This window comes from Tenrec ecaudatus, chromosome 6 (genome assembly GCF_050624435.1).
Source record: "Tenrec ecaudatus isolate mTenEca1 chromosome 6, mTenEca1.hap1, whole genome shotgun sequence".
Taxonomy (NCBI): domain Eukaryota; kingdom Metazoa; phylum Chordata; class Mammalia; order Afrosoricida; family Tenrecidae; genus Tenrec; species Tenrec ecaudatus.
Genome location: NC_134535.1, coordinates 81,037,437 through 81,159,012, shown reverse-complemented (window position 1 = coordinate 81,159,012; position 121,576 = coordinate 81,037,437). Strand labels below are relative to the sequence as shown.

General features: G+C 50.6%; 4 protein-coding genes across 7 annotated transcripts; all 4 read right to left on the bottom strand.

Annotated features, from left to right (window-relative positions):
- Nucleotides 1-11,697: 11,697 nt before the first annotated feature.
- Nucleotides 11,698-26,471, bottom strand: LOC142451008 (keratin, type II cytoskeletal 72-like). 2 transcript variants are annotated; one of them, XM_075552947.1, is made up of 9 exons: nucleotides 26,031-26,471; nucleotides 24,041-24,255; nucleotides 18,883-18,943; nucleotides 18,375-18,470; nucleotides 17,478-17,642; nucleotides 16,753-16,878; nucleotides 13,968-14,188; nucleotides 12,660-12,694; nucleotides 11,698-11,882 (listed from the first exon to the last, which is right to left on the bottom strand). In XM_075552947.1, exons 1-9 carry the CDS (start codon nucleotides 26,469-26,471, stop codon nucleotides 11,698-11,700), a joined length of 1,545 nt encoding a protein of 514 aa, XP_075409062.1. The 2 variants fall into 2 exon arrangements, with proteins under 2 accessions (XP_075409062.1, XP_075409063.1); XM_075552948.1 differs by lacking the exon at nucleotides 16,753-16,878.
- A 9,748-nt stretch (nucleotides 26,472-36,219) lies between these two features.
- Nucleotides 36,220-46,436, bottom strand: LOC142451007 (keratin, type II cytoskeletal 73). The gene is made up of 9 exons (XM_075552946.1): nucleotides 45,990-46,436; nucleotides 44,368-44,582; nucleotides 43,696-43,756; nucleotides 42,826-42,921; nucleotides 42,030-42,194; nucleotides 39,252-39,377; nucleotides 38,661-38,881; nucleotides 37,182-37,216; nucleotides 36,220-36,476 (listed from the first exon to the last, which is right to left on the bottom strand). Exons 1-9 carry the CDS (start codon nucleotides 46,434-46,436, stop codon nucleotides 36,220-36,222), a joined length of 1,623 nt encoding a protein of 540 aa, XP_075409061.1.
- A 21,327-nt stretch (nucleotides 46,437-67,763) lies between these two features.
- On the bottom strand, nucleotides 67,764-75,170 carry KRT2 (keratin 2). 3 transcript variants are annotated; one of them, XM_075552945.1, is made up of 10 exons: nucleotides 74,601-75,170; nucleotides 73,385-73,599; nucleotides 72,788-72,848; nucleotides 71,976-72,071; nucleotides 71,192-71,356; nucleotides 70,807-70,932; nucleotides 69,750-69,970; nucleotides 68,360-68,394; nucleotides 67,928-68,263; nucleotides 67,764-67,843 (listed from the first exon to the last, which is right to left on the bottom strand). In XM_075552945.1, exons 1-10 carry the CDS (start codon nucleotides 75,168-75,170, stop codon nucleotides 67,764-67,766), a joined length of 1,905 nt encoding a protein of 634 aa, XP_075409060.1. The 3 variants fall into 3 exon arrangements, with proteins under 3 accessions (XP_075409060.1, XP_075409059.1, XP_075409058.1); XM_075552944.1 differs by having other exon boundaries at nucleotides 67,764-68,026; nucleotides 68,081-68,263; XM_075552943.1 differs by having other exon boundaries at nucleotides 67,764-68,263.
- Nucleotides 75,171-106,182: 31,012 nt separating this feature from the next.
- On the bottom strand, nucleotides 106,183-110,839 carry LOC142451005 (keratin, type II cytoskeletal 1-like). The gene is made up of 9 exons (XM_075552942.1): nucleotides 110,228-110,839; nucleotides 109,106-109,320; nucleotides 108,923-108,983; nucleotides 108,380-108,475; nucleotides 108,052-108,216; nucleotides 107,807-107,932; nucleotides 107,052-107,272; nucleotides 106,602-106,636; nucleotides 106,183-106,517 (listed from the first exon to the last, which is right to left on the bottom strand). The coding sequence occupies exons 1-9, from the start codon at nucleotides 110,837-110,839 to the stop codon at nucleotides 106,183-106,185; spliced, it is 1,866 nt and encodes a 621-aa protein (XP_075409057.1).
- Nucleotides 110,840-121,576: the final 10,737 nt, after the last annotated feature.

Below are 121,576 nucleotides of genomic sequence, written 5' to 3'. Positions count from 1 at the left end.
GCCAATAAAACTGTTGGGAAAAAATTAACACACACATAATTAAATAAAAGAATAGTGTTGCGGAGAGCCGAGGCAGGCCCTGGGGGCATGGGGTAGTCATTCTAGATGGTTGGGTGTGTGGTCCTGTGCTGGAAGGTAATGCACAAGGGTCTACTGATGGCGGAGGTGGCCGGGAGCAGGGTGGGAGTGGGACCAGTGGTGGCTGTGGTGAAGAAAGAAGAGGGGGCTCTCCTGAAGGTGGCCACCCATCGTGTGCCTGCTAATCCCTTACTTGATTCCTAGGGAATTTAATTGCAGGGACATTGCAGGAGGCTCGCTAACACTTTCGACCTCCCCCCCACCATGCTGGCTATCCTTGGATGAGTCACCACACCCCACACCGGGTCCTTAAGCTCCTTGGACTAAGGGGTGCCCCTGGTCTAAGCGATTAGCTCATTGGATAAGCAGAACATTAAACACTTACCGACTGCGTGTCCTGCTTGATGCTAGCCAGCCCCCTTCCCTTCTCCAAAGTTCAAGGAGGATGGAAAGGAGACAAAATGGAAGCGCGTCTAAATCCGCTTGCTGTTATTCCCGTGGATTCTGCACTCTGCTTGCCCGTCTTGGGTTAGATGCTTACAGAAACTGTTAGGCAGCTTAGCCTAGGGAATTGGGAAGTCCATTTACGCATGCCCAGAGAACCAGCATAGGAAAGCTGGATTTTCCCGCCGGTGGGCTCTGATGGGCGTTACACCTGGAGCAGCCCACCTGGGCCAGGTGACTGCAATTCAGCCAGTGGGATCGACCTGGGGTCGTTCACCACGCCTCCCCCAGGAACCCTTAAAAAGGCAGGAACCGAGAGGGAGAGGGTCTTGCTTGGCTGATCTGGTCCTCTTCATGGGAGGAGAGAGATCCTTGCGTGACCTGGGGCAGTCTCTGCCAGGCCGCATGGTCAAAGGAATCCTATGGGTGCCGCGTAAAACCTGAAACTTCTTTTAACTCTCATTAAATTCACTTGGATCACGAGCCCGGCTTCGGCGTGAAATCTTTCTCGCGCGGAGCCAAGGACCGAGACTAAAATCTAGGCCGGAGAGAGAGACCCTACAAAACAATCGAGAGGAACTCTTCATCAGAGTCACATTGAAAGCAAGAAACAGCATATGACAGGTCGGGACGTATGGGGAGAGTTGAACTGAGGCTCGACAGTGGGCCAGATCTGGGTAGGTTCACAGTGCAAATCCAGCGAGCCATGACTGCAGGGGAAAGCCTGCCGTGGTCAGAGGTGGGCAGGCGAAGACGGTTTCCTTTCCCTGCAGACTGGGGGGAGGATGGGAGCGTTTTCAGGGGAAGCAGCCACAGAGTTAGTGCCTGCGATCATAAGATAGGCTTGTTCGGAAAGCAATGGGGTTGATTGGGGTGGGGGAGCGGGAGAGACAGCACTGGGTGCCGTGGGGGACATGAATCCGTTTGCACCCTAGCCTCCCTGCCATCTTGGTGTGGGCATTCCTGGAGGGCAGGGCTGCTGGCTGCAGGTAAATCGAACACAGGGCAGAGTGTAAGTCATGTCTTGTTTGAAAACAAAGCACAGAGGTTGATTTTTCTATAGACCATTGGCCAACTTTTGTCTGCTCCTGGGCATCTGTAGGCCAAGGTCATTCGTGGAAAAAAGAAGCTTGAAGGATCCTGGAGCGTACTTGAGAGTGGCGAGAACTGGGGACAAACCACAGCCTCTGAGAGCTGAGAAAGGACCCAAACTGAAAGCTCTGATTCGCCTTTGCAAAGGAAGGGGGGTGGGGGAGCGGTGGAGGGAGAGGGTGTCCAACAGCCTCCAGCCTGTCTGAACTGGTTTGAAAGGAGCCTGTTTCCTTCCAAAGTTAGATAGCTCAGACAATGGAGCCCATTACGCTTCTCTCTCATTCTCTCCACACCCTCTGCCAGCGCGTCTCGCCTTCCAGACAGGACATTTCCTGGGTCCCAGGAGCACCAGGTGGCAGCAGGTGAGGCCGAGCTCCCTGCAGCTATCTGGGGCTCTTGCCGGCTGGGAGCAGACATGGAGAGAGTGGAGCAGACAGGTCTGTGTTCCTAGGAAAGGAAAGGGCAGCTCTGGGCCGAGAAGATGAGGGACAGCACTCAGAGAAGACGAGCTCACGAGGTCACCAACTGTCCCCGGTTGCCAGGGACGGAGGTGCTGTCCAAGGAGCCTCAGAGGGGATATTGGGTCCTGTTGGGCTGCCACCAGAAGACCCTCGGTTCAAACCCACCAGCTGCACTGCAGGAGAAAGATAGAGCAATCTGCTCCCCTGAAGATACATGGCTTCAGAAACTGTCTCGATAGAGGGGGGCAGACTCAGTGTGAGTTGGTGCTGATTTGATAGTCGTGAGTTGAAGGAGGTTTTCCAGGATGTGGGACTTTCCGTGAAAATCAGGACAGCTCTGAGCAGCTCCGGATGGGCTGTCCCACTACAATAGTCCCTGTTTCAGACTTAGATTCTCCGGTCCTTTTTCGGAATCATTGGAGTTACATGCATTCCAGTTGGGAAGACGAGCTCTTCTCTCTTGGTGCTGTTCTCCTACTCTCCTGAGACCACCCTCCCCCCTGCACCCACCCACCCCACAAACAACATGTGTTAACACGAACCTCCAAGATGAGTAAGAACACAGAAAGATGCGTGCCATTGCCTGACGCTCAGCCCAGCTCATGTATGTACTGCCCTGTTGTAGGCAGCGTACGGAGCGAACTCCTAGGCAGGCAGGCAGCAGGGTCAGATGTTCCCTTGGTACTACGTGCATGTAGTTTAGGTCAAGCCACGTGTAGATTTATTGTTTAAATGTAGCAAAGAATATTTGGTGACTCTAAACCGCTGGTGGCCCCTTATCACTACTGGCCTCAGAGGACATTCTACCTGTGCTCCGTGAGGTAAAGCTGTCCTTTCACAAAGGCCCCCACCCGGCCCAGGACCCTCGCTGCTTCCTCTCTTAGCATCTGCTTCCTGCTCACTGCGCAGGGAAACGACAGAGCGCTCCTCCCTGGGAGGATCCTGGCTGCTACTGATCCACATGGTGTCTTTCTGCCAGTCTGGGGAAAAAAAGTACCCCTTTCCTCTGGGCAGATGCAGCCCTATGCCAGCGTGTCCAATTGGATTCCAGCGACCCACTCACCTCCCCACTGGGCACACAGGCTGTGCCTGGGCCTCACCCTGGAGATGTGCGGAGTGATTTGGCTGAATTTCAAAGACAACACCAGTAAGAAGCAGCTGCCTGTGCGTCTGCTTGCATGCACAGGGACCTCGTGTGTGTCACAGAGGAACTGTCTCCCATGGGGCTTCTAGCAGCTGTTTCAGCAGCAGATCACCATCAGATCTTTCATCCTGCGCTGGCTCAGAGTGGACTTCAATGTCAGCCTTTCACTATCAGCTGAGCACAGCAACCTTTTGTACCTCCACAATGTTCTAGGGTCTCCTGGTGGCGTAGTGGGTTACGCACTGAGTTGCTAACCACAAGGTCAGCAGTTCAAATCCATCAGCTGCTCCGTGGAAGAAAGGTGAGGCTTTGTAGTCCCATGAAGGTTTACAGTCTCAGCAACATACAGGGGCAGTTCCACTGTGTCCTATAACCAAACTCACTGCCATTGAGTCGATTCTGACTCAGAGGGACCCTATCGGGCAGGGTGGAACTGCCGGGGGGGGGGGGGTGTGACTGTAACTTCCTTCCGTACAGGTATAGAAAGCCTCATCTTTCTCCCATGGCACAGCCGGTGGTTGTGAACGGGTGCCCTTGGAGCTAGCAGCCTACCCAGTCCTGTAGGGTGGCGATAGGCTGGTGCAGACGTGATAGCAGTGAGTGTCTTTGGCTGGTGCTCGGATCTCAAGGTAGACTCATGCTGGAAGGGTGCGCTGCGACTCTGGTCACCACCAAGGGAGGGCCACCAGGGTCCTGCTCCTGCCACGACCCGCTCCTGCCACGACCCGCTCCTGCCACGACCCCGCTCCTGCCACGACCCCAGGACTGGCCAGGCACTCCCTCCATGGCACTGGGCCCTTGGAGAGTGGGATGCCCTGCCTCGGGGCTTCCTCCGGAGCTCACTGCCAGGCTTCCTGCTGGCATGGTGCCCTGGAGTCACTTCCATTCCCCCAGCCTGGGCGTCCCTGTGCCTTCTGCACACCGGGCCGTCTCCCCAAGCTCTTCCACGTTTGTCCGCCTCTCTCATCCGACCCTGGTGCCAAAACCTCTACGCTGGCACAGGAACAAGCTCCGAGCCCTCTCCTTCTCCTTTAACACCCTCTCTTCTCTTCCTCTCCGCCTTTTTTTGAAAGGAGAGCTCTCTGTTTCAGCTCTGCCCCACCGCCCACCTCATCACCACAGGGGCTTTCTCTGAGCTCCTGAGCACAAAGCTATGTCAGCGGCAAGTGCTGGCTTGCTGGGGCAGGTGATGGCCATTGCCAAATACCACCAGTCCTGTCCCCACCCCCTGCCTCTGCTCATGGGGATCCCTTTGTTCACCTCCCTCCAGGCCTCAGAGCCCTCCGCCCCAGCCATTTCTGCAGAAGGCCTGTCAGATCCTTTCTGGTCCCCAGCCCCTAGACTGGTGTGATGCGTTCTTGAAAAGGAACAGAGTACAGTTTTCTTTCCTGAGAAAGGAAAACACAATGACAAAGAAAGCACGCTTCATCGTTTGATGCTGACTGGAGCCTTTGCTACTTGCTCTGCCTCTGCCTCTGCCCATTTCCAAAGCAAACAAGCCACGGTCTGTAATTAAGCCCCTCGTCATCGCTAATGACATGCTCTCTGGCTCCCATCAGGCATTGCGCATCGCTGTCCAAACAGGAAGGAGAGTCCCCTTCAGGGAGGGCCTGGGTGGTGGTGGGGACACCAAGCCCGGCAGGGGAGGAATCCAAACTTAAACTCATTGCCATGGAGTCAACACTGACTCACAGCCACCCTATCAGACAGAGCAGTACTGCCCAGGTGGGTTTTCAGGACTGTAACTCTTTACGGGAATAGAAAGCCTCCCCTTTCTCCCTCGGAGTGGCTGGTGGTTTCGAACTGCTGTACTTACAATTAGCAGTCCGGCATGTAACCAAGACGGTCAGGCCTATCTCTGTCCCTGTGCTACTGTTGACCCTGCTGGGGCCTGGGGAGAGAGGTGAGGAGGGGGATAGAAGCGGAAAAACACACAGGGCACACGCCCTACGGGAATTGGGAGGGAAAATCGGAAAGCAGGCCGTCAAGAGAGAAATCGGGAAGAGAAGAAGCGGCCTGATCAGGAAAATGAGTCTTTAGCGGCCACTGATCCAAGAGTGGCCGTTGGACGCCCCCCAGAGGCACCGCCCAAGAGAGGCTTGGGGTTCTGTTACTGAAAGCTTACATCCGTGAAGACGCTGTGAGCACAGAGCCACTATGTAACCCACTGGGGCACACTGAGTCTGAATCCTCTCCCAGGTCACTGTTTGTAAAAGGACCAACTAGCTGCTGCCAACCTAGCGCTGACTTGTGGCGACCCTGTGTGTGTCAGGGCAGAACCATACTTCAGATGGCTTCCAGTGGCCAATGGTTTGGAAACTAGATTGCCAGGCTTTCTTCCCAAGCCCTCAGGCGAACTTGAACCACTGCCCTTCTGATCAGCAGTCAGGCACATGAATGGTCTATACTCCCCAGAGCCCTTGACTTAGGGGAAAAACACCCCAAACACATAGGAGGCAGAGGAACCCAAGGCTGGAGGCAGTCCCATGAAAGATGGTGTCACCAAGTTCTAGCCCGGGCGTAGATGGCCGGGCCTCCCTCTGGCACAGCACTGCCCTCGCAGATGCGGCTAGAGGCTGGGCAGCTGGGGCTGAGGTTTGACACTCTTTGATGCTAGGTTCTGGTGTGAACGTCTCAGTGGGGGGCTGAGACCCCAGGCCAGCCCCTTGGACAATGTGCACCCACCTTCTCCTGGAGAGACAAGGCTGCAGAGGTGCGGCAGCCTGGAATCCCAGAGTCCCCACCACCTCAGTTTCACGTGCTCCCTCTCCTGGGGCTAGAGTACAAGCTGGGACCCGCTGAGATGGGCTCTGGGAAGGGTTGGGAAGTGGGCTGAGAGCCTGAGGCCCCCAAGTAGAAAGAATTTTGCACCCGAAGGCAGCCCCTGATGGAGTTCTGGTGACAACGTGGTTACTCGTGGAGCTGCCAATCTTGAAACCACCAGCTGCTTTGTGGGAGAAAGAGGAGGCTTTCTACTCCCATAAAGAGTAACAGTCGCGGAAAGCCCCGGGGCAGTTCTCCCCTGCCCTGTAGGGTCACAGTGAGGCAGAACTGATCCGACAGTAGTGGGGTTGGGGTTTTGGTGTTTAAGGCCAGTCAGTGCTCCGGGAATGTGAGCCAGCAAGAGGGTGGGGCTTGTGGCTCACAGCTATAAGGGCAACCTGGCACAGGGTGGGACTTGAGGGCATCGTGGAGACTGTAAATGGGCCCACACCATGGGAAAGAACCTTCTGGAAGTCAGTGTGGGAGGTCAGGGAGAAGGAACCCAAAGAAGCTACCAGCCTGGGATTGGGATGGAACAGGAAGCTAACCTAGAGATTCGTCTCGATGCAGACGAGGGGTGGTCATCTTCTGGGCACCTGCCCTGCCCTAGCCTGTGCACCGAAACTCATTCCAGCCTGGCACCAACCGTGTGCAAGAAATGCTCTTCATACGCCACTTTGGAAATGAGGAGAGAGGGGACCCGGCATCCCAAATGATAGCTAATAAGTAACAACGACGACAACAACAACAAAGCCAGCAAAAAGGATTCAGCCAAGTGTGTGTCCTGTCCTGAGATGCAGGGTGGCCTTTGAGGTCTATGCCCGCTGGGCCCACTGAGCTGTGATCCGGGAAGAGTCCAAAGCTGCTTTAGTCTGGGACTTGGTGTGGCAGCCGGCTGGCGTTTCAGGAAGAGGGACGTGGCCTGGCTGGTGCGAGAGAACAGCTCAGCCCTCTGGGAATGGACAGGGCGCAGCAGGGAGGAACGTTTGGGGGACGTTCATAAGCAGCATCTGAGGCTCATCAGGATCGTGGTGTGGATGACACACAGGTGTAGGGGTGGGACAGCTGATGAACATGGACAGAGGGTCACAGGACAGGAGAGACCCCTTAGCCCCCCCCCCTTGTGGCTCAACTGTGCATGGGAGGGCTAAGCAGACACAAAGGGATTCCCCACATGCAGTGGTCACCTCCAGGGGCAGAAGTGTGTGTATGTGTGTGTGTGTGGGGGGGGGCAGTGGTCAGCTGAAGGGGCAGGGTGGTGGAGGTGGATCATGAAGTCCTTCTGAGTCTTACCTGAAGGGGGCAGCAGTGGTGGAGGCCATGGGGTGGAGGTTAGAGGTTGGCATTGGTCCAAACAACAGAGCTGCCAACAAATAGGACCCTAAGCATCTTTCAGGAGCTCCTCTCTAACAGGTTGGATATTCCTTTCCGCCTGGCCAGGAGCCTCCCAGCTTGACCGTGTCCAGTCCCCTTCCTCCTGCCTCTGTAGCTTCCGGGTTATAAGAGCAGGGATGAGATGGGGGTGCCTGGGTCACTCACTGGATCAGAGGGTTCTCAGAGGGCTCCTCGTGTGGGCACCCAGGGCAGGTGGGCTCAGGAGAGGAAGTGTGGGGTCTCTGGATCAGCACCAAGGTTCTCAGGAGGGTCTGCAGACCCCGAAATCCTCTCTAACTAGAGAGGAGGTTCAGGATATGGTAGGTGGCATCAACTCTCTCTCTCTCTCTCTCTCTCTCTCTCACACACACACACACACACACACACACACACAACACAGGAGAGGTCTGTGTGTCTGCAGACCCCGAAATCCTCTCCAACTAGAGAGGAGGTTCAGGATATGGTAAGTGGCATCAACTCTCTGTCTCTCTCTGTCTCTCTCTCTGTCTCTGTCTCTCTCTCTCTCTCTCTCTCTCTCTCTCTCTCTCTCTCTCTCTCTCTCTCTCTCTCTCTCTCACACACACACACACAGGAGGTCAAAGAGGAGAGGGAGGAGAGACAGGCGCTGGGGCTGGGGCATCAGGGAGGCTGGGGCAAGCCTGGGCATGCCAGGGAAAGAAACTGCATCAGCACCTGTTGGCATCTCTGTGCCCTGAACAGAGCCTGTCCAAGATCGGCCCATACCTAGTCAGTTGCAGGGCCCCCTTCCCTACCCTTCGGGGCCCAGGGGATGGAAGGTGCAGTACCCGAGATCACTGGCAGGGGGCGGTGTGCGTATGAAATACAGGCACTCCAAGCTCTCTCCTAGCATGAAAATCTTAACTGCAGGGAACTGTGGGATGGGTGCAGGTGTGATGGTGCCTGGAACCTGAGCCCTCGGCCCTTCTCGTGTTTGCTGGTCTTGATATCCAGACATGGTCCTGCTGCTGATCCATCAGTCATGAGCCAGTGCCCCAAAAAACAGAAAGCCCACAGATGGGCCTCTAGAATGAGCAGGATACTGGTTACCCTAAAGCAATTGTTCAGAGGTGGGCTCGAACTCACAGCCACCGTGGGTGAGTCAGAGTGGAGCTGTACTCCAAAGGGTTCTCAAGAGCTGGGTTTTTAAAATCATTTTATTGGGGGCTCATACAACTCTTATCACAATCCATACATACATCAATTGTGTAAAGCACATTTGTACATTCATAGCCCTCATCATTCTCAAAACATTTGCCCTCCACTTAAACCCCTGGCATCAGCTCCTCATTTTCCCCCTCCATCCCCCTTCCCCCTCCCTCATGAACCCTTGATAATTTGTAAATTATTATTTTGTCATATATTACACTGCCCGATATCTCCCTTCACTCACACTTCTGTTGTCCGACACCCAGGGAGGAGGTCACATGTAGATCCTTGTAATCGGTTCCCCCTTTCCAACCCACCCTCCCTCTACCCTCCCGGTATCGCCACTCACACCACTGGTCCTGAAGGGATCATCCGCCCTGGATTCCCTGTGTTTCTGTTTCCTATCTGTACCAGTGTACATCCTCTGGTCTAGCCAGACTGGCAAGATAGAATTTGGACATGACAGTGATGGGGGGAGCATTTAGCAACTAGAGGAAAGTTATATTTTTCATTGTTGCTACATTAAGACCCTTCTGCAAGGGGATCTCCAGTGGCCAACAAATGGGCTTTGGATCTCCACTCCACACTCCCACTCATTCACTATGGTAAGATTTTTTGTTCTGATGATGCCTTATACCTGATCCCTTGGACACCTCGTGATCACACAGGCTGGTGTGCTTCTTCCATGTGGGCTTTGTTGCTTCTGAGCTAGATGGCCGCTTGTTTACCTTCAAGCCTTTAAGACCCCAGATGCTATAACTTTTGATAGCTGGGCACCATCAGCTTTCTTCACCACATTTGCTTATTCACCCACTTTGTCTTCAGTGGTTGTGTCAAGGTGAGCATCATAGAATGCCAATTTAATAGAACAAAGTGTTCTTGCATTGAGGGAGTGCTTGATGCCCAATGTCCTTCTGCCACCTTAATACTAACCCTATAAATATATGCACATAGATCTATTTCAAGAGCTGGTTTTATGGGAGTAGATCACCCGCCCTTTCTTCAGAGGCGTCTCTGGGTGACCTTTCTGTTGGCATGCCCCAGGGAGGGACCCCATAATAACTGCAGCTCACACATATTGGCTGCAAACTGTGCCCCGGGGACCTTTGCAAAGTGGCGTGCAGTGGTCTTTCACGCCACTTCCTTTTTCCTATTAAAAGTTGATTTATTTTTACCAGTTTTATTGGCACATAATCCACATCTCATACAATTCGGTAACAACCCAATCACACCAAGAAGAATCACCACTGCAATTAGGTTTAGAACATCTTCTTCATTCTCCCATCATTGTTATTTAGCTCCCGACCACCCTCCGAGGAACCCCTCAGGAACCCAGTTACTGCCTCTATAGATCTATCTGTCAGGATCTCATACACAGAAAATTGTTTTAAAACCAGACTAGCAACCACAATTAGCAAAACAGATCAAAACCTCCATGGAAAGAAAGCATTACCTAGTGCAAACTAGAACGAATTTAAATGAATCACCAGGGAGAAGGTCACATGGCAGGGTGCTCCATTTGAACCTATCTGCACCTGCAGCCATCCACATTCTGGTGCACTCTGCATGATAACAAGCCTATTCACAACCCTGGTCCATGGTCAGAGGGGATCCACCGTCCACTTCCCTTGTCTTAGTAGCAATGGCCTGCAGTCTTTGTTTGGTTGTGAGTTTTTTTTGCTGCATTCTCCCCTCTAGGATGTAAGGCCAGGGCTGAGCCTGTTTCATTTGCTGTGGTCTCCGCCCTGCTGGCACAGTGGGTGCTCTTTAAAACAACGTGCTGGAAACTACTCCTCCATACACCCATAGATCGCAGTAGGTGCCGACACAGCCATGAGCAGATGCACTCACGGCCTCAAACTTGGGGGCCACTGGGGTGTGGGTAGCCTTGCCATCAGACAGCGCATTGACCACCGGACTCGGGCAGAATGCAGTGTGAGGGTCCAACCTAACGCCTTGTAGCATTCGTTCTCCCTCCTGCCCCGCTTTCAATGTGTTCAAGTCTTTATTATTTTCTGATTTCTCTTGGAGTGAGGTTTTATTTTGCTCTTGTTGAGGGTGTTTCTTTTTCTTCCTATGTTTCTCTTTCTATGAAACCCAGAATAGGTAAATCTATAGTAGCCATGACTGGATCCATAGTTGTTTGTTCTGGCAGGAGAGGCTGGGGTGGGGGTTGGGGATGGGGGGTTGGGGAGTGAATAACAATGAGGACAAGAGTGAAGAAAGTGCTCTAACCTTGGCTGTGGTGGTGATTGTACAAATCTGTTTCGCACGTTTACACCATTGGATTGTATGTGTATTCTCATATGTCTATAAAACTGTTAACCTGAAAAGAAACGCTTTAGAGTGGAAAGGAAATTGGCAGGAAGGGGTGGGGGGAAGCGGGCAGCTGCAGGGGAGCAGGACTGAGGGAGTGAGCTGGCAGAAGGTATGAAGAATGAGACCAAGAGAAGGGCTCTGGCAACCAGAGGTGGTGAGTGTGCTGACCCTCAGGTGCTCCTGGGAATGAGCCCTGCCGGGGGTCCTGCTGTGTCCTGTTCCTGGCTGTGGGGACCTCTGTGTCCTGGACTAGTCACACTCGACCCGCAGGACCAACGTGCCGGGTGGGGGCCTCATAAGGGGGGAGCACCAAGAGCCTGCCTGGTGGTGGTGGCACTAAAAGTCTCAGCTGTCCCCTGAGATCAGCCCCCCCACCCCCATTCGATGGCCACATCCCAGAACCAGACAGCTAAGACCCATGACCGGCCAGCATGGCGAGGGCAAGAGGAAGTCATGGAGAAAATTAGGGAGGGCGACTTAAGATGTCGGCATCCCGGGTAACAGAATGGTCCAGCCTGAGAACCAGATAGCACTGATCATTTATTGAGGGAGAAGCAGAGCTGGGGACATGATCCAAATCACAGGGTGAGGACAGTCCCTTGCAGTGATGGCCCGAGACAGGCAGGGGGCGCAGAGGAGCTGGCATGGGGTCTGCATGTGCTGGCTACATTTTGGAGCAGGACCAGAGGGGAGGGGGATGGATTCCGGAGGAAGAGTCGCCAAGAGAACCCCGGGACTGGACTGCCCGCTGGGAGCATCACCCCAATAGGACAGCAGGGAGGGGGGTGCTGGGGTTGTGGCAGCAGGGACGGGCAGACTTGCGGGGTAGGGCGGAGAGGGAGCCCTGGCTCCCCTTCATCTGGGGGCCTTCTTCGCCCCACAGCTGCTGCCCGAGGTTTGGGGGTCCTTGAACTCGCTGCTGCAGCTGCCTTTGGTTTTGATATCGGTAGCAGAGGATTTGTAGCTGTAACTGCTGGAGGCACCAAAGCCCAGGCTGAAGCTTGCCCCGCTGGCCCCAGCGTTGGTGCTGCTGATGACGGCTGGAGCAGGTGGGAGAAGACCCCCCCAGTGAGTCGGCCCTGCTTCAGCCCCAGCTACAGAGCCCTACCCAGGGCAGCCCCGCCTTGCCCCTGAGTTCCCTGAGCTGGGGGGACTTCCTGTGGAGACAGGTTCCTGTGTTCCATATCATCTTCCTTTACTGGGAGATTTCTATCAGTATGGATCTGATGTGGCTTCGTGTGTCACGTAATGAGCCCTAGCTCTATCTGGCTGCGTCATCTACGGACGGACGCCAGAAGACAAGCTCTTAGCAGGCAGTGGTTTTCCCCTTGGGCAGGGCCATGAGAGAAAGGCACACCCCTGGGGCCTGCTGCTGGAGAGAGGGGCTGCTGGGAGCATCCCTGCCCTTCAGAAATACAGCACCCCACCTGAGCACTTCTAGCTTTCAAATCCAGAGGAGAACCTTTCAGCTCATCCTTCCTCTCCTGGCCTTCCAGGCTGCCCCCACCACCTCCTACGCCACTCCGCCCCTCCCTGGGTCCTGGCCTCCACAGGGACGCAAGACAGCCAGCAAGTGCACCCTTACTCTCTTGGTATCATTAGAACCATCTGCAGCATGTGCCTGTGTGTTCTGCAGTGTGACTGCTCACCCCACTGCTTCCCCTCTGTGACTGCAGTCAGTGCCCTTGGGATGCCCCCCGAGTCTCCCCTGGGCCTTCTGTGTCACCCCGACTTCCCTTTTGGTGTCTCTTGGTATGTGGGACTTGGAGCTCTATGAGATGGTGACCACAGCAGGACCACGTCCTGCAGGTACTTACAGATGCTGACTGCATTGGGATATTCCCCAGACATGCTGAGAAGGGAAAAGGAAAGTAAATCATTAGATAATAGATAGATAGACAGACAGATCCTCCATCAACCATCACTCTATCAATCCAGACAGTTGTCTCTGTGACTTAGCCCCTCCTCCCAGAATGTGCCAGACCCCACTCCGCCCCCAAGACCCCAGGGGAGAACTGGACTGATGGATGTGCTGCAGGGACCACGCCTTCCACCAGCGTGGCTTTGGGATTGGCTTCCTCGGCATTCCTCGGGGATGTATGCATGCCAGGGGTCTTAGACAATGGAGACTTCTCTGGGTCCCCAGCTTTGTTAAGAATCACTTTGAACTTGGGGTGACTCTTGAAAGACCATCTTGCCCTTCCCTAACCCACCAGCAAGGATGCTTTGGGAAAGGCTGGGGAGCTCTGGTTCTCCGACACAGACGATGTCCATGCTGTCTCTCTCATCGCCTTCTTGATGTGTTCACAACCCAGTCCTTCTTGGGGAGCCCTGGTGTTACAGCGGTTAAGCGCTTGCCTGCTTACACCAGATTGGCCGATTGGCCCCACTGGATGCTCCCAGGGAGAAAGAGGTGGCAGTGTGCTCTGTGAAGATTGGCCGCCCTCTGCGGCAGTCCTATCCCGTCCATGGGGGTGCTACCACAGGACTGGGGAATGCCCGGCCCTCCGGCTGTATGAGGCCCGTGCAATCAAGACTAGCTAGCATCAGAAGCTTGACCAAGGAGAAGCTGTCCCTGCCGTCCCATTGAACTCACTGCCATCAAGTGGATACCGACTCATAGTGATCCTCCAGGACAGGGTAGATCTGCCCCTGTGGGTCTCTGAGACTGTCACTCTGTACAGGAATAGAAAGCCCCCTCTCTCTCCCTTGGAGCTGCTGGGGGTTTCCAACTGTTGACCTTGTGGTGCGCAGCCCAACACGGAACCGCTACTCCAGCAGGGCTCCTGCCAGCCTCTGAGGGGTGAGGTCATTAAATGCTTGACTAAATATAGTGGGCTAATTTTTAAGTTGATAATTTTGCATACCCTGCAAATGATGTTCAAAATAGCCAAATGGCCCTTGGCAGAGAAAATTTCCCTACTCCAGTTCTATAGCTGTGTGTGTGTGTGTGTGTGTATGTGTACAGAGTTCTTCTTACTAACAGCAGCCTATCCTACTTCATGGCAGGCCCCCTTCTAGATGGTGCGCGCGCGCGCGCACACACACACACACCATGCCTGAACAAAGCCAAACCATTTGCCCCCCCCCCCCATCTTCCCGCCAAAGTGAGAACCGCCCCTCACCGGCTCTCCTCGCCCTCCAGCAGCTTGCGGTAGGTGGCGATCTCCATGTCCAGGGCCAGCTTCACGCTGGTCAGCTCCTGGTACTCTCTCAGCATCCGGGCCAGCTCCTCCTTGGCCTGCTGCAGGGCAGCCTCCAGGTCGTCCAGCTTGGCCCGCGCGTCCTTCAGGGCGCAGTCCCCCCGCTGCTCGGCATCGGCGATGGCCGTCTCCAGGTTGGCGCACTGAGGGGCAAGCAGGTTCCACTCTGAGTCAAGCCCTAGTTCTGAGATCTGGCTCACGGAGCCCCTCTCTCTTGGTCCTAACTACTCTGAGACTCTCCTGGCTCTTCCAATTTTGGACCGCACCAGAGTTTAATCTTCCCCCGGCCCGTTCTCCAGGTGCTGTTTGTTCAAGCTCAGGCCTGGTAGCTGAAGGTGAAGAGTCCTCAGCTGGGGAGAGACAGGGCAAGGACATGAGCGGGGACCTGGCATGTGGCCCGGACCCTCTCCCTTCTGGTCCAAGGTTTGCATGTCCACCCTGATATAAAATACAACCTCTGGGGTACTGCACTGGGCCAGCCACTGTGCAAACGTGTCTTGCGAGCTCCTGTAAGTGATGGACAAATTAAAGTTCTACTAACACAGCGAGTCTCCACCTGTGGGTCGCAGCCCCTCTGTGGGTCGCATGACCTTTCACAGGGGTCGCCCGATTCGTAACAGTAGCAAAATGACAGTGATGAAGTAGCAACGAAAATAATTTTATGGTTGTGGGGTCACCAAAACATGAGGAAGTGTGTTAAAGGGTCACGGTATTAGGAAGGTGGAGCACCACTGGACTAACAGAACAGCCATCCAATTGAGGGTCTGGCCTCCAGCATTCCCCAGAGGGCCATGCCAAAAGCCAGCGGGCTTTAAGGATCAGTTGTCTAACCAGCAGGTCTTCCCAGCACCTGCTCTCGCTTGGAACAAGTACCACACTAGAGAAAACTACAAGAAAGGGTTCCCAGCTTCGAATCTAATGGAGAGCTCCAAGGTGGGCTTCAGAAGCCTGTGAGCCTTGGGCATGTGCTCTGGTCCTTCCGTTACAGTTTTGGGGGGAACTGGTGGTGCAAACGGTTTGTTGACCTGCTTCCCTCCACTAAAACCAGCTGTGATTTTTGGTTCTACCCTGCAGCACCGGGGTCACCAGGAGTCAGAGTGGGCTGGTTGGGGGTTAAGCATTCAGATTCGCCCTAGGGCATCTCCTTCCTGTGGTTCCAGGTCTGCTTTACCCTGCCCAGAGCAGCTGCACCTGAGGGCAGAGGGGACGCTAACACCCCCAACTCGTTGGCCCGGCCCCCAACATCACAAGCACCACCACGTCTTGGATTCGTGACCCACAGCCTCGGAGGAGAGGCTGGAGACCCAGTTGCCCATTCCTGGGAAACGCTGTCCTGTCTCAGATCCATGGTGATCCCCCTCGGTGAGCGGGAAATAAACCTGGAATCAGAATTCAGTCAAAGTCTCCTCACGATTGGGGTAGACCTGCGTCTTCAAGTCCTGGCCTCCTCTGAGAGGCATACTCAAACGAATTCTGGGGCCACCACATGCCGAAAGGTGAGGCGACAGGCCTCTTCTCTGACGGAGGGGACTTCTCTCCAGCCCTTCAAGTGGAACCACAGTGGAAACCAAGCCTCTGACTCAGTTGCTCCCCTCCTGACCTCCCTGGCACAGGGTCATTCTGACCACATGGTTGAGGCTCTTCCCGTTAGACAGTGCGCCTCACCAAGTACAGCGTGTGTCAGCAGTCACACACTATCACCGGTTGCTGAAGGAAATTCAAACACCTCGTGCTTCTGCCGTGTTGACGCGCACCTTGACTTAAACACAAAGAAAACACCAGAAGCTCTTAGTGAGTATGTGGCCTCCCTGCCACGGCCCAAGTGCACAGAGCAGAGCCTCGCTTGCTCCCTTCCGTGTGTGTGTGTGTGCGCGCGCGCGTGCGCGCCAGGCTCTGGGAGAGGGGCAGTGACAAGGAGCGCTAGGAGTTGGGACCCCTCGACTTTCCCTGGAAGCAGAGCCTTACTGAAATCCTCACACCGGCCTCCACAAAGGTTGGGAAGCTCACAGGTTAGCCTGTGTCCACCACATCAAGAAACCGCAGGCGTCAGAAAGCAAGAGACACAGTCCACAGGCACCCAGAGAGAGGGACGGCAGTACCCAGTGCCTCACAGCCATCACCACTGGGAGGCTGAGCGTGGGTGCAGAGCCCTGAGGCGAGGGTGGGAGCACCCCTGTCTCCACTCTGTTCTGAAATCCATTGCTGGCCACAGCCATCATGTGGGACCTTCAAACGCCCCCCTTTCACTGCTGTGGAACCACCGAAGCCAGGCTTTGAAAGCTATTCACCATTCCCAGCCAGTGGATCCTCTGCTCCCTGCCTCGCTCCACCCCGCTGTGGACATTCTGCACCACGTAGGCTGGTCTCCCGGGACCCAGGCATTACCTGCTCCCGCCCTCGGAGCCTCCTGCAGGATGCTTCCCTCTAGACTTCACTTATCTCTGTCGCCTCTCAAGTCTCCCAGAATCCACAGAGCGGCCACACAGCACAGCTTGCTGGACACCTTTGCAGTGTGTGTGTGTGTGTATGTGTGTGTGTGTGTGTGTGTGTGTGTGTGTGTGTGTGTGTGTGTGTGTGTGTTCTCCCTGCGCTCTACAGGGTGGAGACTCTGTAAGGTTGTGCGGGGTCTTACCATTTTTCCATATTCCATGGTGTATGCCCTGGGACTCAATCCACCCTTGTTGGGGGACCCACTTCAGACACCCACCTGCTTCTTCACGTTCCCAATCTCTGAGCGGATCCTCTGGATCAACCGGTTGATCTCCAAGATCTCAGCCTTGGTGAGTTTCAGGTCGTCCCCGTGCTGGCCTGCTGATACCTGGAGCTCCTGGATCTGGGGTTGGGCAGCAAGAGAAGGGCAGTTGATGGTCCACCTGCTGAAGGTGCTTAGTATGGAAGGGAGGAGGGTGACATACACCATTGTCAGGACCAAGCCAAGGTAGGCACAGTGAGGAGGGGAGGAGTGGAGTGAAAAGAGGGGAGCGGAGAGAAGGGACCCTCCCTACACTCCGTCCCTTCTGGGCAGGAAGGCCCCGCTCCAGTTCGGCCAGACCTGCCGGGATCTCAGACACGAGAATCTCTGTGCAGTTTGCATTGCTGGTCTCGTTTTGCCACGAGCGGGAGCAAGAAGGAAAACGGAGCTACGCAGCTTCCCGGTGGGCACCGTTTCAGAGCCTGTGGGGTCTGTGACTGGCGTGGACTCAGCCGTCCACCAGCAGCTATGACATTGGGAAGTCAAAGCCCTGTGCATGTCTCCAGCATGTGACAGGGTATTGGCTGAGCTCTCTGAGTCTGGGGAGGCAACAAGACTCAGCACCCACACAAAGGAGGTCTCTGCTACACTAAGGCCCCCTCCCCCTAGGCCCCCCAGCCCCCCCTCTCCGCCAGCAGCTGTGGGCACGGTGCTCAGCACGCCCAGCATGCAGCTCTCACCTTGGTCTGGTACAGGGCCTCGGCCTCGGCCTTGCTCTTCAGGGCGATGTCCTCGTACTGGCTGCGCACCTCGGCGATGATGCTGTCCAGGTCCAGGTCCCGGTTGTTGTCCATGGACAGGATGACGGACGTGTCACTGATGTGGGACTGCATTTGGGCGATCTCCTTGGGAACGGTAGGAAGAAGGGCTCTGATTAGAGAGTCCCCAGGAAGAACCAGCTCTGGGGACACACACACACCCCTCCCCACTGGGAGGGGGGCAAACCTCTCACCGTCACTGCCTCCTGCAGGCCGCTCCATCAGCAGCGCGCCCCGCTTATGAGAAGGGAGACCTTGGGCTTTCAGCTGCAAACGATGGGACTCCCCTCCCTGTCCTGTGCCACCCCTGTTTCTCATTCTCTTTCTCAAAGATCCACAAGGACTCTTCTTCACCCACAGACTCAAGTCTGACCCCCTGGGTCACCCAGAGCCCTGGTGACCTTCTCCATGCCCGGCCTTGGCTTCATCTAAAGCCCCTGAGATGCTGGCTCCTCTCGGACATCAGAGCCGTCCCGTGTGTGGCTCCATCAGCCTGGAACACCAGTTCCCCAGCCCCCACTGAAACCTCCTTCATCTTCCAGAAGTTTCCTGCTCCATGCCGTCCTTGGCTCTCTCAGAACCCAGCAGCCTGTTCGCCCCTGACCTCACCCCTGGAGCCCCCTGAGTGTAGCAATCATTTCTTCTCCACCGTGGTCTCCTTCAAAACCTCGCTGAATGCGAATTTCCACTACACTGAACGGCCCCTCTCTCCCAGCCCTGAGCCCACCGAACCATGCTGGCTGCAGGTAAGGGCCAGAGCCACTGTGAGAGGAGCAGACCCCCACCCCCACCCCAAAGAGGAGTCAGTGAACCCCTTACCCCTTCGTAGAGGCACTTGAAGAATTTGATCTCATTTGTCAAGGAATCCACTTTGGCCTGGAGCTCAATTTTATTGGTGTAGGCTGCATCCACATCCTGGGGGGCGGGGGGGACACGGCAGTTAGGTCACCCCGATATGGGCCAGTTATCCTCCTGTCCCCTCTCCCCTGCTGTGAGAGCCATGTGCAAATAGCTCTCTCTGTTTCCCCCATCCCATGTGTCACAGGGAAGGGCCTGGCCCCCAAGAGAACCATCCAGCAAACGAACTAGCATGTGTGGTGCACACAGCCGCACCAGCAGGGTCGCAGACTAGCTGGGAGCAGGTGCTGGGAGCAGCGGGCATGCCAGGTGAGGGCTTGGAAGGAGGATGTGGGGCATGTGAAACCCGGCCACTTGTCCCCAAAGGACTGAGCTAGTCCCCCATGCCCCTTCTTGTCCTACAGGCATCACTGTGCTGTCTGCTTGGGAACCCCCTGAGCTTTGGGGACCCTTCCTGTTCCCCGTGTACCTTCTTGAGCACCACAAACTCATTCTCAGCGGCTGTCCGTCTGTTAACCTCCACCTCGTACCTTGTATGGGGCGAGAGAGAGGGGCGTGTGTTACCACTGGGCTCATTCAGCTCAGCGCATGTTCCTGGGCAGCTCAGGCTCATTCTGAGTCATGAGCCGAAGGGTGGTGGTCTTCAAACGGAAGCCCACGTGGGCCCAGGGCGCACAGAGCCTCCCTTCCTAAAGGGGCGCAGGCAGGGAACTCCATTTCCGGTGTATCTGCAGTCTTGCCTAAAACATACCTACCTAAGAGGTGCTGTTACCTGTGGTTCAGATGTGAAGCAGGCTCTACTGCCCCACCTCCTTTCACAGTGACTCCCTCCCAGGCGGCCCTCCACCATCAGGTCACCCTGAGATGGGCCAGTTATCCTCCTGTCCCCTCTCCCCTTCCATGAGAGCCATGTGTAAACAGCACTCTGTGGGCACAGGGTGTCAAAGTCCCTGGACACCAACCAAAACACTAACCAAGAATTCCTTTCTTGTTCTATCCAGATCGCATCCCCCCACCTTCAGGCTGTAAGCAACACCCCTTTCTCTCGCTTGAAGCGCAGGCGTTTCTCAACTTAATGCCATCCAACGCAGCAGCTCTTGTTTTCTGTCACGGATTAGGCCAAACTCAAGGTCACCCAGATTCTCTCCCCTGTGTCTGATACACATTTCTGTTCCAGGAGAATCAAGGCCTCGGAAAGAGGGTCTTCAGGTGGGACTGGGCTGCTCTGTATTCAGCCACAGCACAGATTGGAGAGGTCAGATGATTATTTCTCTTAGAGAATGCACTTCTCCCAACCCCGCACCACTGCCAATGAATAAATATCAGAGAGCAAACTGAGTTGGGCGCTGAGCACCCAGCAGTCCCCTCACTGCCAACCCAGGCCATTCGGACACACAGTGGCCCACACAGGGCAGAGCACAGTGGCACACACAGGGCAGAGCACACAGGCACACACGGGGCAGAGCAGAACGGCTCCTCAGGCTTTCACACGGGCTCAGAGCTCCAGCTTTCTCCCAGGGTTTAGAGAATGTCCGGTGGGTTCAAACCACTAACCTTGCGGTGAACAAACAACACATACTCGACTTGGCCCCTGGAGCTCCTTAGAGCACAGATAAGAAACCTAAGCAATTCCTTTCTGTGGTCCCCCCGACCCTGGGCGGCTTAGTGGTGACGCATTGGTCAGCAGTTTGAAACCACCAGGTGCTCCTCGGGGAAAAGATGAGGCTTTATTCAGTAATGGATAAAATGAAAGCAATCAAAGAGGCATCTGTAGTGATGGGAACAATCGCCGCATCTATCCAGATGCAATGTGAAATTGTACTGCTTCTTACACAAGTCAAATAGGTGTGCCTTCTGTATCAGAAATAAAACAGACCTTCAGTGTCGGAAACCCACAGGGCCAGCTCCCGCCTGTCCTGTGAGGTCGCAATACATGAGCTGTCCTCCCAGGTAGTGAGAGTTACCTCACCTCACTGGCTGCAGAGAGAAGCCGGGCTCACTACTAATGCAGAACTGGTACTAGGGTGGGTGAGTTGAAGGTGACTGAACTGTCTTTGAATTTTCCAGGGACATTTTGATTTTTATTGTTATACAGGCTAACACCTACTGAAAATCGTCTACACGACTTATCGATGCTACCCAAAGGGCAGTTGAAAGACTTTTGGAAGTTCAATTACATCGTAGCATAGTTGTCTCTAGGACAGTCCCACTTGATCTCCTGATGCCTTAGCAAAGGTTTGATATCATTCATCTGTTGGTAACAAAAATAAAAGTATAGTTCACGCTGTTTAGTACTGCTGTCGTTCAAAAATCAGTGGCATGAACCTAATTTGTTACAAATAATCTTTTGGACGTTCCAAAGATTTACAGCCTGGAAATCCTGCCTGGGGTCTCCAGGAGCTGAAAATAACTCGATGGAGTTGGCTTCTCCTTTTTCAATTGGCTTTATTTAAAAAAACCAAAAACGTATCCCAAACCCATTACCACAGAGTTCATTTCAACCCACAGCGACCCTCTCAAACAAGGACCCAATGGGGTTTCCAAGACCGCACAGGAGCAGGCAGCCTCTTCCTTCTCCCACAGAGTCCTGAGGGCAGGGGTGTGTTTAAAAGTGATCGGTGCTATGGAAAAGACGGACATGTACTTAACCTGGACACTCTTTCAAAGAACAATGCTTTGGTGAAACTCCTTCCAGTGAAATCTACCCATGAGGAGAATCACTCATCCCTTACACAAGAATGAACCCTAAAATAAAGGAGACACGAGAGGTGATGTGAGAGAGATCGGACCCAATTCTAGCAAAGACGACCACCCATCATGGTCGCACTAGGAGAGGAGCCTTCCTCCACGTACTAAGAAATATGCTCACAAGATTGTGTTCTCCTTTGACATTTAAACAAGCTTTCTTGTTTGGATAACTTTGCTTTTGCATTTAAAGACTCAGAGCCACGAGAATACATTTTCTAAAAATTTTAGTTTGCACACGCATTTGGTGGCAGCTTGGCAGATGCCTAAAATATTTTAGGTATTAAAAAAATACACTGCAGTAGGGTAAAATTATGTGGGGGGGAAAGTGACATGAAAATGAGAATTCAAATAGATGTGGAGGGGAGCCGGGTAAAATTGATCATTTGTACAGCAGATCTAGTTCATGAACTTTTCAGGGGAACAATGGTGGCTCTGAAATGACACTGAGATAGAAACAGATGCAGTGCAGGACAGATAGAGCCATTGCAATGTTGAAAAGGCAACATCTAAAGTAGGAGGGACATGATGTCCTTTGTATTTAAATTCAGGCTGTGCATACTTAAGTGTCCATTTTTAAACATGGGGTTGAGCTCAATTTTAAAATTGTGATGAGCTTTTAAAATAATCTCTTGTAGGGTGTCCATGAAAAAAAAGAAAACCCAAAGAATGCAGCCACCGAGCTCAGTCACCGAGCTCAGTCACCACCAAGCTCAGCCAGAGCCCAGCCACCGAGCCCAGCCACCGAGCCCAGCCACAGAGCCCAGCCACAGAGCCCAGCCACCGAGCCCAGCCACCGAGCCCAGCCACCGAGCCCAGCCACCGAGCTCAGCCACCGAGCCCAGCCACCGAGCCCAGCCACCGAGCTCAGCCACAGAGCCCAGCCACAGAGCCCAGCCACAGAGCCCAGCCACAGAGTTCAGGCACAGAGCACAGCCAGAGTTCGGGCACCGAGTGCCTGTGTTCTAGGGTCTTAGGGTTAACAGGAGGGCAGACACATGAAGAAACCCGAAGATGGGAGTGACCTATGATGAGGATCTCTCGTACTAGATCGTTAGGAAGACACAGTGATGAGGGATATTAGATGTAATTAATCAAAAGGATGTCGCATAATAAATGCTGCTAGCCTTTATAAACCCCGTGCCTGTGTGCCAAACTCTTTACCTCCGTGGTTTGATTTCGTCCCCACGGCTGCCTGATGGGGGTCTGTGATAATCCCAATTTTATCAATACAGCAAATGCCATTCATTTACAGTTAGTTCACTGTGCAGCTAGGTTCAAAGACAGACTCTGACCGAGGGGCGGGGTTCGGGGTGCGGAAGCAGGGTCTCTGTCTAGCAGTCCGGTTACTTGAAGAGCTGGGAATGCATTACTGTTTGGCGTTATCCGGCCTTTCCTTCCCATCGGCTTTTTAGGTATCAAGGCAAGATTTGTTTCTGATTTGTATAAATATTAAAACTGGTGATCACCAAGATCAAAAGCCTCACCCAAGACACTCAACTGAAAAAAAACACACACACCAAAAATCCCAACCCCAAATCTCCCTACCATTGAGCCCATTCTGACACCTAGTCACCCTGTAGGACAGGTAGAGAGAGCAGCCCCTGTGGGTTTCCAAGACCGAGAAGGCACTCCTCTCAGGGGTGGAGAGCCCTGTCTTTCTCCTGAAGAGCAGCAGGTGACCTTGCAGTGAGAAGCCCAACACATAACCCCCCCCCCCCTACCTCCCAACCAGGTCACCGGGGAGTGGCACTTCCGAAGCAACCGACCTTTCCTTACAGAAAGGTCCAGCCACAGGATAGGCCCTGGCTGGCTCCGAGCTGCATCTCCAGGCAGTGCCTGGCAGCCTCGCCCTCTTTGCAGATGCCGCGTGTGTCCCCAGTGGGCTCTGGATCCTCCTGAACGCCACTCAATCTCAGATCACACTTATCCGTTCCATTTCATGATGGCCATGGGGAGGACGCCCCATACCCTGGCTGCTCTCTGAAGGCAGGGACCATGTCCCCTGCCCCCTCAGGACCTCCAGGCAGGGCTCAGAGTGGGGCTCTGCTTTGGGGAAACTTCAGAATGGTGATGCACAGGCAGACTGGGCACAACACATGAAAAAGAGCTCAGCTGTGAACACCTCCACCTTCCTTGAATTGTGGGAGAACTCACTTGCCCCTAGAAATCCTGGCAGCTGGAAACGAACTTGTAACTACCAAGTCACGCCAAGCCTCCACTTATCCCCCTGGCATCCTTGGCATCAGTCAGAGGAGAAGCCATCCCTGGTTCCGAGGACAGGTGCACGCACCTTGATTCTCTTGAACAGTGGGCTTCCAAAGCACACGATGCCTCCCCACGAAACAGGTTTTTAAAATCTCGTTTTTGCTTAGTTTTAAGATTTGTCCTGAGATCAGCGGGGCGTTTCATGTCTGAGAATGGCATGGCAAACCTCACTTGGAGGGGGGTGGCGCGTTTCATGTCTGAGAATGGCATGCCAAACCTTCCTCCAATGCTGGGCATGGAACACACTATTTCTTCAGTGGTTCCTTGTGGATGCATCGATCCTCTTCTTAGGACTCCTGGTCATATAGTGGCTGTGCATTGCACGGCTAACCATGAACCCAGCAGTTCAGAACCACCCCCCATAGAGGCAGTTCTGCCCTGTCCTTGAGGGTCACAGTGGGTCAGAAGCAGGCTGGTTGGCAGTGAGCCTGGTTTGTGCAGTTTCATCCTCCTCATAAGCCCATTCTGTCTGGTTCTCCCGCCCTCCCCTATGGGAAAGGAACTAACAGTGGTATCCAGTAAAGGTCCAAAGAAGCCCCAAACGCTGCCACCTAGGTGAACCATCATCTGTTATCCAGCCCCTCCGGTGGAAAAGTGCCTGTCTGCCCCCTCACCTCTGCTTGTAGTCCTCCACCACATCCTGCATGTTCCTCAGCTCCGCGTCCAGCCGCACCCTGTCTCCCGACTGCGTCTCCAGCTGCTTCTGCAGATTGATGATGTAGGTCTCATAGATGGGCTCCAGGTTCTTCCTGCAGTTGTTCAGGTCCAGCTGCTGCAGCAGGTTCCACTTGGTCTCCAGCACCTGGTTCTGCTGCTCCAGGAACCGCACCTGGAACCCAAAAGCGGTCATGACCCAGAATCCCCGTGCTGGCTGCCTCTCAGGAGTAGAGGGAGAACGAATCAGAGGCTCTCGTCCTGGACTGGGAAGGGCAAGGTAGGACAAGAAAGAACCAAAGCTCATCAGAGGATATATTTGGGCCAGGCAGATCTGCCTCTCTGGATCTCAAAGTAAGATCCCCTCAGAAAGAAATCAGAATTAGGGGGTGGGGGTGTAGATTCCATTGTTCTCCATGCTAATGATTTCTGGTAAAGGTAGATGGTAAACAGGGAGAGACAGTGACTAGGGAATGGCCTGGAGAGATGCTTAGGGCAGTGGTTCTCAACCTGTGGGTCGTGACCCCTTGGGGGTCCAATGACCCTTTCACAGGGGTCACCCAATTCACAGCAGTAGCAAAATGACAGTTATGAAGTAGCAACGAAAATATTGTTATGGTTGGGGGGCGGTTCACCACAACTATGAAAGGGTCGCAGCATTAGGAAGGTTGAGAACCACTGGCTTAGGGGGTTAGGAGGTTCTACCTCATGTACAGCTACACAATGGTTCTTGGTTTGTGTTTCAAAAGTGGGTTTCCACATCTTTACAAAGTTCCTTCTTTTTGACGGAAGTTTTCACACTGGGGGACTCCTTCATTGCAGGCTCTTCCCCACTCTCAACAGACCTCTTCTCGCCTGTGTCTGTGGCTTTGGGGAGGGAGGGGGATGTGGCAGAGACCGGCCAACTTCGTAGGAGGGAAAATGCGACCCCCTTCTCCGGGGTGATGGTGATGTTTGTCTGACCCATGCCTTTTCCACCCAACCCCCACCCCCTCATCCCTAGCCTCACCACCAGGGACTCTCTACAAAGGGGGCACGTTTCCCCTGTGCCTTCGTCTCCTCACTTGAAAAGCAGACTACAACTAGACTCCCAAGAATGAGAACCACCTGGAACAGCGCGCGGCCCTGAGGATGCATAACCTCCATGGATAACAGCTGTCCTTGTGTGGTCCCCTGGCATCCTCTGTCCAGACCGTCCACCCAGAGTAGCCGAGAGTAGACACTGCAGCATGAATGCCACCGTTGTCCCCAAGTCCAGGGACACCTTCCCTGCTACCCCAATTCCTGAGCACTCCCGCATCCACCACGTGCATACCTGACATGTCCTCCCTCTGAACCCTCTTCCCTCCGTCCCTTCTCCCTCGTCTGGTCCTTGTGCTGAACTCCTCCAGAGGCTGCCTGGCTCCTTGCTCACCTGCTTCTTTCTGCCGCCCCCCCCCCTCTGTTCTTCCCACATGCCCTGGCCCAAGTCCCTCTTCAGCCCCGTCCCTGACGTGTCCCCATCTCTTTATTTGATGTCCGGAGCCCTCAGCGAGGGCATTCCACAGATCGCCTGTCCCCAGAACCTGTCCACCCAGGGTACTCTCGCTCCCTGGAAGTGTGCACCAGGCAGATCCCACCCACTCCTGCCGGCAGCCTGCTCAGGTCAGGAACATCGCTGTAGCCTTCTCACAGTGGGGGGGGGGGCGTTTACCCGCCCTCAGCAGATTCTGCTCCAATCCACAGCCACCCCCCTGGTCAGGGCAGAACTGCCCCACGGGGTTTGCAGGCTATAACTCTATGGGGACAGGTGGGTTTTAACTACTGATCTTGTGGTTAACCACACAACATTTAGGGACTCCTGGGCTCCTTAAGGTGGTTCAAGAATCCCTCCAAGTTCCCAGGTCTCCGTGGCACAGCGGGGCACCCCTAGGGGTGCCGACTCGGGACAGACAGCCTTGCCAGACCCACCTTGTCAATGAAGGAAGCAAACTTGTTGTTGAGGGCCTTGATCTGCTCCCGCTCCTGGGCCCGCACTTTCTGGATCTCGGGGTCCAGCTCTACGTTGAGGGGGGCCAAGAGGCTCTTGTTGACCGTGACCTGAGGGATGCCCCCGGGCGGGCACATGGGACCCAGCCCCGCACTGCCAAAGACGGTGCCCACGAAGCCGCCCACGCGGCCTCCACAGCCGCCTGCTCCCTGGCCCAGCCGGTAGCTGGCACCCCGGCCGCTGATGGACATACGCCGGTTGCCCACCAGGCTGAAGAGGCTCTTGCTGCCGAAGGCGGCCATGCCCTTGACGCCCGCCCGGAAGGACGCCGCGCTGCTGCTGACCCGGCCCGAGATGACCGCTGAGCAGCCGCTGAAGCCCAGGCGCTCCCCGCCGGCATAGTAGGTAAACTGGCGGCTCATGCTGCACGCAGGGTGAGGCTGGACGGTGCGGGCAGGAGTTGGGCATGCAGAAGAGCTGCTGGACACTCACTCAACCCCTGGCAGCCCCTTAAGTAGCTGGAGCATGGGGCTGGGTTGGCTGGAATCAGCCTAATTTGCAGGTCGGGCGCCTCTTTTAGGTCACTCGGGCCTGCGGTTCTTCATGAAGGAAATTACCACCTGCTCCCAGAGATGTGGATCTCCTCTACCCCGGACTCCCCCAGAATCTCCTATAAAATGAACCAGAACCCTACATTTGCCTGCCTTCCACTCTGCATTATAATAATTTGGGGATTTTATCACTGTGGCTGCCCTCCAATTACTGGGGTTATCTGGGCTCACATCTCTGGCTGGTGGAAGCTCTGGTGGGCCTGGCCCTCTCAGGCTGTGTACAGGCAGGATGGAGAAAGGCTAAGCACCCAGCCTGATTCGGGTCCGAAAAGGCTGTGGCCGTACCAGGAAGGTGCCAGAGGGTCATCCTTACTTCACCTGTCCCCCTCCTGTTTCCTGGGGTGTCAGCACAGGATAGCTCAGCCCACATGGCTGGGAGGTCAGCCTCCGGGAGCAGACTCCCGCCCTGTGGGTGGGGCCCCTCGTCTGCTGGATTGAAGGTGGACACAGGGAATTTAGGGGAGGCGTGTCTCCCAAGGGTCTCTGGTCCCAAGAGCCGGTGAGAGACTTTGGGCCACAGCAAAGCCATGTCTCCAGAAAGGTGTTTCTGGCATCCCAGTGGGGAGATATTAGTTGGGAAGGAGGGGAGAGGAAGGCAGTCCGGGTAGAAGGATTGGGAAGGTTTTTGATATGGTTCAGGAGGAGGTCTTCCTGGCAGGTTTCTGGCTTCGTCTTCTCATAGTAAGAGGCTCCTGAACCGAGACCCCTGAGCAGGACACTCACCGACCGGCATCACTGATTCAGGATCGGAATGAGACAACTCTAGGGAACTAGATAGGCCGGGCCAGGCCCCTCAGACCCAAAACCAAGAACAAGAGTCTGGCCTTTGGTCCCTTTGCAGCCTCCAGTCTCCTCTGTTCCCACATCGCCTGCCTTCGAGCTCCGGCTCCATGGAGGCTGTATCCGGGAGCCCAGGCTGCCAACCATAAGGGGCATTCTGGAGGAATGTGGCACACACTGGTGCTTGGGAGAGGCTGTGCTTCATACCCTGGAGCCTGGGGCTTGGGCCAAGTGGATGGCACGGCCTCCACTGAGCCAATCACAGGGCATCATAACAGCCCAAGTGTTTCCCCCTGGGCACGATGTTGTGGGGACATTGGTACATGGTGGAGATGGCGCCGGCTCCTGATGGGCAGATAGAGGAGTCTGGGGTATCGCTGGCAGGAAAGAAGATCTGCTGTCTGTCCTGCCTGAGGCGACAGGTTGTGTGGTCCTGTGCCTCTGGAGAAGGAAGGGCATTATCCGTGTGGTCAGCAGGCCCTCCGGGAAGTCCCAAGCTATGGTTTTTGTTATTTCATGAGACGTCTCCCTCCTCTCTGTCACTGCAGTCAGCGGCCGTGCAAACACACAAAGATCGTCACCAGTTCTGGCCGTCGCACGTCGAACAGGCTTCACATGGACACGGGGAAACCGACAAAGGGCGGGCTCCCCAGGGGCTCCGTTGGGATCCCCTTCTCTGGCAATTTTCTAGAAGCTCAGACACACCTCCTCTGGGGCTGGGACACTGCTGCCTGGGGCGGGCGAGCTGGCCTTTTCTTATCTCCCGTGAGGGGCTGGCTGGCTGGCTAATTCGGCCATAGCTCATCCCTGGGGCCTCTTTTCTTTACAGGTGGCGAAGAGACAGAAGTGACACATCAGGCTTCAGAGGTGTCTGGTGCGTGGGAGAGGAGGGAAGGTCAAATGGCAGGGCTGTGGCCGCAGGGGAGGGGTTCACCCCGCACGTCTTTGAGAGCTGCGGACTGTGACTCCGCAGGCCCTTCGGACCACCACTGGCCTAAGTGCTCGGGTGAAAGGGTCCCTGGGATTTGGCCAGAAACCAGGCTGTTTGAAACCAAAGCTCCACAATGTAAAATGGACAGGATGGGATCGGTCCCCTGCAGAAGAAATACTCCCCGACCAGGGATTTGCAGATGTGTTGCTGATTGAACTGGGGGCACTTTTGCCCAAACAAGTGTGTCTAGAACACCAAACACCCAGAACCAAACCCACTGCTACGGAGTCGATTCTGAAATCCTAGGGCAGAGAGCCTCTTCTTTCTCCTTCAGAGAAACTGGTGGGTTTGAACTGCAGACCTTGGGTTTGTTAGCAGTCCAACACTTACCAGACAGTGCTATCAGAACTCCTTTACAGGGACAGTAAACCCAAACCAAACTCACTGTCATCGAGTCAATGCTGACTCATAGTGACCCACAGCCCTGTGGGCTTCTGAGACTGTCACTGCTTACTGGGAGTAGCAAATCCAGTCTCTCATAGTGCTTGGAAAATTAACAGGGATCATGTGTGTGGGGGTGGGGGTGGTTAGAAGAGGAGACTTGTGTTGGGGGGGAATGGGACAGGGGGAGGTTGGGGGGAAGGAAGTGGTGTTAACAAACCCAGGGACAAGGAAACAACAAGTGATCCAAATTGGTCTTCAGATTGGTTTGGGAGGCCTGGTAGGGCATGATCAAGGATAATGTAATGAAGAAGTATTACTGAAACCCAGGTGGGGATGGAGCATGATAGTGGGACAGGAGGAAAGTCAAGGGAAATAAAGGAAAGACCTGGGAGGCAACGGGCATTTATAGAGGTCTAGATAAAGGCATGTACATATGCAAATATATTTATATATGAGGATGGGGAAATAGATCTATGTGCCTATATTTATAGGTTTAGTATTAAGGTAGCAGAAGGGCATTGGGCCTCCACTCAAGTACTCCCTCAATGCAAGAATACTTTCTTCTATTAAATTGGCATTCTACGATACTCACCCTCCCAACACAACCACTGAAGACAAAGTGGGTGAATAAGCAACTGTGTTGAAGAAAGCTGATGGTGCCCGGCTATCAAAAGATATAGCGTCTGGGGTCTTAAAAGCTTGAAGATAAACAAGCGGCCATCTAGCTGAGAAGCAACAAAGCCCACATGGAAGAAGTACACCAGCCTGTGTGATCACATGGTTTCGAAGGGATCAGTTATCAGGCATCAAAGAACAAAAAAAATCATATTATTGGGTGCACACCTCCATGATACGATCCCTGAGGACAAACGGGTGCATAAGCAATTGTGGCAAAGGAAACTGATGGTGCCCGGGTATCAAAAGGTATAGTGTCTGGAGTCTTAAAGGCTTGAAGGTAAACAAGCAGCCATCTAGCTCAGAAGCAACAAAGCCCACATAGAAGAAGCACACCAGCCTGTGTGATCACGAGGTGTCAAAGGGATCAGGTATAAGGCATCATCAGAACAAAAAAAATCTTACCATAGTGAATGAAGGGGGAAGTGCAGAGTAGAGACCCAAAGCCCATTTGTCGGCCACTGGAGATCCCCTTGCAGAGGGGTCTGGGGGAGATGAGTCAGTCAGGTGCAATAGAGCACTGATGAAAAATACAATTTTCCTCTAGTTCCTAAATGCTTCCCTGCCCACCCTCCCCCCCCCCCCACTATCATGATCCGAATTCTACCTTTCAAGTCTGGCTAGACCAGAGGTTGTACACTGGTGCAGATAGGAACTGGAAACAGGGAATCCAGGGCGGATGGTACCTTCAGGACCAGTGGTGTGAGTGGCGATACTGGGAGGGTAGAGGGAGAGTGGGTTGGAAAGGGGGAACATCTTATTGTAGGACTTAGGCTCATTAATATGCGTAGTGCTTTTTGCTGTCTCAGGGTTGACCTTAAAAAACAAACAAACAATAACCAAGAAAACACCCTCTCTTTGGCCAAATGTCTCATGGGAGCTAAGGGTTCCAGAAACACCCTGGCAAAAACACTGCACAAAATTGTCTTCACTTCACTATTTGTTCTTGTTGTTGTTGTTTAATCATTTTATTGGGGATTCATACAACTCTTATCACAATCCATATATACATCAATTGCACATTTGTACATACATTGCCCTCATCATTCTCAAAACATTTGCTCTCCACGTAACTCCCTGGCATCAGCTCCTCATTTTTCCCTCTCCCTCCCCGCTCCCCACTCCCTCATGAACTCTTGATAATTTATAAATTATTGTTTTGTCATATCCAACATCTCCCTTCACCCATTTTTCTGTTGTCTGTCCCCCAGGGAGGAGGTTATATGTAGATCCTTATAATTGGTTCCCCCTTTCCACCCCACCTTCCCTCCACCCTCTTGTATCGCTACTCTCAGCACTGGTCCTGAAGGAGTCATCTGTCCTGGGTTCCCTGTGTTTCCAGTTCCTATCTGTACCAGTGTCCATCCTATGGTCTAGCCAGATTTGTAAAGTAGAATTGGGATCATATTAGTGGTGCGGGGCAGAGGGAGGAAGCATTTAAGAACTAGAGGAAAGTTGTATGTTTCAACATTGCTACACTCCTCCCCGAGACCCTTCCATAAGAGGATGTCCAGTTGCCTACAGATGGGCTTTGGGTCCTACTCCGCACTCCCCCTCATTCACAATTATATGATTTTTTGTTCTTTGATGACTGATAACTCATCCCTTTGACACCTTGTGATCACACAGGCTGGTGTGCTTCTTCCATGTGGGCTTTATTGCTTCTCAGCTAGATGGCTGCTTGTTTACCTTCAAGTCTTTAAGATCCTAGATGCTATATCTTTTGATAGCCAGGCACCATCAGCTTTCTTCACCACATTTGCCCATGCACCCATTTGTCTTCAGCGATCGTGTCGGGAAGGTGGGTACCATGGAATGTCCATTTAGTGAAGCAAAGTGTTCTTGTATTGAGGGAGTACTTGAGTGGAGACCCAATGTCCATCTGCTACCTTAATACTGAACCTATAAATCTATGCACATAAATCTACTTCCCCATCTTCATATTTAACTATATTTATATATGTACATACCTTTATTTAGACCTCTATAAATGCCCTTTGCCTCTTAGCTCTTTCCTCTATTTCCTTTTATTTTCCTCTTGTCTCACTATCATGCTCAGCTTTCATTTGGGTTTCAGTAATTCCTCTCAGTTACATTACCCTTGATCATACCCTACCAGGCCTCCCAGCCCCTCCTCACCACTGATTTGGATCGCTTGCTTCCTTATCCTTGGATTTGTTAACATCACTTCCTTTCCCCCTACCTCCCCATCTTCCATGTCCCCCCAGAACTGTCAGTCCCACTGTTTTCTCCTCCAGATTGTTCGTCCAGCCTATCTTACTTAGATAGACCTATGGAGATAATAACATGCACAAAAACAAGACAGAGCAAAAGAAAACAACAACAAAAAGTCAATGAAAAGTCTATTTTTTGTGTATTCCCTGGGGACTTCATTGCTCTGTTCCCCTTGCTGTTCTATTGCACACCCTTAGTGTTTGCCTCGGTGTGGTGGGGTCAGATTGGGCGGAATTCCCACACTGTGTCTCCAGTGTTGTCCCCTGTAGGGCTGTGGGTCAGTGAGGGATGTTGTGTCTCATCGTGGGGCCGGCCATGTGGCCCTCTCTGTGGACTGGCTGCTCTGAGCAGAAAGCTCGTCGTCAAGGCTTGGTGGCCAGGATGTGCTCTTCACTTCACTATTTAAGTTTCCTAAATGCAGTCAGACCCTTGGTGTCTCCCAAAAATATAAGGAGAAGTTCACTGGAATAGGCATCACAGGAAACATGATCTTATCTATGGCAGATTGCTCCAGGGTTGTAGTGTCGCGATCGGACAATTCCGTCTACACAGACTTTGGAACACATATACCAGACTAATTCCAGCACTGCCACGGGACAAAGGATTCGCAGCCTGGTGGCCAGAAGATTGCGTCACGGTAGTGGTCACCAAACACCCTGGTGTTTCAGGCCATGTGATAGTGCTGATTAAGGACATATGAGTAGCAGTGAACGGTGCCAGGGAGCCCTGCTGGTGTCGCGGTTACGTGCTGGGCTGCCAACTACAAGGTCAGCAGTTTGAAATCACCAGCTGCCCCACAGGGGAAAGATGAGGCTTTCTACTCCTCCTGTCAAGAGTTCCGGTCTTGGAAACCCACAGGGGCAGTTCTACCTTGTCCTGTAGGATCATTGTGAGTCAGGATTGACTCAATGGCAGTGAGTTTGATTTGGTGGAATGTATCAATTTGGTATGAGGCATTTAACATTCAGTGTGCCCCCCCTCCATTGCTCTCTTCCCCTACCCTGTTGGTTGACTTTAGTGGCCATCAGTCATGTGTGGGAAGCTGCTAGACAGAAGCAGCCCAGATCCTGACATAACACACCCACTGGGGGAAGCATGGAGACCAGCACGCCCAGCCTGTGATGGACTTGCACGAGCAGTAAGCCTTTGTTATGCTAAAGCCACTGAGATCCCGGGGCTTAGGCCACCAGTGCAAATCATCTGAACCCAAGCGCGCAAGTTGGAAGGTAGAAATGTCCTTTAATAGTCATGCACGTCAATCTTCCGATCTCTTTTAGACCGTCTCTATGTCTCTTCTCGCTGAAGCTTCTTGAAAGCCGCCAAGTATTTATCATGTGCTCTATGCTGGACACACAACGATTAATCCTTATTACGTTCAATTTCACTCTCATGACAACTCTGTGAGGCATCGACTATCAAGCTCCTGTTTTACAAACGAAGACATGTGGGTGGGTTCTGAGAGCATGGGCACCTGCCTAAACCACACAGTCTGCGGCAGAGCAGAATTCAAGCCCAGGTGGTCTTACTTTTCCCACAATCCCTACAGCCTCACTTGCTGTACTTCCTTATGCCTCAGCACCTCTTATCTGATTTTTATAGGGTCCCTTCCACCACCACCCCAAATCCTTCCCCTGAAACGATGCTCGCTCAACTGACTAATTACTGCCCACTTGCCAAGTTCAAGGACTACCATTTTGATTCTTCTTTGACTTTGCCATATTGACCCTGTTGACCAATTCTTTCATCTGGAAACTCTTCCATCTCGTGCCTCCTTGTTTTTTTCACCTGAATCTTCTCCCGGGTCATCTTCAACTTCCTTAGAAGGGTTTCCACACTTCCCCTGCCTCTTTTCTCATGTCAGACCTTCTGTCTACATTAGCTCATCCACTTGACTCTTTGAAGACCACGGCGCAGACCGCCATTCCTACACCTTCCGCCAAGAGTCATGACCTTCAAGCCACTAGGATCTGAACTCCTGGAGCCTCCCGTCAACTGGCTGGTGCTACTACTCATCCCCAGAGAAAACAGAGAGCTGGGAGTCATCTTGGGGTCGTCTTGTACTCACTTCACCACTCCAACAGCCAACCAGTCATTGCTTCTTACCAATGGCTGACCTCATGTCCTCTGTCCTTCCTCTCTATGCCGCTGCTAACACCCCCAGTCAGGCCTTTGCCATACCACGCCCAACCCACTGCAATAGGCTCCTTCCTAACTGCCCTCCCAGCTCTCAGCCCCAGCTGCCTCCAACTCATCTTAAAATCTCTATCCATGAGAGACATCTATACAAGACTCAAATCTTACCACGTTTACCTCCTGTTTTGAGCCACTGCCTCACCCACAGGTTATACTCTCAGCTCATGAAAGAGCTCCTTTGACCTGCCCACCACCACCGGCTTCCTCACCTGCAGGTACCACTGCTGCGCTCTCTCTCTCTCTCTCCCTCTCTCCCCCTCTCTCTCTTTCTCTCCTGAATTTCTTTCAGCCTTGCACTTCATGGTTCAGCAAGAGCAATGCATTTTCACCATTTTCGTTCCTTAGCCTGCAGCACCTACCCCTGTTCTCATCCGTGTAGAAACTCTTCATCCATTCCACGAAACTCTGCAAGTGTCAGCTGCCCCTGACCTGAAAGGTGGTCTGAGCATGGCAAGACACACCAGACGAGTGTTGGTTCCCTCTCCTACTGATAACCCTGACGGTGCTTACGGGCTGCCCTCTCATGGACCATTGGTCTAAGAAGGGCATGACTTAGAAGGTGCAATGCTGGAGTGAGGAGAGAGAGATGAAGTCCACGCATTGCAAGTCTGAGACAAGGGGATGGGAAGATCTTGTAGTTTGTATCAATGTTCTCTTCTATGCAGATGGACAGATACCCTAGGACTCTGGAGAAGCCCTGGTGGTGTAGTGGTTACTCATTGGACTGCTAACTGTGAGGTAAGCAGTTCAAAACCACCAGCCGCTCCACAGGAGAAAGAGGGGGCTTTGTACTCCTATAGTCACAGTCTGGGAAACCCTCAGGGGCCATTCCCCTCTGTCCTATAGGGTCGTTATGAGTCAGAATTGACTTGATGGCAGTGAGTTTGTTGGTTGTTGTTCAGGCCTCTGTAGCAATGCCCAGAGTGGTCACTCCACAGTTAGAACACACGTGTCCCTTAGGGAGAGAGGCTGCCTGACCCGCATGGATTTTACACGTGCATTGGTGAGATGCAGGGAACAGGGAAGTAAGAATGGCACAAAGACAAGCAATTACAGGTTTTAGAGCAAAAGCCCCTGCATTCATAGGACCCTGCATCCATAGGACCCTGCATCCATAGGACCCTGCATCCATAGGACCCTGCATCCATAGGACCCTGCATTCATAGGACCCTGCATCCATAGGACCCTGCATCCATAGGACCCTGCATCCATAGGACCCTGCATCCATAGGACCCTGCATTCATAGGACCCTGCATTCATAGGACCCTGCATCCATAGGACCCTGCATCCATAGGACCCTGCATCCATAGGACCCTGCATTCATAGGCCCCTGCATTCATAGGACCCTGCATTCATAGGAACCTGCATCCATAGGACCCTGCATCCATAGGACCCTGCATTCATAGGACCCTGCATCCATAGGACCCTGCATCCATAGGACCCTGCATCCATAGGACCCTGCATCCATAGGACCCTGCATTCATAGGTACCTGCATCCATAGGACCCTGCATCCACAGGACCCTGCATTCATAGGACCCTGCATCCATAGGACCCTGCATCCATAGGACCCTGCATCCATAGGACCCTGCATTCATAGGACCCTGCATTCATAGGACCCTGCATCCATAGGACCCTGCATCCATAGGACCCTGCATTCATAGGACCCTGCATCCATAGGACCCTGCATTCATAGGCCCCTGCATTCATAGGACCCTGCATTCATAGGAACCTGCATCCATAGGACCCTGCATCCATAGGACCCTGCATTCATAGGACCCTGCATCCATAGGACCCTGCATCCATAGGACCCTGCATTCATAGGACCCTGCATTCATAGGACCAGTCGCAGAGGGCACTCTGGCTATCTAGCTTGTTGTGATCGTGTGAGATGCTCCCCAGAAGCCGGTGGTTTCGCTTGAGCTGGTGTTTTTCTACCGGAAGTCCAGGCTGGAGGCAGTGCCCAAACGTCTACCAGGGAATGTCAGGTCCACATGGAGCACCCAAGGCAGTCAATGGGGTGGGCTGGGGTTACTCCTGAGAGAGAGCTGTACTCAAGGGGCATCAAGTCTTTACCTGGGCAACCCTTCCAGGAGGGGGGATAGAGTTCAGGAACCCTTTGTGGGGGTGCAGGAGGACTCCTGCCCTGGAATCCTGCATCTACATGAAGAAAGACTGAGACACAGAGGGTGAGGGAAGAGGCCGTGTTGGTGAGAAAGGAAAGCAAGAAGGTATACATAGGAGAGGCATTTCCCGGAGCAGGGGAACCCAGAGGACTCAGGCGAACAACTGGAAATTTCTCTTTATCTCAGGGTTTTCTTTGTGGGTGAGCTCAGCGCTGACGTCTTCCCCAGAGCATCCTTGAATTCGCTCGCACTTCCCAGCCTCATCCTGGTTTCTCCATGGGGGCTACAGTTCCCATTTCCAGTGACGCAGCCCCCAGAGAGCATGCTGTAGCCCCCGCCAACAGAACTGGGTCGGTAGCCATAGGTGCCCGTGCCGCTGAACCCAAAGTTGGCCCCTGCGCCCGTGGTCCTGGCCGTGGAGCTGCTGATGACGGCTGCAGGGGAGGAGGGAGCAGTGATCAGTGGGTGGCCCTAGGAGAGGGGTTGCCCTCAGCCTTCTAGATCCAACCAGCTTCCACATCAAGCTCTCAAACAAACGTGTCTCTATCAATCACGAACTTGGGGTTTCATGGCACACACGCAGTCCCCTAGCAGCTTGAGCGCAGGGCAGGATATCCTAGATCCCCCAGGCCACCCAGAATGGGCGCCTTCTCATCACTGAACCAACAGGAGTGGCATGGGTGACAGATAAGTCTCCTGAGCCTCAGAGAAGCCACCAAGCTCCTGCATTTGTGTAGGGACTACATTCACAACTCCTTCCAAAGAATTTCCTTCTTGCCGACGGCTCATCTCCCAGAGGAAGAAGAGGCTGGACCCCAGCGAGACCCTTAAAAGGAATGACGAGGATCAATTGACCCCAGCAGTCTCGGCAAAGGGGTCTCCACTCTCACTCACGCTCACAGTTTCCCTTCACACAGTACAGCCCAGGAGGGTGAGGCCTGAGAGTTTCACGGGAGGGCACGAGCCTGATGTCTGGGAAAGCGCTCCTGAGAAACATCAGCGTGAGATGGGAGCTGACTCCGCTGCGAGGCAGCAGAGTGATACCAGCCTCTTCCATGGGGACTGTGGTGGTAGGCACCCCCTCACGTGGGGTTTACTGATAGGCCAGACATAGTCCTGCAGAGACATGCAATACTCACAGATGCTCACAGAGTTGGTGTACTCTCCGGACATCCTGCAGAGAGAGCGACAAAAGGGAATCGCTGTCACCTGCAGTCCCAGAGTTGACTCAGCCTCCACGGGGTCCTCCAGGGGGCCAGAGGGCATTCGCTTCACCCATGTAGCGCTACTCCCAAGGAGCCCGGTAACACAGCGGTTAAGCCCTTGGCTGCTACTTGAAAGGTGAGTGGTTTGAGCCCACCAGGCACCCTGTGGGAGAAAGATGTGGCCGCCTGCCTCCATAAATAACAGTCTTGGACGCCTTCTCTGTCCTAGCAGCTCCTGTCAAGTTGAAAGTGGCTAGATGGCAATACGTTCAGGTTTGTTGTTGTTGCTGTGTGTGTTTTACATTTCGTTTAGGTTGGTCAGGTTTTTCCCTTTTCTTTGCTTTTCTAAAATCTCTAATCCGTTGGACTACTGACTGGTAAGGTTGGAGGGTCAAGCCCACCAGCTGCTCCATCAGAGAAAGATGAGCCTGTTGGCTCCTGTAAAGATTGACAATTTCAGAATTTATATGAACATTTACAATCTTGGAAACCTTAAGGAGCAGTTGTTCACTGTCCGTGTGAGTCAACGCCATGGCAGGGGTTGGGGTTTTATGTAGGAATCGCCTCCTACCTTTCTCCCTTCAGAGCAAGGTAAGCGCACCACCTTGGCACTTCCACTCCACCCCCACCACCTCTCCCATGACCCCTCCTGATGGCTTTCTCGTGAACCCACTTCTTGATTCCCGTGAGACTTCTGCCTGAATAAATCCATGTGGAAATATGTGTAGAAGTATTAGGATAGAGCTGCCATTAGTGAACTAAACATATAGTTTTAGGATCACTAACAATTTTCTAACCTGACAGGCCCATTGACTTTTCCTCTTTAGGTCATCATTCTAAACCGACCCTAAGATAGTCCAAGAATTCTCAGCTATCAATGCTTCATGCAGCACCTTCCATGGCTGCTAACGATCCTGTATAACCCACACTGTTCTAGGAGCATATTTAGTATTTGTAATGGAATTGATCGTAAACGGAAAGCTTACGTCACTAGGGTCAATGGAAAACCAGAACTGCCCCCCCCCACCAAACTGTCAAAATAAATACGATGTAAACAAAAACCAAACCATTTAAAATATTTAGCTAGAGACTCGGAACCTGCGCTAGATCGGGTCTCTGTTGATTCAAAGGCGAGATCTGCAAGCGTCATCGAGGTGATAGAGACCCACAAAGTGCCGAGCTGAGACTGGGCCCCTAGCCTCATGTGAAGAGTTGAGAGAAAAATGCAGAGGCAATTCCCTCTCCTTCTGTGATCGGATGCTGTTCACGGCTCTGAGTGCAGGGACGGACAGAAAGAACGTCTTTCGCCCTCTGGAAACTCACCCCCCTCCACCCCCACTCTGGGAAACTTGGAACCATGAGATTCCCAATCCTCCTCTGGCTCTAGAGTACTAACACTCTCCCACCACCCACCGGCACTCCTCGCCCTCCAGCAGCTTGCGGTAGGTGGCGATCTCGATGTCCAGGGCCAGCTTCACGCTGGTCAGCTCCTGGTACTCTCTCAGCATCCGGGCCAGCTCCTCCTTGGCCTGCTGCAGGGCGGCCTCCAGCTCATCCAGCTTGGCCCGCGCGTCCTTCAGGGCGCAGTCCCCCCGCTGCTCGGCATCGGCGATGGCCGTCTCCAGGTTGGAGCACTGAGGGGCACAAGATAGCGTTCCCCATGAGTCCTACGCCACCTCAAGCTTCCCTTCGCCTCCCCTGCCCATTAGGCTTACTGTGAATGGAGCCTCCTCTGCCCTGCCCCAGTTCCTATCGGAGAGGCCCAGACACACCAATGATCATGGGTGCTGATAACTTGGGAGCGTGGGCTTGTTATTCTGAGTCCCATGGCTTCCCTTTGGTCCAGTCTTTGGATGGGAGCTAGGTATGGGGTGCAGGGGGGGGCTCCATTAGAAGGGGGCGTTCTGTAATGGAAGACTAAGAGCAGGAGAAGTGGCCGTAGGAACGTGAGAGACAGGTTGCCTCGCCTTTGGACAGGAGCTAGGAGCCCCCACCTACGGTCACCTGCTTTTTCCCGCTCTCGATCTCTGAACGCAGCCTTTGGATGAGCCGAGTCAGCTCTGCAATCTCGTTCTTGGTGTGCTTGAGGTCGGCCCCATGCCGCCCGGCAGCCAGCTGGAGTTCCTGGAACTAGAGGAGAGGGGCCAGAGCAGGGGCGTTGCTCACCGCAGAAGGGCCTGGCTGAGATAAATCTGGCTCAGAGGCTGTGCCTTTGCCGAGGGAGCCTGGTAGAAGTGGGAAGTGGTCCTCTCCTTCCCCAGACATCGCTAAGCTGATACAGATAACTGTTATCTGTTCATTGAGCTTGTTTGCCTTGAGCACAGCTGACAGTTGGCTGTTGATTTCCACTCAAAACTTTCCACACTGCAACCCCAACAAGTACGAAGTGCCTCTGTTTATGGCTCCTCAAAGCTTGCCCTTGTCTTCGATGTCAAGTTCAAACTCCAGGAGCACACCATCAAGATGGTCCGAGGCTGTGTCCACCAGCCTTTCCAACTCTGTTTCTCCATCATGCCTTTGCACCTCCTACCTGGATCTCTAGCTTTGTCACCTAGTTCCACAGTTCTAAAACTGTTCTCTGTGTTCTAATGTCTTTGAGTCGTTACATGAGCTTCTCCAAACACCTGAAAAACTCTTCCCCACCTCTGGTCTTTTCTCTTCATTCATTCACTGCCATGGAGTTCGTTCTGATCACAGCAACCCTGAGGGCAGGGAGAACAGCCCCTGTGGGTGTCTGAGACTCAACGATTGAGCCGGCTCAAGGCCCCAGTGCAAAGCTGCTTCCTCCAGGGCCCTTCCCTGTTGGGCCTGTAAGCACTGTTTCTATGCCTTTCTCATGAGACTGGATAAGCAGAGCGATGTCATCTACTTCTGAATTCCCTGTGCTAACACAGTGTCTGGATGGTGCTCAGAAGTCTGGTGTCAGAAGGAATGGATGAGGTGGAATCGGTGAGCTAGTCCGCTGTGTTTTCTGTGATTTCCCTGAGTCCCCAGCCAGCTGAGCACCAAGTGAAAAGCCATCTTTCTGGGATGGAAAGAAGGCTTAGAATGGAGAGGGTGTGTGTGTGTGTGTGTGTGTGTGTGTGTGTGTGTGTGTGTGTGTGTGTGTTTGACTAGATAAATTTATAGGACTAGCCATACATTTGGGATAATCTACTAGTTTTGCATCATTTCTGCTTTTGATGCCATCTACCGAAGACTCCGGCCCCATGTGGAATTCAGGACCGTGGTGGCTGTGCACTGCCTGGGTTCTGTCCCCAGTGCCCGGCCTCACTGCGAGGGTCTCATGGCAGGCTCCCGCAAGACCTACATTCAGGACTCCTCTGAGAGATGAGAGAGACTTCTCTCTCTCCTCCTCTGGAACTCTCTTTGGTACCAGCCTTGGAACAAGAACCCCCGGCAGGCCTGTGGGCAGCATGGCACCTTCCCACACACTGTCTGGGATGGGATTGCTCACTCCTCCAGTATTTACACCGCCTCTTGCCATTTGCGTATCGACCCACCTAATGCCCTGAAAATATGGGCCTCCTAACCAAAAACATTTTCTGATGTCCTGTCTACACACCATGGGATTTGTGGCCAGATCAACTTCACTGGGTACCAGCTAACTGCCATTGACACATTCCTTAACCCCCTTCCTCTGGGGGCGTAGTGATTATGAGTGGGAAGGTCAGTAGTTCGAAACCCCTGGCCACTCCGAGGGAGAAAGATGGGGCTTTCTGCTCCCATGAAGAGTTACAGTCGTGGAAATCCACAGGGGCCATTCTACCCTGTCCAATAGGGTCACTGTGAGTTGGCATCAACCTGACGACATTAAGTTTGGTTGGTTTGTTTGTTTGAATCTCCCTGAGCCTTTAAAATTAAAATAATAAGAATGAGCCCTCACAATATTGCGCTGAATAAACCTCTGTTCGGTAAGACTGTATCCCCATTCTGAGAAGTGGAGACAAGGATACCAACCAGGAATCGTGTCTGTGGGAACCTAACTCTTCTAAAAGCACCCCAGCTTGGAGCTAAGCACCGCCGTCTCCCCCGGGTCCTGTGGTGTGCACGTCACAGGGCTACCTCGCAGGACTAGGGACTCGAGGTGCAGCCAAGATCAAGAAGTCCTGATCTGTGCTGTCTCCCCAGCCTCTCATCTGTGAATGCCGCTGGGTCCCTCTGTCTCCAGGGACGTGAGCAAGCAGGAGGGACAAGATACAGTCTCTCAAGAGCCGACTTTCCCTTGAGAAAGAACCTGCTGAACAGCAAGCGATCACTGGGAAGGTGCCATCTTGATCTGAGAAACCAAATTATCTCAAGCATCACTTCCCACCCATTAGAAGAATTAAGGTCTAAGTGACTCAAACTCCCCCTTATCCTCCGAGTTGGACTTGAATGGAAAGGTGGGAGTTGCCTGATCCCAGATCACACTGGAAGAGACCCCGTAATTTACTGTAATTAATGAAGAAGTTGGGACACTAACGTCTCACGTAGTTTCCTTCCCTCCCAGAGTCCGTGGAAAAGCCTCTGCCTTCAGGAAGATGTTCCTGAGCTCCCCACCTGATCCCGGCTCCCTAATCCCTGTCCTCCCTAGTGTTCACAGGCTCGGTTCCCGCCCCTCCTGGTGCTTGACCGTACGTATCCTCCAAGAGCTTCCATTGGGACCAGGTGTCCCGCGGTGCCCAGGACAGTGATGCGCTCACAACAAGGGCGGGCCCTGGTAATCACGGGGCCGACAACCCAAGCAAGGCCTCAACCTGAAGCCCCTCGACAGAGGACTCTGGGGTGGTAGAGCCTCACCTTGGTCTGGTACAGGGTTTCAGCCTCAGCCTTGCTCTTCAGGGCGATGTCCTCGTACTGGCTGCGCACCTCGGCGATGATGCTGTCCAGGTCCAGGTTGCGGTTGTTGTCCATGGACAGGATGACGGATGTGTCGCTGATGTGGGACTGGAGCTGGGCAATCTCCTGCAGGAGAGAAGCAAGGATGCAGGAATGGTTGTTTGTGGCCAGAGGAAGATGCCGTCCTACGTGTCTTCCCCAAAAGTCACCCCAAACAGATGAAAGCTACATTCCCCAAAGTTTGCAAAAAATGGTGCTCACCAGCCCAGAGGTTCAATATCACCTCTAAACATAGCTCAACAGGCTTGCAGCGGCCCAAGAAGAAAACAGCCCATCTCTCTGTAACTTGAGAGAGGTCAAAAGTAGAGGAGGCGGAAGGGAAACCACCTGGAAACCATTTGCCAATGATTAGAGCCATTGGGATTGACGGGGTCTTGAATTCCTTGCCTGCATCTCTGGCAAGTCCGGCCCAGGAACCCAGGAAACATCCCAACAGTAGAGAGAAGACAGGTGAAAATAAGAATCTCTTTGGCTGACCATCAGTGGGCGCTTTTTATAGAACCCAAGACATTGGGGGCTGGGCCAAGATTGATGGGTATTTGGGGGCCCCAAGACAGACTTTAAACTCTTGTAGAACTTCAAAGCTCTTGGCATCCAAGGGCTGACCATCGCCGGGGGTCTCAAAGGTGTAAGTAACTCTTCATTCACAGGCAGGAGCTTCCAGAAGACAGAGTGAAGTGGGGCCAGGAAGTCTTACCGCTTCATACAGGCACTTGAAGAACTTGATTTCTCCATCCAGGGCGTCCACCTTGGCTTGCAGCTCCACTTTGTTCATGTAAGCAGCGTCCACATCCTGAAGAGAACGCCCAGTCCCTCGGCTATCACCTGGACTCAAGTCCAGGCATCCCTCTCCCACCAACACACACCTCAGCCCCCAACCCTGTGGCTAACTGCCCCGCCGAATTGAATTAAGACTTAGGGTGCAGGAACCTGACTCTGGCCCAGGACTCCCCGTGAGACTTAGACCAGTTCATCATGACCCTGCAATGCTTTTTGCCCCAGTTAAACAGAATCCCTTTTACTGCCTTCTAAGAGAGCCCCGGGGGAGGAGGAGTGGGTACTCATTAGGCTGCGATTCGTGTGGTCGGCAGTTCGAAGCCACCAGCAGCTCCACAGCAGAAAGACTAGGGTTTCTACTTCCATCAACAATTGCAGTCGCAGAAAAATGCACATTGACTCAGTGGCAATGAGATTGGAGTTTGATTTCTCTGAGAGAGAGAAGCACCCTTCTGTCTGCAGAGTAAGCCAAGGGCAACTGTGGCAGCTCACCAGGAAAGCAGAGACGGAAGATGAATCTCAGCACCACCCAAATCATGCCCGCTCCTTCAGCCAGACCTGGGAAGGAGCCCGGACTCATCCCCATCCTGCACCCCAAAAAACGGGAGTGCTGACAAAGTGAGGGACAGCAGACAAACATGAAGGTTTCTCAGCATGTCTGCGGCAACCCATCCCTCCATCTTCTCCTGCCAGGCCCTTCTGCAGGGAAACCGACCCAGGCTCTCCCCTCGGAGGTCCCCTCTCCTTGTCGTTCACATGACACTCCCTGGCTGCGCCCTGCCCCGCTCACCTTCTTGAGCACCACAAATTCATTCTCAGCCGTCGCACGTTTGTTTATCTCCTCCTCATACCTGCAGGAAAAGCAGTCCCGTGAGCCGGAAACGTGGGTCTGCTCGTGGTGAAACGGAACAAGAGGAGATACTCCCAGTGCACGCCCTTCATGCTTCCCAGGCACATGCGCCTGCACCATTATACGTCTGACCCAGCGCCCTAAGCCTGTCCGGCAGGTTCTCCCTCCTCTTCCTCAGGATCCATATTGCAGCCATGTTTTTGTGTCAAACCACGGTCGGACCCCCCCTTACCGACCTCTACCACATCCCTAGACCTAAGTCCCAAAAAATGCCCAGCAAAGACAGACGTGCCCTGAGCACCGTGGGGCACATTGAGCAAGGTGAGGAGCTGAAGTGGGAAAGCGGAAGAGGACTGCCGAGGAGGGGCATGCCTTCCAGAACCACACAACCATTGCCAGAGAGGATGTCTTTGTGTCTGTCCGTTGTGTGCAACTGCCCACCCCACCCCCAGCCACTGAGACAAGGCACCCATCTCTCCTGGGCAGGGGAGTTCAGGGTGGGTGGCTCTCACCTGACCTCAGCCTCTTGAGGCCAGAGGCCAAAAGCCTCCGTGTCGTCTGGGAAAGCAGAGCCCCAGGAGATGGCTGCCCTCTGTCCCTCTCTCTGCTCACCTCTTCTTGTTGTCCTCCACCACATCGCGCATGTTCCTCAGCTCCGAGTCCAGCCTCACCCTGTCCCCGGACAGCGTCTCCAGCTGCTTCCGCAGGTTGCCGACAAAGCCCTCCAGGATGGGCTCCAGGTTGTTCTTGCAGTTGTTCAGGTCCAGCTGCTGCAGCAGCTCCCACTTGGTCTCCAGCACCTGGTTCTGCTGCTCCAGGAACCGCACCTGGAAGCCAACACAGCACACACCTAGAAGCAACTCCAGAGACTCCCGGGAAATGGAGAGCAGAGCTGTGGGGTTACTTTTTTTCTGGGGAGCTGCTGTCTTTTGTTATGCTACACTGGTTTGAAATCAGAAAGCCTCAGTTCTTAGAAAGAATCAACTCCTCACACCCTGCCCATTCGGGACCTTTTCACCTGGAGCTCTGAGTCTTTTTCTCCCTCTGAGGGCTGCCTCTCAGCTCAGGAGGGACCCCGCCACCTTTGTCTCCCTCCATGATCTAGTCAAGCTCTGCTACCCCTGTACTTCTTGATGCCTGCCTGGGTCACCTTCTGTGTTCAGCCCGACGGCTTTCTAAGTAAGGCAAGTCTTTAGGCGTGTGCAGCTGGCCTGGACTTGAGGCATGTGCTTACCCTCCACCCCCTTGGGTCCCTCTGCTTGGATCTGGCCATGCAGTCTTTGCTCTGGCAATGCTCTGTCCCCTTAGTCCTGGCCTCTCCCAGCCTAGGTGTTGGGGACTCCCAAGCTCCACCACCCCTTACCCCCTTACTTGCATGTCTGAATCAAGGGAGCCAGTCAAGATGTTTCCTTGGAGAAACCAAACCTCGAGTTTCATTCTACAACGGCCATACAATTTCCTTGCTTGAAACCTCCGGTGAGTCCCACCATCCACCCTCTCTAAGATCAAGGCCCAAGTCCTCACTTTGCTCTTCCAGTGTGCCCAGCTCCTCCTCATCCACCACTCACCCAGCGCTCGGGCAACCCCCCAAGCCACCCGTCCTCCAGCAAGTCCAACAGTGCCGCGGCATGATGGCTTGATGCGGACTTCTTCCTGCACCGCCTTGGCCCCGAGTCTGTCTGGCAAACCCCGATGAATGCTTCATTGCCCTACCTGTCACCTGAAAAGCTTTCCCTGCTCCCCTAAGCTCAAGAAGTCTCCGCTTCTCAAGACCCTCTTGCCACGTGGTCCTGAAACTTGAGTCATGGGACTGGCCACCAGCTGCCTTGCCTCCTGGGCTGGGTTTATTACAGGCTACCAGTCTTCTCCTGATTGGAGTCTGTGTTTCCTAGGGCAGGGCTGACTCCCTGCCTCTCTAGACGTCCTAGAATTGACAGCCTCGACAACGGGACCTTCTTTTGCTGGCACCTAAGTTTACCAGGTGGGCACTGTGTGGCTTCTCAACTCCAGGCCACTTGCCCTGCCTCTTGAAAACTGTTCCGGACTAAGCCTTCTAGCTCCTCTCCACCCTCTGGTCCCCCGTCCCCCTGCCCTTGTGTCCAGCCTCCCCGCCTGCTCTATCTTTGGCTGTGCATGCATCCTGGGCAGGTGTGCTGCCTGCCTTTGCTTCAGAGGGGAGGAAGAATGAAGAGGAGAAGAGGCTCTATGCCCAGCTTTTCTCCAGAAAGACCCACCTTGTCGATGAAAGAGGCAAACTTGTTGTTGAGGGCCTTGATCTGTTCCCGCTCCTGAGCGCGCACTTTCTGGATCTCGGGGTCCAGCTCTACGTTGAGGGGAGCCAAGAGGCTCTTGTTGATGGTGACTTGGTGGATGCCCCCTGGAGAACCTACAGTTGGGCACATGGGCCCCAGGGCCGCACTGCCAAACATGCTTCCCGCAAAGCCACTGGCCCGGCCCTGGCCAAACCCATAGCCACCTATTCGCCCACTGCCACTGGCCATGTTGAGAGAGATGTTCCGGGTGGTCCCCAGGTTGTAGAGGCTCCGGCTGCCAAATCCGCCCCCACTAAGCCCTTTGCCTCCAATCCAGTAGGATGAGCTGCCCCCAGAGAGCACTGCTGAGCAGCCACTGAAGCCCCCCTTGGCCACAGCTCCAGATTTGCAAGAGAATTGGCGGCTCATGTTGGAATGGTCAGAGAGCTGAGAAGAGATGCTAACCCTTAGCCGAGACGCCAATCATCACTCTACAATCTCAGGCGACTCCTATATAAGGCTTGGGAGAGAGCCATAGCCTTAATTTGTGGGTTCAGTTTGCTTGGGAGCGGGAAATTATTTTCCTCCCAGCAAAACTCAAGCAAGACACAAGGCAAATAGCTTGAACCCCCCCCAAAGTGCTGGGCTTGCAAACGTAGTTCATGTAATTTGGCTCTTATCTCGTTATCCACTGTTCATGGGGTAATGAGCCTGGTCAACTTATCCTTAGGAAGATCTCTGCTGGGAGACTTGTCACAACCTCAACTGCCCTTCCTCAGGAGTGGTAGGGGCTGGGCCTGCGGGGGTGCAGAGCAGAGACCTTTAATTGGCGGCGTCATCCGTGAGAGATCTCACAACAGGGCTACCATCAGATGGGCTGATCCAGGGACCCAGACCATCCTGATTTTACATGCTTAGGGCAACGTTCCCATAGCTGCACTTCCCAGAATCCCTGGAGACACTTCTCAGACCAGACCTAAGCCACAGGAGATGGGTCCACGAGAAATCCAGACCCATTCCAGGAACCTGTCTCTGTCTGGCTGCCAGCGCCATGCTGGTCTTCTGGGGCAAGTCCCCTGTTTTTCTGTGCTGCCCTGATCACCTTCACCTGCTCATGTGGACTTATTGGTTCCTGTACCTTTCCTCTGACCCCACCCTTAACCTTGACATAATGGTGATTGTGACCGCTCCTGATGACTGATATTGGGGCAGCTCTTTAGAACAGTGAAGAGCTTCTTGCACACAGAAGCTTATGTAACCCACTTCCTACATCTGATCCAGCAGACAATGGATGAGGTCACTTAGTTTGCAAACATTTCATGTTAATCCCAGAGGGTACACATGCCCAACAAAGCACAGGCCCTAGCTGTGAAGACTCTCTTGGTCTTCAGGCCTCCTATTCAGTACTACTCTACTCAGACCTTTGGGACCTGGTTTACCCATTTTTCCATCCATCCATCCATTCATCCATCCATCCTTCCATCCAGTTATTCATTGGCTCGCTCATTCATCCATTTGTTGTTTTTACAAATCGTGTTAAGGATTGACTTTGTCCCAGATATCATCTTGAATTTGAGGTCATAAATAAAATAAAACTCTAGCTGCCAGTTCTAGGAGTTTGGGAGAGGTAGAGCAGGAAGACAGACATTGAATTTCATCAGATCATAGATATTGTCAAAGGATTTGTCCCAAGAGTCTCGCAACTCCCAAATTCCAAGGATAACCAGGGTACATTATTCTCTCAACCACTCAACTGTCAGTTCGCCACCGCGGGCTCTTGCTTATAGCTATGATGCTGGAAGTGATGCCACCAGTCTTTCAGACTCCAGCAGGGTCCCCCATGGCAAACAAGTTTCCGTGGAACTTAGAGACAAAGGCACATCGGACAGGAAGATTTGGTGATCTCCTTCTGAAAAACCGGCTAGTGAACATCTTACGAGTAGTTGTCAGGCATCATCTGATACAATGCCAGAAGATGGACACCTCAGTTGGAAGGCTCTCAAAATACAGCTGGGGAAGAGCTGCCTTCTCAAAGCAGAGTGGATCTTAATGACGTCGATGCAATGAAGCTTTTAGTACTTTCGTTTCCTGATGTGACGCAATTCAAAAGGCGTTGTTCACCATGCGGCTCACAATGGCAAGCATCAAGGAAAGCACAAATTCTGAATCTAGGAATACTGAAAGTGGTCAAGAATGAAAGTAACCCTTGAAAATCCTGGGCACTGTTGTCGTAGGTGCCACCAGTGGGTTCCGACTCATAAACCAGGTTTATGAACAAACAGAGCACAACACTGCCTGGTCCGGCACGATCCTCACAATGGTTGTTTGAGCCCATTGTTGCAGCCACTGTGTCAATCCATCTTGCTGTGGGTCTACTCATTCTCAATAACGTCCTTGTCCAGGGGTTAGTCTCTCCCGATGAACTCTCAAAGCACATGAAATGAAATCTCTCCATTCTCATTTCTTTTATTTGTCTTAAAAGTATTCATTTTAATAAGCTAAAATACAAAATCTAATCATTTTTAGTTCAGGTTAAATGTGTCTAAAATGATTTCATTTTTCTTTAAGTAATAATTTACTACAGCATTTTCAGGTTTGAAAATTTAAAGGGAAGCACTAATCCTGTCTGTTTGTTAAGTATAGTTAAATATTCATCTATCTCCCTCCCTAACGTCGCTTGGTTACCAAAAAGCAAATTGGCAGGTATAAACGAAAGCTTATGCTGCTTGTCTGATTTCTTTTGTTTTTCACCTTAACTTTTTACTTTTTTTTTTGCCATTCTCATTTCTAAGGAGCATTCTGGCGCTGCTTCTTCCCACGCAGATTTGTTTGTTCTTCCAGCAGTTCGTGGCACTTCCAGGACTCGGTGCCAACATCATAATTCAAAGGCATCGGGTTTTCTCTGGTCTTCCTTACTTGTCTAGTTTCACGTGCCTACGAGGAAACTCAAAGCACCATCGGTGCGGGCAGTTGCAACTTGGTCCTCACAGTGACACCTTTGCTCTTCAACACTTTAAGAGAGCTTCTGCAGAAGATGTTCCCAAGGCAATATGTCTGTCTGGCTGCTGCTTCCATAAGCATTGGTTGAAATTGTTGACAACTTCAATCGCATTCATTTATCCTGTTATAGTCTACTGATGCAGTTGTGAGGATTTTTATTTTCTTTAGATTGGGTGGTAACCCAAGCAGAAGTCTTTGATCTTCATCAGCAAATGCCCACCTTTCAGCAAGCACAGCTGAGCCATCTGCAGAGTTCTTGAAAAACCTCCTTGAACGCTGATGCAGCAGCCAGACAGACATATTGCCTTGGGAACATCTTCTGCAGAAGCTCTCTTAAAGTGTTGAAGAGCAAAGGTGTCACTGTGAGGACCAAGCTTCTTGCATCATTTGTTCGCATACGTGTTGAATAAGTATGGCAAATGGATGCAGTGGTGGCTCGTGGCTTTTGTGATTTAAAAATCCCATCCCATCTTCTTGTGCTGTTCAAATAACTGCCTCTAGGTCATATGTACAGATTCCACATGAGCACAATGAAGTGCTCTGGAATTCCCATCTTCGCAATGTGATACGTAGTGTGCTGAGATCCAGGTGGTTCAATGCCTTTGCCTAGTCAAAACAACATAAGTAAACAGCCTTCAGGTGTTCTCTACTTCCAGCCAAGATTTATCTAACATCAGCAAGCATAGCCCTCATTCCATAGTCTCTTCTGAATGTAGCTTGGCTTTCTGGTAGCTTCATGTCGATGTACTGCTGCAACCATTTTCCAGTTATCTGCCTTGCACATCCTATTAATGATCTTATTCAGTAATTTCTGCATTCTGTTGGGTCACTTTTCTTCAGAATGAGCACAACTATGAGTCTATTCCATCTGATTGGCCTGGTATTGAAATGTACTGGTATTGGCCAATTTATAATGAACAATTTATGATCTAATGTACTGGGAATAAGAGGTTGAAGGAGAACAGAGTTGTATTCATTGTCAACAAGAGCATTTCAAGGTCTACCCTAATTACAAAGCTGTCAGCAATAAGATACTATCCATATACTTGAAAGGAATGCCAGTTAATACGAGGACTATTATTCAAATGTGTGTGCCAGCCTCTAATGCCAAAGATGAAGACATTTGAGATTCTTGCCAACGTCTGCATTCCAAAACTGATCAAACACGTAGCCAGAATGTATCACTCATTACTGGTGATTGAAATGTGAAAGTTGAACACAAAGAAGGGTCAGTAATTGGAAAATACCACCTTGGTGATAGAAATAAAGCAGGAGATGGCACAATAGAATTTTGCAAGACCAATAATTTGTTCACTGCAGCTTCCTTTTTGGTCACAACAGCATAAAGAGCAACTACTCATGTGGAACCTCAGCAGGTGGAATCCAATCCACCTACATCTGTGGAAAGAGAAGATGGAGAAGCTCAATATCATCGGTTAAAGCAAGGCCAGGGGACAACTGCAAGCAGACCACCAATTGCTCATATGCATATTCAAGCTGAAACTGAAGAAAATGGTAACAAGTCCAACAGAGACAAAGCACGACTTTGAGTGCAACCCACCTGAAAGCGGAGGCCATCCCCACCACTTTGATTAATTAAATGCCAATGACTGGACACCAGACGAGTTGTAAGATGGCATCAAGGACATCCGATGTGAAGAAAGCAAAAAGGTCATTCAAGAGATAAGTCAGGCGGTAAAGAACCGAAAGGAATATCGGAAGAGACCAAGAAACTTGCCCTTGGACATAGAGTAGCTACAGGGAACCGCAGATAAGGCCAAGTAAGAGAACCTAACAGACTGCTTCTAAGCGCAGTTCAAGAAGACAAAGGTACTGAAATTACAGACCTGGAGGAAGAAACCAGTCAGAGAAGAATATTCCCGCATTTCTCATGCGGATGAACCAGAGAAGACAGCGAGTCCTCAAGCTGCATTACTGAAGGATTGTATTGGCAAGACACTAGACATGTGGGAACTGTCAAAGGAAGATGGAAGGAATACACAAGGTCACTGTACCAAACAGAATTGGTTAATGTTCAACTGTTTCAAGACCACGGACTGTTGGTATTGGACTAAGCCCGAGCTGAACGGAAGGCACTAGGAATTAATAGAAAGCCGATTGAGATGTTTCAACAAAGGGACCAAATGCTGGAACTGCTCACCCAGCTACACCAAGAAATTTGGAAAGCAGCCACCTGGCCAACCAACTGGAAAAGATGCCTATTTGAGCCCCTTCCAAAGAAAGGTGATGCAACGGAGCACAGAAGTTATCAAACAATATCGTTCATATCACATAAGCAAAAGTCTGCCGGAGATCATTTTCAGTGGTTGAAGTAGTACTGCAAGCCAGGTTGAGAAGAGAACACAGAGCAAGCGATACCACTGGAAATGTTAGACGGGTGTTAGTTGAAAGTAGAGAACGCCAGAAGAACCTCACCTGTGCTTTACTGAGTAAGCAAAGGCAGTTGACCCTGTGGGTGATAACACACGAAGGGAGAGTGGGAATCCTGGGACACTTGACTGTGCTCGTTCAGAACCTGCACGTGGGCAGTTGTTTGAACAGAACAAGAGGATGCTGTGTGGTTTAACTCAAGAAAGTCTGCAGCCTTTGATTCTTCTTATCCGATCCGTATGAATATCCCAGGAAGCCAGGCTCTATGAAGAAGAATGTGGGTTGAAAGGATTGCGGGAAGACTCATTAACAACCTGAAAGTAAACCTACTGAAAGTAAGGAGATCTTGACTCACTTACTGATGATGACAACTGATTATTAAGAACACAAAAATCCATATAAATCGATCAATCAGCAACGCCGTGATTCATGGAGGAAAGATTGAAGTTGTCAAGGACTTCATTTTATTTGGATGCACAAGCAGTGCCCATGGAAGGAGCAGTCAAGAACTCGAACGATATATTGCACCAGGCAAATGTGCCATAAAGACCTCTTCACAATGTTAGCAGGCAAAGACATCACTGGGAGGACGGAGATGCGCCTCACCCAAGCCGTAACCTCATCAGCTGCCTCGTGTGCCTACGGCAGCTGGACGATAAATAAAGAAGACTGAAGAAAAACGAACGTCTTTGAATTACAGAGTTGGCCAAGAATACTGACTATCTCACGGGCAGCCAGGAAAATGAAGAAATCTGCTTTGGAAGATGTACAGCCAGGATGCATCTGAGAAGCCAGGAGGGTGAGACGGTTGCCACATAGACTCTGGACATGTTGCCAGGAGAGACCAGTCCCTGGGGAAGAACGTAGCACTTGGTACGACTTGATCAAGTGGTATCATCAAAAGGAGGAAGGCTTTCAATGAGATGGATTTACAACGTGGCTCCAAGAGGAGCGCAAACCTAACAGTGAGTGTGAGGCTGGAACAGGACCAGCAGTTCACAGCCATTCTGCTACACACCAGGTCACTCACTCCCAGTAAGCACCTAACAGCCACGACAGTGTGACAGTGCGCCCGTCCCTCCACGGAAATGTAAAAGTGCTTGCATTCCTTTACTAGCTACAGTGCCTGGAGGGGTGCTGGTGGAGCATGGGGTTAAGCCAGGCACTCCTTGTTGGCCAACCTCCCATCTGACAGTCTAAAGCATCGCCCATTATACTAATTGTATGCTTTCGTTCACTGTTTCTACCTGCGACCAAACTGTACGCCCATCTCCCTTGGGAGCCAGAAAGTTTCCTAAGGACAAGATCCAGCCCTATCCTCGCTCTAGGTCCTCCTTATCCACTGCCAGGACCACAGGGGCCACGGGACTCTCTGGAAGTCACAAAAGGGCAAAATGTCCTCCAAAATCCTTCCCCTCGCACCTGTCTTTAAAATTCCCTTGGCGGACTTTGAAAACAATGTGGAGCCTTGGTGGCAGAGTGGTTACACATTAGGCTGTGACCTTCCAGGTCGGCAGTTCAAAACCACCAGCTGCTCTGCTGGGGAAAGACGGGGCTTCCCACTCCTGTAACCACTTACAGGCTCAGAAACTCGAGGCAGGCGTTCTACCCTGTCCTATACACCCGCTACGAGTTGGCATCGACTGGATGGCAGTGAGCTTGGGGGGCTATATTTCACATTCTGCCACTGCCCTCATCAGGGGAAAGCAGTGCCAGCCGAATCCCTGTCTGGACTTCATCCAGTTGTGAAATGAATCCCGCCTCTACACAATCGTCTAGGTCCCTAGACATTTCTGATGGCTTCGTTACAAAGGACGTGGGACCATCTCCATTCTGCCCCAGATGTAGTAAAATCATTTTGTGGAATAATTTTTAGTCCTTCTGCTTCCTGAAAGATGGAGTAGACATACTTTTCCCAGGTCTTGCCTCCAAGGCAGCGGTTCTCCACCTGTGGGTCATGACCCCTTTACGGATCAAACGACCCTTGCATGTGCAGGGGTCGCCGGATTCATCACAGTGGCAAAATGACAGTGATGAAGCAGCAACGAAAACAGTGTTATGGTTGGGGTCCCCACCACCTGAGGAACAGTATGAAAGGGCCGTGGCATCAGGAAGGTGGAGACCCACTGCGCTAAGTGCCAATGAACGCCTGGGTGTCATCTCTCAATAAACGTCAGACTCTGAGAGGTGGGGAGAATCCGGCATGGCGCCTACACGCCTCAGGCCCCCCGGGGCCACATGGCTGCCCCCTGGATATTCTTTCTGCCTCACATATCCCAGACTTGGAGACTTCACTGGGCACAGTTATTGACAACTGTAACCAAGGCTCATCAGTGAGACTTCCATCCTCACCAGTTGCCACAGGGCACCCCAACCTTGCCCCTCCCAGCTTTGATGGTATCATAAAAGGCCAAGGAGGGAGCTGGGGCTTCAAACCCCACCAAGCAGTTACCAAGACCTCAGGGAAGCCCCACCTTTCCACCCTCACCCAGCATTAGTGAGGCCTCGCTCTCCTCCCACCGAGGGGTGTCTGAGGAGGCCTAGCAGAGAGTGAGGACCTCCATCACCCCCTCTCCTCCTGGTGTCAGTAGGAGACACCGGGAAGCAGTAGGGAGGCGCTCCCACCTCTCCCAGTCAGGAAGGAGCAGGGAAGCCTCCCAGGCTGGGCCCTCCCATCTATTTACCGGGAACACGGGGTGCCTGCCTTGAATATCAGTTCAGGACAAATGAGAATCCTACCCTCTCCTGGTCGTAACAAAGGGGCACCGCACCTTTACTCTGCTAGCGCAATGGGAGAAGAAGGCAGCTAAAGCAGAACATGACGATGACATCCAGAGTTTCAGAATGCAGTGCCCCACACGTCCAGGATCCAACTTAAGAATCCGCTCATGAGATGAAGAACCAAGAAGATGTCGAACTGATTGTTTTTAAAACAGAAAGAAACAAATCAATATACCTTATAGACTCGAGTATTAGCCGACCCAAATATCAGCCAAGGCACCTAATTTTACCACAAAAACTGCATTAAAAGTGTGCTGAAAAACCTCGGCTTTATACACAAGCACATATAGTAACCAATCAATAGCAATGCCAAGGTGACAGGTCGTTAGAACTAAAGCAGGCAGCAGGGCAATGCTTGAGTGATCCCTTCTGAGCTGAAGGCAACGCAAATATTAAGTCTCAAAACAAAGTAAAAGATACGGCAAAGAACCGCTGATGAGCACAATGAACAGCATTTAGGACTCAATGCATAAGTCCCTCAGCAGAACCAGCCTCCTTTCAGGGAACAGTGCGACCACTGAGCCACTGTGCCCCAAGAGTGGGGTGGAGGGTCAGGGGGACCACTGCGCCTCAGGGACCCGTGTGACTGTAAAAGAGCATCTACCGTTCAGGTCATCCACATCCCGGACGGAGAAGAAAAGGAGGCCGGGCTGAAAAAGTACTTTAAAAAAAAATTACTGAAACCTTTCCAAATTTGGAAAAAATACAGATTCAAGAGGCATGAACCCTAAACAGAATAATCCCAAATAAATCCACAACCAGAGGGCTGTAGTCAACGTCTGAAACCGGAGGAAACAACGGGGGCCCAAGAGAATCAGTATTAGAGGGCAAACCGTTTGACGGACTGTGAACTTCTCATCGGAAACCAGAGAGGGCAGAAACAGCGGCACAGCATTTTTCGGGTGCTGAACGCACCGTGAGCCAGCGTCTTGGTTGTGTGTCTGTTAGATTGTTAGGCGCTATCGCATTGGCTGCACATCGTTGCGACCCTGTTCACATAGCCTGTAACGCTCCCTGGTCCCGGGCCAGCCTCGCAATCATTGCTGTGCTTGAACCTGTGCGGTAGCCGCTTGGTTCATCCATCTCCTCGAAGGTCTTCCTCTCTCCCACTGGTGCTCCAGTTTACCAAGCATGGGGTCCTTCTCTACGGACTGGGCCTTCCTGGGACATGTCAGAAGTATGTGAGACGAAGTCTCAGCCTCCTCACTTCTAAGGACGACTTCTCCCAAGACGCGTTCGGTCGCTCTTCTGGCAGCCAGCACCATAATTTAAAGGCCTCCCTTAGACTCCTGTCTTCCCGGTTTGCGTCCAGCTCTCACGCATAGGAGGCCATTGAAAATGCCATGATTAGGGTCAGATGCACCTTAGCCCTGAAGGTAACGTCTTTGCTTTCTAACACTTTGTGAAGAGGTCATTTGCAGCCCCTATGCCCAATGCAGTACATTTTATTTTATTTTATTTTATTTTTCACTCCCTATGGTACTTACATAATTGTTTCAATCTGAGATTTACGACTGAAGGGGTGGGTGTGTCAATCAGGTCTCAGCTTGATGACTGACCTCATTTGGAGGCGCTAAGGTGATAAACAACTCACTGGAGGCTGGACACTGGCTCAGTCCCTGTGGGACATTCTGGTTGACAAGCCACATGGAGACAGGCTGATGGCAGCCAGAGCCTCGGAGCTGGAGAAGCCATGTGGAAACCCCTGCCAGCGCTGAGATGCTTACACCACCACTCGATTCACAAGACTTTCCACCTACTGGCCTGCGATCAACCTGCGTGCAGCATCAGTGCATGCGTTGCATGAGTCTGAAGAGGAATTTAAAGATTACTATCAGGTATATGGGCTAATATTGAACTTATGGACTTCATATGGATTGTGCTGGGATATCTTCTCAATGTTCAATTGATCTTGTATATAAAGCTCTTTCCTATACACCTATGAGTGTCTGACTTTGTTTCTCTAGTCAACCCGGCCTCACACACTCCCTCTTACGGAGATCCTGGTTTGTTTGTGCTTTAGGTAGTATTGTGGGGCTGTTGAGAATAGACCCAGCACAACACACATCAATGACATAATTTCTAAACGCAGTTTGGTGGCACTAATTATATTCCTCGAGTTGTGCAATCATTGTCACCCGCCTTTTTAGTTGTTCCTCCCTTGTTAACATAATCTCAGTGTCTCCTCAGATCCCTATCTAGCGTTTCAAGTGGCTGCTTCCATAGAAACAGTGCTTCACGGGTGCAACATCCTCCAGGCAGACCTTTTCAACTCATCGGGGTGAATTGTTGTTCGTTTCTAAGGTGGCTTCATGCAATACGTTTGCTTTAAGTCTTAAAGATTATCTCAGAGCATTCATTTCTGAGTCATCCCCTCTCCGTGGCTCTAGAGTCCTTAGAAATTTGAAATTCTATTGAACCTTTCTCCCCTTTTGATCAGGATTACACTGTGCAATCTTTGATCAGCTACTCATAATGCAGATTTTTTGATCGGATGGCAAAGGAGGTAGTTAGTCATGGAGTAAATTAGCCCCACATTCCATATCCTACTCCTGTTCTGAACTCTCCTCTTTCTCTCTGGATCTGCCTGAACAGAGACCAATTGTTGTTTCATAAATGACTGCTTGCAAACGTTTCAGACACCAGGCTCTACGCAATGAACTAGGAAGTAGAACGGGAGCAGGAAACTCATTTCTAGGCCAGTTAACTGGGATGTACCCTGAAACCATGGCCACGAGGTGTTTGGTTGTATCTGCCAGTCACCTCTGTCGCAACAGCTAAAAGAAACCATTGTAAATATATCTATCACACGACTTTTTCTAAAATAATTTTTATTGTGAATTAGGTGAGCTTTTATATTTCAGATTATCTATTTTGTATTCAACAACTTAAGCTAATTACCAAACCCCCCAATAGCTGGCCCTGCTACCCTCCTCTTTGGTTGCTCTTCTCCCGTTTGTGGAAGACTCTCTAATGCTGCCTATTATCTATTGCTCCGCCCCCTGTCCCTGCCTGGGTAGCCATGCAAGTCAAATTTTGCTACAGTGTATTCAACAGCAGTTACAACAGTATATTGACAGGGAGCTGCCAGAAATTCAGGCTAGATTCAGAAGAGAATGTAGAACAAGAGATGTCATGGCTGATGTCAGATGGCTCTTGGCTCAGAGCAGAGAACACCAGAGAGATGTTTACTTGTGTTTTATTGACTATGCAAAGCCATTCCATTATGTGGATCATAACAAACTATGGATGGTCTTGAGAAGCATGGGAATTCCAGAACACATCATTGTGCTCATGCGGAACCTATATAGGAGACAGTTGGGTAGACAGAACAAGGGAATACCACGTGGTTTAAAATTGGGAAAGGTGTACATAGGATTGCATCCTCTCACCATATTACTCAATCTGTATGCTGAAAAAATCATCAAAGAAGCTGGATTAGATGAAGACGAATGCAGCATCAGGTTTGGAGGAGGGCTGATTAACAACCTGTGATCTGCAGTTGGCACACCTTTGCTTGCTGAATGTGAGGAGGACTTGACATGCTTGCTGATTGATGAAGGTCAAGAATTGCAGCCTTCGCTATGGCTGACAACTCAATGCGAAGTAAACCACAATCCTCACAACCGGACCAACAGGCACCATCGTGATAAATGGAGACGAGATTGAAGTTGTCGAGGATTTTGTCTTGTTTGGATCCACAATCAATGCTCATGGAAGTAGTAGTCAAGAGATCCAATGACACATGACGTTGTGTAAATCAGCTGCACGGGACCTCGTTAGAACGTTGAAAAAGCGAGGATGTGGCTTTGAGGACTAAGGCGCCCGTGACCCACATCATGATGTTTCAATGGCCTCATGTGCATGTGAAAGTTGGACACTGAATAAGAAAGACCACAGAAGAATCAGTGCATTTGAATTATTGTGCTGTAGACGAATATTAAAAGTACCAAGGACTGCCAAAAGAACAAACAAATCCATCTGAGAAGACGTGTAGCCAGAATGCCCATGGTGAGATTTCATCTCATGTGCTTTTGACAGATTACCAAGAGAGATCAGTCTCTAAAAGAAGGACGCCATTGGTCAAGTAGAAAGGCAGTAAAAAATAGGAAGGTCCTTGACATGATGAAGTGACACAATGGCTGCCACAGGTTCAAGCGTAGCAATTGAGAGGATGGCGCATGACTGGACCGTGTTTGATTCAGTCATACATGGGGTCACTGTGAGCAACAGCAAGCCTAACAAAAACTTATTGACAGCAATTACAATAATCCGATGAGTAGCCTTACCATTAATCAACGCAGTTTCCCCATCACACGAACTCCCTGTGCCTCTCCCTCCTGCTCCTGGTAACCACTAAGACACTTTCTTCTCTATACATTTTTCACTCTTACTTCTATATAGAAATAAGGTTATATAATATTTGTCCTTTTGTGCTACCTTATTCCATTGAGCATACCCATATTGTATTACATACACAAACACACACACACACACGATAATATATATCAAGATTTCATTCCTGTTACTGGCTGAGTCGTATTCCATTGCCTGCATGTGCCACATTTTTTTTATGTAGTCATGCGTCACTGGACACTTACCTTGCGTCCACGTTTTGGCTGTTGTGAATAGTGCTGCAGTAAACATCGATGTACTAGTCTCCTTTTGAATCTCTGCTTTCAATTCTTTTGGGTATCTCCTATCCGTGGCATTGCTGGGTCCTATCAGTTCTGTCAAGAGAAACCAGCCTCTGGAGAAGGACATCAGAGTTGGTAAAGTACAAGGGTAGAGGAAAGCCCGCAACAAGATGGATTGACCTAACGGCGGCAACAATGGGCTCAAACATGGAGGCGGTGGTGAGCATGGTGCAGGGCCGGGCAGCGGTGTCTGGGGTCGCCATGAGTTGGAAGGGACTGGACAGCATCTACAAACAACAGCAATCCGGTGGTTCCAGTTTTAGCTTGTTGAGGATGCACCACACGGCTTCTCCAGAGGGCTGTGCTATTTGGCATTCCCAGTAGCCAGGGCTCAGGTTCCATGTCCCCACTCACCGTGGCTATTTCCTCTTTGTTAATCCGATCCATCCTCGTGGCACGGAAGCCAGGCCTGCTGTGGTTTCTATCTGCATCTCTCTGGTGACTGGAGACACTGTCTTTTCGGTGTGCTTGACCATTTCAATGTCCTCTTTGCTTAAGTGTCTATCTAAATCCTTTGCCAAGTTTATGATAGATTTATTTAGCTGCTGGTTAAACTGTCGATGCTTCATATATGCTTTGGTTACTAGATTCCTATTAGATAGATGTTTCTGAGAGACAGTCTCTCATTTTAAAATTTTGCCTTTTGATGTTTTTTGCTTTTGTTATCATATTTGATAATCTATTGTTGAAAGCTAGTTCTAAAAGCATTGCCCCTACTTATTCTGCTCTGAATGTTATCCTTTAGTTTGCACATCGAGGCCCTTGGTCTACTTTGATGTGTGTGTGTGTGTGTGTGTGTGTGTGTGTGTGTGTGTGTGTGTGTGTTGTGAGACCCGGATCCCATTTCATTGTCTTCATGTGCATGGCTTGATACTTGACTGCTATTCCCACAGCTGTTGGTCAAATAGGGCAATGTTCTGCTGCCATTCATAAGATTTTCATTGGTTGATTTTTCTTTTTCAGAAATAGATCGCCAGGTCTTTCTAAGTTTGTCTTCGTCTTAAAGCACAATCCCAAACTGTCCACCTTGAGTGGCCTGCTCTTGGAAATCCTGGTGGCATAACTTCCTGCATGACAGCAACGCGCAAGCTACCAGAGTACGGCAAACTGACAGAGGAGGTGTGGAGAGTCCTGGACGTTGCAAACACTGTTCTTCAGAAATGAAGGTGAACTCAAGACATCTTCAAAAGAAGGAACATTAAGAAAATTGGTCACCAGCAACCATATTCTGAATTGGTCACCAGCAACCATATTCTGAATTGGTCACCAGCAACCATATTCTGAATTGGTCACCAGCAACCATATTCTGAATTGGTCACCAGCAACCATATTCTGAATTGGTCACCAGCAACCACATCTCAGGGAAATTCTCTTCACAGAAAGGAAACCATGAAAGAAGGAGCCTGGGACCACCAGGAAGGAGGGGAAACCACAAGATTAGTAAACACATCTGTATCCACAAACCTCCCTTCTCCTGGTGAATGCCATCTCCCCAGGAGCCCAAGAGTTGCTGGAGCCAGGTGTCTCTCCCATCATCTTCTCTTCCCTTAAGTGCTCAGAGCAGAGTCCAGGAAAGGGGGTGGTGGTGGTGGTAAGATTCATTCCCAATTCAATGGAGCTCCATTCTGGGCAAAGCAGGAGACAAAAATATTCAGAGCTGCTCTGGGACCTGAGCCCCAGGCTGTGGCTTCGCACTCCACACCCTCTGGCCATTTGCCTGATAATAAGCTTCCCAATAATAGCAACACCGTGAACCTCTAATTAGGCAGTAATGACACCAGTTTGGCAGTCAAGTAAGACCTAAGGGCCTTAAGTGACGGTTTGAAGTTACATCCAAAAGAGAGGCTTTCCCAGTAAAGAGTATGGAAGTATGAGTCACTTTTGCCCCGTTTCCACAGCAAAATAGAAACATGATGCCCTCCTAGAGAGTTCTCTAACTGACAGGGAGAAACGAGCAGGAAAGAGAGAAGCAACCGAGGGAGCACCTATAAAGGTGAGCGTGTGTGCCCTGCAGGGTCACAATTAGGGGAGGAGGGGGCATCGGAATAATCTATATACGTAAAGGTCTCCAACAAAATTAATTTTTCCATGAGGTTTATTGGGAAAGCTTGGAGGCGAGGGAGTGGGGAAGAAGAACACTTTCAAAATAACCACAGAATGAAAGATCAGGTTCACACATAGTAGAGACCCAACACCCCTTCCAACTCAGCAGATCACACCACGCCCACGTGACTGCTTCACACTAGGCCCTTCCCGGAATGTCGTCCCCAAGACATATTTGCTTCGGCTCCATTTTTAACCTCCTTCTAGCGAAGGGGAGACACGTGGACTCCGTCTCTAGGTGGGTGATCTAGACTGGCTTCCCTCGGGAAAGGGTGTGTGTCGGGGGTGGGTGGAGGACAGGCTGGCATAGCTCTCCCTTCTTGCAGTGACCACTAAGGGATTGAAAAGGCATGAGAGGCAGAGAATCCTGGTCACCAGATAGGTCAGGTGGGACTTTATAGTCAAAGCAAAACAGGTTCTTGATAAACCTCAGTGGTAGATTATCCGTATCATAATTAGCATCCAGTAAGGTGGCTAGCTGAGGATAAGATTGTAGTCATTCTGACTCATAGCATGCCTATAGGACAGAGTAGAACTGCCCCATGGGTGTCCTAGGTCAAAACCAGTTGTTATGGTTGTATAACTCACCCACTGATGCGCACACACCTCTCTGGTGTTATGGTTTGCCTTATAAACCTGCCTATTACTTGGCTGAAAATTGAGCCATGGGAGTAAATTCAGTTCCAAGCTCGAGTCCCTAAGTGTGGTCGTTACATAATCTGGTGTCAATTGGGGATTTGAGAGGATTAAGACTGAAGGGGTGGAGTCTAGTCTGTCAATCATTGTATAGCCAATGAGGTCTCTGTGTGGGCAGGGCCTTCCCCTGAGAATTCTGGAAACGCCTGTATTTCCTCCTTGGAAGCAGGAGACTCACTCTCTCTCTCAGCTCATTCTCTTGGAGACTCTCTACTGACAAGGCTGACTCCCTGCAAGACATCCCTAAGGAGAAGCCGCATGGCATGGACCTACCCTGATGCAGCCTGGGTGCTGGAGAAGTCACATGGAGACCCCTGCCAGTGCTGAGATGCTTACAATGCCACTGGATCTCAGGACTTCCCACCCACTGGTCTGTGATCTCCTCGCATTCAGTGTCATTGCATGTGTTTCATGAGGATTTCGGAAAGGATTTTACAGATTGGTATTGGGCATATGGCCTGTGTTAGTCTGGTAGACTAGAGAAACAAATCCTTGGACACACATATGTAATAAGAAAGAGATTTATATACAAGAGCAATTGACCATTGAGAAAACATTCCAGCCCAATCCAGATCAAGTCCATAAGTCCAATATTAGCCCATATGTCCAATACCAATCTATAAAGTCCTCTTCAGACTCATGAAACACATGTAATGATGCTGAATGTAGAAGATCACAGGGCAGTAGGTAGAAAGTCTTTGGATGCAGTGGCACTGGAAACTTCTCAGTGCTGGCAGGGCTCTCTGCATGGCTTCCCTGGGCTGCATCAGGGTGGGTCCTTCTGTCTTGTCGGCTGCTATGTCTCCCAGGAAGTATAGTAGGGAGAGAAAGGTGTCTCCCGCCTCCAAGAAGGAAGTATCAGATTTCCCATAATCCTTAGGGGAAGGCTATGCCCACACAGAAGCCTCCTTGGCTATGACCCAATTGACAGAATAGACTCCACCCCTTTACTGTTAATCCTCAGTTTGACAAATGATTGTATATTTACCACATGGGCTAATATCAGACTTATGGACTTGATCTGGGCTGGGCCGGGATGTTTTCTCAATATTCAAGAGCAGTTGGGTAATCCTTTTCAGAGCAGTTGGCAATGGTACTTGGGCACCATCTACTTCTGCTGGTCTCCGGGTTCTGAAGGCTGAAGTTTGCATTGTTCATTAGTCCTTTGGACTAATCAATTCCATGGATCTTTGAACTTTCTCACTCTTCTTTACTCCTTCTTCGTGGGGAGACACGCAGAGTTGCACTTCATATTGCTATTTGAAAGCTTTTAAGATTCTAGTTGTTAAGAAAGTAGGATGTGGGAAAGGAAAAAAAAAAGAATGGATATAAAGCATTGTCTTTGTGGGCTCTTTTTTTGCAATGGCTTTACTGTCCACCAAAGTCTACCTTCTGATCCCTCCGACCCAAAAAGCAACTTCTTGGAGGAGCTTCAAAAAGTTCATGAGAATTTTTCCATGAACTTTATGGATGAAGCCTTCTTGAATTATATTCAGAAGTTTGGAATCTATGTCAATGGAGAACATCGGTCTTCAGTTTTATTTCCCTTGCAGTGTCTTTGCCTGATCTTGATATCAAGGTATTCTGGGCTCATAAAACAAAATGGTTTGAGGAGAATTTACTTCAGAGGACAGCCCTGAAGCTATAGCTCAGGGAGAGGGGCATGTCTAATCAGAGCACACAGGAACAAATGAAGGGGGAGGATGGGAGAGTGGAGCACATCCTGGCCCACCAAGCCCTGAGGACAATATTCCTGCTCAGAGCAACCAGTGTATAGAAAGGATCATAAGGTTGGCCCCACCACAAGACACGACGTCCCTCACTGACCCATAGTGCTATGGAGGACAACACTGGAGACACAGTTTGGGAATTGTGCCTGATCTGACCCCACCACACTGAGGCAAAACACTAAGGGCATGCAACAGAATAGCAAGGGGAGCAGAGCAATGAAGCCCCAGGGGAATACCAAAAGTAGACTTTGGGGCCAGGCATGGCACATCATCACACACAGACCTTGAACTATTTATAGGCTTTTCTTTTTTGTGTGTCATTGGTTTTGTTGTTGTTGTGTTTTCTTTTGTTGCTTTGTTTTGCTCTGTCTTGTTTTCATACATATTATCTCTGCATGTCTATCTAGATAAGATAGGCGGGATAAATGAGCTCAAGGAGAAAACAAAGGGACTGACATTTCTGGGGAGACATGGGAGAGGGGGAGGCAGGGGAAAAGGAAGTGGGTGTTAACAAACCCAGGGACAAGGGAACAACTAATCTAAAAAACGATGGCGAGAAGGGTGAAGGAGGCCTGGTAGGGCTTGATCAAGGGCAATGTAACCAAGAGGAATTACTGAAGTACAAATTAAGGCTGAACATGATAGTGAGACAAGAGGAAAGTAAAAGGAAACAGAGGAAAGAACTAGGAGGCAAAGGATATTTATAGAGGTCTAAATATAGGCATGTACATATGTAAATATATTTATATATGATGATGGAGAAATAGATCTGTGTACATATATTTATAGGTTTAGTCTTAAGGTATCAGATGGACATTGGGCCTCTACTCAAGTACTCCCTCAATGCAAGAACACTTTGTTCTATTAACCTGACATTCCATGATCCTCACCTTCCCGACATGATGGCTGAAGACAAAGTGGGTGTATAAGCAAATGTGGTGAAGAAAACTGATGGTGCCCGGCTATCAAAAGATATAGCATCTGGGGTCTTAAAGGCTTGAAGATAAGCAAGGAGCCATCTAGCTGAGAAGCAACAAAGCCCACATGGAAGAAGCACATCAGCCTGTGTGATCCCAAGGTGTCAAATAGGATCAGGTATCAGGCATCAAACAACAAAAAAGTCATATCATTGTGAATGAGGGGGAGTATGGAGTGGAGACCCAAAGTCCATCTGTAGGCAACTGGATATCCCTTTACAGAAGGGTCACTGGGAGGAGATGAGCCAGTCAGGGTGCAGTACAGCACTGATGAAACATACAACTTTCCTCTAGTTATTTAATGCTTCCTCCCCCCCACCACCACTATCATGTTCCCAATTTTACCTTACTAATACGGCTAGACCAGAGCATGTACACAGGTATAGATGAGAGTTGGAAAGACAGGGAATCCGGGACAGATAAACCCCTCAGGATCAAGAAAGAGAGTAGCAATACCAGGAGGGGAAGGAGGGAGATAGAGGGAACTGATCACAATGATCTGCCTATAACCCCCTCCCACAGGGATGAACAAACAAGGAAGACATTGAGCAGTGTAAGACATGAAATTTTTTTTAATAAATTATCAAGGGTTCATGAGGGAGGGTGGGTCGAGGAGGTCGGGGGAAAAATGAGAAACTGATACCAAGGGCTGAAGTAGAAAGAAAATGTTTGGAAAATGATGATGGGAACAAATGTACAAATGTGCTTGACACAATGGATGGGTGTATGGATTGTGATACGAGTTGTAGGAGCCCCCCAATAAAATGATTTTAAAATAAATAAATAATTTTAATGATTTGAATATAACCTAATGTGTTCCATCCTTTTCTATTGCCTAGAAAAATCTGTAGAAATTGTTGTTTCTTGATTAATGAACACATCCTTTAGTGCCTAGATGTAAAGCCAGCTTATCCTTAAAGTCTTCCCCACTCTCACAAGATTGTCTATAACTCTAGTTATGGCAAAAATAGTAATAAGTGGTTCACGATACTATACCTGTAATAGCGCGGGTCCTATATAATGAACATTTATCACTTAATTAACCTCTCCAGGAAAAATCCCAGGGGATACGACTATATGTGTTTCTTTACCACTGGAGAAATCAAGGCTCTTAATTGTTCAGCAACTTGCTCAAGGCCAATTCTTTCATCTGGTTGTTAGTGTTTTATTGATCGCTACTAAATTCCCAAGGTTCTAGAAGTCTCAATTGCATGGTCTCTCTCCTGGCCAAGCCTGACCCCTTAGAGTCTCTGTGAGTGCTTCTCAGATCAGCATCAGAATCACAATCATGCCTAGCAACACCTGCAGAATCTTGGAGCTTTTCCTGCCCAGCATCCTCAAACCTGGAGCCTGGCAGGTCGAGAGTCAAATGAAGACTGCTGTTGCCCCTTAATACCTCCCTACGTTTCCCAGCATCATTTCCATAATCCCGGGAATCAGAAGAGGACCACAGATTCGTCTAAGACATCACCACGATTTTGAAGCTCGGAAAGAGTCCCCCAGCACACTCCGGTTGTGTTGTTCTGAATCCCCTCTGCCTTTATCCGGATTCCACATACATTCGTGGAGCTTGACCCCACCGAAGCTGCCAACTCCCATGTGGCCAGCTCTCGTTGGCCTAAATATCACCTCGTCAATCTAAATACCATCCCCCAGGGCCCATTCTTGGTCTGCCAAACCGTTCCGACCTCCGGGTGACAGGGTCTTCTTGAAGAGCGTGTGAAGTCACCGTCGCACCCAGGAAGAGAGGCTGCGTGGCGGGGATGGCTGTGGGGCAGAACTTCCAGAGGGCAGTGGGTTGGAGCAAGAAAAGGAAGGTCTCTCTAAAGACAGAGGTGTGTTCTGTCACTATGTTGTGTGTGTCAAGTTCGATCCTGACTCATATTGATCCTCTAGGACGAAGTCGAACTGCCCCAGAGGGTGGAGTAGGGTGGACTCTTCCCCAAAGTAGATCTCTAGGGTTTTCCTCCCACAGAGTCACTGAACGCTGGGGTCAAATCATTGACCCTCCATTTAGCAGCTGAGGTCTTGCACCATCAGAGTTCTTTGGCTCCAAAGTCATTTCTTGTGGAGACCCTTTATAATCTTCAGAACTGCTCCTGGTGATGTGCAGCATCTGACTGCTAGCCAAAAGGTTGGTGGTTTGATCCCAGCAACTGCCCCATGGGAGCAAGAGGAGGCAGTGTGCTTCCCTAAAGATGTTCAGCCTCAGAGACCCAGTGGGGCAGGCCTGCTGTGTCCTAGATGCTCACTGTGTTAGAATTCACTCAAAGGCACTAGGTTGGGGTTGGGGCTGGGTTTGGGTTAGGGTCTCCAGGTGCTCCCTCAGAGATCCCCCTTCAGGCTTTCTGAGGACCTCAGCAAGGGAGTATCTGATTGGAGGGACATCAAAGTGGCCCGTCACCCACGGCGGGCTGAGCGGTTGATGTGTGGGGAAATGAGACAGCCTGCATGAGTACTCCAGTGTGTCAATTGGGGTGTGCTGAGGAGAAGGAGCCTCCTGTCAGAAAACGGGGGAGAGGTGAGTCTTTGGGGAAACACTGTTCAAGTGTATTTAGGCTTCTCCAAGGCTCACGCCCCTCAGTTACCACATCCCTTCTTGTTTCCATTGCCAACCCTTCATTCTCTGTTGTCTTAGATACCAATGAATCATCGCTTTCAGCAGTTCACTAGTGGCACCCTGGGCTCCTAACAGAAAGACCAGTGGTTCAAGCCTACCATCCACTCAGTGGGAGAAAGATGAGGCGGTCTGCTTTTATGAAGAACATTTCTTTTTATAAAGAACAATTCTGCTCTCTTCAGTAAGGTCTCTGTGTCAGAATTAACTAACTGCAGTGGGTTTGGTTGGGGGATTTGGGATACTCATTTGTGCCAAGACTTGGCATTAAACAGACACCACATGACATGAGTTGCAAGTGCAGTTTATTGGGCAGACACCAAGACCACAACACATCAGGCAGGGAAGCCAACAGGAGGAGCTATATGCATGAGCACATTTCCTCAGGACATTTCCAGGGGAAAGGTGCATGCTTCCAGATTAAATCAGCAGGGTGCCCTGGGTCTTCAACAGATTATCTCTTTGGAGGAGGACCACCAAATGGGCCATGGAAGGTGGCAAGAATGGGGCAGGGACTGGGGCATGACTAGAAGACCCATGGGGGGGGGGGCGGAGACGCGGGGAAGAGAGGGGAGTGGGAAGCTGGAGTTCACTGGCTCTGACTGATTTGTTTGTGGAGAAGACAATTCAAAACCGTGTGTGGTAATCCCTTTCCCCAAAATGCCATCGGAAATGGATGACAAACTCTGCCTTGCTGTCAATGAGAGATACAGTGACAGATGGTACATTCTGGGACGGGAGAATCAGAGAGGGACACCCCATCTTTATCTGAAAGAGAAGGTCACGCCGGAACCACAACTTTCACCTGAGCCAGAACCACCCTTTTCAGAACCAGAGACTCCCCCTCTGGAGCCAGAACCTCCTCTGGAGCCAGAACCGCCTCTAGAGCCCCCTCCAGAGCTACAGCTTCCACCGGAGCTGGTACCACCTCTGGAGCCCCCTCCTGAGCCATATCCTCCGGAGCCTCCTCTAGAGCCTCCTCCGGAGCCGTATCCTCCTCCAGAGCCAGAACCACCTCGGGAGCTGCCTCTGGAGCAGCCTCCAGAACCATATCCTCCAGGGCCTCCCCTGGAGTCGCCACCCCCAGAGCCATAGCCGCCTCCACTGCCACCTCGGGAGCCAGACCCTCGGCCCCCAGAGCTGTAGCTGCCACTTCCAGAGCTGTAGCCGCCTCCTCCAGAGCTGGAGCCTCTTCCTCCAGACCCGTGGCCTCCAAAGCCAGCCTTGGACGCCACGTTTGAAGAAATGGTGCTGCTTGACACAGCTGCAGAACGAGAAGATGTGTCCTGGCCAGTCCTGAACACCGCCTGCCTCCACCCACACACTGCCCCTGCAGACAAGCTCCCTCTGCACTACTTACACACAGTCACGGTGCTGCTCAGGTCTCCGGACATCCTAGAAGGGACAGAGAGACAGCGGCTTGTGGTAGAGCACGTAGGTGCTGTATGCATGTCATTTTACAATCCTGCATAGAGCTGAGTCTCTAAACTTGGCCACCAGGGCCTTAGGGACCCCGCTGTCTTCGTTGCTGCCAGATCACAAGTTCGCAGGCAGGAGACCCCCGGTACACCTAGCACCGCAGCCCTACTGCCTGACATCAACTATGCATCTCTGTTTCTGCGCTGATGAAAACGAGGCGTTGTGTTCTTGACCCAAAACGACGGAGACAGAAATCCACTTCTGACTTTGCGGCATGGGTTGTATTCAAATCCATCACCGCGATTCTGATATTCAGAAGCCAGGTCACATCCAAAATGTTCAAATGAGGCTATCCTGGGCAGACGCAATGCAGAGGGAGTGGCCTCCCTGCCTCTCCCTACTTCCCCCTCTGTGCAGCCCCCAGCAGGAGAAAGACGAGGCTTTCTCCAGTTACGATCTCGGAAACTCACCGAGACATCTGCCCATTTATGCCTCAATGGTGGATTTTCTGTACCTCCTCTTCTAATAGGGGTGTGTGTGTGTTGGGGGGCGGTGTCTTTGCTTTGCAGACAGATCAGGGACAGGCACCCAAAGAAAGCCGCTCCCTCTCACACAAGCCGGCCCGCTCATGGTCAAGGCAAGCGTTTCCGCTGTCAAGTGCTCGCGTTGGATTCAACCGCGCAGATGCTCCTAACACGGGCAAAGTTCACAGCTCACGGGAGAAATGCGCACTCTTGTCACTCTGAAAGCCTACGAAGAGCCAGGTCTGGCGCCACTCCAGGGGAGCACGGCCCTGCCAATCAAGCACCTCTGGAATCATCATCTCTGCATCTGGGTTCTGGTTCTGAGTCCTGGAGCAGTGGGGGAAGATGCCACACATCCAGTGGATCTAGAGACCAATGTCTCAGACCACCCGGGACCCACCTGGTTTCATGTCAGGGGTTTCTTTTCTTTCAGAAAAGCTCAAGCTGTGTACTGGACGGCTTCATTTCACTGCCCACTGAGCCTTTCTGGCTTGAGAACCCTACCACGCCATCCTAAGTGTTAAGGGCTCAGCTGCCAGCACAAAGGCGGGCCATTCTAATCCACGTGGAGGCACTTTGCGGGGTGGGTCTCGAAAGCTGCTCCCAAAGGATCACAGACTTGCAATCCCCATAAGGCAGCTGTCCTCAGCACACATGGGGGCACCAGGAGCTGAAACCTGCCAGTGGCAGTTCACACCTACTGTAATGCCCAGCCTTTTCCTTTCTCTGCCTTCACCTCCTGCCCTGGTTCTAAAAGAACAGAGAAGTCCAGAAAACTACCCTTCTCCCCTCCCGACCGCCCCTCACCGGCACTCCTCGCCCTCCAGCAGCTTCCTGTAGGTGGCGATCTCCATGTCCAGGGCCAGCTTGACGTTCATCAGCTCCTGGTAGTCACGCAGCAGCCGCGCCAGGTCCTCCCTCGCCTGCTGCAGGGCATCCTCCAGCTCCATCAGCTTGTGCTTGGCATCTTTGATGGCATTATCTCCCTTCTGCTCAGCCTCTGCAATGGCGTCCTGCACATTCTTACACTATGAAGACAGTGGAGAGGGCTTGTGTATGTGTGTGTGTGTGTACAGTGTCATGTCTGCACAGTCAGGGAGAGAGGGAGTTAGAAGAGTTCAGGCCAAGGTCATTGGACCCAAGAGTGGTGAGGTCCTCTTTGCAGTTGTATAAACATGCTCAGACTTATTGCTGCCTTGGGGGTGTCACCTCCTTGTGTTGCCTTTGAGTATAGCCCGAAGTTTTGTCCATCATTCCTTTGGGTACTCATGCCACCGAGCCTGGATCAATATCCCATGTTCACAGATACAAACGAAAACATTCACTATTGACTGCTTCACAAACATGCTGCTGTCTGTGAGGTTGGCACTCTAGCCCCACCTTATTGGAAAGCCAATGGGCCATCCAGCCAACATGCTCCAACACTTACTGCTCTCCCATGACCCTTCAGCTGGTGCTTGGGGCCCAAGCTAAGCAAAATGGGAAGTTAAACCCGCAATCTACAGCCAGTTCAACTAACGTTTGCGTGATCCATTCTTGTCCCTTTCCGTTCATATGAACGATCAAGAAGCAAACACCACTCCTTTCCAAATTAGGCATTACATTAGAATGTCTTAGACAGCTCTAAAATGTTGTTAAAACTCTTCCATTTCGTTAAACTCAAGATGCTCAAGGTGACTAATGCTAGCCTGTAACTTCTCACCTTTTCTCCTCTCTTGCAAATGCACACTCTCTTTCCCACACAATCATACTTGCTCTTTCTCTCTTGCACACACCCACCCTCACATGTGCACACCTGTCTGCCACCTCCCCCAGAAACTCCTCAACCCATTCAACTGGACAAATCTTACGGACATGGCCTTACCTGCTTTTTCACCTGGCCAATTTCCCCCTGCAGTCTCTGGATCATACGATTCAGCTCACTGATCTCCATCTTGAGGTCTTTCAGGTTGTCGCCGTGTTTGTTGGCGGTCACCCGGAGCTCCTCATACTGGGAGAGGAAGAGGAAGACAGCTCATCCTTGGGTTTCTGCTTGGGGGAAGCTTTGACTTGAACCAAGGGAAAGCTGACAACTGGTCCAGGGAGGGCCAGCCCCACTGGAAGTGAACAGACTGACTCATGTACCGCAAGGGCTTGATGTCATTCTTGATCGGGGGCATGTAGGATCCTGTGGACAACATTCCTGGGAATGACACCTGTCATCTTACAGTTTTTAGTTAGAACTGGGGGCAAGGTCCCCCGGCACTCACCTTGCTGTGGTACATGGCCTCGGCCTCGTTCTTGCTCTTCAGGGCGATGTCCTCGTACTGGCTCTGGACCTCGGTGATGATGCTGTCCAGGTCCAGGTTGCGGTTGTTGTCCATGGACAGGATGACGTTGGTATCGGTGAAAGACTGCTGCCTCTGGGAGAGCTCCTGTGCACACAGGAAGACTGGCCGTGGCTTCCCTACCCCTGAACCAAAGGCAGGGAAGGGGCCCCACCCTGGAAATACACAGACTATGCAGAATTAAAAACAAAAACCAACATTATCACCATTCTTCAGCCTAGCTCAAGGCTTTCTTGAGAACTAGGGGGAAGGAGTATCTGTATTTTTGAACTTCCTAGATAACCCTTCTGCTGGTTTTTCAAAATGTCCCCAATTGATGGAAAATGCCCCCAGGTGACTTCCTGTTTCACCTTTGTGCACTGGGGTCAGGGGAGGATAAGAATCCATGTTGACCCCTGAAGTACACTGGACACAATCATGGGAAATGAACAGGACTCTTCCCAGTGAAACTGAGCATCTATGGGGTGAAGTGTGTGTGCGTTTGTTGTTGGGGTGTCTGTGTAGGGGGGTGTCCCTGATGTTTTCTGAGTCTTAAATCCTCTAACCTCAAAGGAGAAAGTCATTTTTCCCCAACACCTGTGCCACAGAAGCCCCCACCCAAGGGTCCTGGAATCATGGCCTACAGAAGTCATCTGGTCCAGAGAGCACATTAGAGGCCCCATTCTACCAGCCGGGAAGAAAGGATGTTCGGGAGCAATGTCCTTACGGCATCAAAGAGCATCTTCAGAAATTCCAGATCCTGTTTCAGCATATCTGCCTTGGCCTGCAGTTCCACCTTTATCGTGTAGGCATTGTCCACATCCTGCAAGGAGAGTCCAGGGGCCTCTGGTGAAACTCAAGTTGTCTCCCTCAATCAGCATCATTCCCTGAAGGGCCCTACCCTCTCTTGGTCACTCTCTACCCTAAACCCCAGGTGTCTCCATGTCCCCATGGCACCCCAATATACCACCTCCCAGGACCATTCTCTCCTTCCCGCCTGAGGCACCATGGTTTCCCACTAGCTACCAATGGCCTCGAATGGGTTTCCACAGCCCTCAACACACCCACCCGCTCTGCTCACCCAGCTTTCCTGAATTTCTCTGAATTATATACCACACTCTTTGTAGGGGGAAGGAGACTTAGCACCAGTGCTTTTGGATTTCTAGCTCAAACCACTGTCTGCATCAGGACCGCGTCTTTAAGAAATGCTCCTGAGAGAGTCCTGCTCCTTCCTCGGCTTCTTAAGAGAAGAAGGTGCATGCTGCGTTCGCAGGTTTTGTGGCCCAGTACGGACCTTAAGTGGGTTGTGGCTAAGGAACGCGCTGGGAAATCTGCAGAGCGTCTTTGAAAATGGCCACCAGCAATGTCCACTAGAGAGACACCTCGGGTACCGAAGAGCCAGCCACAGATCACTGCATCGTTTTCTCAGGCTGCTTCTGTTTTCACTCGCAGCTATATTCCATCTGCTGCCCGTAAATGACACGGGGCTCTGGAGCAGCCCCACTCCCGCCCCCCAGTCATGGAAGTCTCTTGGGTCACCTTTTTAATGGTCACAAAATCATTCTCGGCACAGGTGCGCTTGCTGATTTCATCCTCATATCTGTTGGCATCCAAAGGACATAGCGGTTACATGAGGTTCTACTTTTTCTCTGTCTGTTCTGGCTTGGTTCACCCTCATACCCAGTGCTCTGGGAATAGTAAACATTCTTCAACCGTGTAAACTAACACTGTGCACCCAAAGAAAGGGTAGTTTTCTGTCAATTAACTTCAAACTCAGCCAAAACAACAAAACCCCACTAGGGTCTTTTCTAAAGTCCTAAATCAGAGCCCTGGGGGCATCTCCATTACACATGGGGCTGCTAACTGCGAGGCCAGCAATTTGAGACCAGCAGCTGCTACCTGGGAGGAAAATGAGGCTTTCCGCTCCCACCGAGTTCAAGTCTCAGACGCCCACAGGGGCTGTTCCAGCCTGGGCTGCAGGGTCCCTCTGTCTTTGTGGCAGAGAGTGAGGAAGCCCAGAACATCTCCCCAAGTAACCCACAGAAATACAGAGCTTTACCCTTTCCTCGCATTGGGAGGCAGGGCTTTCTGGGACACGAATCTGTATGTCCCCTCGGGGCTTAGGCCAGCACCTACCTCTTCTTATAATCCTCCACCAGGCCCTGCATGTTGCTCAGCTCAGAAGCTCGGGATGCCTTCTCTGTGGAGAGCCCGTCCACGTATTTCTGCAGGTTGGCGATATACGCCTGGAAGAGAGGCTCCACGTTGGGGGTACTGGTGCCCACATCCAGCTGCTGCAGCAGCTCCCATTTGGTTTCGAGCACCTGGTTCTGCTGTTCCAGGAACCGCACCTGCCAAGCCCAAAAGGAAATCCCGTGAGCTCCGAGGACCAGCCGTCAGCTGCCCAGAGCCGGCTCTGGGCTTGCTTGGAGAATCAGCGAATCGATTGACGAGGTTCCACGCCGATCAGCCAGGATCAGATCTTTGGGGGCAGAGCTTCTGCTTCCCCGGCCTGTGCCCTCTGAGGGTTCTGCAGACTCTTCCCACTCCGTCTGGCCCTGGCCCTGGAGAGCACGTTCCTTCCGCTTCACCGCCCACTGTTCTCTTTCGCAGCTGCTCCCTAGACTCCGGGCTATTTCCCTCCCCATCTCGATGGAATTCCAGGCAAAGGTCCCATCGATTCTGGAGAAAACTGAAAGCAGGCTTTCACTAGCTTCGCTTGTAGGGATCCCGGGCCCGCGAGTTCCTCTGCCCGCTGTTCTGACAGCTGGTGCATTCCTGGGACAGGCTTGTCTGCCCGCGGATCCCAGGGAAACCAGTTAGGAACACCCCAAGGTGGCAGCCATGAAGAGTTTTGTGGACACAGAACTGAGAATGCTGCTCTTGGAGGCAAGAATTCCACTCTTCCCCCAAGCCCCACCACAGGGGGCGGGGCCTCAATTTCCCAGACCTGCGCAGAGTAGTAACTTCTCAGTAAGGGAAATGCAGATCTCAGCTCACAGTCCACCCCCCCAACCCACCCCCCCAAAAATGAGCTGTCACGCAGCATGAACAGGTCAATCTATTATGACTGGCCCATGTCCGTGTTGAATGGTTTTCTGATTTTTTGCATGGACTGTATTTCCATGGATGGAAACCATCAAGCCTAAGAGGACAAAACAACCCCCCCTTGTTAGAGAGAATGGCGCTCACAATGCCTCCACTCGGGAATGGCAAAGAAGCCGGTGGAACCCGCGGCTACGACCCCCATGGCTTGGACAGGAAACCCCTGTGTGTGTGTTCTTTCCTTTGGGTGATGCCGGGCAAGCCGGCCACTGCGAGCATCCGCAGGAGCCAGGTTCTCCGGTCTCACCTTGTCGATGAAAGTGGCGAATTTGTTGTTCAAAGTTTTGATCTGCTCCCTCTCCTGAGACTTCACATTTTGAATTTCAGGGTCAACTTTCACGTTGAGAGGCTCCAGGAGGCTCTGGTTGATGGAGACTTCGTGGATGCCGCCACCAGGGAACCCTCCAGGCCCAAAGCCACCGGGGCCCCCAAAGCCACCGCCGCCTCCAAAGCGGCCTCCACCAAAACCACCGCCTCCAATGCCTCTGCCTCCTCCAAAGCCGCCTCCTCCGAAGCCGCCTCCTCCGAAGCCGCTGCCCCCTCCGAAGCCGCCTCCCCGGCCACCAAATCCACCACAAGATCCAAAGCTTCCACCACCGCCAACCATGCTTGTGGAAATGCTCCTTGATCCGCCAAGGCCAACCAGACTGTGGCTGCCAAAACCGCCTCCACCGGCGCCACCCCCACGGCGGCTCAAGCAGGAGAAGGCGCTGCCTGATCGCCGGCTCCCACTGGAGACCACAGCCGAGCCGCCACTGAAGCCCCGGAATCGGCCGCCGCCCCCTCCGCGGGATTTACAGGACATCTGACAACTCATGCTGCTTCGCTAGGGAGGACGTCCAACGAGTCTGAGAAGAGCTGAGGCTGGAGACTCAACTCTGCTGCGGGGAGGCTGTCAGGGTCCCCTTATACCTGTCGGGCAGGTGTTGGTGTACATGGGTGTGGGCACACCGGGGCGTGGGTTTGGGCTGCCTTGAAGCTACGCCTGCTGAGTGAGGTTCAAGTTAATAGCTATTAAAAATCTGCTAATCAGCTCCATCCCAGAACTTGCTTTGATTGCAAACCTCTGTTTATCTGGGCATCTGTCACGCATTTTGATTTTTGTAGGATCATCACAAGAGGAGATCAAGTCGGGCTTTCCCAATCTGAAGGCGACCTTCCGCAGCTGCTGTTCCAATTCTGACCCATGAGTTGGAAAGTTTACGTGAGGTGGTTTGAAGCATAACACAGGTGGAAGATAGCGTTCACATTTGGGTCAAAGCAAAGACAGCTCTTTTTTCCCGTGTACCCTTGGCATGCTATTCTCTCTTCTGGTGGCTTCCATGATGCAGGTGCCATTGGTTCCAGAATTTGAATTGCCCGGCTGCCCTAGGGGCAGTGTTGGGTGAGGGGTGCACTGCTGACCACAGGTGGATTCAACCCACCAGCCACTTGGCAGGAAAGACAGGACGCTATCCGCTCTCGTAAAGACTTACTGTCTCCGGAAGCCACTGTGATTCGGCACTGACTCCGTGGCAGTGGGTTGGTTCTGTGGCAGCACGGAGCTCACATGAGACAATGAGAAGCATAAACCAGGAGTTTGTCTCAGTTTTATCTTTAGTTAACTAGTCTTGAATAATGCATGATCTTCTTTGAGCCCCAGATTCTTTATCAATAAAAAGGGAAAATGGAGACATCCATAAGTCCACACAGAAGCACACCAGCCTGTGTGATCCCAGGACGGTAAAAAATAAAATCCAAATCCAAAGGAGGGAATGGTAGGGGAACTTGAATTGTGAACACCTGGCTTGCAGAAGGCTCGGGGTGACAGTGGAAGCCCGTTTGTAAGGTGCACATGGGATTCAGCCTCCAGGGAATCCCTTCTGATCATAGTTGAGGGCTGTGAGTAGTTTTCTTACCACACGGAGAGCATTGTAAAGTCCATCGTGGCAAATGTAGTTAGGTGAAAGTGTCATACCTTATTGCTTGATCTCCCTTTCGACCCTTTTTATATGCTTTAGTGTTTAAAAAAAAGTGAAGGGGAATTCCACATGGTTAAACTTCTGGTGAGTCCCCTCTGACTACAGACCAGGGATGTGAATTTTAAAAACAGGAAGGGGATAAGAATAATATGGCTGTTGTAAAAACAGAATGAACTCATGTCCGTAGTATGCTAAATATGATAAAAAATGCACAGGTGCATTTTGATAGAGGGGGCTACATTTGATCTCAACTCTCTAACACCCAACATCAATTAAGGGAACCTACTCAACATACTGATTTACAATACATTTAAGATTATAAACCCAATTTTAAATATCATTCCTAGTTAATGCCTTCTGAAGCCCCCCCGCCGCCCCCACTAGGACTCCAGTCCTGTGCCTAAACGACATGGCACAGATGAGTGTAGGGGTGACCATTGAAGGAACTGCTCAAGATATTTCATGTGTAAGAAGTGAATGCTGAAGGAAGCTGTTCTAGGTAGCTCCTTGATATAGTTTTTTGTCCCCAATCTGGTTTAGGTAATTATACACATGCAAATAGATCATAAAGCTAAAGTGCTGTCGAGAGACTTTCCATCCAACGCCAAATGCATTCCTGTCTCTGGTTGTCTGAATAACACCCTGATTGTCCATTACTCTGCTGTGACAGTGCTGAGGCCACGCCAGCTTCTGGGGGTCTTAATCCCTCTGCAAGGAAGAGAACTAAGTCAGGTCTGAGCACCAACCCTGCAGAGGGCTTGTGCTGGGCTCTGGTCTGTGCGATTTATTGCTCGATAGCTTTATCTTCATGCAGGTCTCCTTTTCCATTCTCTCTTCAGGCACCTTCATGTCTAGACTCACAAGCCAATATTTGAAAGTCAAGTTAAAAGGAAGAGTCCTTCTCCTCCCTGGAAATGTGGAGCACAGTATTTCCGCAACTAGGATGTTGCACGGTGTCACGTCTCATTTCCCAGTTTCTTTTCATTTCCCTTTTTCATGATCTCAACATGCTTGTTCGGGAGATTATGATCTGCATTGTTTAAGGGAGTCAAGTGCAGGGGCAAGCTTCTTATTGCTGGCCATGCGTGCATCTTGGGTCCCCCTTGTCCCACAAGGATAATGGTCTGTTGGCATTTTGAAGCTTTGCTCTCTCTGGGAATAAAATGGGGATCCGACAGAGCAACACCTTTCTGCTCCCCCGTTGTTCTATTGACAAGATACCAGCAAGTCCAGGATCCCAGGTGCTCACCCCATAGATTCCAAAGAGCACAGCCCTGACCTGATGGCAGACTAGTAAGCCCCTGGTTTTCATCCGGGAAATGCACCAGGTAGCCAGTGGGAATAAGCTCCCAGGCAGGGGTGGGTGCCCACCCCGTATTCTCCCTGTTGGGGTGACCTTGTCCCTTACAGCTCCATCATTCAGACCACCTTGAGAGATAAGGAGCCACGTCCCTGGAACTCTGCAGAGAAGAACTAAGATCCTAATTGTCTTGACCACAAACCCGCACCCCTTAAGACAGCGTCCTCCCTGGAGATAATAAATCTGTGATTCTAAAGCCATTTCTGTGGGTTTGGGTCTGGAACGCAGGTTCCCCTGATGGGTGTGTATGAGTGTTCCAAAATTTTACTGTATCCTGAATTTTTACCTCCTTGTAAGAACCTGGTCCCCAAAGATCCCACCTGAGAAGCCCTCTCAAGGTTCTGCCCCACCCCCAACCAGGGTTTCCCTCCCAGGCCAGTGAGATCCACCTCTCTCGTCCACAAGTTTCCTAGCTTGGCTGAAGAGTGGCCGAGCCTTCACACCATCTGGCTCACTCTGCCCTGCATTGAAAACCAAGCGTTCAAAGTTGAAAACCAAAATGGCTAAAACAAGCTCCTGAACAAAACGCCCTCCTTTTCCAGTCCCGGCTGCTGATTTCAGGCTGCTTAAGGAAGTGAGACGCCATAGAGACATCATCCCAACAGAGCAGGCAGTCACCAGGAGGCTAGAGACGAATGTCCAGCAAGCAGCCCCAGAGCTGAATAGTCCCCAGCGCTGGTGCCCGGTCCCTGCGCTGCCATGATGCCAGCGCAGCCATCCCCAAGCACACAGCCTGTTCTGCAGAGCTCCCAGCGTCAATGGATACGAGGGAGAGTGAGACAGGAGACTGACAGGCGCCCGACGGAGCTACTTGCTCAATATCTGCCTCAGGGACATTTCTTTGTAAATTAATTTTTTTAAACTGTTTACTCAGCCTATAGCTCCAGCCCTGACCTAGTTCTCCATCACTGCCCCAGGCAGTCCCTCCTGCTTTACCTAACATGAAATTTCTTCTTCTTCTTCAATTAAGCCCACCCCCTTTACTTATAGTATAAGCCATCCTGAGCAAATTGGTTGCTACTAAGAAGCCAGGTTGGTGAGCAGCCAGGCCCACCCACAGCATGAAGTACCCAATGCCCCAATCAATATCACATTCCTCCATTTTAAAAGGAGGAGGCGTAGCTTCCTAGGAGGGCTAAAACAGCCCCCAAGCCATTCCAACCCAGAAAATGAGAGGCAAGGGGGACGGAAGCGCAGTCCTCCACCTACAGCAGGGATTCGATGCGTCTTGATGGCACAAACAACCCAGCAATCCATGAGTGCAAGTCCATGGTTGAGCGTCCAGTGTTGTGCCTGGGACATAGTAAATGCTCAGGAAACGTCACTTCCTTCTCCATTGCTGCAGACATCCACCACCATCTCCCACTGTCATTGAGTTGACTGGGACTCATCTCGACCATCTATGGGGTTTCCAAGACTGTAAATCCTTACAGGATCAGACATCTCATCGCTACCCCCTCACTCCCTCACACACACACACACACACACACACAATGAAGCAGCATATTGGGTTTGACCTACCAACCTTCTGATGAGTAGTCCAGGTGCCATATATTATTCTAATTTTCTAACCAGGGTCCTGAATCACATGATTTCAAAAATGGGAATTGAGACCTTCCAGATGTGCTCTCAAAGGGCAAACTGCCCCCTTCCACATCACGGATTGCGTTCCTCTTACTGATCCTGGTTGACTAGAAAGCTGTCGAGTTAACGGCATTGTCCTGATATGTGTACATGTTGGTTTCCATCCACAGCATGCCTCCATCACCAGAGTGATCAGAAAGGGCCTTTTATAAAAAGCTGTCTCAGTACCAGATCACCTTCCAGCCACACAGTTTCCCTGGGCCACGTACTCCTCCCCATCTGGCACAAATACTCTTTACATTTGCCCTAAGCCAGGTAGCCATGCACGGCAATAGATGGAAGAAAAATCCAATTGTCCAATATTTTAATCCTCTCCCGGTCGTGATTGCAGAAAAGTGAGATTAACGCGGTCACATGGCTCATGCCTTCCAAGCAATTCAGAGACTCTTCAATTGTCCCCGAGTCCATGCTGCCCTTCCTACCCAAGCCCCCCTCTAGGGAAGCCTTCCTTTAGTCCTATATGATACTGCTGCCATTGACTGCTATCATTCGGCGCCTCGTATCTGGACACCTGCCATTTTGCAGTAGCTCCCTCATGTGCCCACGGAGAGCTCCAGCGGGCTTTCCAGCCCGCACTGTCCATCTCATCCTCAGCCCCATCACCTCACACTTCTTTCCCATTTAAGACTACCATTCAACCCCCACCCTTGGGTAAGCTCCTTACTGTCTCCAAGCTTTCCCGCGTGGGTTGGCCAGGAAATAATGGTAGGAAGAGACGATGGGAACACAGAAAGAGGGGGAAAGAATAAGCTTCCTCTTCAGAGGCCAGTGACAGACCCCCTTTGGAGGTCAAATGACCCTTTCACAGGGGTTGCCCGATTCATTACAGTTGCAAAATTACAGTGATGAAGTAGCGACAAAAATAATGTTATGGTTGGGGGTGTGGTCACCGCAACATGCGAACTGTATGAAAGGGTGGGATGGCTAATTCTGGAAAGAGTGGTCAAACGCTTGATTCTCAGTGAGCTGGTTGCTACAGGATCTTCCTCATTATTAATAATAATAATAACTGTCCAAAATAATCCGGACAGTTGTTTTTGTATTTTGTTTTGTTTTCTATTAAAAAATCATGGTCTTCCCAACTCTTCTTTGACCTTCTCAAAAGGCAAGCAGAAACACTCCCAGTAGAGCAGTAGGCCCTGTTTAATGGAGCTAGTACCGTCATTAATTTGGGGTGTATTAAATTTATGACATTCAAATTACACTTTTATGAGCCGTAGGCACACTTCCTAGCCCATTGGGAATTCAAATCCGTATGCATGTCTCTAGCGGGATTTCTAGAAGGGAAGTTGTCTTTAGGATCAGCTGCAGTGGGTGTGTGGAAGAGTAGAAGTCCAGGCCCTCTTCCAGAAAACACCTGTGTGCACTGGGCACATCTCGATCCTCCTCCCTCTTGTTCCCCCTTTTCTCACTGGGGAAGTGAAGGATTTGTAAACCAACAGAAACGGGAAGAATAGTGGAGTGGTGGAAGATTTATAGTCTCCTTGCAGCCCTGTGACCAACTGCGGTCAAAACCCAGGGCCAACCTGGGCTTTGCAGAGCCCTGGCTTTCTCTTATGTGCAAAGGAGACAACGGACTAGCGATCCCTCCACGTCCTTCAAGTTTGGGTCTCAGTAGATGCTTCCACAGACTTTGATAGCTAAATTCACGAGAGCTGAAAAGGACTAGGAGGGCTTGGAGGGTGACAGGTGTGGTGTATGCCTCACGGAAGACAAGGGAAGAATAGTGGCAGGAATGTAGGCAGGGAGGCAACCACCAGAGAGCCAAGAGGAAGGCGATCTCCTAGCGGTTCAGAAAGAGAGTGTTTGCTGTCAGACAGGAACTGTGAAATACCTGCAGGGATGGACAATTAGCATCCGAGAAGAACAACTTCACTAAGCCTGGATTCCTTGATCTGCGAGCCCCTCGAAGGCTGCTGTCTCCGTGTTTGGACGGTGTCTGCGAATGGAACTGACCCATAGAAGTGCCTCTGTGAAACGTCACGTCAAGAGTGGAGTGGAGCAGTTAAGAATCCAAAATCTGGCGCTTCTCCTCTATGCTTGGATCGCAGAGTTCACCAGCCCACTGCTAGGAGGCAAGGAACGCTCCCTTCTCTGGCGGGACCCCGCACTTGCCACTCAGAGAAGTTTTGAGAAATGTCCGTCGGAGAGTCGGAGTTTCCAGGAGTGAAATCAGGAGGCGCTCTCTTCTCCCTTGAAAAGAAACCCCGGTGCCATTTCTGACATTTGTCTGAACCCTCTGTTTGTTGGCTTTGTAGGCTCCGGTGCTGTGTCTCTTCCACAGAGATCTACCCAAAGGCGGAAGCACCATTTATCCTCCCAAGAAAGAAGATCCTTGGGAATGGGTGGTAGAGATGGAGGTGTGGATGGAACTTCCCCTCCCACTCCAATCCCCCCACCCCATCAGTATCCGGCTAGAGTGACATACTCTGCGGGCTTACCAGCACCCCCTCTTCAGACAGCCACTCTCTCTAAAGGGGACCTACACCGGATGAGGTTGGCATGCTGTCCTTACAGACCCAAGAGGTGGGAATGGTGTCTGTACTTCTCTTCATTGGAGATTTAGCACCATGTCACTCACTCACGAAGCAGAAATGTCTGCTAGGATGGAGATGAGTGCGGTGGAATTTTATGATGGGGACATTGTGATGGGGTCGTCTAGGTAAATCCATGAGACCAGATCACGGCTAGCGTTTTCTTCCACCCTGTCTTTAGACACGAGCCGGAGATGAGTTCTGCTTATTATAAGAAGCTGAATGGAGTGGTGGGTTTATAGGAGCATGTCTCCTATAGAGGGACTCTCTCTCCCAAAACCAAGAGCCAACAGAGACAGATTCTCCAGGGACTCACTCTTGGAAGGGGCGAGACTGGCTTGTCCACATGCATTTGCAATGGATCTTTGACCAGTACTCTGCCCATCACTGCTGTTACTTTGATTAGTCACCTGGTTGGTATTATCCTCCTGTTCTTAATTACTCTACGGAGACTCCCGTGAGATGGGACTTGTTACAGGTGGAGAAACTGAGACTCGGGCACATGGAAGGCTTTGCTGTAATGATGCGGGTGGTGCGCGTCGAGGTCAGGACCTGAGTTGGTTTCATTCATCACAGTGATCCTTGTTTCTCTCAAGAGATACCAGATGGCCTATGCCTTCAAAGGGGCTCTTTCCCATACATTCCCCCCTTTTCCCTCCTCAACCCTTTCCTGCTGCAAGCCCCTTGCCTACAAAGTGTTTGCTGGTCAGCAGCATCAGGTGCTTGCGCTTCCTCAGGTCTGTCGCTCTGCCACGCGGTGGTGCCTGCTGCTCTCCGTGTTTATCACACAGCCTTCTAGGGGCAAGCCAACTTTGTGTCTCGGATCACAAACTCCCAAAGTCGGACTCTTAAACTTGGGGGGTTGGTGTGTGTGTGGGGGGTCCATGGCTGGCTTCTGGAGAGTGCTTGCAAAATTGGTTATCTATAGGAGGAGGTGCAGTTTCAGAACAGGGGGAGGGAAATGTGTTTGAGATTCTCAGAAAGATCTGTGATCCAAATGGTGGAAGCCTTCCAACGCCCTGACTCCAAGGAGCCCTGGTGGCACACTGTTTAAAGCAGTCAGCAGATAACCAAACAGTCTTTGGTGCAAACCCACCAGTCAGTCAATCCATAGGGGAAAGATATGGCACTCTGTTTCCATAGTTACATCCTCAGAAACCCCACTGGACTATTTCACTCTGTCCTGCAGGGATGCCATGCATCAGAATGGACTCCACAGCAGGGGGTGGGTGGGGTTTGGGTCCTGGATGGATCTTGCATCCTGGGTTTCTCACCAACTCTCCCAGTCCTCCCTCCCAGAACTGGCTGTGTCATCAGCCCTCATTCACTGCCCTCATGCTGATGCAGAGCTACCCCACCCCCTGCCACACCTGTTGACCAGAGTAGAAAGCCCAGTGTTTCCCCCAAGGAGCTGCTCGTGGTTTTGAACTGCTGACCGTGAGGATTGGGGCCTAACAGTGAACCACTAGGGCTATGGTCCCCACCCCCAAATGTGCTGTCGTGTCTTTTGAAATCCACAGCTTCCTGGATGCATATCAGAGCATGGATGAGAGACCTCTACTGTGTCGGAGGCCTTGGGGTTTCTGCTCAGAACCAAGGCAGTGGAGCTGGCAGTGGGCAGGCTGGCATGGAGTGGGGAGGGCTGTGGGTGTGAGTGGAGGAGGATGGCAGGGATGGGGAGGAAGGGAGGATGATAGATTATAGCTTGAATATGAAAAATGTAGGAGACCCTCTCCTTCCTCCCATGTCCCAGAAAGCACATGTATCACTAGCCAGTAAGGATGGGGCAGCTCTTGGAATCCTTTCTCCTTCCTTCATGGTGTGAATTTAGCTCACAGCCTCTTTGGTGTGTTACTATGGAAACAACAGGGAACGACAGAGGTCTTATGAGGAGCCAGCCTAAAAGGTCCATGCCCAGCTCTCTTTGGGGCCAGAGGCGTGGGCGCAGACAGCAAAGTGAGGGCCTGACCCTGGTGAAGCGTCAGCAGGGGAGACACAGGAATCTTGGACCGTGCCCGGGAGCCCTGCCCTGGGAGGTGAGGAGTGAAGAGTAAATCAGGGACGCCTTGTAAAGTTGACACTGTGTTATACAGGAGCCACCGAAGCCGACTTGGAGGAGGCAATGGGAGCAGTCAGGAGAAGGCTAGGAGGTAGGGAGCCTGTCACCCAGGAGCTAGAGAGCTGTCCAGGGGATGACACAGTGGTGGGAGGGTGAATCTACCTGGGAGAGATGAGAGATGCTGGAGGAAGCAGGGAGAACAAGCAGCCTGCCCTGCTGCTAATCTGACAATGTTGACAGAAGTCCCAGCTGCCTGCTCAGTTGTTTAACAGCTCCCACACCCTTGGGATTTGATCTCTTGCTCAACAACCACCTTCATCCTGGATTTTCCGCCTGCACTACCCTCTTTATCCAGAATAGCCTCTGGGAGCTTGCACTGAACTAACCCCTCAGTATCCTTCCGCATCTAGCGAAGCTTCGCTCCTGAAGAAGTTGCTTGCATTCCTAGCTTTATAGCCTGGCACCTGGGTCCTTTTTAGGCATACCTGATTCCCAGGCAGCAAATTGAGGGGCATCAGACTGGGGCAGGTGGACGGCATCGATGACCATTTTCATCATGCTTGGAAAAAACAGACTCTGTTTTGTTACTTAAATCTGGCCAGACACCCACCAGGACAGGATCTATCTCCTTGTCCTTCCTGTGGGAAGTAGGTAAAAATTCCAGACAGTGGCAGGAAACAAGATTTAGGTCAGTTCTGATGTGGGGTTGGGAGAAGCTTGGCCAGGTGTGCACCCTGGCATTTTAGAACAACACTCACCTCTCTGCCTGGAGCGGCTCACTCGCCTTTTCTCACACCCATAGCCCCTGCTTCCGTGCCCACCTGCCCGCCCACCTTCTTGAATATGATCCAAACACAGAGAACCTTCAAGAGACTGACAGCGCAACTTCCTCATCGTCCTCTGCCAGAACCCTGGAGGGTGAGGGAGTGGCAAAAAAGATGCTGAGACTGGGTCCCAAGCAGGACTGCCCAGCGCTCAACTGGATGGTAGACTCCAGGCTTTCAAACGCTGGGCCTTTGGGCCTCTTCCCAGTGTCTTGCTGCTCCCCTATCTTATCGGGGTGCTCTGAGCTGACACTCACACCCAAGAGAGTGGAGATGGCAGTTGGGTGGGCAGACACAGAGGAGGGGAAGGAGGGCTGCTGGGATGGGGAGTACCTCAAAGACTAGAAGCTAAGGGGCTCTCTGCTGAGGGAGAGAAGAGCAATAGCGATCCGTCCTGGACCAATGCCTCGCAATAAGCAAAAGTTCTGCTGTACTCAGAGATATGGACTTCATCAGAAACCCCCAGATGGCATCACGGTGCCATGACTTATGACTTATGACCTTAAAGGGGTCCCCTCCCCTTCCCTGAGGGTCCCTCCCCCATCTGTGCAGCGGGGAGCAGAGGAGTGCAGATTTCAGAGGGCTGCTGTCAAAACATCAACCTAGCGCAATGTCCAACACAAAGGAAATGCTTCTGCTCTCCCTCAGGCTCGTGGGCCATGGTAGAAAATGTGCAGGAACACCGCATCGTGGGAGTGAAGACATCGCCGCGCGGTGGTCCACTAGCTCCGGCTATATGAGCTGGCCATCGCTTGAAGAGCCAGCAGTAGTCCTTGGAGGCTATGATCCCTCTGCACTCGGACAGGTGTCTCTACAGAAAGGAGGATTTGTGAGCGTTATCAAGACCCACAAGAGGAAGCCACAGGAAGGAATGAGAGGGGACCCCACCTTGGTGCCCCCAGAAAGCGCTCCTCTCTCAGGGATGCCAGCTGCTTCTGAGCCAATTGAGTGCCCTCCCCTGGTCACACCCTCGGGCGTCTTCTCCAGGAGGAACAGCAGCAGGGGTGCCGGCTCCCATGATGGAACATTCTAGATCACCATGGCCTGAGCCGCTTCCCTTTGGCATTCTCCTTCGGGAATAAGTAGAGCAGGGATTACTGTGCCATTCCACACGTGAGCAAACTGAGTCTCTGAGGAGAGTGGGGTGGCCTGCCCACGATGACAAGATGACGATGATGGCAAACCCAGGGCCAGCACCCACGTCTTCAGACTCCAACCCCTTCCGGGAGCCCACTTTCGCCCTTGTTCCATCTAATTCACTGCTCACCACGTGGAGCTTCAATGAGCGCGCCCTGTCCCTCGGAGACGCTCCCTGCCCTGCTCCGGTATCTGCGCTAATTAACAGCTCAGAAGCACGGTTGGGGACTCTCCGAGGGCACCTTCCTTTCTAACGATGAAGAAACGAAGAGGCTGGGTGACTTGCCATGGTCACATACCAATCAGGTGACGGAGCTGGAACCCAGCCCAGCAGCTCCTTCACCAGGCCGCACCCCCTTTGGCACACTGGCTTCGCAAGCCAGAAAAAGACCTCAGGTGGGCCAACAGCAGGGGGCTAGTCAGGGCCCGGTTACCCAAAGAAGCAAGGTCCGCAGGGACTTACTTGTGTCTTCTTACTAATCTGTAGGGAACAATTTCATACCTTGTTCTTCTAACCCAATATTTTGATGATTGGGTAATCCAACACTGCTTGACACATTCTGCCGTCAGGACTCAATCACCCACAGGGATGGAGACTAGGGAACGCGGGCGGGGACCTGAGTGATTTCTGCTGCTGTCGGTTGTTGTCAAGTCCACGCTGATGCCCAGGGGCCCCATGTGACAGGGTCCGCTGCCTCATAAAGCGACGCTATCAGCTCTCCAGGTCTGTGGCCCCCAGAGACCCCTGGGTGGATTCAAACCACCAGCCTTCCGGTTAGCAGCCAAGTGCTTAACACTGTTGTGCCGTCGCATCTTTTACAGGCTCGTAAATCGTTCACTGCAGTGCTTTCCCTGGGGCCGTGTGCATCACCAAGCAGAGCACTCCTTCCTATCCACTCCTGTGGGAGTGGGAGTGGGAACAGCCGGGAAAGGGCCTAGGCCAGGGTGGATCCAAAAAATTAAAAAATGGTAAAACAGCTGCAGTGATGTCAATCCAGGCGCATGTGCTGCGGAGCAGCCCTGCGCTCAGTAGGGTTTTCAATGCAGATGTGCAGGCCTTTCTTCTGTGGTCCCACTAAGTTCCACCTGCCAACCTCTCCATGAAGGACGATAGCACGGAACCCTTCCTACCACCCTGGACCCAGGGGCGAGATCATCTTACCCAGGAGGGTTCCCGGGGACCGTCACCAGCCATAAATGGGTGCTTGCCCACCTGTGGGATTGACTGAATGCCCCTGGTCCTGCCAGGTGCATGCCCCTCCATGGTGGCCCGCGGCAGGTCACAGGTGCCAATGAGGTGGCATGAGGGTCCTGCCACACCACCTGCCAAAGGCTTGGCACGTCCCCGTGGAAACCTCGTTTATCCACCATCAGGCCCAGAGAGAGAGCCCTGAAAGCAAAGGCACCCTCAATACAGCCACCCTCCCTGCAGCTCAGAGGGGCCTGCCGAGTCGCAAGCAGCACGGCGTGAAGGAGGTCACTCGGGCACTGATCTGTGAATGCTGACGCTGGGCGTGTCGACCGCAGCACCAGCCCGTTGGTTGGTCCTTCCAGGCCGCAGAGGTAGCACAGCACGTCCTCGCTTTGCCTGGAATGTCTCTCCAGCTCCACCAGGCAGAGGACCAAAGGAAATCTACATCTGAACTGGACACTCACTGCCATCCAGTCAGATCTAACTCATGGTCACCCTGTAAGACAGGGTAGGCCTGCCTTTGTGCGTTTCCAAGACCGTGACCGTGCCTGGGAGTAAAAGGCTCGTCTTTGCCCTGCGAAGCAGCTGGTGGTGTGGAGCCACATGCCTGGGGTCATCAGTCCAGCCCGTAACAACTGCACCCCTGGCTCCTGAGCCGACCACAGGAGAAATGTGACAAACGGGACACCGACGACCTTGTCCCCTGCAGAGGGGCAGTGTGGAGAAAGGATGTGTCGATGGTTAGGTCTAGACAGCAAAGACGGAGACTGTCCACTAACACACTTCTTCCAAACAGCGGAAGCTCATTAAGGACCTAGAGCTGAGGGAGGGGTCACGTGCCTCATCCTCATCTCAAGTGCAGACAGGTGAGTACAGTCAGACGCTGAGGTTACTCCACAGGAGCTTCTTCCAGGACAAAGATGCTCTTGCATTGGAATTGGTAACATTCCCAGAGAGCCCACTGATTCCCCCCGCCCCATTACTATTGACCCTCCGCCAAGACACCCCCCCCCAATGGTATCTCCTCCGAGCTAAGGACGCTGGTGTAACGAGCTCCCCCACTGACTTCCTCCGGTGCCGATTGCCAATCCAAGTTCTTGAGAATAAGAATGTGTGGAGCAGCTGCCTCCTTGGGATGATGAGGTGAAGAAGACGTAGCCCCTGCCCTCGAGATGCGCACTGCCCCATGGAAGAGACTCGTGAGCCAACCAGGTAATCGTTTAACAACGGGCTCTCTGGAGAGAGAAATGCCCTCTGGAGAAAGGTCATCTGTCGGCTTCTGGGGTGGCCATTCTCCGATTTCAAGCTACTGGCCTGGCTTTACCAAATGCAGAATTGGGAAGAGACGTGCACAATTGGTTCTCACAAGCCAGCACAAGCTGTTCCCGGGATCCCGATGGAGGGATTGGAAGCCAAAGGCCCATACATTGGAAGGTGGTGCCGGGATCTAGAGAGACCGTCCTTAGAAAAGGAAGGAAGCTGCCACGGAGCACACGGGGCCGTAGGTGTGCTGGGAGCACAAGTACTCCGTGCCCTCGGCCTCACCCGGAGGAGGGACCACATGCCACTGGCCAGCCCGATAGAGCCTCATCAGCAGTGTCCTATGAGCGTTCTGACGTTGACCTTGGCTCCTGCTTTCATCCGACTTACCCCCTACAGAGCTCGGCTCCCGTCCAGCACAATCTCGGGTTTGGCCAGGGGGGAAGCGGGCTTGATGAGAGAGGGTCTTTCCCACTGAGGTCTGATGGTCCTGCATTTGGACAGTTCTTTACAACAGGGGCAAGCCCTGATAGTTGTAGCCCGAAGTCCGCTCATCCCCAGGATATGTCTGGCAGCAGCTATCCATGGGGGTGGCTCAACCCATCTGCTAGTGAAAATCAGTGCAGTGTGCTGCAACTCAACAGTCCAACTGCATCCTGGAAGGGCCTGAGAGGCCAGCCCACCCTGACTTCCAGAGCTCTCCCTGCCCGGTGCCTCTAGAGCCTACCTGGGTAGCCCCCACCGGGGAGATACGGTCACCCCTGAGAGAACTTCTCCAACTAGACACACTCCCATCCCTGACCCCAGCTTTCCAGAAGTGCCAGCCCCTGAGGGTTTCCCAAAGGGAATGGGCTGTGGGGTCCACAATCCTCCATCGCCTCTCCTTGCTAAGTGCCTGTCTCCCTAGAGATGGTACAGCACCCTCTCCAGCCCAGAATGGGTCAATTCTGTGTACCAAAAAAAAAAAAAAAGGATTTATTGATCTTCCTTGTGGCTTTATAATCAAGAAAAAGTCTTTTTATTATTTTGATTATTCTTAAGAAGCTAGGAATTCAAATTACATTCTCCCTCACTGTCCCTGGGAGCCACTGACTTGTGGCAATATATATTACCATTTTATATATACATATATAATATATATAGTATCATTCCATGTAAAGGAGCCCTTACACCAGCAGAGGACACTCCATACTGCCTAGACAGAACAAGCAGGGTCTATTGACAGATTGGAAAGTGGGTGTAGGCACCAGGGAGGGGTGGGAACAACTAACTCTACATGAACCTGGAAAGGTCACAAGTTGACTAAGACGGTGCCATTTTTTCTGATAATGGATTGACAGGGAGTGCCACATTCCCTCAGGGAGGCATGGGAGGGGCAACGCAGTGACACACAGCGACCAAGGAGGTGTCTTGGGCATCCATCCTTCCAACAAACAGCTGAAAACTGCAGATGCCTCCCAAATGTCTCGTGAGCATCCGTACTTTCTCTCCTTTTCATCTGACATGAGACACTTGGTCCCCCAGAACCAACTCTCAACACCAGGCCTTCTGTTAAGGGCCTACAGTGCTCCTTTCTTACACCCGCCCAAACCTGGACGTGTCTCTGAGCAATTCTCAGCTCAGTCAGCCTTTGGGTCCCACTGACTTCCCTGCCATTGGCTGCTTCTGGAAAGGTGCTGCCTTCTTGGTTTCCATGACACCATGGTTCTCACCCTCCTCCCCATCCATAGTAACTGCTCCCTTACACTCTGCTGGCTTGCTCTACCTGAGCCATTAGCAAACCCTTCCCTGGTTTTGTTTTAGAGGGAAATCTAAACCCATGTATTTAATGCACATGGGAGAAGCAGCAGAAACTAGTAATGTTATATACTTCAGGGTCCACATAGTATACACTCGGAGATGTGGCCTTTCTCAGCCGCCTCCCCCACCCAGACATCCTAAAAGAAAAAGTCAGGTGGAAAATACGTGCCTAGCATTCCACTCTCCTTTCTAAAGCTTCCCCCTGCCATCCATTACCTTGAGCAGTAGTTGTGCCCTAGAGATCTTTGGGGAAATGTGTGGAGTAGATATTTTGTCCCTGTCACCACGATGTGGGACGCTGCTGCTGCCGCCAGACTTTTAGAAGCAGGGGCAGATGGCATTAGACCACCTGCAAAACTTTGGAATGTCCCACCATTTATTATTGCAGAGCCCAGAACGCCATTCCGTGCATCTGATACACAGAAGCGTGTGTGCAGTTTGAGGATCCCCTGAGCTGTGCAGGCTGCCCTGACTGTGTAAATCACTCTGCTCCATGTGTTTGCTGGATGTACGCAGAAGCTGGACAGTAGGTCACCTTTCCGGTCAGTTGTGTCATAGGCGAGTGCTGTTGTGACTAGGCACTACCGAGTCGGTTCCGACCGAGAGGCACTCTCTGCACAACAGAACAATGAAACACTGCCTGGTCCTGCAGCAGCCTCGTCACAGTTGTTCTTACGCGTGAGCACGCTGCTGCAGCCACTGCATCCATACAGCTCCTTGAAGGCCCTCCTCTCTTTGGCTGCCCCTGCAACACGTGCAAAGCATGCCAGATGAAGCCTGGCCATCCCTGGCTCGAAGAAGCACTCTGGCCTTACTTCTTCCCAGGCACATGCACCCCCTGTTCTTAGAGCAGTCCATGGCACTTTCAGTATTCTTTGCCAGGCCCACAATTCAAATGCATCAATTTTCTTTCGGTCTTCCGTATTCAGTGTCCAACTTTCACAGGCACAGGATGCGATTGAAAATACCATGGCTTGGGTCAGGCGCACCTTAGTCCTCAAAGTACCTCCCTGCTTTTCCAGACTCTAAAGAGGCCTTGTGAAGCAGTTAGCCAATGCAGCTTATCTTTTGGTCTCTTCACAGCTGCTTCCATGAGCTGACAAAACCCTGGGCAGCTTCAATCTTTTCTCCATCTATCATGATGTCACCTATTGGTCCAGTTGTGAGGATTTGGGTATTCTTGACATTGAGTTGTGCTCCATATTGAAGGCTGCTATCCTTGACCTTCGTCAGCAAATGCCTCAAGCCCTCCTCATTTTGAGCAAGCAAGGTGTGCCCTCTGCATATCACAGGTTGTTACCAAGCCCCCTCCCATTCTGATGCCGTGTTCTTCGATATCAGTGATTAATCCACTTACATGCGTTAACAACGCAGCACACCTGCACCAATCTGTATTCATAGCTGATTGAAGACATAGCTGCTTGAACATGCTACTGGTAAGTGCAAGCATCTGACTACTTAGGTTGCCTACCTAAGAACTTAAAAATTGAAATTGAGCAAGGCTCCTTGGGCTCTCATTCATGCATGTGCAAGTTTATTCTAAACAAGCTGTGTTCAAGCACATCCCTGAAACCAGCAGAAGACCCCAGAGACGTTCTCTCAGTAACAGCACTGGTCTTCACCTCACGGGGGTACCCTGAAAGAAAAATCAGAAGAAGTACCAAAGCCACTGCATGAAAATCAGCTAGTCCAAAGAGGCGATTTCTCCATTTTTGAATTATCCTCAGCAAAATTTTACTTGCATGTGGTCATTGCTATTTTGGGGGTAATTTCTGCATTTTGGGAGCACCCAGTTTTGGAATGGGCAGAAAATGGTTCTTTCCAGTCAGTGGGCCAGAGGGCTCTCTTTCAGTTTTCTTGGTGCAGTGTAGGGACCGCTTCCAGTGCTGCCTCAGTTTATTCAAACATTGCAACTCCCTCCCTGCAGGTGGAACTTCTTCCTTCAATAGCATGGGTTCTGGCTTTACGAAGGGATGGCCCCCCAAACGGAATTTTTTTCAAAGTTATGCATTTAACTGTTTGTTGCGAAACAACTTTGTCACCTTCAAAGTACTCTCCAGGGCACTGCATACATTCGTCGAATCTGCGATTCCAATCTTGGAAGCATTTTTTCAAAGCCATTGTTTGGATGGCTGACAGCTCCTCCCTCATCTTTTTCTTCACCTCCTCTATGTAGTCAAGTTGCTGTTCTTTTATGTCCCTCTGCGTTCATGGAAATAAGAAGTCACACAGAGCGAGGTCAGGTGAATAACGTGTGTGGGGCAAGAGAGAAATGCTGACTTTTTGCCAAAACTTGCACACTGAGATGGCTGTGTGAGCAAGTGCATTGTCGTAGTGGCAAAACCAGTCCTCTGTTGTTACTTCATGTCTATAATGTTGCTACTGTTATGAATTGAATGTAAATGATACGCAGGATGTATTTTCATTGTTACAAATTGAACATAATGAAAGCATAGTGATGAATCACAAAACAATGTGTCATTATATATTGTGAAATATTTATTTCTGATAACAAATAAATGAAATTTCATCTTGAAGCATGGTGTAGCATGGGTAACAGTCTTCACGCCGGGTACTGGTAGGTGGGAGTGTCTGCATGTGAGCGGATCCGCCTGGAGACGGATAAAGGAGCGGTGTCTCATTCCTAAGACCTTTGGAAATATGCGTTTTCCGATGGTCTTAGATGACCCCTGTGAAAGTGTTGTTCGACCCCCAAAAGGGTTACAACGCCCATGTTGAGAACCGCTGACTTTAGAGGGAGCCCTGTGATTTGGTCGGCCAGCAGGCTGAGCGTGGGATTCTTCCTTCCAGATGTTTCGGGAGAAGGCGTGGGTCTAGACAAGCTCCTGGGCCGCCCCCCGAGCAGTTGTTAGGTTTGAGCCCACAGCCGCAGTCAGTATGTCAACGCAGCGCATTGAGGATCTTCTTTTTCATGAACTTTCTCCTTTGCCGATATTGATGCTGCGAGATAGGAGAGTTTTATTGCACCTTTGTAGTTGTGAAGTTCCCTCTTCTGACTATTGTTACTTGGATAAGCACCACATTCTAAATCCACACTGGGGCCACGTATGGTTGAAGTGTAGTTGAAATACTGGAGCCTGAGATTTTGAGACGTCCCCATGGAGCTAAGGATGCTCAGTACCTCTGCTGGATGGCTGCAGAACACTCCGATTGGTCTCGTGTCTTCTGAACTGTCTCCGTTTGAGCAAGCATGGTCGTTGCATAAGCTGGTATCAACTTGAGACGATTAAGAGTGAAGGGGTGGAGTTTAGACTGTCAGTCAGGTCACGCTCAATGACCTTATTTGGAGGTGCGAAGGCGATAAAAAGCTCATAGGAGGCCAGATACACTCTCTCCTTGTGAGAGATTCCTGTTGACAAGACACATGGAGCTATGCTAGAGCCCTGGAGCTGGCGGAACCACATGGAGAGCCATGCCAGCACTGGGACAGTTCCACCACCACTCAGTCCACAAGACTTTCCACCCATTGGCCTGTGATCTTCCTGCATTCGACGTTATTGCATGTGTTGCATTAGTCAAAGAGCAAATTATAGACTGGTATCGGACATATGGGCTAGTATCCGACTTATGGCTTGATTTGGACTGGGCTGGGATGTTTTCTGAATATGCGATTATTCGTTGATATAAAGTTCTCTATTACACATACTTGGGTGTCTGAATTTGTTTCTATAGTCAACCCAGACTAATGCAGCATATTTGCCCCATATTTCTGATTTTCCTATTTTGGAGTCCTCTGCTCTTCTCCTTCTGCCCCCTATTCCTGTGTTATCTAATCGTTTGCTCTGCCTTTCAAATGATGAGGTGTGCAAAAAGGGTGTGGGGCAATGTCCAGTCCCTTCTAACTGCACGAGGGCATCAAGGAATCAAGATCATTAGCATCAGTCACCAAGACTGACTCCAGGAGGCAGAGGTTTGATATGCCTCCACCCATCCGCCAATCCTGACATCAATCATCACTCCCTACTCTCTGCTGAATTGGATCATTCCTTACAGTGACCTCAAGACCACACAGACAATACTCACAGTCGGGGTGTCTTAGGGAAAGGACAGGTTACAATTCTGGTTTGGGAACACTCGGAGTACAGTTCTTGACTCAGGTCAGTCTCTTCTCAGTTGTACCCACAGGCAGATCTCTCTCCAGGCCTCAGCTCCTCAACCTGGACCCCACCCCCACCCTTCTCAGGCAAGTATTACGAGGCTCTTTTAACTCTGTCAGTTAAGTGTCCAAAGTCACTCCGCTCAGCCAGGAAGCCTTGGCCAGAGAACATTCAGCTTCCCAGCTCTGTGGACCAAGATCTCGCTGTTTGGCCCCGTGCTGGTCTCTTAGTTCTGCGGCCTTTACTGCCAACATGTCTCTGCTGGAGCTGCTTCTTGCTGTTATTCACCATCTTTGGTATCATTCGTCTCTCTCCTGGATCAAAGAGGTTTAGCACAGGGATATCAGGTCCAAAAGGCACACGCCACAGCTAATCTTTCCTTTCTGGACGGCAGTACCTCTCAGATGGCTCGTTTTAAGCCTAGCAGAATGGCAAAACTGACCAATCCCCATGTTAGGGTTGCATGCACCTTATTCGTACAGCTGCACTCCTATGAGGATGCCAGGAACGTGATCTGCACTATTATAAGGATGTCCAATCCCCTTGTTGGGGGGGCACAAGCACCTCACATTCTCATAGTATACCTAGTTCTTTAGTGGGAAATATGGAGACTCTAAGGGACGCAACAAAAAAGGAGGAAAGCCCTCGAAGGAGAGATGGACACAGTGGCTGCAGCAGTGGCTCAGACAGAGGAAGCACTGTGCGGACGGTGGAGGACCGGGCAGTGGTTCGTTCTGCTGGGCAAAGGGTCACTGTAGGTCAGGCAGTAACAACACAGCAGAAGAGCCCTCTGGAGTCGTGCACTGGAGTTCTTAATCAGTTAGCCAACTGCCCGGCGTGGTCCAGATACAGGATCCAGATCCAGCAAAAAGGAAAAGGAAGCAAATCTCTCCGCAGCACTCTCTCATGAGGGAGCAGTCCACAGCCCTGAGGCACCTTTCCTTCAATCGATTGCATCGGGGCTCACGGCTGTGTGAGGTCCTGCCCTAACCTTACGACCGACTGGCTGTTCATAGCAGATCTCATCATGAGAGTGAGTATACTTCTGGCCCAGCCAAGCTGACACAAGGCCTAGCTATCGAGTTAATAACAGAGACTATAGCAAGAGGACTAGTGGGAAGAAATAATGCGTTTGTGCTTTTGAGGTGCCTCAGCTTGACCACGGGGTGGGGGTGCTAGAGCTGCGAGGACCCCTGGGAGATGCAAAGCCCTCACGCCGTACAGTGAGCAGCGTGTAGTCACCTAGAAGTGTGTTGGAAGGAAGGCCTGGCAACCTGCTTCTGAAAAATCAGCCATTGTCCGCCATTGAAGGCTTAACGAATGGAAGCAGAACATTGTTGGAGACAGTGCCGGAGGATGGGCCCTTTGGGTCAGAGGCCTGAGTGATGTGAAAGAAAAGCCACTGCTTTCTTCAAGTCGAGCCGACCTTGGCGACACAAAGTGCGGAAAGCCTGTGGGAGTGGAGCCTTCAGAGCTTCAGTTGCTGATGGAGCATGACTCAAGGTAAGAAGAAACAGCTACTGAACTCGACTAATAATTGAAAAGTTGGAAGTCATCAAAAATAAAGCGGAAGCCATAAAGGCTGATATCCCAGGCATCAGGGAGCTGAAATGGACTGCTGTTGGCCATGTTGAATCAGAAAACCATCTAACTTACTATGTCTGACATGACAGTCAAGAGGAATGGCATCACATTCGTGTCAAAAAGGACATTTCAAACTCAGTCTTGTAGTACAATGCTATTTGTGATAGGATTAAATGTATCTGCCTTCAAGGAAATCCAATGAAGACAATTATTATTCAAATTTATGCACCAGCCACAAACACTAGTGATAAAGAAATTGAAGAATTCTACCAATGTCTTCCGTTTGAAATTGATCAATAACGTGATCAAGATGCATTGATAATTACTGGCAATTGGAATGCAAAAGTTGGAAACAAAGAGAAAGGGTCAGTACTTGGAAAATATGGTCTTTGTGACCGAAATGAAGCTGGAGATCACATGATAGAATTTTGTAAGATTAACGACTTGTTCGTGGCAAATACCTTTATTCAACCACACAAACAGCGACTATACGCATGGACTTCTCCAGATGGAATACACAGAAATCAAATTGACTACATCAGTGGGAAGAGACGATGGAGAAGTTCAATATCAGCAGCTAAAACAGGCCCGGGGCTGACTGTGGATCAGACCAAATTGCTTATACGCAAGTTCAGGCTAAAGCTGAAGAGAAGCAAAACAAGCCCGTCCATGAGAGCCAAAATTCCACCTGAATTTTGAGAACATCTGAAGAACCAACTTGATTCATTGGACACTAATGACAGAGACGTGATGAGCTGTGGGAGGACATCAGGACCATCATTCGGGAAGAAAGCAAAAGGTCATTACAAAGACAGGAAAGAAAGAAAAGATCAAAGTGGATTCCGAAGAGAGACTCTGAAACTTGCTCTTAATCCTAGAGTAGCGATAACAAGTGGAAGAAATGATAAAGTCAAAGAATTGAATAGAACATTTCAAAGGGCAGCTTGAGAAGACACTCAAATTTTATAATGAAATGTACAAAGACCTAAAGTTAGAAAACCAAAAAGGGGAAAGGCACTCAGTGTATTTGAAAGAACTCAAGAAAAAAATTAAAGCCTCAAGTTTCAATATTGAAGTTTTTTTTTTTTGAGGATTTGCTTTTTTATTATTATTATGAAAGAATACAGACTCAAAGGAGGCTGTGGAAAGAACACATGGGATGGAGCCAGATGGCAGAAGAACTCATGTGGATGATTCTATCACCAAGGGAGCACACACACCTGTACCAGGCATCTACCTGGGCAGAAAACTCACAGGGGTGGCGGTGGAGGAAGATGTGACAACAGACATAGAGATTCTTACTCTGCTTACAAATGTGTGAGGCAGGGTTTTCTAGAAAAACAAAACCAGGACCATTATTATCATACATATGATAATAATATGTATCATATTATCCCAACAGTGCAGAGGACTCAGCTCAACTCACTTTCCTGGAACAGTTAATATACTGGAAGTCCTTCAACTCACATTGCCTTCTGGGTCCAAGGATAAGGAAGCAGAGAGTGGAGTTTTATGTGGGAGACAGGCATGGAGACTATGACTGCTGCTGTAGAAGATCACCTTCTCCTTACGATAGTCCATGCTGATCACCATCAGGGTCTCGTTTTTACTGCCCAAGACGCTACTGATAAATTGAATGGTGACAGTTTGTGAGATATAAAAAGACTTTCCCCAGATTTGTCTCCCCTAAAGATATGCCAAACATTAGAGGCTATTTGCCATACATGGTGGGAGGTCCAATTCTTAGAGATATTCTCCCTGAAGGCATCGGGTCCACTGTAGTTGGGGTTCACACCCTACTGATAATGACTTCTTTTTTTTTACATTTTATTAGGGGCTCATACAACTCTTATCACAATCCATACATATACATACATCAATTGTATAAAGCATATCTATAGTTCTTTGCCCTAATCATTTTCAAAGCATTTGCTCTCCACTTAAGGCCTTTGCATCAGGTCCTCTTTTTCCCCCCTCCCTCCAATATTGAAGATTCTATGAGCAAAATATTGAATGGTACAGGAAGATAAAAGAATATATAAGGTCACTGTTCCAAAAAGAACTAGTTGACATTCCACTATTTCAGGAGGTGGCCTAGGAGCAAGAACCAATGGTACTGAAGGAAGAAGTTCAAGCTGCACTGAGAACATTAACTGAAAAGACAAGGCTTCTAGAACTTGATGGAATACAAATTGAAATGTTGCAACAAGCTGATGAAGCACGTACTCATCTATGCCAAGAGATTGGAAGACAGCTACTTGGCCAACTGACTGTAAGAGAGCCATACTTGTACCCATTCCAAAAGTGGTAGCCCATCAGAAAGCTCAAATTATAGAAAAATATCGTTGATATCACATACCAGTGAAATTTTGTTGAGGGTCATCTAACAATGGTTCAGCAATACATTGACAAGGAACTACTAGAGGTTCATGACAGATGCAGAAGAGGATCCAGAACAAGGGATATCATTGCTAATGTCAGGTGGAACGTGACTCAAAGGAGAGAACACCAGAAATATGTTTACTTGTGTTTTACTGATTATACCAAGACACTCGACTGTGTGGACCATAATAAACTATGGATCATCTTGAGAAGAATGGGAATTCTAGAACACTTCATTGTGCTCATGCCGAGCTTGTACATGGATCAAGATGCAATTGAGCAAACAGAACAAGAGGCTGTTGCACGGTTTAAAATCAGGAAAGGTGTTGGGAGTATATTCTATCGCCATACTTATCCAATCGGTCTGCTGAGAAAATCATCAGAGAAGCTGGATTCTATGAAGAAGAATATGGCATCAGGATTGGAGGAAGGCTTATGAACAACCTGTGATATGAAGACGATGCAGCCTTGCTTGTTGAAAGTGAGCAGGAATTGAAGCACTTGTTAATGAAGATCAAGAGCTGTAGCCTTCAGTATGGTTTACAATTCAATATAAAGAAGACCAAAATTCTCACAACTGGATCAGTAGTTAACATGATAAATGGAGAAAATATTGAAGTTTTCAACGATTTTGTCTTGCATGGATCTAAAATCAAGGCTCAAGGAAGCAGCAGTCAAGAGATCAAAAGATGTGTAAATCGACTGCACAAGACCTCTTTAGAGTGTTGAAAAGCAAGGATCTTACTTTGAGGACTAGGGTGCGCCTGACCCAAACCATGGTATTACCAATCACATCCTATACATGTGAAAGTTGGACATTGAAGAAGGAATGCCAAAGGAGAATTGATGCATCTGAATTGTGGCACTGGCAAAGAATATTGAAAGTACCATGGTCTGCTACAAGGACAAACTGAAGTACCTTGGACAAAGTACAGCACAGTGCTCCTTACAGGCAAGGATGGGGAGACTTCATCTTACAAACCTTGGACTTGCCGGGAGAGACTAGCCCCTTGAGACGGCCGTCATGTTTGGTAAAGCAAAGCAGCAGCAAACAAGTGGAAGGTCCTGGAGCAGATGGATGGACACAGTCGCTTCAACAAGGGGATTAAGTGCAGGAGCAATTGTGAAGTTGCTGGTACCTAGCAACAAGAAGGGGAGAGGGATTTGTGAGACAGAACTGGGGCAAAAGTGCTGGCTGCGAGCTCCCTGGGAGCTGTGCCTCCACAGCCTTCGCTAATCGCTGCGTGGAAATGGCCTTGGTGATAAGGTACTCAAGGTGGTCAGCTCTGACACTATTCCTCAAAGGGAAGGTACCCCCTTAAAGCCAGCAAAAGCTCCACTAGGCAGAGCTTTCTTCATATATATTTCTCCTGCTACGCAGGCATTGAGCAACTCGCTCTGAGTTAGTGCATCCAGTGATGTCGCCAGGGAAGGTGCTCTCTGGGGAAAGTGAATTTTTTTCTAAAAGCAGTTTCTCTCAAACCTTGCTTTTTGTGATAGACAATTTAAGAAAACAGCAAGCGGCTGTGACATTTTGTTCCCTGCTTGGGAAAAATGCCGCAGAAACTGTTGTGATGCTGAACACAGCTGACGAGGTCAGTGCTGTGGAAAAAACTCAAGTGTGGGAGCGGTTTTCTCATTTCAAAAAAGGTGAAATGTTGATTAATGACAAATCTTGTCTTGACATCTGCCCACCCCAGACAAAAATGTCAACAGAATTCATGCACTTGTGCTTGAAGACAGTCAACAGACCATTGAAGAGATGGGAAAGTTATCTGGACTATATTGGAGTTCGGGTCAGAAAATTTTTAGTAGGACATTTAGGAATAGAAGGGTCACCATGAAATTTGTGCCTCAGATTCTGACTGACCAGCAAAAAGAGAGTCAACTGGAAACATGGCATGCTTTGAAAGAACAGCTCCTAAGCAACCCAGACTTTTTTCCCCAAGGTCATTACTGGTGATGAGACGTGGTGCTATTTATAACCCGGAAAGCAAATGTCAATCAAGTTAATGGAAGATGTCATCATCACCTTGACCACTAAAAGCTCGTAAAGTGGAATAGAAGATCAAGACAATGCTCTTTTCTTCTTTTTTTTACTGTGAGGGGGATAGTGCCTTTGGAGGTCATTCCACAAAGTCAGACTGTTAAGTTTTCTATTTAGAGGTTCTGAAAAGATTGCATAACAGTGTGCAACTAAAAAGGCCTGATTTGTAGCAAATGGGGGACTGGTTTTGCCGCCACCACAATGCACCTGCTCATGTAGCCATCTCAGTGCACCAATTTTTGGCACAAAACAGCATGCCTCTCTTGCCCCATACACCTTGCTCACCTAACCTCACTGTGTGTGACTTCTTTTTGTCTCCATGAATGAAGAGGGACATGAAAGGACGGCGATTTGATGATGCAGAAGAGGTGAAGAAAAAACTAGGGAGGTGCTGTCAGCCATCCAAACAGACGAATTTGAAAAATGTTTCCAAGAATGGAATCACAGATTTGACAAATGTATTACGTGTACTTTGGTGGTGATAAGGTTGTTTTATTTAAAAAAATTAAAATCAGAGATTTGGAGAAAAATTCTGGTTTGGGGGGCAGTAACACCTTGTTAATGTATATGTATACATATACATATATACACACATACACATATAAGGATACTAGTATGACTGATTTTGTTATGTTAGAGAACCCAGCCTAAGATATTACCCAAGCCAAGGACTTGGAAGCCACTGTACTCTGCTCACCCCAGCCCAAATCGAGAACTTCAAGTCCGGGATGACTTGACTCTTGACCTATTTCCAGAATGCATGCCCCATTTCTGGCTACTCTACCACCTCTAAAGACTTGAACTAACTCCCTGTGAGACACGCTTGCTGACAAGACACATTGAGCTATTCGAGAACCCTGGAGCTGAAGGAGCCACATGGAGACCCCTGGCACCGCTGAGATGCCTCTACCGCCACTGGATCCACAAGACTTTCCTGTGATCTTCCTGCATTCAGCATCATTGCATGTGCTTTATGAGTCTAAAAAGAACTTTACAGATTGGTATCAGACATACGGGCTAATCTCGGACTTATGGCCTTGATCTCGACTGGGCTGGAATGTTTTCTCAATATTCAATTGTTCTTGTATATAAAGCTCTTCTTCACACACACACACACACACACACACACACACGCACATGAAGACTTTAACTGAGAGTCGAGCTCTGACCATTTTTTACCTGTACCTTTGCAGTAGTCTGCTAATATCTAGTCCACCTACCAAGCTCACTCATGTCACTCTCCTAGTAGGTCCCTTTACTGGGCTCTTCTTTGCTATGATGGCTGTGTCAACCATCAAATATTGAAGGGAAAGGAGACATTTCATTGAACGATATCACCAAATACAGACCAAATTTCCTAGGGGATACTCAAGAACAAGACAGGATATCGTTTGCTTGTGCCCAATTTCTCTACCACTGAGCAACCCCTTTTGTTCCTACTGGCCCAGTACATAGCAGGCTATAATGACTCAGTATGTCCCCAAACTCCATCTGAGAACAGCTGACCCACAAACTAGAGGCCACACCACTTAGAATGAGCTGCAAGACCCTTCTTAATTGGCTCTAGCAAACCTTGCAATCTTTCTTCTTGTCATTGTCATTGTTGAGGGAAGTTACATAATCTGTCAACTTGTGAAGGGGTCATAGCTGATGAGGCCTCTGTGTGGGGTTGGCCATCTCCTGAGGAGTCTGAGAACTCCTGTCTTCCTCCCTGGAGGTGGGAGATACTCTCTCTGCTTCGTATTCCTGATGACAAAACACATGGAGCTACACTAGAGCCCTGGAGCTGGAGGAGCCACATGGAGACCCATGCCAGCACCGAGATGTTTACACCCCAGTGGGTCCGCAAGACGTTCCAGCCACTGGCCTGTGATCTTTTTGAATTTGGTGTCATTGCATGTGTTTCATGAGTCTAAAGAGGAATTTATAGATTGTTATGGGCTAATATCAGACTTATGGACTTTATCTGGATGGGGTGTTTTCTCAATATTCAATTGCTCTTGTGTATAAAGCTCTTTCTTCTATACATATGAGTCTCTATGGATTTGTTTCTCTAGTCAACCCAGACTAAGACAGGCTCCTTCAGGTGTTCAAATATTTCATGCAAGGGCCCTTTTCCATGTTTCTATCCATATTATGAATTCTGCATAGCATGTCCTCTCTTCTTTGAATGGCCTTCTGCCTTGAATGTCCTTGTATGCATGATAAACGCCTATCCGTCCTTTGTAGTCCAGCCAAGCATTACTTTCAATCACCAGGAGTTCTGTAGAGATGCCACTTATATGCCATGTATGTCTACATACTCCCCACCATCCAAGTCTGTCAGCTCTCTTAGGCAAGAGCTATCTCACTCATCAGAGTTTCAGGGGCAGTGAACTATTTAGTGCAGCCAAAGTGTCTAACTCCGACCAAATGGCCTTTCCCTGCACTGAGCTGGTAAGAAGAAGGGAGAAGACACTGACAGAATTCACCGATGAGTCATTGTGGACAAGATTCCCTGCAATTCCATCCTGATGCATAGAACATGAGGCCTCTGAGAATCAGGAGAAGGGATCTCATTACCAGCAAGAGCCAGCCATGGAGCCCATCCTCAGGACCCACGAGCCCTGCCTTGAAAATTTTCTGGATCCCAAAGACAGCTGTGACATCAGAGGAGCAGGAGCAGCTAGCCAGGATCCAGAGCATAAAGCAGAGCGATGGACTTCCTAAGCCATGGAGCACGAAACGCTGAGCGCTTTTCTTCAGGACGCTGGCTTGCAGATTAGGGTGCCTCTAGCACTTAATGGGGGAAGTGGGGCTTGCAACCTCACAGCAGTAGAGCCAGTGCCTTTGGACTGAGGCTTACTGGAGTGGGGTGCCTCTGGGCACTTAATTCAGGTCGCTAGGTTTGAGACTCAGAACCTGAGCTGAATGCCTTGGGTTGAGGGTTATAGCAGAGTGACATGCCCTTTATTTATTAGGGTGTTTATTTTTTTAATTAATAAATCTTTTTATTGGGGCTCATAAAGCTCTTATTATTAGGGTGTTTATTAGCAGACCTCAAAGAACTTTGCAACAAGTCCTGATAAGCAACTCAAGCCCTAGCGTTTCTCATTAGCATTACAACTTGTTAACTTCTTAATAAACCTTTTAATCATTGATTTTGTCTCTAAGTTCTATATAATGAATTCTAGAACCCAGGGAGGTAAAATAAAGAATATTAATTAAGACTCACAATAGAAGCCCCAATGATTAGCCTAAGAACTAATACACACTAAGTATACCAGAACTATTTACTGAACAAATCTAAATGAGGACTTTTCCTTTGCTACATTTTTAATGTGCTTGGCTATTGATTTTCACTCCAGTTTGTTCTTTATTTTTATGCTGACTTATTCAAGGTTTTCGTTTAGACTTTATTACCTTATCGACGTTGATAAGCTTATCGCAGTCTCTGTTTCTTATCTGACCTTACCAAGAAAACAAAATGAACAGGAATATCTCTCCTGCTGGTGTGTGATGCACCTAAGGAAGAACCTAGAAATGACAGTCAGGGGGCAAGAACACCCCACTGTCCATTCAACAGTGTCACAGGGAGAAAGGGGCCATATCTGGTGGCCTCTGAGCTCCAATCTCCCAGGGAGGAGGATAATTCCTCCCTCTCGGGTCCACCCACGTATTAGGACTTTCATTGTTCTCATTGCACAAGCACATGCCATCTTTTGTGACTGATTCACTTTCCCACGAGTCTTGATAGCAAGACGAGGAAACTCTAGCATTTCATGGAAAATGTGGGTTCCCCCAATAAGCTAATAATTGGACGTTCTTGCTTGCACACCTATCTCTTGTGGGTTTGGTTCACTTAAGTCAGTCCCCACGATGCAAGCAGATTCTACTTCATGTGCATCAAGAAAATCAGTGCAATGTCCCCACAGAGCTGTCACTGAGCCCCGGCAATGACATTATGGCACTGCCCTCTTTTCAGGCTCTGAGCAAGTCACTGCCTCCTTCCACTCCTTTGTCACTCCTTTCTGATTTACTTTAATAACTCTTGTATAACACATTCATAGATCACAAGCACTGTCGTTTATAACCTCTTGATGCCTCTCAGCAAACATTCTCAGCCCCGTTTCACTTACAAGTCAACCGAGGCTCAGGATGGTAAAGTGACTTGTCCAAGAATCCATACATCCAGTCACCTGTGGATTATTTCCCTTTGCCTGCCCCTTAGATAGCAGAATGGCTTACGCCCAAGTTCTCTGCGCCTTAATGCCTTCTCTGCGCTACCATAATGTTTCCCAGACTCCCACATCGACCAGCGCAAGCAATGGCTCTGCTGAAGGGATGGCTGGGGGGAAGGCTATGCATTGCTCACGTTGAGTTTACGTCATACTCCTGTTGACCTATGCACTCCTTATTCCCCCTCAACTCTGCTGGTGGGGCCAAGAAGACTTTTTATAACTGGAAGCCAAGAAAATTGACCCTCAGAGAAGTTGACTGCCTTTTTGGTGACCATGGAACCACTGGGAAGTTGACGTTCACTTGGCTCCTGAGAGCAAGCATCTGCTGAGTTGCTTGGAGATCGGCTGGGAGGGTTTTGCTAGTGACAAAATCATCATTCTCGTCAGCAGCCGCCGCCGCACTGTCATGGTGAAGACTGGCACTTACTGAGCGACTACAAGGTACCACGTCCTATTCATTCATCCTCTTAGTCAGTCCCGACCCTGGCTTCCAACATGACACCCAGTCTTCCCTCCTGCCCTGTGTTCCTTTCCTGTCTACGCACCCAAGGCAATTCCAGTGGGAGAGACATTATTCTCCCCACGTGAGAGATAAGAGAACAGAGTTACGGAAAAGCTCCTAACTTGCCCATTGTCGGAGAACTAGGCAGGGATGATGGTACGCTCCAAACCGAAGCAGTAGGAGCTCAGATGCCCAGGCTTCTGACCACGGTGAAACCCTGTCACACTAGGGTCACAAGTTCCATCTGTGCGTCTACAGAAAATGTTCAGCTCAAGCAAGGCTTGGGTCGGTGGACCGAAAGGGGTGGACATGGCATGTCCAACTCTCTGTTACCACTCTCAGTCCCTGAACCCTCCCAGCCAAAGTCTCGCTTTGGACGGCTGTCGTTTCTGATCCTACCCCGTCCGCCTCCTCTCATTAGCTGGCCCACTTAAGCAGTTACCTTTCCATAGAAGATTTCCCCCACTGCCCAATGCCAACCACCTCCTTCCCTACCTGCTTTCTCACTGCCTCTTTGAAGAAAACCGCCTGAGCAGAAACCCATCATCCAGACTCTCCATTCCTCCGTGACTTCTCCACCTCTGGGAAGGAGCTTGCGCTCTGACTTCCCAGCCTCATTCTATGTTGTCTCAGCAGCCTCCCCCATTGCTTCTCCTACAGATAGCTCACCTCCCCATACTTCACTTCCACAAAGCACCCGTTCGTGGCAGGCGGGGTTGACAAGGGGGCTGGGGGAGACGGACAAAGGAGATGGAGACTCATGGGGAATTTCAAATGCAGTTTATTGTAGCAGCAGAAGGACATGGGCTGGTTTACACCATATATACAGAACCAAAGCAGCACAGGGGCGGTCCCAAGAGAGGAGCCATGCAGAGCATGTGCTCTGAGTACGTGTGTGTGTCATAGAAGCTGGAAGTCCAGCTGGCCCTCCTCTGGCTGATTTAGGAAGATTCTCCGGAGGATAATGTGGACAGTGGTCGTGACTGGGCTGTTTCTCAGCCAAGGTACAAAGCGTGGTCAGAGTCAGGCCACTGACATTACCACTGGCCGTTGGGAAGCAGAGAAGAAAAGAAACAGACCAAAGCGAACCAAAGCTCTTTTCTCCCTAACAGGCTGGGGCAAATGACCGCGGTCTTGCCAAGCGGGTTTGGTAGTGTTGGGGCAGAGAGAGTACCCGGGTGGAAGGCGCATCTTTATCTGGACTCTCAGGAGTAAGTGCTGGAAATAAACTTCACGCTGGAGCTGCCACTAGAGGTCTTGGTGCCCCCGGAGCTGGAGCCTCGGCCACCAGAACTGCCACCTCCAGAACCACGGCTTCCAGAGCCGCCTTTGTGGCCACCAGAGCCACCTCTGTGGCCGCCGCCGCCGCCACCTCCGGAGCCATAGCTGCCGCCGCCGCCACTGCCGCCACCTCCGGAGCCGTAGCTGCCGCCGCCTGAGCCATAGCTGCCGCCGCCGCCGCCTCCTCCGGAGCCATAGCCGCCACCGCCGCCTCCTCGGCTACCACCTCCGCTGATGGTCGTGTGGCTGGTGCTCACAGCTGCAGGAGAAGATTCCGTTATCTTCCGTCCCAATCCCCTTTCCCGGCCCGGCCCAACCCGCGCCCACCGGACCCTCTACTTACACACGCTCACGTTGGGGGTGCACTCGCCAGACATCCTGGGGACAACAGGAAAGAAGACCTTCAGCCACTCTCCAGCCTCGCAGACCACCCCCACCCCCCCTGCCCACGGAAGCCATCCAGGGTGGGCGCTCCGTTTCTCTCGCTCCCAAACCCAGCCCCGTCTCTTCTGTAGACCCGGCCCGCCGTCCTTTGTGCTGGGGACAGGTCGCGGGAACCCCGTAGTTAAGGGAGGGCCCCTCGGAGTCAGCCTTGCCCTGGAGACAGGTGACACCCGACGAGCCCCAAAGAAGAAATCGCTCCGGCCCAAAGCTCTTCCTTGAGATGCCCCACCCACTGGCAAATATGTCTGGGGCGTCTAGTAAGTCTGGCTCTCAAAGTGAAAAAACACGCCTTTCCTCCTCCTGAGCCACCTGTACCTTCCTGCGCAGCCAGAGCAGGCCGCCGCCTCACCTGATCTCCTCTCCTTCCAGCAGCGTCCTGTAGGTGGCGATCTCCAGATCCAGGGCCAGCTTGGTGTTCATCAGCTCCTGGTAGTCACGCAGCAGCCGGGCCATGTCCTCCTTGGCCTTCTGCAGGGCGTCCTCCAGCTCCATCAGCTTGTTCCTGGCGTCTTTGATGGCATTCTCCCCACGCTGCTCAGCATCGCTGATGTTTTGCTGCAGCTGAGAGATCTGGAAGAGGAACCCTCAGCACATGACATCTTCTCATACCTTACCTTTGCAGCCTACTCCCCAAATGACCTCTCCACCCGTGAGGCAAATCCACGGAGCCCAGTGGAGTACCTGGGCCTCCGGACAAACTGTCACATATTCTCCTGCTTTCAATGCGGGGAGCAGGGAACCTAGCAGTCGCCGGGTCAATTTCCTTCCAAAATTATTCAAGGGGGGTGGGGGTGGCGTCTCATTCTATCTTCACCCTGGTTCAAGACTCCTCTATTACAGACCCAATGTTCTTCTAAATGCCTAGCCTCAGCTCTCCCCGCTGCCACCTTCTCAGTCTCGCTTGGGCTCGTGGGCCATAGACCGTCCATCGTAAACCTGATGGGGAAATGCTGGGAACTAGTCTAATCTCCAAATCAGCTGGGAGTAAGAAGGTAGCTTTAGAATGGATTGCAAGATTCAAAACTGGAACAGCACCCTCCAATCGCCTGAGCCCCACCCACCTCCCTTCTATCAAGATGAGGCCCAGGAGGAGGGCACACGCACCTGCTTCTTGACTGTGTCAATTTCAGATCGAAGTCTCTGGATCATCCGATTCAGCTCAGAAATCTCCATCTTTGAGGTTTTCACACTGTCCCCATGCTTGCCAGCGGTGATCTGGAGCTCTTCATACTAAGGTTGGTGGATGAAGGGGATCAGGTGTGCACAGAGCACCCCATGGCTCCAGCAACCAATATGGAAAGGCGCGCACGATAGCAAGAGAAACTCAGCGAGGCGCTCAGGTCACTCACCTTGCTCTGGTATATACACTCAGCCTCGGCCTTGCTCTTCTGGGCAATGTCCTCATACTGGGCCTGGATTTCAGTGATGAGGCTATTCAGGTCCAGGCTGCGGTTGTTATCCATGGAAAGGATGACATTGGTTTCGCTGATGTGAGTCTGCATCTGGGACAACTCCTGCAAGACATCATAGTCCAGTGACGTCCACAGCACTCCGACACAAACTTAGAGGGGGAATCAATTGCTAGACAGAAGATATACCTGTCGTTTCCTGCCTGGTGGTGGGTTTAGGCTTAAAAGCTCTCAGATGGGTAAACTTGGTTAACGATAAAGGACTTACCAGTTGAAAGAGTGTTGTGTAGAAATCGATTTCCTGCTGTAAAAGACCAGCTTTGCCTTGAAGATCAGCCTTGGTCAAATAAGCAGCATCCACATCCTGGAGGAGGAACAGACAGAATGAAGCCATCTCCGTCCCCGGACAAGACATCCACCGTGAGGGTCATTTCCAAACAGGATTGGGGTCTACTCCTTTTCACTGCCGTCAGCTTACCATTTCTGGATCATGCCCCCACCCCCATCACCACCACAACCACCACCACCTTGGTATCACAACCAAGGTAACGTGCCTCTTTGCTCATGACACCAGAAACAGAAGAATCTGGAAAAGCAGAGCGCTGTTTCAGAAATGTGTCTTCCCGGAGGTTTCTAGGTAGGTTAAGTGAATATCGTGTATGTGGAGAAGGTGGAGAGGAGGGGGAGACTCCGTTTCAGATACTGGTGGGACCTCGCTCTGCACATCACCACTCGGCTCTGATGAGGCTTATGAAACCCTCTTGCGGTACTTATTTGTTTCCCTGTGAGCTTTAGCCTACAGAATGCTCACCTTCTTGATGGTTACAAATTCATTCTCGGCATTTGTCCGCTTGTTGATCTCGTCCTCATACCTGTGGAAAGCCCGTGTGATGAGGAGGTGCAGAAGAGTAAACACCTTGACCACCCTCTTCTCCTGAGACATAAAACTATGAGAACTGCCCAAATCAAGAGCTGCCCAACCAGGCTTCCTTACTTATTCCGGAAATCCTCCACCAGGTCTTGCATGTTCTTCAGTTCTGAATCCATCCGAGACTGGTCGCTCTTCAGTTGGTTCAGGATCTGGTTGAGCTTGCTGATGTACTGCTCAAACAGAGGCTCTAAGCTGTGGGTTTTTGTGGAGGTGTCCACCTGCTGCAGCAGCTCCCATTTTGTTTGCAGCACCTGGTTCTGCTGCTCCAGGAACCGCACCTAAGGAGAGAAGACTTCATTACTCACTGCTACCCAAGGGGTTCCCATGGCCGCTAAGTACCAAAGAACCATCACATCACATGGTCTATGCCTTTCTCTGTTTTCCCTGCCCGTGATAAATGAGAAATAGGAGGAAGATTTCCTTTCCCTGAGAACAGTAATTGCAGTCCTGGTTCAGTTGGAACTTTGGGAGAAAGGAGCTATACACATATGAAATCACAAAAGCATATATATAAATCACTATCATTATGGCTTGAACTAGACACATAATATTTTTTAAATGTGTCCTTCCCTTTGGCTTCAGGTGTATTAGCATCAAACTTGGTTTGCATTTCCTTACCATTCAGCTCAAAGCTACCGTAGCAAAGTTCCACGTTGGAGTCAAGATCTATTGTGAGAAACTTGAGTTGATCTCATCGACCAGTCAGCCACAATTAAAGAAAGTTTGTTTACTGTTCCAATACTGGTGCTTGGAACGACAAATATAAAAATGATCTCCACACTTGTTCAGAAACCACATAAAAATCCCAGAGGATGGAGCTTCTGAGAGCAAAAGATATGTGGTGCTTACTGTGTGCTCTCTGCTACAGTATCACAACACATTCTGTCCAGGTCAAAGTCCCGTTTATGAGTAGGACGACTGCTTCGTTTGCACCCCAGAATGCTCAGCTAGCCCCCTTTCTATTCTTTGCATTCTACCCAGTTGAGTCCTAATTCAGTCCAAGAGCTGATCCCTCTCCAAGAGAGAGTTGGGTCATTAGCGTCATACATAAGCAAACCTTGTCTCCTACAAGGCCACCCCACAAAATATCTTCATGACTATGCAAACACAGAAATCATGTCTGGGCTATGCCAATTGCAGATGACCCGGAGGGGCTCTTCCAAGGCACTGCCTCCGTAAACCCACCTTGTCAATAAAGGAAGCAAATTGGTTGTTGAGTGTCTTGATCTGCTCCCTTTCTTGAGACTTGACTTTTTGGATCTGAGGATCGATCTCCACATTCAGGGGTTGCAGAAGGCTTTGGTTGATGGTGACTTCCTGGATGCCGCCAGGGGGACAGACAGGCCCAAAGCCACCTCCAAATCCACCACCCCCAAAGCCACCTCCACCCAAACCGCCTCCTCTACCAAAACTACCTCTGCCTCCAAAACCGCCGCCACCAACACCAAAACCTCCGCCACTGCCATAACCACCACCGCCAAAGCCGCCACCGCCAAAGCCACCGCCACCAAATCCACTGCCGCCGCCACCGAAGCCACCACCGCCAAAACCACTACATCCACCTCCTCTAACCACGCTTTGAGAGAAACTTCTACCGCCACCAAGGTTAACAAGACTCCGACTTCCAAAGCCACCTCCACCACCACCACCGCCACAGGTGGAAAATCTGCCGCCACCTCCCCCACTGCGGCGGGTGGAGGTGCTGGTTGTCCGGCGGCAGCTGAGAACTCCAGCAGATCCAGAGCTGAAGCCTCCTCCGCCCCGGTAAGCAGACCAGGAACTGAACTGTCGATTCATGTTGACTTAGAGAATCGCTGGAGCAAATAGAGACCGACTGGGGAAAGGAGCAGAACACTCCTCTACCCCAAGCCCAGAGACGTCCCCTTATATACACACAGAGGAGGTTGGGCTTGGTCCTCGGAGTCAGCAGAGATGTAGTGCCTCTCAGGGACTGGTTTGCCTGCAGCCATACAAGATTTTTACGAGCCTCAACAATATGATAAACACTACACACCTAGCTCCTAGGATGGGCTCTGAAATTGCTGTGCCGGCAAGATTGGCTCATGTGGCAATCATCTAATCAGGCAAGATCTCTCGTCCAGTGAAAGGGGACCCCACATAAGCTGTCTGGTGCTTTCTGGGGAGGATTTCATAAGCCTTATTGCAAAGCTATGTAAATCTCCGTTCTTGTCTGATCCTTGTAACCTGCTAAACCCCATCTCGCCTTACGCTCAGCGGATGCAATTCCTCAGGCTTGACTCTCAGGAGGAGCTCCCTGGTTCCTTTCAGTACAGAGCTTTGCCCTCCAAACTCCAGAGTTCCCCAAGTTACAACTTCTAACCCAGAGGAAGGGCTTTAATAAGTGTTTTTTTTTTAATGAAAGAATAGGTTTTCTGCGTGGAAGCTTTTTGAAGTGTGCCACATTGATAGGAAAGTTGGGGAGTCATCATCACATAGCAGAATGTGTGAGTCGGTGCACCGAAAGAACCAGAAGGGAAAGCTGGTTTCTCAACTGCATTCTCCATCTCCTTTGAAATGACCCGGTGCAGAAGACGGACGGACGCAAGGCGCCAGAGGCAGGGCAGGGGCAGTATGTTCAGAACACACTGTGTTCGCATGCAAGTGTGGGGAGCATGCCAAGCTTCTAAGACATCCCTGATTGAATGTCTTTGTGGGGTTCTGGTCTTTCCAGATCTCAATGACATGACCATCCATTAATATTGATTAAGTGTTGCTGTCCAGCAAGGTTCCTGGTTCGCGGCACTGCAAGTTGGGTACTCGTGCACCTCGACGGAAGACAACGTCTTCGCTGAACTCTGCTTCCAATCTCCCTTCTCAGAGTTCACTGAAGACGGCTTTTTCCAGAACTTGCCATCTCTCAGGAGCCTCGTGTTCAAGGGGAGAAGCTAGACCCCCTTGACCCGTGAGCTCTCCGCAGTGGGGCAACTTGCCATGTTGCCTGTACCCCTTAGATCCAGTTGCTATGTTGCCATAGGCCACTCGAATCAGATCTTGCCCGCTCGAGTCAGACGCTTTAGGTTCTCACTTAGCACCCAGGTAAATATGAGCAGCCTATTAAAGCCTTGTCCCCGTGCCAGTTCCTCGTTTTCAGCAATATTAAAACACAAATAGCGTGAGTGTCATAAATTTGTGAAAAATGAAATTAGTTCATACATAGAAAGTAGGCAGAACAGTGCCTGGTCAGTTTTCTATAAATGCTCCTTGCTGCCATTATTACTTCTAGAAACCATTTGAATGCGTCTCAGGGCAAGCTGGCCAAGCGTCCATGATTATCCCCTTCCAAATCCACACTCATCTCTGCTACAGACCAGCGTGAGGATGGAGAGAACTGACATTCCGCTCTCCTGTTCAGGAGGACAAAACGATGGGATGGGATGGGCGGTAAGACTCCCTTCTCCCACATGTCCTATATAGTTCTGTAGAGGTTTCCCAGAATAGGCCTCTGGTTTGCCACTAGCAGCCTGCTGCAGAGCTGCTCCGACGGAGTCCCTCCTCTCCTCCCCAGGGTACGCTCTACCCTCCCCCTGAAAGTGCCCTCCTCGCCTCTCCTCTTTGCCCTCCGCTCCCCCTCCCCTCCTCCACGGCACTGCTTGCAGGCTCTTCCCAGCACTCTGCGACCTGGTGGGTCTGCAAAACCCACCATCCTTTAAGGAATGAGTAATCCAGGTCTTGTTCCTGTCGGGGAACAATGAGGCCTGGGATGGTCTTGGCATGGCAGTGACAGTTGCCTAATCATCTCTGACTGGTGATCAAAGTTCTTCCATTTGGCATACTCCCTCGTGAGACATGGCTCTGCCCTATCGATTCCTCCCAGCTTTTTGGAGGGATGTGCTTGTGGTGAGTCTTTCACCACTGCCAGCCAAAAACACATCCGTGCTTCCCTCCCCAGGGTGCGCAACAGACATAGAGCAAGCTCCAAGGGATGTCGGTGAGGCACCTGGGAGAAAATGCACTGACAGAGCTGGGAAGCCTGACTGTACGTGTTACTGTGAGAAGGAAGGATCCCAAACGCTAGAAGGAACAAGACGGTATAATAAACACGGTCGGCTTACAGCTAGTATAGTTCACCAAGAACACGCACAAACACTGTCTCCACAACAGCCCTGGAAACGAGGTTAAGTGATAATCAACCTGTTTTGTAAAACAGAAAAAGGAGGCTCAGAGATTAAGCAACTCCACAAGCAGGGGACAACGTTACAAGCACTTCTTAGACATAACCGAATATAACCAAACATCTCAAAGGAATAAGTCTGTGGGAGATCAGAATCATAGTCTTGGGCTTCTGAGAAGCCCAAGGGCAGTCATAAAGTGCCTTGGTCTCTCCCCATGCAGGGGAAAGGACAGGCATGAAAATCAAAAGACACGTGGAAAATTCCTCTGGTGGACCTTGAAAACATCCGTCTCCACAACCCTGAGACCAGAAGAATGAGATGGTGCCCGGCTACCATGACCCAATGCTCTGAAAGAGATCGCAGTAGAAGGTCCATGACAGAGGGGACAGAGATGTGAAGAAGGACTCAAGGCCATGAAAGAGGCCAGGCTCGCCGGTCAGATGGAGACTGTTGGGACCCTTCAGCCTATGACCCTTACTCACTCTTCAGTTAGGGAACTGAACTCACCCCAGGTCAGACAAATCAACCAGTTAACATGAAAGTGGCAGCCTTTGCTCAAGGACCAAGTTCAGAGGGTTAGGAAACGGGAATGATCGGCAAGCATGAGATAAGCAACAGTACATGGAGGGGACTCCAATGGATGAATTTAAATAAAATGTGTATGAGTTGTTGAATGGAAAGCTCATGATCTGCTCTGCGAACCTGCACCTAATCCACAATAAGAAGTTTTAAAAAGAAAGAGGGAGCTTGGTAACTAACTCAACAAGCCAGGTAGGAAGAGACTAGACTAGACAGGGGCTAGAACCTAAGTTGTCTGATTTCTCCTTCCTGAAGTAGAAAGAGGTTCAAGGACAGGCACAGGGGATCGGTACCTCTGAGTCAATGTACAGAGACTCACAGAATATCCCCACCCACAGAGACACAAGGCCCACACCATCTAATCTGCCCATCAGATAGGTGAGAACACGGGGCATAAAAATTTTTTAATAATTTTTTTAAAGTCCAAGTCATGCAATCAATTCCTAGGACAACCCCTCTGTCTTCTAAATCGAACTCCTCTTATCTGTCCACGATCACTTACTTGGAGTTTTCCCCCCTCAGTAGCACATACTCACTGGCCCCCGAAGGCTCCCAGTTCATCTCTTGAGTGGCTAGTGTCCAGTTGATACCATATAGATCTTTCTTTAAAAAGAGGGAGAGTACATGATGGGGATCCAATGCCCATCTGTAGACAGCTGGACATCCCTTCCAGAGGGGTCGTGGGGAGGAGAAGAGTCACTCGGGGTTCAGTGTAGCAATAATGAAACTAAAAACCTTCCTCTAGTTCCTGAACGCTTCCTCCCCTCCCAATTATCATGACCCCAATTCTACCTTGCGGACCTGGTTATACCAGAGGATGTACAGCGGTGCAGTAGGGATCTGGAAACACAGGGAATCTAGGACAGGCGAACCTCTCAACACCAGCAGTGGGAGTGGCGACACCAGGAGGGAAGGGGGTGTAGAAAGGGAGAACCGATCTCGGAGATCTATGTGTAACCTCCTCTCTGGGAGATGGGCAATGGGGAGGCGGGTGAGGGGAGACGCCAGGGAGTGTAAGATAAGATATAATAATTATTTATAAACTATCAAGGGACCAGGGGTGGGATCAGGGAGGGAGGGAGGGGGACGGGGGAAAAAAAGGGAAACCGAGCTGATTCCAGGAATGCAAGTGGAAGGTGAATTATGAGAATGACGAGGGCAACAAATGTATAAGGGTGCTTTGCTCAATTGATGTATGTACAGACTGTGATAAGAGCCTTATGAGCCCCAATAAAAATATTTTTAAAAAGCATCTTGCTCACGGTGGACATAGTTTACTAGTGAAGCTAAACTGCTGCTCAGTTTTCAGGCAAGGCACCTTAAAGATTTAAGGTTGAAAAATGATCGCAGGGCAATCATTTTAGGGTTCCATGGCTCTGGAAGTCTAGAGTCCATGAGAATTTGAAAGTCTGCTCTGCACTTCTGCCTTTTTGATCTGGATTCTTCTTCGGAATTTTTGATTGAAATGTTCAGTAATGGTAAGTCGCCAGGCACTCTCCAGCTCTTCCGGTCTCATGGCAAAGGAGGGAGTTGCTCACGAGGGCAATTAGTTGCCCATTCCATATCCTCCTCTGGTTCCGGACTCTTCTTTTTCTGTTGGCCCAAATGAAGAGAGACCAAGGTTTAGGCCTGGGATTGCCATTGGGAAGCTTTCAGACCACGGGTCCTGCACAACGAACTAAGTGGTAGGCCAGAAGCATTAAACACATTAAGTAGACCAGTTAATCGAAACCGTGACCCTAAACTTCCAAGCCAAGGAACCAAGTCCTGTGAGATGTTTGATCACACATAAGTAGCTTCAACGGCTAATATTTTTTGGGTTTGGGGTCCTTATTGTAAACATACCTATCACACAGCTTTTGCCAATTCACCTTTTTATAGGTATACAATTCACTGACAGCAATTACACTAATCGGTTGTGCAACCCGTCCCTTCATGGGCACAATTTTTCTCTCACTATTAGCTGCCCTTGCCCTCACCTCCCTTCTCCCCTCTGGTAACCACTAGCAAACAGTAGACTAGACCCATCTGCCTTGTCTTATCTTTTTTTACAGAAGTGGCGTCATGCACTATTTATGCTTCTATGATTGACCTATTTCCCGCCGCACGATGCCTTCAGAGTCTAAACGCACCGTAGCACGCATGAAGACCTCATTTCTCCTCCTGGCTGGGGCACAGCTCATTCTACATAGCACACTTCGCTTCGCCATGCATGTCCTGATAGGCACGGAAGTTGTTGTGTATCTTGGGGGCGTGGTGAACAGTGGACTTGCTGGGGCCCGCGGCAGTTCGGGTTCTCTGCTCTCTGGGGAAAAGCCACCCTGGGTTCCACAACAGCCTGTGTCATTTTGCACTCGCCGTCCCCTCGTCCACATTGATTTTCTGTTTTTAACTTCCATCCCCGTGGGAACGAAATAGCATCGCACCGTGGTTTTGTGCTTGTTTGTGCGTTCCTTTATTCCGCTCAGTTCTACTTCGGTCAATTCTCAATTAGACAAAGTTGGCAATAGCATTCTGTTATTGCCCGTAACAGTTGTGTGTGTGCAAACCAGAATCGCTGCCTTCAAAGAAATCCCAACTCAGAGGGCACCTCCCTGTAAGACAGGGTAGAACTGCCCCTGTGGCAGCTTTCCAAGATGGTAAATCTTTTTATTATTATTATTGAATCATTTTATTGGGGGCTTGTACAACTCTTATCATAAACCATACATCCATCCATTGTGTCAGGCACATTTGTACATTCGTTGCCATCATCATTCTCAAAGCATTTGCTTTCTACTTGAGCCCTTGGCATCAGCTCCTCATTTTGCCCCTCCCTCCCCGCTCCCCTTCCCTCATGAACCCTTGATAATTTATAAATTATTATTCTGTCATATCTTACACTGCCCAACATCTCCCTTCACCCACTTTTATGTTATCCATCCCCCAGGGAGGAGGTTATATGTAGAACCTTGTGATCAGTTCCCCCTTTCCACCCCACCCTCCCTCCACCCTCCAGGTATCACCACTCTCAGCACTGGTCCTGAAGGATCATCTGTCCTGGATTCCCTGTTTCCAGTTCCTATCTGTACTAGTGTGCATCCTCCGGTCTGCGTGGTTTTGATTTGTATCTCTGATGGCTGATGACACGGAGCATCTCTTTATCTGCTCAGCTGCCACTTGAATATCATCTTTGGTCAAATGTCTGTCTGGTTGCTTTGCCCATTTGATGATTGGCCTATTTGTCTTTTGTGGTTAAGCTGACAAAGCTGTAGATACACTGTGATGATGAGAGTCATGTCCGCTCTATGGTTTCCACAGTTACTCTTTCAGTCACTACCTTGTCTCTCACTTTTTTGGTAAAGTCTTTTGACAAACAAAAGTTTTGGTTTTGTTTGTTTAATGGAATTTTTAATTTTTATGAAGTCCTTTCTATTTATTTTATCTTCTGCCGTTTGCGCTTTTCTAATCATATTACATAATCTGCTGATGAAAGCTAGACCTGACAGGATTGTCCCTACTTGTTCTTCGAAGAAGTTTATGGTTTCGGTTTACACATCCAGGTTCTTAATCCATTTTGGAGTGTGTGTGTGTGTGTGTGTGTGTGTGTGTGTACAGTATGAGGTATATATCCTGTTTCATTTTTATGTAGGTGAAATATTAATTTTCCCAGCACCATTTACTCAAAAGCCTCTCTTTTTTTCTCCACTAGCAGGACTTTGAGCTCCTGTCAAAAATCAGCAGACCATAGAAGTGTGGGTTTATTTCCGAAATTTCAGTGCTCTTCCACTGATCTACGTGGCTGTTGCTATGTCAGCACTGGGTTGTTGGGATTGTTAGGGCTGTATAGTATGATGTAAACGCAGAAGGTGTTGACCCCTGCTCTGTTCTCTGCCCAGTGGGATACAGCATACAACATTAGAGAATGGCAGTGAATCTTCTTAATGCCTCGTCATGTGGGTGGACCTGGAGGACGTTGTGTGGAGTGAAATAAACCAGTTGTAAATGATCGACTATGGCATGAGACCACTATTATAAAGAGTTAAGAAGAGGCTTACAGATAGAATGGAGCATCCTTCGATGATGACCAGAGATGGGAGCGCAAGGGAGGAGAGAGAACTTGCTAACTAGGAAAGATAACATACAGTAAGGAGGTGGACAACACAGCATGTCCCTGGGATGTGTTCACCATTAAAAGACAACAAAGGTAAATACAGTGACACAGACAAACCTGCAATAATGGTAATAATAAACGATCGACTAATGGAAACATAGGTAGACATGTCAACAGAGTAAGTGTGGGAAGATGACCAGAACTACACCCACAAGTAGAGACAGCTTCAGCTGTACGTGGTGCAAATATTTCTATGCACGTGATAGAACTAAGGACCCCTTGTAGTGTAGTGGTTGTGCATTGGGTTGCTAACTACAAGGGCAGGGTTCAAAACCACCAGTCGCTCCATGGGATACAGAGGAGACTTGCTACTCCTGTAAAAAGTTGTAGTTTTAGAAGTTGCAGGGGAAGTTCTACCCTGTCCTGTAGGGTCACGAAGAGTGGGCCACAGTTACGACAACCCCTTAAGGGAAGGGGTCACTGGGCTTGAGGGCTTAAGACAACAGTATTGGAGGACAACTAGGTCAACTGGCCTGACGTAGTCCACAGAGATCATGTGCAATATTTTACTTTGATCTTACACACCAGCAAGCAGCCACCCAAGATGCAACCATTGGCTTCTCCCTGTCCACAAGGAAGAAGAGTGAAGAAAATAAGGAATCAAGAAGTAAATTCATCCAAAGGACTAATGGGCCCCAGAAACCACAGCCTTGACTACTCTGAGACCAGCAGAACTAGGTGATGCCCGGCTACCACTGCCCATGGCTCTGCTGGAAGCCACAATAGAAGGTCTGGGACTGGGAGAAAAATGTAGACCGAAAGTTACCCTCCTAAAAGAAGACCAGACTTGCTGGTCTGATCAGGATGGTGAGACCCTGAGACTAGGATTCTTAGACAACCTTCAAACCTGACACTGAGCCCACCACCAGGGCTCATCCGACAGGCGTTGGTTGGAATCAACTCAATGACCGTGAGTTTGAACTAGAAAGTGAACAGTAGCCTGGGTGAGGAAGGTCCTCCGCAGGACAACCCACCTATGAGACCAAAAAGGCAGCCTTTGGCCCCACACAGAGATCAGGAGACAGGCAAGGATGACTGGTACCCAAAGGGGGGAATGGGAAGAGTGCCGATACACTGAGGGGGTAGCCACTAACATGACAAAGCAAATGTGCACCAATAGCTCAAGAGAGAAGGAGTTAATTTGCCATGTAAACTGTCCCCCAACCCACAAGAAAATGTCGTGTCTTCTTTTTTTTTAAGTTCATCTATTAGCCCATTTTAAAGAGGAGAGGCTAAACTATGTGTCCAGGGTCACCCCGTTGGTGACAGATAGAGCGGGAACTCAAAGTCAAGCTTGTGGGACGCCCGCCGGAATGCCTGCCTTCACCCACTCGGCCCCCTCCTGCTCTGGCCTGCCTTCATCACGTGTATCGACCACATCTTCCCCCGCTCACCGTCTCTCCCTGCCCCCCATCTTGGCCCTCCACTTCCACGCTGTGCCCCGACTCTCCAACCCACGTCTTCTCTTTTCCTTCTTGCAGACCATCTCCTCCTCTCCTCTCCTCAACTCGCCACCCTGTCCAAGGTCTCCCACTTGCCTCACCAACTCTATAAACGCTAGCCTGTGGACAAGCTCTGGGGCACCAAAGATCTCAAGTCTTGAGTATTTGGGTCCAGGATCTGTCTTCAGTCCCACAAGCCATGAGGGCAAACATTATTAGGTGCTCCGCTGTGGACAGGTTCACATCTCTCCCCCAGAGCTTTCCACGATTGATGCACTCAGCCACTCAGGAGTTCGTTTCATTTGGTTTTATTTTCCTCTCGGCTCAACTGTAGCCAGATACCAGTGTGTATGCGTGTATTGATTGACTCTCTTTCATATGCGTGCATGTGTGTGTGTGTGTTTGCTCTACAAGTCTTTTGAAAGCACAGCTGAGTCTCCCATGCCTTTGGATGCCTTCGCAGCATTTTTTTCTCCAGCCCCTGCCTCTGGGCAGTGCCCCCATACCTGCTGTGTGACAGAGCTCCGGGACAGTTCCCAGCTCAGGGATCCTCAAACTCACCTCGAAGCTAATCACTGGGGGGAGCTGCCACCAGCCAGCTGTAGGGCATGGGCAGGGGCAGGCGTGGTGATGTTTTGAGAAATGTTTGAAGGATGGGACTGAGAAAAGAGTTGACTTGAAGAAAGACGTGCAATGACAAGCCACCCAGCCCTGCGGGACTGCACCAGGAACGTGGGAGAAGGAAACTTCAGGGGAGTGGGGCGAGCTGAAGTTTGGGAGGAGTGGAGGAGGATGGCAGACAATGGAGAGGCGGGGTATGATGTTGAAAGTTGTCCCCAACAGAGGAGGGGCCCGAGGCTTCTTATACAGGCAGGAGAGGTGCAGAACCAGAGGCAGTCAGGGTTTAGGGCAGAGGCAAAGCGGCTCTATGGGAGTCCTTCCTGAGAAGCACTGGGGTAGAGCAGAGGCCAGCACAGGGGAAGCCACAGATGAGCGTGTAGGAGAGGAGCGATGTAGGTGGCCTTACTTTGTGGCCTGAGGTCAGCCAGGCTTGGGTTCCACTTCTGATTCTGCCAATACCTAGCTGTGTAATCCTAGGTAGGTCACTTACCCTCTCTGATCCTAGGTTCCCCCTCGCTATAAAATGGGCATTGCCTACCCTACAGGGCAACTTTAATCCAGTGGATGAGAGACAGAAAGAAGAGGCTGTTCTCTAGAGCCCTTCATGGAAGGTCTGGAAGACCCAAAAGATACTTCTTTAAAATCATCGGGCAAAAGATCGAGCCCCTATTTCCCAGGAAAGAGCAAAAGGGCCAGGGAAGAAAGTGTGATTTCTCGGACAGAGGCACTCCGTTGGGCAAAGCCTGAACCAGTAGCCAGTTGCTCTCAACCAGATGCCTACCGGCAGAAGCCTGTGTGTGTTGGAGCAGAGCGGTAGGCCACAGGATTATTGACTGCTGCTTGTTGAGAAACAGATAACCAGGGCTTTCTTACACAGTGCTTCCTGGTAGACTATAACCTCTGACCTGTTCGTGAGCAGCCAACTGTGGTGACTGAGCTTACTACCCATGGGCATAGAAAGCCTTACAAACCCAAACCCAACTTGTCATGGTGCCAGCTCTGACCCACAGTCATCCCAGAGGACAAAGCAGCACTGCCCCGGGGACTTCTGGGCTGTGGCCTTGACCAACATAGCTGCTGCATCCTTCTCCCCAGAGCAGCTGAGGCTTTCGATCTGCTGGCTGCTCAGTTGGCAGCTGTGTGTTTGATCACTGGGCACAGCGCTCCTTGGAGAAAGCCTGAGGATCTCAATCTGAAAGAGTGAAACTCAGGTCCCACCCCTATTCAAGAAGGAATGCTGGAGCTGAAGGGGGCTAGGAGACCAGAGGAGACCTTCCTTCCTCCTATTGGGGAACATTTACTCTACAAAGTGGGGACCATCCCCAAGACGGAGCGCACTAGAAAGGGGTAGAAGCAGGGTGCCCACTCAGCACCCCCAGAGGCCCTTCCAGGCCTGGGGGTTGGATTATTTGGCATCAGTTCTGTGTGCCGAAGAACCTTCCAGAGCCCTACAATTCCAGATCTGCCTTGTCACCGAGTATTGATCTGCCCAAAGACAGACATCCCGGCCGTTTCCAGGAGTCGTCAGAACTGATTCAACCAAGGCATCGTCCATCACCGAAATCGTGGGAGTGACCCTGAGCTTGAAGATCAGTGTGCCCAGTTC

Coding starts and splice junctions, on each gene's coding strand:
- LOC142451007 (XM_075552946.1), bottom strand. CDS start 46,436: ATGAGCCGCCAATTCTCTTGCAAATCTGGAGCTGTGGCCAAGGGGGGC. Junction 39,378..42,029: donor AAACCCTGTACCAGACCAAG/GTGAGGCTCTAC, acceptor CCTCTCCTCTAG/TTCCAGGAACTCCAGCTGGC. Junction 36,477..37,181: donor CACCAACTCTGTGAGCATCT/GTGAGTATTGCA, acceptor CCTCCCCTGCAG/CCGTCATCAGCAGCTCCACG.
- LOC142451008 (XM_075552947.1), bottom strand. CDS start 26,471: ATGAGCCGCCAGTTTACCTACTATGCCGGCGGGGAGCGCCTGGGCTTC. Junction 24,256..26,030: donor TTGCTTCCTTCATTGACAAG/GTGGGTCTGGCA, acceptor TTTGGGTTCCAG/GTGCGGTTCCTGGAGCAGCA. Junction 18,471..18,882: donor AGTTTGTGGTGCTCAAGAAG/GTACACGGGGAA, acceptor CCCGCCCCCCAG/GATGTGGATGCAGCCTACAC.
- KRT2 (XM_075552943.1), bottom strand. CDS start 75,170: ATGAGTTGTCAGATGTCCTGTAAATCCCGCGGAGGGGGCGGCGGCCGA. Junction 72,849..73,384: donor GTGGAGGATTATAAGAAGAG/GTAGGTGCTGGC, acceptor GGATGCCAACAG/ATATGAGGATGAAATCAGCA. Junction 68,395..69,749: donor CTGGAGGGCGAGGAGTGCCG/GTGAGGGGCGGT, acceptor TGTCCCTTCTAG/GATGTCCGGAGACCTGAGCA.
- LOC142451005 (XM_075552942.1), bottom strand. CDS start 110,839: ATGAATCGACAGTTCAGTTCCTGGTCTGCTTACCGGGGCGGAGGAGGC. Junction 109,321..110,227: donor TTGCTTCCTTTATTGACAAG/GTGGGTTTACGG, acceptor TTCTCTCCTTAG/GTGCGGTTCCTGGAGCAGCA. Junction 106,518..106,601: donor CACCCCCAACGTGAGCGTGT/GTAAGTAGAGGG, acceptor CTTCTCCTGCAG/CTGTGAGCACCAGCCACACG.